At 42.9% G+C, this 130,599-nt stretch overlaps 1 protein-coding gene and 1 non-coding gene across 3 annotated transcripts; both read left to right on the top strand.

Moving 5' to 3' along the window:
* Positions 1 to 25,875: 25,875 nt before the first annotated feature.
* On the top strand, positions 25,876 to 120,818 carry LOC126427212 (uncharacterized). 2 transcript variants are annotated; one of them, XM_050089446.1, is made up of 8 exons: positions 25,876 to 26,144; positions 50,270 to 50,434; positions 53,196 to 53,462; positions 70,137 to 70,270; positions 74,014 to 74,219; positions 77,639 to 77,707; positions 97,640 to 97,708; positions 120,485 to 120,818. In XM_050089446.1, exons 2-8 carry the CDS (start codon positions 50,271 to 50,273, stop codon positions 120,641 to 120,643), a joined length of 1,068 nt encoding a protein of 355 aa, XP_049945403.1. In that variant the 5' UTR covers positions 25,876 to 26,144; position 50,270; the 3' UTR covers positions 120,644 to 120,818. The 2 variants fall into 2 exon arrangements, with proteins under 2 accessions (XP_049945403.1, XP_049945404.1); XM_050089447.1 differs by lacking the exon at positions 53,196 to 53,462.
* A 3,267-nt stretch (positions 120,819 to 124,085) lies between these two features.
* Trnat-ugu (transfer RNA threonine (anticodon UGU)) lies at positions 124,086 to 124,159 on the top strand. Its single transcript has one exon. It is a non-coding gene; the product is annotated as a tRNA-Thr (tRNA).
* The last annotated feature ends 6,440 nt before the right edge of the window (positions 124,160 to 130,599 follow it).

The following is a 130,599-nucleotide window of genomic DNA, read 5'->3' as shown; positions in this document are numbered from 1 at the left end:
TTGCAGTAGGGTTTTGGAGCATATGCTGTATGAATCACCTTGAAGGGAACGATCTATTGATACGTAATCAGCACGGTTTCAAAAAACATCGTTCTTGTGCAACGTAGCTAGCTCTTTATTCGCATGAAGTAATGGCCGCTATCGACAGGGGATCTCAAGTTGATTCCGTATCTCTAGATTTCCGGAAAGCTTTTGACACCGTTCCTCACAAGCGACTTCTAATCAAGCTGCGGGCCTATGGGGTATCGTCTCAGTTGTGCGACTGGATTCGTGATTTCCTGTAAGGAAGGTCGCAGTTCGTAGTAATAGACGGCAAATCGTCGAGTAAAACTGAAGTGATATCGGGTGTTCCCCAGGGTGTCCGTCACTATGTGTCGCAGAGGAGAAAGGCAGTTCCTCGGAAACCACCTGGCCGACTCATACCAGTTCCACCAGCCGAAACGCCTTTCCAACGTGTTGGGATTGATCTCCTCGGACGATTTCCAACGTATGCTAGGGGCAATAGATGAATTATCGTTTGCACTTATTACCTGACACGCTATGCCATTACAAAAGCCGTGAAACAGCGAAAGCATTCGAGGTAGCCAAATTCATTGTGAAAGACATTGTATTAAAGCCCGGTGCCCCAAGGTCGTTAATTACGGATTGAGGGAAAGTTTTTCAATCGAATCTTGTGACAGAGATAAACCGTCGGTGCAACATTATTCATCACATGACGATTGCCTACCACATGCAGACTAGCGGGCTTACTGAACGCCTTAGTAAGATCTTGGCAGCCGCCCAGAGTGGCCGTGCGGTTCTAGGCGCTACAGTCTGGAGCGGTCGCAAGTTCGAATCCTGCCTCGGGCATGGATGTGCGTGATGTCCTTAGGTTAGTTAGGTTTAATTAGTTCTAAGTTCTAGGCGACTAATGACCTCAGCAGTTGAGTCGCATAGTGCTCAGAGCCATTTGAACCATTTTAAGATCTTGGCCGACATGCTATCAATGTTCGTCAGTGTTGAGCAGAGCAACTGGGATGAGTTGCCACCTTTCGTGATGTTTGCCTACAACACCGCCACGTAAGACACCACAGAAATTACGCCATTTTTCCTGGTGCATGGGCGCGAGGCGACTACGACGATGGACACTGTGTTTCCGCTACATCCTGATGACGCGGACGACGACTACATCGGCCAGGTGTTAACCAGAGCCGAGGAAGCTCGGCAGTTATCTCGACTCCACACGCTGCAGGCTCAAGAAAACGATCGCCGAAGGTATGATGCGAGCCACCGCCCTGTTGTCTACCAGCCTGGCGATCGTCTCGATCTTCACTCCTGTTCGAAAGGTTGGTCTCTCTGAGAAGCTCCTCAGGCGCTACTTCGGACCTTATAAGGTGGTAAGACAGTTGTCTGATGTTACTTATGAAGTTGAAGATTTCGACCCTGACACAAGACAACGAAAGATCAGAGATACGGTCCATGTCCTTCGAATGAAGCAGTATTAGGATCCTGCAACCCGGGGTAACGGTTCAGGTCCCTGTCCGGGCACTAAGAACAATGTCATGTAGAAGAAGGTGCAATTAGGTGAATAATGAATACTATCTTCACTTAACGAAGGCTTATTCAGTACTCGCGCATACAAGAGTGCGGAGCGAACTGCCTCTGGCCAGAACACATACGGTATATATGCAGTTACAGAACATCCCAGTACAATGATTCTTGACATTTTTGGATACTTCTATAATGTACTCGAAACGAATATAGAAATTAAAATCTCACATTTCGGATGAGTTTTGATCTCATGACCCTCCATCCAACAAACTACTATCATAATCACGACACCACTATGACTGTGCTCCTTCCTTAAAGGGAACAGAGTGTCGGTGTTACGTCCTCCTAGTCTGGGAACGAGTCACCGGTCCTGCATACTCTGTCTCCCGACGACTGATTTTCACCGTTGCGGTGATCTTGTTAGAACTTCCTTTGCCACTACACTATTCGTCACCTTTCCGCTTGTTGCCTGTCGCTGGAGCTTCGAACTTACCCTGGGTTGCAGGATCCTTCAGGGCTTCATTCATATGAAGTGGACCGTATCTCTGATCTTTCATTGTCTTGTGTCAGGGTCGAAATTTTCAAATTCATAAGTAACATCAGACAACTGTCTTACCATCTTATAAGGTCCAAAGTAGCGTCTGAGGAGCTTCTCAGAGAGAGAGCAACGTTTCGAACAGGATTGAAGATCGGGACGAGGTCAACGAGCTGGTAGACAGCAGGGCGGTGGCTCGTGTCATACCTTCAGCGATCGTTTTCTTGAGCCTGCAGCGTGCGGAGTCGGGCTACCCGCCGAGCTTCCTCGGCTCTGGTTAACACCTGGCCGATGTAGTTGCCGTCCACGTCATCAGGATGTAACGGAAACACAGTGTCCATCGTCGTAGTCGCCTCACGCCCATGCACCAGGAAAAGAGGCGTAAATTCTCTAGTGTCTTGTTTGGCGCCTCCACCACGACGGTAATAAGGACATAATCCGAGGACGCTTCTCACATCTCTAATGCTTTTAGGAATAGGAAATTCCGTTACAGATCTCATCTTTTCTGTGTCTCAGCGCACACCTTAGTTTGAAACAATGTGTCCAAGTATTTCGATTTCTTTTGCTCCAAAGAGACACTTTCTTGGGTTAAGTTTCAGTCCACCATGTTGGAGACACTTAACAACGGCCCTCAGTCTTTTTGTATGTTCATCAAATGTTATTGAGAACACTATAATGCCATCTGAATAACAAAGACACATTGTCCACCTCAGGTGACTTAAAAGATTATCCATCAACCTTTCAAAAGTTGCTGATCCATCACACAAACCACATGGCATTACCTTAAACTCATACAGGCCCTCAGGGGTGATGAATTTCTGTAGAACCTCTAAGCGCATATACTTGGGACTGACTGGCAGCCACCTCTTACTAACGGACCAAAGTTTTTTCTTGCAAAGCAATCCATTAACTACCTTAAATTGTCCTTTCACCTCCTCTGACCGATTTAAGGCAAGCGTTATTTGAGATATCTTAGCGTCCTTCTTCTGCTCAGCAGAGAGATCCCGGAGTGCAGCAAGACCCTGAGCGCTTCATTCGAAGGACGTGGACCGTATCTCTGATCTTTCGTTGTCTTGCGTTGGAGTCAAAATCTTCAGCTTCATAAGTAACATCAGTCAACTGTCTTACAACCTTATAAGGTCCAAAGTAGCGCCTGAAGAGCTTCTCAGAGAGACCAACCTTTCGAACAGGATTGAAGATCGAGACGAGATCACCAGTCTGGTAGACAGCAGGGCAGTGGCTCGCGTCATACCTTCGGCGATCGTTTTCTTGAGCCTGCAGAGTGCAGAATCGAGCTAACTGCCGAGCTTTCTCAGCTCTGGTTAACACCTGGACGATGTAGTCGTCGTCCACGTCATCAGGATGTAACGGAAACACAGTGTCCATTGTCGTAGTTACCTCACGCCCATGCACCAGGAAAAGAGGCGTGAATCCTATGGTGTCTTGTTTGGCGGTGTTGTAGGTAAACGTCACGAAAGGTAGCGTAGCGGCAAAGGAAGTTCTAAGACGACCACTGCCAGGGCGAACATCAGTCATCGGGAGTCGATGCAGGACCGATGACTCGTTCCTGGACTAGGAGGACGTAACACGGAGACGCTATTCTCTTAAGGAGGGGGCAATGTCACAGAAGAAGCTGAGTAGCACAGTCACTGTGGTGTGGTTGTTATGATAGTCGTTTGTTGTATGGAGGGTCGTGAGTTCTAAACTCACCTGAACTGTAAGATTATAATTTCTATATTCAGTTCGAGTACATTCTTGAAGTATCCACAAATGTCAAGAATCATTGTACTGGAATGTTCTGTAGCTGTATATACACCGTATGTGTTCTGGCCAGAGGCAGTTTGCTCCGCACTCTTGTGTGTGCAAGTGCTGAATAAACCTTCATTAAGTGACGTTAGTGTTCGTCATTCATCTAATTACACTTTCTTCTACATGACAATATAATGTCAAGTAATGTAAGTAAAAGGGCTTGAAAGGAATTAGTTTGTAAGAGAATCTATACTTGTAATAAAATTTGAAAAGCTGAATATTCCTAGTACGCTGTGCACTGAATGTTTGGCGTGGCAGGAGAGAAGACACACACACACACACACACACGAGTTATATTAAAATCAAATTCGCTTTATATTCTACTAGCTGCGCTTACTTAATCTAATAACACCTCATGCTAAGTTTGCTATGAACTACAACCGATTATGCTACTCAGCTAGAAACTACACAAACTACAGCTATCAAAATTTATGTCTAATAAAAAAAAATGATAACTATATATGTGAATGGATTCCACACATCACAGTGAGCGGAAGCAAGCTACAAGGTTAGTTAATATATCACAGCACAAAACCTGATCCAGAAAACACATCACAGAAGGCAAATTCACTGTCAAATATTAGAACAAGAAGGTAGTAGAGGACTTTGTTCTAAGGAAGGCAAATAAATAGAGGTGTCAGAAGTACTTAACTGCAAAATTGGTATGTATGTGTATGTATTAGTGAAAAAGTTGAATTTATATAATAATTAATATTGCGTATGGTATGTTGCGAGTACACAACCTAACTGATGTTAATATAAAGTGTAGTTCTATTACTTTATAAGTTTTTACAAATAAGTGGTAATGAGAATTGTCCAAGGCAAGTACATTTGTTTTTTTTTAGACTCCAGTGGTATGCTTGAACTATGTTGCATTGCTTCCAGAGCGAAAGGGCAGATCAAAGTCGCCCCAATGACAGCCTATGTGATGAAGTACTGACACAAACCTTGAACACAAAACACGATGAAGATTAGGCTACTGTGCAAATAACTTAAAAGGCAGTGCCAAAAGATCCTACCTCACACCTTACATTAAATTATATGTAATGTATAAATGCATTAAAGATTATTCTATTACTGTAAGGTATGAGATTACAAGTTGTTAGGAACATGGTAAAATATATATAAACACTAATATATGTTCAATGCCATAACTTTTGAAGGTAGCTAGTCAAAATTTAACAAAAAGCTTGACTAATAAGTTGCTTAATGAAGTCCTTTCCTGTACGTTCTGGTGGGTGATTGAAATGTTCTTGAATGAATGTATGTATCGTGACAGCGGTATTCCTGATTTACAGACTCACCTCGTGGATGTTTACTCTTTTATAATGACGTTTTCACTTAGTATGAAGGAAAAAACTATAATAAATAAAAGGAAAAAAGGAATGGCTTTTAAGAAGGAAGTTTACCTCAAAACTAGCTAGTAAGGTGAAGCTAGATGCAATGTTCAAAATATATAGGATTTAAAAAATTTTAATCCTTCATCAATTTTGTAATTTGCTTTGAGTTTCAAATATTTGTATATGTATGTAAATGTTCTATGTGGAACTGGAAAAATGTCTGATCAGAATGTGCAAATCAGAAAAAATCATGATGCAGTGAATTAAGCTTCTCAAAGGTGTTATGATAAAGTGGTAAAGTGCAATGCAATTAAATCAATGAGGTTCCCACCAAATGAAAAACTAAAATGTTATGCATCGTTAAGGATACATTCATCGAGAGCACAGATTTTCTCTGTAAACGAGGAGAGGGAATCCATTTAACAATGAGGCCAAACTTTGCCAGCGGAACAATGATGGTTGTTGCTGAAGGCATGTGGTACTCATCTCAGATACTAGGATAATTTCATTGGGCGTGGATGTTCCCACCAGTTCTTAAGGCAATGCACATCCATGCTATTGTCGGAGTCTGCATATGACATAAACAAAATTTAGTAGAACCAGTCTTGAGTTCGATGTGGTTACAAGAGCATTTTGTGTGCAAGCTCACATGGTACCATGTACAAGCAAAGACAATGCCATGACTACTCAAACAATGAAAAATAGTTGGCTGTGGGCAGTGGTACCGCAAGTGGCAGTCAAATTCAGAAGTGTATCCAACCAGCGGTGCCAGCAGAAACAATCAGATTTTTCTTTTCTCCTGCAGTCAATAAGGACCTTGTGTAATCCCAAAATATTAATCACAAAACTTCATAAAGTTTGCAAAACTTAATTAAGATAGAACGAAAAAAAAGTAGAAGTTACACCTTTTTCTTATGTATTGGACAGAGAAAGAGCAAGTAAAAATTATATGTACACGCATATCTGTGTACTGTAATATTAGGATAGTTCTCATTTTTGTACATGGTGGAGTGAAAAACTATAAAGAAATATCACACTTCCACAAAAAATGTATAACCTATTTATGTAATTAATACTAGTTTTTCTTTTGTTTATTTTTGTCATAATAATCAAAAGCAATATTTAGAGTTAAGGTATGCTCAAAGAGATTCCCATTGTAATTAACTAATCATATCACCTTATTTCCCAGACAACAGATTGAGATAACAAAAACATAAAGGCTCTGCTCATATACCCTTACTAATGATGACACACTGCCTCCTCCTTATATATTTGTGTATGTAAGTTTTTTGTGATAACCGAAATCTTTATGCAAAGTCGATGATCAATTATCTATAAGTACTGCCTGCTGTGTATCTTTGTAAACATCACACAGTAGGGGATTTCCCAGAGGGGGAGGGGGGAAGTGGCACAGTAGGTTAAAAGGATGGGAGGGGGATAAGGTGACAAAAACGTGGTTCAGAAATGAACAATCGGTTAAGGGCAACAATAGGTTAAGGGGAAGGAAAGGGGAGGGGTTACTTGGAACACACCAGTACGCTAAGGGGAGGGAGAGACATGGAAAACCACTTTACAGACTAGTAGGTTAATGACTGATTATCCCCGGGATGTCATAAATCAACATAACAATAGGTTTGCCTGTGAATGTATGTTTGCCCCTGATTTATGCAAACCCCAAAAACAAAATGTGTCAGGATCGGCTTTGCCCCACTACTTCCAGCACCACAAACAGCACCACCAGCTGGCGAGGACACAGCACCATCAACACCACTGCCAGCTCTCCCAACACCAGTCGCATTATCGCCAGGGGCATCATCAGCCGCAGCATCGTCAGCAACAGCAGCAGCAACATCATCACCAGGAGCAGCCCCAACACCGCCAGCTGCAACACCAGCTGTGACGCATACATTCCCTAACCCAGTCATCCCACTGACTCCTTTCCGCACCCAATTTAAAACTGACACTAAAACTAAGAATAGGCCAAGTATCAGTGAAAGGGTGAAGATAAGAGGACCCACCGATCTCTTCCAGATACTGATGACATGCATATCGAAATCACAACAGCAACACCAAGTTGCTCAGTAGATGTGACCCCAAATTTCTAGATTCAAAGATACTCGTATGTCACTTTCAGTACTACATACCAGCAATGTAAATCCAGCAACTCCTCCATATGAGGGATTCCTTCACCATTAAATCTAACGATCCTCATTCCCATTCATCCCTCCTCTGAATTATCCCCTCTTTACAGAAAATGCCACCATTATGGCCTTTACAAACCCTCTGTGTAAACAAGCCCATCCTCCAGGCTGACACACAACCGTAATCAAAAAGTGTAACGTAGACTACACAGACAAAGAGATCGAAAGTGAACTCAACTCACTACCAGGAATCAGCGTGCGCAAGACACTATGCATTGAAAGGGATAATCGACCTCATTTTTTAGTACGAGTATTCTCGGTATCACATGTCATCTCTGACACAATTGTCAAACATAGGGCCTTGATTTACCACAGGAAGCACCCTGTAGAAGCTCCTGGTCCACTACACAAGGGTACAGGTTTCAGTGGTGCCTGCAGTACATGACCTCCTGAGGTAAAATTGCAGGAATACCCACCAATACAAACCAAGCCTCACAAACAATGCCCCAACCTAAACTCCCACCTACTTGAAACGCCTACAACCATCCTCACACCACCTACTTGCAACACTTGCGATTAAATCTAAGCCCTGTGCCCAAAAGCCTGAACTCACCCTCATCATACACAGTTGATACACCATTCCACACAAACAACTCTTTCCATCCTCCATAGATATAATCCGCTTTGTAACATTAATCCTGCAAAACATACATCCTTTTGAAATACCCTTCATCCTGCAACAAATTACCCTTGCAAACTGCTTCGTCTTTCAACCTAGTACCTTCGTTATGTATTCCGAAAATCAAGCCAAATTAATTTTTTTCACCCCGAAACACTAGTTTCACCCAACCACTCAAACACATATTTGTTTTACTGAAAATGGCGCAACAGACATACAACATCCTATACCAAAATACCCGTTCCCTCCACTCCAATAAACATCTTCTTATCCATATCCTCCAACAACACAAAATCCACGCCCTCCACCTCAATTAAACCTTTCTTAAATCATACCATTCCATATAGGTGTCTCCTTACATTCTACATCACACCGATAATCTCAATCCCATTGTCCTGGTGGAGTTTTCGTCGCCCATCTCCGAAATATTCCTTCTACATCCCAACCACTCCTAAATGATCCAACAGAGCACCTCATCCTCATCATCTTTCTCCCAAAACTCACATTAATCATTGCCACTGTCTACACCCACTCTAACCATCCCATCCATTACGATTTTCCAACATGTGTAGACTGAACCTCTATCACATTTTAATAGCAGCTGACCTTAACCTTCACTCCCACACACTCACCGATAAACGGCAGTGGCATCAGCTTATCAACATCCTCATGGCCATGATATCCTTAGCCCTGTCTAGTCTCGTCCTGGCACACATACAACCCCCCCCCCCCCCATGCTATTTTTGTCTCCCCCAACCTCTTGAGGCACACCACTGTAAAAGTCATAGATCCAGCTGGGCGTGATCACCTGTCTGTCCTTCTCCAGATCTCATACTGTGTACCAAACCCAACACACGCCCTTCCAGTCATCCACCCTGATATACCCAGGAATATTCCCAAGCAGACTAGAAGGCATGCCATGTCCAAGTTAATGCCATAATCGAAAGCCATGACTCAAATCTTCAAAGTCTTGACTACATACAAAGTGAGGCAGACGTCCTACAACACACCGTCTTGGATGCAATTTTCAACTATATTACGCCTCAAACTCTCTACTAAGACCATCCTACTCACCCTCTACATGCTTTTGCCCTGCTCAAAGAACTCCGAAGTGCATATGGAGCATTCCTTTGACTAGGACACAATCACATGCCACTGGAAACTCCAGCGACATGTCCGCATTCACTCACCAGCCAGATGATGTTTGGACTGGCTTACAAGATTCATTAAACTAAACAGTATTCCATAGAGTCTCTGGAAAAACCCCACTTCCACCTATCCCATCCTACATAACAACAAACCACTTCCAAACAACTTCACCAAAGCCATCCACTTCATGTCCTACCTGGAAGACACATTCACCATCCCATATGATACTAACTTTGAGTACTCGTTACACCCCTACGAGTATGATGTACTGACACAACTATCTCACCTCTGGCACCAAACTTCCAATACTTATACAGCACGCCACAAACAGGACTAAACACGCCAATACGAGCTGACAACATTACACAAACCCTCGCTAAAAAGCGAAAGTCACATTTGCCTACTGCCACCTCAAGGATGGGCCCAGAACCTATCACGAAACCCTTACCATTCCTTTACAATACCATCCTCTACACAGGTGATTACCCAGATGGTGGAAAACGTCTACAGTCCTCCTCTTCCTGAAACCTGATAACCATTCTCACAGATCTCATCAGATCGAACTTTCAGCCTCATGTCAGTTTTCAGCAAAATCTTTGAAACTGTTATTACCATTAGACAGAAAATTAACGAGGAAAGCAAATATCCTTACCATCCAACACAAAGCCTGAAACTGACTAGAACTACTAATAAACCATACCTGCGGTCTGCATCTCTCTATCATTATCAGCACCAAGCAATCCCTCATTTGCTCCAGCCTAACCTACACCAATGTTGCCTGGATCTCTGCCTCGCCTAACACCTGAATTCTGTAAGTCCTTGAAATCCTGGAAAGACAAGAACTCCACCTCACCTTCTGCATCCGCCTATCTTTCCCAAATCGCATCTTGTACCAAATAAATCACTTCCCACAACTTTTTCTCTTTCCAGAGCATCTTCAGACCTGATACACTAATCACAAAACCCAGTCCCAGTACTCAATTCCCCATCCGCTAATAACCAGTCTAGGTGCCCTGCTACACCACTACATTCATATTCCACTTTCCAGGCACCTTCATGCCGTATTCACCCCCTCCTGCTGGAATTTTAACCAGGTGCCACTCCCCACAATGAAATCCATCCTGAGGTTTACTCCTCTTTCCAACATTAATCACAACACTCCTGTCTCACCATCCTTCTATTTTCTCCTTTCCCCTTCATCCATATCGATGATTATCAGTCACTGCCTGGGGTTCCACAGGACGCTGTAGTCATAATCATCATTGCACCCTTATCAAGATAATTATTTTTATGTATCACCTAACATCACCATTACATCATGGCATCATTCACATTCACCAGTGATTGTATTTAAATTATACTTAAAATAGTCAGACGAGTTTTAGAAACAACCAATAGTTTCCATCTATGATTATTTTACAAAAACTTCGTTTATTGTCATTTTTATGTCAAAATCGTTTTTTACAAAACCATCTGTTACTATCATCTTTCTACATATTAACCATTTTTTTAAATACGGTTTATTTAGCCTTTGACTGAAGACCAGTTTTCATTTCCTGCCAACCCGCACCCTTTGTGAGGAACTGAAATAGCAATAAAGGGAAAGGAGCAGTTTAGGCAGTTAGTTGCCCCTGACGAAGTTGATGGAGGTAATCGTCGAAAGCTCAAGGTCTCACTCTGAACTGACATGCCAAGAAATCCAAGAATATATACTGTTATACAACAGTGCTTACTTTATTAATTTGATAATATGGCATAGATTGGTGAATTATATAGCAGCTTGGAAAAACGCTCTCACTTCGAAACATTCATCTGTATTTGCAATGACTAGTAAGAGGTCTTTGAAATAAATGGCAATTTCACCAAATTATTGCAATACATAAAAAATGCGTTACATTAATTGCCTGAACGTATCCTTAGCAGGCAGATAGAACTGCTCCCCAGATTTCCATAGAATTTTACTAACTGTGTTTTCTGATATTGCAGAGCTAAACTCCTAGCGTTACAATGACTTGGCGTTAGAATGACCCGCCTGTCGCCAGTAATCTCGAAATTATTCGTTTTTTCTCGTTTTCTGTTGCTTGCAAGATCTATCTAATACAATTGTAGCACACGCTTTCTCTTGGGTGTTCGACATCTTAACCTTGCTTGATGGTTAGACAAACTAGTATCGCCAATAAAATTTGAACATATGCAGGCTGCTTCATCGACGACCAAAGATAATTCAGATACACTGTACGCCATTGATTTCTGCTCATATATTTGGAGTGTCTCGTGCAAGTAAAACATCTGGCTATATGTTGATGTTTCAGACCAGAAACCAGCATCACATAACCAGCTGCTGTCCGCATGTGACTGCAACAACGTCGACAGACGAATATCTTACGTGGAGCTCTGTGTTCAAGTGGAATGTGATTGTATATTTGTAGCTATAAAATTCGAGTACTTGTCCCCATTTTGGTTCTTCAATTATCCTTTTGCACTAAACAAATCAGTCAGAATACTAAACTGACTGAATGCTATTAAAGGGAAAAATATGGTGCTAATTTTAATTTCACTTGAAAGGGAAGAGGCGTGTGACTGCTATTTTCTATTTTTTAACACATATGTGTGACTGCATTGTGAAATAAACTTAATACTACATGGTAGTCAACATTTGTTGCGACTTACATGGCAAAGTTGATTATTTTTGTGCACTTTTCCTACAAAAAGTAATACAACAAGACCATGCTATACGCTACTGGCACAATGGAGATTATTTTAAACGCATTTGTACAGATATTTTAATTCTAACTCTGGACCTTATATTTAATGTTGTATAATTGTTTTTTGTAACCTAAGTAAACAACCTTCAAGTGTCATACACACCTATTTGTTAGTGCTTGGTGTATGATAAAAGACTCTAAATTTTTTCTAGCCATCTGTATCATTGGGAAAGCTAGTTAACTGACATATTCAAACCAGCAAAGTTACAACTATTAAGGTTAATTCAGTAAAAGCGAAGTCTAGATTACTACCATATGTAGGATTTATTAAGGTTAATTCAGTAAAAGCGAAGTCTAGATTACTACCATATGTAGGGTTATGTCTGCATACATCACGTATTTGTGATAATAACTCACCCAATATTTTTTCTTTTGGAATCCTTTATTATTTTAGTGTACAATTGTAATACAATTAATTTTGTAAATCAATCGGAAGGATGGGCTATGTGATTCCCACATACATTGAAACTGATGCTATTTACATTTTCCATCATAAACTCCATGACAGAGTTAATAAGAATGCTCGGTCAGGCAGTTAGTGATGTACCTTGAGCTCAAATTGACATGGGCACATGCTCAGCAGATATACCTGCTGAGTGTGTGCCCATGTCAATTTGAGCTCAAGGTACATCACTAACTGCCTGACTGAGCATAGTTATTAACTCTGTCATACAGTTTATGATGGAAAATGTAAATAGCATCAGTTTCAATGTATGTGGGAAACACTGTCAAGCAGAAGGGACAGGATGATAGGGCATCTGTTAAGAAACTACAAAATAACTCCTTGGTATTAGAGTTGTAGTGGGTATAAACTGCACGGGAAGATAGATATTGGAGTAGACATGCTGTAGCATGGCTTGCAGAGTATTGATGCAGATGTAGATTTAAAGTATGTACTTTCCTTCCCACCTTAAATATAGGGTCATATTCTGGGGTAATTTGTCAGCAGCTAAGCAAGTTTTCAGAATACAAAAAAGGCGATTAGAATCATAAAAGATGTAAACCTAAAAAGTCCTGTGTGCCCCTGTTTAAGAGTTTAGGTATTCTACCTCTATTGTGTGTTGTTGTATAGAGACTCTCGGTTTTTAAAAACTAACGTAATGGGCAAGGAATGGCAGACTATTTAAACAGTGACAATCATCAACCATAACAATTTTGTTGTGGTTATTATTGTTCTTACGATCTTCAGTCCAAAGACTGCTTTGATGTAGCTCTTCACATGACTTTATTCCATGCAAGGCAGTTTGTTTCCAAACAACTACTGCGACCTGCATCATGTCAAACCTGTTGTTGTATTCATCTCTTAAAAAGCGTAAACTATAAAAAATTGATGTAAATTCCAGCAGTAAATATAATGCAGCAAACAAAAACTGGCCAGATGTTCTCTGATGCTGACTGAGTATGGTGACGTAATGTCGATTTCCAGTCCAAAACGTCCGTGCAAACTGCCAAGAAAGACAGGTAACCTACAATTCACAAGACTTTGTGCAAACATGATGTAATTTTGATGTTACATGCACTTATCAAACATTACAGAATACAAATATTACACAAATAATTATAGTACCTTCACACAAATACAAAACAGAGAAACTTCTGGTACAAATTGATATTGCATAGTAAATTTAGCCAATTACAAAATTACTCAGATATAGAAGGTTATACAAACTGATCACATAGAGTGTAGTCATACGATATTCTCTGACTCACTTAAAAATTCATCAGTTTCATAAATGCTGAACTCAAGAACAAATTCTTATACTTTTTTGAGTTGTTGAATTGGAAGATCCCTGATATGTTGGGGTATGGCACTAAAAATTTTTATGGACTTGTATAGGAAGCACTTTTGTTTTTTTTTATAGTTACTTGGAAAGAAACTATGTCCTGCTTGTTTCTTGTGTTATAATTATGTCTCATGTCATACTGTTGATGACTGGAATAGTTTTCCTTAATATGCATTACACACTGTAGTATAAATATTGATTGTAGGGTCATAATTGTAATTTTTAGAGCTTGGCCTACAGTGAGTTCTGTGTGCCAAGTTACATATCAGTCTTATTGCCTTCTTTTGTAGTTTGAAGACATTAGCTGCCTTGCTTTGATGTACCCACAGTATTGTGTCATAGGAAATGTGACTTTGTATTAAAGCAAAATAAACCACTTAAAGTACTGGCACATTTAGACAAAGATGAAGATTCCTTAGAGGAAATATTCCTTTGCTAAGTTGCTTCCCACTTTTTCTATATGGCTGCTCCAGGATAATTTTGAATCAATTGAGATTCCAAGGAAATGAACAGCATTTGAATTCTGCTCAAATTTAGTGTTATTATTCCACAATAGATTCAGGTTTTTCATTTTTTTGGTTGACACAAAGGGAATTAGCTTTACGGTCTGCTTCATATTTCACCTTCTGTGCTGTTTCTGCAGCTATACAGACTGCAATATCATCTGCAAATAAGTAAGTCCTAGTTAATGGCCCAACTATGCTACATGGTAAGTCATTTGTATAAATAATAAATAGAATTGGGCCAAGTACAGAACCTTGTGGGACACCCATGCCCACAGGTAATTAATCTGATTCTGAACCATTAAAAACCACCTTCTGCACTCTATCACTTCGATAAGATTTTATCAGTTCCAGAGCACATCCTGTAAAGCCATAGAATTGTAGTTTGTTCAATAAGATTTCATAGTACACAGTGTCAAAAGCTTTTGATAAATCAAAGAGTTAGTCTGAACCACTAACTTGCTTTCTAGTTGCTTCATACACAATGTTAAATGTGATAAGGCAGATGTCTAGGGAAAGCTTCGAAAGGGCTTTACAGTACGATTCAGGACAGGACCGAGAGAAAGAAAAGTGGTCCATAAAGCTATTGAAGTGAGCCCTGAGGCTAGAACAGTTCTCAGGAAGCGACAAAAAGCATGTTTTGGGTTTCGTTCCGTTTTAGTTAAAGGCTATCTGGTAGTGAGCCAGTGCATAAAATGCCTTGGTCAGTTGACGAGACATTGTGATAAAAGGGAAATAATTTGTCGATATTGTGGGGAAGAAAAGACTGTAATGAAATCAAGAAAGTGGCAGTGTGTGTTTCATGAAGGTATAGAGGTAAAAAATGCACTGGGAACAGAAACGAATGTCACAAGTATCAAACTCTCCTAACAAGGCAGATTTTAAGAACGGATTATGGGTAGGCATCTCATAACGCTAGCAAGGACTCTAATGACACCTCCAAGTGCCATCTATGTAAGAAACATAAATTACCATCTAGGAGGATGAGGAGGGATACGAAAAGAGCAACGAATTTCTGGCAAAAGGTGAGCAGTAAGTACCACAGGACAGAGCATGTGATACAGACCAAAGTAGAGGATCATGCATCTGCAAAAACGCAGCAGGAACTATGTGGTTTAACAGAGAAGGAAGATCGGAGATGGATGTAGGAATGATACTTGATACAGGCGATCAGGATTTGGTGACACAAACTGGGCAGTTGTAGATAGAATGCGACAGCATATATCCTGAGGAATACACTATGCTGCCTACAGAAGTACATCTACATCTATGTGAATACTCTGCTATTCACAATAAAGTGCCTGGCGGAGGGTTCAATGAACCACCTTCAGGAGGTCTCTCTACCGTTCCACTCTCGAACGGCACGCGGGAAAAACGAGCACTTAATTTTTTCTGTGCGAGCCCTGATTTCTCTTATTTTATCGTTATTATCATTTCTTCCTATGTAGGTGGGTGCCAACAGAACGTTTTCCAAATTGGAGGAGAAAACTGGTGATTGAAATTTCATGAGAAGATCCCGTCGCAACGAAAAACGCCTTTGTTTTAATGATTGCCACTCCAATTCACGTATCATGTCTGTGACACTATCTCCCCTATTTCGCGATAATACAAAACGAGCTGCCGTTCTTTGTACTTTTTCGATGTCATCTGTCAGTCCCACCTGTAAAAGAAGATTCGCCAGTGCATGATCTGAATCTGCAACAGAAACAGTATGAGACTCAGAGACAGTTCGTGCAAGAAACAAACACCTACTACGTAGAAGTAAATAACTGGAACAGATCTGCGACAGATTTATGACAGCATAGGAAAAGTTATGTAGCTCACTAGACTGGAATAGTCAATAACGCTCACTATAGCATTAAGACATGTAGTAAGGTACAAACATTCAGAAGGGAATTTTATTACTTTTCCTGTACCTGATTTCACAGTTAGAATCCATCTCAGAGTAAACAATCTGCCAACAGAAGTGAAAAAAGTGGAGGAGTTACTGAAGCAGGTATCTGCCAAAAGAAAAAAATTATTCTCCTTAGATACGTTATACAAGCACCTTTTGATGACACATGGCCATATAGCATTCGATTACAGGCGAGTAGGGCAAAACTGTAGAATATATACCCGTGACCCCTAATGGGGATAAAGAAAGGGCAGATTAATGCCGTAACAAGTGTCAGCGTATTGCATGAGGCTATAAGAGTGACAGAAGAGTTGCATTTAGATGTATTGTGCCTCCAAGAACTGTGTACGAAGGCAGGGAAGATCCCCAGTATGCCAGTAATTGCCCAGGTAGTCACACAAGGGGAGCATCCTGTGGCAGCAATAATAGTACTCAACAAGGCCATAACAGTGACAAAAATATCACAGTACTGATCAGGACACGTAATCTGTGTGGAAAGGTATCTGGAAGGGAGACTTGCATCCTGATTTACATGTATTTTCAATTTAGTAATGAGGTAGATGAGTGTTTGCTAAGACTGAAGGATATTAGGCACCTAGGACTAACTAATGATTTTGTGTATATCATTGATGCAGATGTGAAGTCGGTATCTTGGCATAGGCGTCTGAATGATGACTGTGGAAGTTAACAAGAAGAAGCCATTATGGAACTCAACCTACAGGTATTAAAAGCACCTCACAATCCGCCAACCTACGATGGGAGTGTCGGAGTAACTTCAGATATTGATGTCACCTTAGCAAATATGGCAGTGGCGCGGCGCCGTGTGAAAGGCTGGAGAGTTGCCAGTGGAATGACATCGAGTGACAATATCATCTTGCACTATACCATCACTGGGAGGGAAATCCAAGACCTCACAGAAAACACGCACACAGGGCCCAAATATAACATCAAGGTTGCTAATGGGAAGAACTAAGAAGAGTGTTTCAGTGCCCAGGAAGTCCAACACTGAGTGATAAGAACTGACAGTGGCTATACATGGAGCAAGGAGGCATCAATGGAGGTCATTCTAAAGGAGTACCTTGCATCTGGACCTAGACACTGCAGAAATTAAGATACAAAACAAGAAGAGCCAGGAAGCTATACCAAAGCAGCATGACCCAAGAAGAAAGAGCCTTAAGGCTGCATAGATAAAATGTATGTTAAATTACTGTTTTAAGGAAGAGTTGTGGAAAACAAAAATTGACCGATGTAAGTAATTCGTTGAGGCTAATTTAGAAACAGATACCGGAGATGTACTATATTAAATAGTCTGCACGAAAATACGATCACCAACAGTCTTATCCACACTCAAATGGAGTGACGGGAAGCAACAGCAAGTTGGGAAAAGTCAGCTGCCCTGATAATGGAAACACTACTTTCTGATGATGGAGAAGAAGGCGAGATGGATGATCATCATAGGTTATGAGAAATGTTATGGGAAGAGTATAAAGGTAGAAACAATAAACTTGCATACTCCTTCACACAAGAAGAAATGAGGCAAATAATTTTAAGACTGAAAAAGAAAAAATCTGCAGGACCGGATGGGATCGCTGCTGAAGCAATGCAAGCCTTATGTTACCAATTATAAGAGAGTTAGCTGTGCAGTCTATACGATGAGTGTATCTTGCAAAGAAGGATCCCTGAAGCGTCGAAGAACACTGAAGGATCCAGTGGTACCCAAATTCTACTATGAATTTGTCTTTTGAATGTTCTTGGCAAGGTATTTGATAAACTGTTATGCAAAAGATTACAGGAACACAGATGGCTACACGGGATAGCCCTCACCAACATGGATTTAGAAGAGGCAAGACATTTGAAGAAGGGGATCTCACTAGCAGAGAATACTCATTCTACTTATGCTCTAGCGATGGTGATTGGTATTGCTGGCACTTGCAATAATATATCATGCCTGTCTTTCTTTGGCCACCTTAGGGATTTGGAATATTCAGAAGTGAGTACAATTGCCTGATAGATTATTTCCACAGGCGACATGCTTCTCTAACATGCTCAGGAAAGAAAATGATGAAGACAACAATAAAAGGCTGCCTGCAGGGGTCAGTGGGTGGTCCGGAGTTATGGGATGGAGCACTGGAGCCCATACATCAGAAGTTACATGACAGGGTAACATAAGCGGACTAGAGATGGGCAAAACTATTCTTTTCAGAGATCGGATCAGAACTGTTCACTCCCTGAAATGAACTAGCTCTTTTTCATGACTCACCACTCATTCACAATAGAAAATAAATGGAAGGCACATTGCCCTTTAAACTTGGTTTATTCCAGTACTATACCTATATTTTGATCTTATTTGATCCTATTTTGAAGTAACACAGATAATGAGTAAGAATTTTGTGTCGTTTATTGAAATTTCCAAGATATGACAATGTTTTTGATTATTGATTTATTTTGCACTATCGTGGTTTTTTGGGTGATCGGAAAATGTTGTAACTTCAGATTTACGTTAACAATATATTTGGCTATAATGTATTAAAATTTCATTAACCTCGTACTTCATAATAAAAAATCCTATAGTACGACGAGTCATCTGGAAACTAATCTGATCAGTTTAAACAAATAAAAATAAAATAAAAACAAATGATGTATACATAACATAATTATGTAATATACATAACGGTATTACTACGAACAACAACATCCAGTAGAGACGAACTCCGATGCAGAGGCGCAGAGTCAAGCAGGTCGAGCCACGAGCTGTATTACTGTGTGAGCTAAGACCGCAGAGACCAGAGTGACACCTGAGTTGCTTTGCTCAACGCTCTGGCTAGAGTCGAGAATTGGTGAGCGTTGAGCGGGCGAGTTCTGAGAGTGGGGGGAGTGGTGAACGGTCACCAGTCACCCGCTCCGTGACAAATCGTCCGTTCTCTTGCGAGCAGGTTGTTGCAAGTAGTTCTTATGTTCTCTGCTAGGAGGCTCTCTGTCCTGTTGCTCGTATCAACTGCCCAGAGGGCAGGACGTGCGACTGAAACGATCGCCGATGGAGTGCGATGCTAAGTTAAGGTGCGCCAGACACTGCATGTGGCACAGGAAGCACAGAGACGGCACGGAATATGTGAAACACAAAATCCAATGGGGCACTGCACAATGCAGGCAGCCAAGGCAGAAGCAGGGTAGAGGCCGGCGCTCGCTGTGTTGTGTGGCGTGTAGTGTGCTCTGACCAGCAGAGGCCCCGCTGATATGCTCCGTCTCTCTCTCTCTCTCTCTCTCTCTCTGCTGTGGGAAACGTTTGGAGCTACCGTTCTTTTTTTCTGAATCACTGATTGTTCACTCCTGTGAAAGATTCAACTCTATGAATCAGTTCAGGACTGGTGGCATTTGCAAATGACGAGCTATTCGTTGTAGGTGGTGAATCCAGAATAATTATAGGGAACAAATGTAATCTGGCCCTCCACGAACTGGGGAGTCCAGAAGAATTATAGAAAGTAAAAGTAAAGTAGCCCTCCATAAACTTGAAGACCGGTGTCTAGGTGTTAAATTGTCACTAGCACCTCACAAAACAATGTACCTCCCGCCGAAAGGGAACCTAATAAGAAGCCCTAATATAAAATTAAATGACATAGCGATTAGGAGAAGCGCAGTAGCGGGATATCTAGGGGTATTTCTTGACAAACGTCGAAACTTCGCACGTCATGTAGAGGAAGGAGGCAGGAACGGTACAAACGTGATGAATAAAATTATAACCATTGCAAACATTCAAATCGCCTTCCCTTGAAGACAATCAGATTATACCACCAATCTATATTAACATCAGTTGCATGAAATGGTGTGAGCATATGAGATCTTAGATTGCAGGTAGTGAAGCCAGCCTCAGTGGTGAGAAGAGTTCAACAAGGCGTACTGCTAAGACTAACAGCCGCCTACTGCACTATTCTGAATGATGCTTCGTTAGGAATATGCCCACTGGACCTGGAAATTAGGAAGAGGGAAGCCTTTTACTGTTAAAGAAAGGCAGCCAACTGGAAGTACGAAGGGTGCCTGCAAATGAGGCCAATTCGGAAAAGGCAATAAAAGATCGCATATTGCAATTGTGACTAAATGAATGGGACACCTCAGGCACAGGCAGGAGAACATACTAATTTCTCCCCAACATCAGGGAAAGATTGCAAATGAGATTTCTTATTGTGAGTGGACTGATACATTAACCTATGGGCTATGTCCCTTATGCCACATACCTATACAAAATCAGGAGACAGATGAATGCTAGCTGCGCCTGCGGCAGTGTGGACACATCAGAACACACCTTGTGGGACAGTACGCTCAGCGAAGACGCGACAGGTAATGGGCATCACGTATTAACGATTTTGGATCCCAAAGCAGCACTAAGGAACCAGTCGGCCTGGCGCATCTTGGGCGATGCTGCAGCTGCAGGAGGGCCAAGGGAGACTTCACAAAGCATTCAACCACAAGTTATGTTGCTGCCATGAAGGCTACATGACACACTCTGCAAATGGAGAGAAGGTAACTCAGGACGGCGACCACTAAGTGAAATATTGTCCCTAGAATGAACATTGCACTGGTGCAAGTGATCTTTTAAGTGTAGACCTTAAAAAGTAACAGGGGTGGGTGGAATTACTTGGTATAGTGGAAGTGCTGCTGACATGCTACCCAGTGCCTAAGGAATGTAGCAGACTACGTTTGTTGACGGGGGAAGTATGAGGGCAGATCCAGTAGTGGAGACAACCTACAAGTTAAATCCATCAAAATAAATAAACAGAGAACAAATTCCGTAGTGTTTGTAGTAGATTAGTAGCTGGGTTATTGGTTAAGTGTTAATGTAGTTTTGGAGTAGTAGAAGTAAGTACCAGAAATAAGTAATTCATACGAGAGCCAGTCGGAATGGCCGAGCGGTTCTAGGCGCTACGGTCTGGAGCTGAGCGACTGTTACGGTCGCAGGTTCGAATCCTGTCTCGGGCACGGATGTGTGTGATATCCTTATGTTAGCTAGGTTTAAGTAGTTCTAAGTTCTAGGGGTCTGATGACCATAGAAGTTAAGTCCCATAGTGCTCAGAGCCATTTGAACCATCTGAATTAATACGAGGGTTGGAACGTAAATAGTGGCAACTATTTATTCACAGCTGATGCAAAAGAGTTACATGTTTGCACCTGTTACTGTCCTTTGAATTAGTCACGATCGTTGTGTAGAACCTGTTGTCAGCAATGTGGAAGGCGTAGTATACCGTTAGCAGAGCCTGTCCTGTTGATGGTGCGAATGGAGCGGTCTACTGCCTGTTTAAACTCTGGAACAGTTCTGAAGCGAATGCCACGAAGTGGTTCCTTCATCTTTGGAATGAAAACAAAGTCACAAGGACTTAAGTATGGGCTAGTACGGTGGTTGGTACAGTACTTACCAGTCCCATCAACCGAAGAGGACAGCCACAGCTTGCGCTGTATGGGCCCGAGCATTGTCATGCAAAATGATGGGTGGGTTGTGTAGAAAGTGTCGCCACTTCTTTCGCAAAGCTGGTCGCAGGCGATGATCCAAAAACGAACAGTAGTACTGTGCATTGATGGTGGCATTCGCTTCATATCTGTTCCAGAGATTCGACAGGCAGTAAACCGCTCCATTCACACCATCAACAGAACAGGCTCTGCTAGCGGTGTACAATGCCTTCCACATCGCTGGCAACGAATTCTACAAAACTTTGGTGACTACTTTGAAGGACAGTAACAGGTACAAACACATAACTCTTTTGTATGGGTTGTGAATAAATGGTTGCCACTGTTTAAGTTCCAACCCTCGTACATAATTTATCGCTATCCAAGGAAATGTGATTTGTATGGCCTATTTTAGCTTTTCAGATAGTAGGCTGTAATTACGAAGAATAAGTAGAAAAATTTAAATAAATCTACTTTGCATGGTTGGTTGATTGGTTGATTTGGAGAGTAAGGGACTAAACTATAGCGTCATCAGTCCCTCTACTGCACATGTTCTCAACCCATGGTAGTCACATGGTTCTGGGACGCCGCTGCTGGTCTATAATTTGCAATAATAGCGAAACTTTAATATTACATGTATTCGGCTTATTTTGTATATGTTTTTGCATGTCCGAGTTTTAGTAACAGCTATGGTGCATTATTGTCGTTGCTACAGATGTAAAGAGAAATATGTTAAAAGAGGACCAGTTATGGATGGTCCCGGCAGAGGTTCGAGTCCTCCCTAGGACATGGGTGTGTGTGTTTGACCTTAGGATAATTTAGGTTAAGTAGTGTGTAAGCTTAGGGACTGATGACCTTAGCAGTTAAGTCCCTTAAGATTTCACACACATTTGAACATTTTTTGGACCAGTTACTTTTCATGGGTATGTACAAGAAACGTGTAATTACAACTGCCATATTGATATTAGGCTCTTTATATGTTGAAAAATATCAGGACAAGGTATTCTTAAGACTTGTACTGTGGAAATAATTTCTGCGGTTTTCTTACCTTGTCTTTGCAATTGCTACAGTCAGTACATATATACTGGCGCCGCTTTCAAATGCATATGAAATTTATACTTGACAGTATGATTAGTTTCCTCCAATTTATGCAGATTCTGAAAACTTTGTGAGTGTCTAAGTATTTCTGCATGCGACAGTTTTGCTATTCAGTGGTATTGTAACATCATTAATTAGAACAACGCGACAATATGAATTAGTACAATAGAAAATTGAAAAACATATTGTTGACTGTCACTTCTTTTATTATTCCAAAATTCGATCATAGATGTCGTATTTTGTATTCTACTGTGCATAGTGTAGGGTTTTACTTTTCTGATGAGATGATGAAAAAATTTTATAGGTATTTTACTTGTTTATAAAAGGCAGAAGGGTAAATAATGAGAAATTAAAAATAATAATGAACAAACAAGTTTTGCAAATCGCTTATTGTATTTAATATAACAATTTCATAGTTAAAAACGAGTTGTGTTTTCGTGACACGTCGGTGCCCTCTACAGTGTCATTATAATGTACGAGTAATTAATGAGAACAGAGATTCGACAATATGAATAACGTAAAAACATTGTTGGATGCCACTTCCTGTCCCGTTACCGAAAAAAACGTGAACAAAGTGGAATCTGAGTCATGACACTGCGATGAAAAAGCACAGTACCATCACTCTTCACACCTTGAAGTCAACTTAAGTTCCTGATATCAAATTGTTATAATGCCTATAAAACGCGTATACAATATTTGTTTCTTAAATGAAAACAGCCTTTTGTTGGTGCACTGTAATTTATTTCTCCCAGGCGCGTTTCGCTTTGTTTTTTTACTCTAAGGCATATTCAACGGGATTTAGAATGATACAGTTTTGTTTAAGTATGTGCTCCTTTTAGATTATCAAACAGTTCACGTCGCGGTTTTTTATGTAAATAAATAATAGCTTATAGTTTGTTGGCATCTGCGTTTCCTCTCATTTGATCTGCAGGCCGCACTACCATTCCATTTCCGAAACATAAGTACATTTTTATATTTCGAACATTTTCCTTCACACTGTTCACCATGTTAACCCTTATTTTAGTGGTACACTATTACTGTAGTTATAGATATTTGTTCGAAAACAGTGGTAATCGAAAAATAACACATATCAGAACGAACTGTGTCGTTCTAGATTCCACTGAAGGTGCCTTAGCGTTAAAAAAGAAAAAAAAGACGAAACACATCTGGTAGATATAAATTACAGTGCAGCAAGAAAAGGTGCTTTTTTTTACAAAACAAATATTTCTGTGCTTGCTGTGGAGTATGGCCACGCAAGCAAACTTGTTAAATCGCGTATACAAAGTTACATGGTACTTCTGAAGGTGATCTATCTGTAGCAGCACAGCAATAACACTTCAAGTGCGCTAAGCGCTATACGATCTAAAAAAGCGCCGTCACAAAATCAGGTGACTTGAGCTACAGGTCATATTACGGACAGAATTCTCCCTCTGCGCATCCGAAAATTCACCGCATGGCTTTTATACTCAGTGGCGTAAACCATAGAGTAAATGTCTCTGGAGAGAGCATTCACATGCGCAGAACATATTTTGTGTTGTCAACATACATTGCCGGCCTGGTCACGTGATCTCGGGACGTCACTACATCCCTAGTACAGACGGATTCTTTTCGTACATGTCGTGGATTATTTATATATGTTGCGCAGACATTTTAACAGTATCCATTTAAAAACGGGAATAAACCAGCTACGTAACCTTTAAGGGCAAGTGATATTGCATTTTGCTTCTTTGCGATAGGTGTCACAGTTCAGATGCACTCGATTTTTGGTAGTTTTCGGTATGATACGGCACTTTATAGTATTACAGAGCCCGCCGTACATTTTTGCAGTGATAGTCTTACAAAACGACTTGACAGTACGCTAGTACTTTTGTAAGTGCCCGAAAACACCGAATTTGCCACACATTAGCGATTATATCCCCGCTAATTCGCCCTTTTTTCTATTTCTGCGTATTTATTTTCTCGTTTTTGCGACCTAAAGCACAATTTTTCTTACTGGTGACACTTTGAAGTGTTTATTTAACGCATTTTACGTACTTTCTCTCAGTTTATTAAATAAAGAGTGAACTGAATAAGAAGGGGGGGAAAAGGCGATCGCAGAATAAATGTACTGTAAAGCAAATACAGTTGGTCATGTAAGTCAACCCATATAACACCATTAAGGGAAGTGAAAAGTGACACAAAGAGTTTGGGGACATGTTTACTAATATTTTACGCTTCTTAATCAAATGGTGAAGAAAATAAATTGAAGGCAAAATACACCAAAGATGTAATTGTGTACTTTGAGTAGCTAAACTGTTTTTTATTTGATTTGTGCAGAAAATGTATTTAAGTTGAATGCAGAAATTGGTAATAGGTGCTGTGGAAAATTGAAAATGGTTGGTATAGCATCCACCTTCAGCCACACACGTCCAAATTTTTCTCTGTCGGAATATTTTGTGGGGACAAAATTACTCCTTTCTTTCTGGAGCCACATCTTTACTCGTTCATCCTTCGTAAACTAAAATATAAATCACACATAATCATTCTCCATGTCCTAGACGCACTTAACACGTCCCTCTACTGTCACTTTACAGTAAACAAAAAGGTTTGGACACACATATTATACGAAGACAATAACAGACTCCCACTCTATTGAATTCATCTGTCTCCCATCTTTCAAATCTATATACATAATCGACAAGTCACTGACAAATGCATGAAGGACAGTATTTGCTGAAACAACTAACCATTCCCTTTCCTGTTGCACTAGCAAATTTACGAGAGGAAGCGATTGTTTGTAAGCCTTTGTACCAGCAGTAATATCTATTATATAGTCATAAAATCGTAGAAAAATTAGTCTACAGAATCAAGCCTTAATTATAATGCGTCTCGGAATTTTTAAACATAGTACCCATGGAAAGTTACTATCCCACCTTTCACATATTTTTCTTAGCATCCGTAGCAACAACAGTAATTCACCTTAGCTATTACACTATCAACAAACGGTGAAAACACAACAAAAACTCTTGATATTATAAACTTCAAACACTGCGGTAAGCACACACGCACAGCGAAGTCCCGAAAACACGTGACAATCCTGGTTTAATGTTAACATGCGCAGAACGCAATGCTCACTCCAGAGATATTTACTCTATGGCGTAAACCAAAGTGTTTACGCGGTGCGTAGATACTAGATACTTTGGGCCAAGGTGTTTTAACCTCGTTGCTCTGGACTAGCCAGTTGACGTTGACGCGAGTACATGCTGTTGGTAGGTGTGGGTGGCGCTGTTGGGCGGCGCTTGTTGTAGAAAAAGAGCTATATCGCTGACTTTTCGTGTGATAAGCCCTCGTGTGATAACAAAAGAATGTGTTGAACGACGCTTGGAAAAAGGTGCCGGTTTCTTCGAAATTATGTATACCGTGACTAGAAATTATGTATGAAGATAACATGAAGTCAACAATGCATCTTTCGAGTTCATGTCACAGGCTGTTTACTTAGCGCACGGTGAGTTCAATCATATCTTTTTAGCCATAATCTTCGAATACATATGAGAAAGAGTATGAGGCAGCTTCCGTTCCATGAACCGCGTATTTTCAGCGTAGTTTTAATTCAACCGGGAACAATATAAGTAAATAGTTGAATTTAGAGCCGAGATGGAGATAGCGGTTATCATGCAACCGGGGCTTGTGCTATAAAACTGTGGTACTCATTCCAGTAGTGGCGACTTTAATATAGCCCCTTTTAACTTTTAAACCAAAGAGCTGTATTCAAATTGAAGAAATTATCCAGGTTATAAACAAGTCTTGACACCCCAAGATTAGCGTTTGTTTATTATTTTAGATGAATAAAACAAGTGCCGTGAGAGTATGTATGCGGTCAGGGTATTCATTCCTTTGCCGTCGTTAGATTTTCTAATTTTTGAACACCTACTTGAAAATGTGACACGGGGTAAAAGTTATGTATTGGATCCCCAATGTCTTTTTCAATATGGCGCGGACGTAAACATAACACTTTGCTACCGGTCAGTTCGTTACCACAGCCTTTATTTGCTCTCCACATTCGTTGGCTTCGCCAACTCGCAGCCATATTATCACCTTTCAACATAACTTAATCAGAAAGCGCTAACATTCGTAAGCGTATAAGCCGGGAAGTGTCATTTGGAGTTCTTTAAATATTTCCCTGTATCATTACGGCGAAGCCCTATCATTATTCTGATAGCTCGTGTTTTACATTAGAAAGTTTTTGTGATATCTAGATTTCCCTAGAAAATCGCACCACATCTAATCAAGCTGTTCATATAAGTACAAAAGGCATGTAACACTAATTCAATGCCGCAACAGCCCCAAAGGATTCTTAACGCACATCATTTATTTAATTTTTTATTCAAATCTTCTAGATGCATTTTCCACTTCAGTACGCATCCATCCATGCCTAGAAATTTTGTGTATGGAGCTTCTGCAATATCATAGTTACCTAACCTAATTCTTGTGCTGCTTAACTTTGCCTCTGATAGTCTGTTACTGAAATTGATCCATACCATTTTTCCTTATTCGTGACAAGAGTGTAAACCATGTAACCATTTTTGTGCATCATTTATTCTCTTTCTCAGACAATATGCTGTAAATCACCCCCAGTGCATCCTTATGCTTGTTATCAGTAAACATCACTATATCAGCTGTTATAAAATCAGTTGACAAATAAGGAACAACAGATCGCCTAACACAGAGCTCTGTGGCTTTCCATAGCTAGACCTAATATTTTTTGTACTTTAAGAGATGTTCCTTGCCTTCATGACATGTTTGTATTCTGTTGTCCAGCAGGCAGTAAGGAATTGAACCATTTGAAGGCAGCTCCCGGGCCCTATAACAGTCTAGTTTCATACACAGTGAGTCATGGCTTATTAGATGAGATGGTTTGGACAAATCTTTGAATATTCCACAGCTTAATTAGTTAATATCCAAGGCATTAAGGACCATTTTTATTAATTGAAAGACTTTTATTTCTGTTGTTCCTTAACTCCTTTTGAGCATTAGTAAGTGTTTTATCTTTTTATTTAGGAAATCAGCTATCCTTTCATAAATTACTCTTCCAGTTATTTTAGAAATACCTGTCAATTTGTAGAGTATCTTTATTATGGATATCTTTAATTTTGATGGAAACACCCCCATCCTGCAAGTTGTATTAGGGTCATTCCATGCCAAGTGGTCTAAACCTTCCCACCATCATGTCTCCAATTTTCTTCAAATTTTATCTGTAGCACTAGTCAAGTGCTAAATTAAGTTTCTCAAGATTTCAAGCCTCTAGCTGCAATACTTGCTGATCTACACCCCCTTGTCTGAAGGGTAGTAAGTTCGCATGCGCGCGACATCAGACAAAATGCCATTTTTGGGGTCTCATAAAATTGAAACCAATTCATAAGAATGGTTAGTAAGATGAGACCCTGTACAGTTTTTTGTGCTGATTCAAACGAAATTAATTATAAGATTACTGATGCAAAATCCGGTCAAACAAGTCGACTCAAAGTGTACCCCTAATTCTGTCGTGACTTAATGCGACAAATTTTGACCAATATTCAGACTGCAATAATTTCCTTGCAGATAAAGATATGGACTTGAACTTTTTACCAAGTCTTATCTTTGTGCTGGACATAATACAGCTGGATTTCCAACTACCCAGGCTTTATAGTCGCCTTGCAAAATCTCTTCAAATTTGGCAGTGTCAGCGCAAATGGCTTTATTTACCAAAGTTCAAAGCCCATTACTACAAAATAGTCAGCCTGGATTTAATTGTGAATAGTATCATCTGAAAGAGAAACTCTTGCTCTACGAGATGGATATATTTTTCTTTTGCAACGCTTCCATTAAGTGCTTATTTACTCAGGTCAAAGTATCTTATATTTTGTGTGCGCAGTGCCCTGCGTTGGTCCATGATGGCTGAGCCATTACTGGTTATCACAATAAAACCAGCATCCCCATCGCCATAGGGGCCACGCCCGATAGCCATGCAGTAACAGCCACGGGTGGGTATCTTTACTGCAGGTTCCCAAGCCTGATTACAGGGTGTCTTTACCACAGGATCCCAAGCCTGATTGTGGGTTTCTTTATGCAGGTTCCCAAGCCTGTCTTCCTCAGTTACTTCATCATTCTGGAAGCATCGTTGATTTGCAAGAGAATGCTTTCAGGAAAACTGTATTGCCGACCAGATGATGTCACTGATGGAGCTGGAATAACACCAATGATAAGTTGTTCTGGAATCCAGCAAGTATCACGTCTTAAGGGCCAATAAAATGAACTTGCAGGACCATGAGGATGCATAAAGCTTATGAAAGCATCTTTCTGTTCGACTGAGATTTCAACGATGTTTCCAATCCACCATTTCTTTTCATAAATGCAAGCAACATACTGCCCAGGCTGAAGATCCATGACTTGAACTACTACTTCAGCAGCACTAATTTTGGCCAAAAAAGATGTCGCATCATTAGAAACTCTACTGACCTTAATTGTCGTCATATCAATGGGCAAAAAATGGTGGTTTTCTCTTGTGCCAGCTAGAGTGTGCCCTTGCAGGAATCTTTCTTCTTGAGAAGCTTTTTCTTCTTCAACTTCCTCTTTGCTGATGAAAAAGAATTTGATTCCATTGATATTATCATTGCAGAAGTTGAAAAGATCTTTGGGTGTTAGAATCTGGTTTTCATATGGACGTTGCAAACTTGCTCTTGCTGCCAACCGTTTTGTTGTGCCTCCAATGCCATCACAAGGCGACTTTCCATGGCTTGTTCCAAAGAAATTCCATTCTGCTGTTATTTCAAAATCTTCTTTGTGATAGCATAAGTTGAGAAAATTCTTGAAATTCTTATATTGTGCAGCTGAACCATCACTGAAGTAGTGGATGTGGCTTATTTTGGAAAATTGCATCTTCAGGTAATTGATTACTTTTCCAATGTAAACATGGACAGTAATCGTATCGTGTCGAAGGCAGTCACTAATAACACAAAGATTCACACATTGCACCTCTTCGTTTTCACAGTAGTAGACTACAAATGGATGAACTGTTGCTTGACTGTTTTCCCAGTGAAAGCCTTGCACTGCATCTTGAACAATAAATGAATAGTTTTCAGCAAAATCCATTAGTATTATGAATTCGCCTTCTTTCAAATCAGTTTTGAGAGCTTTCAGGTGCTGGCTTTGATGCTTGGCAATGTAGTGATGACAAGACAGGTTCCAAATTTTTGCTGCAATATCTTCAACATACTCTTCTGTTGAAAGCTGCTTTGTTTCTAAAGTATCCCTGTCGGTATGAATCCATTGTTTGTACTCAATCAGTTCTTCAGGGTCATTATCTTCAAAATATGTTGCAATAACTGCTTCTACACCTTCTGGACCAGGGCAGTTTTCACAACGATGAAGCATACAATCCTTGTTTTCCAAGCTGCAAACAGCTTTGCTAAGAATTTCCTTGTAGTCTTCATTGATTGATGCACCAGTGAGCATAAGCTTGACATTTTGGTGTATTGTACAGACACAAACTGAGTGCATTCCAGCAGAGCCAACTGTAACACACCATTTTGGTCTAAGCTCGCAAAACTTTGAGAAGCCAATTTCTGGTCCATTTTGCTTCTGATAAGACACGTACATTTCCTTCAAATTGCAAAGCAACAACCGCTTTTGCTTGTACACCTTTGTTCCTGAAATTCTCACAGGCACACAGTCTTTCTTCCCTGGACAAAGTCTGCTGAATTCGTCATCTTGAAAAAAGTCATGTACTTTCTGAACAACTTCATCTGAAAGCTTCCTTCCTTGCCGATTTGCTGGAAAAGCTAGAACACCTTGCTCATTCTTCAGTTTTCTCGCTTGCTTTACCATTCTTTCTGATACATTAAATGCTGTTGTCGTATCTTTAATTGTCCAGCTTCTTGGAACCAAGGTCAATATTTGAACTTTTGTCCTACGATTTGACACTTTACATTTTTCTTTCAACTCTTCTATAAGATTATCAAGATCTGCACAATTATTGCATGGGCGACTTTTACTTGAACTTGGCTGTTCATCGTAATTGATTCCTACAGCAGCAGCAATTTGATTCCCAATTAAACTTTGTGCATCCAAGATCTTTCTTTTTGCATAGCTTTGCTTATCTCTTTTACTTAGTTGTCTTCTTTTCAATGGTGAAGCACCAATAAATGATAAACTTTTGTTGATGGCTGGTTCAGTTTCATCCGTTGTGAAATCTTGTTCAGATTGGGTTGATAGTGATGATGAATCTTCTAGCTTTTGGTTCAGTGCCGACATGCAGCGAGGGCAAAGCTTCTGACCAGGTTTTATATCAATCACTTCTTTTTTCTTTAACAGGCAAAGTTTGGCAGCTGTTTCATTATCAAGCAGTCTAAGTCCAGCTTTTACATTGTGATTCCTCTTCTTGAATGGATTGCAACATTTCTTTTGCATCGCTTGATATTCATGTAGGAAGAGGGCTTCATGGTGGAAGCAAATGATGGAATTTTCGTCAAGTTTGGCTTCTGAACGCGAAACAAGCAATTTCTGGTCACATTCTGTGAAATCACTAAACGCTTTGAATCCAGTCTTCTTAGCATAGAAGATAACATGGCACTTCGATGCAGCAGCATCTTTTCCAATTGAACAGGGGGCCAACGATTCTTCTTCTTCATTAACTTCTGACATCTCTCACTGGCCAATCACTGAATAAAACACGAATGAAATATCCAATTATATCAGTAATTCTAAGCGACTATTAAGATTCAAATTCCTAGAAATGAAGAAAAATTAGTGCATCGCGCATACAAAATATAACAACTTTGATGTGAGTTAATGAGTACTTAATGGTCGCGTTGCAAAAAAAACAAATGTCAGTCTTGTAGAGCAAGAGTTTCTCTTTTAGGTGATACTATTCACAAGCAGATTCAGGCCAACTATTTTTTAGTAATTGGCTTGAAACTTTGGTAAATTTTACCGTTTGTGCTGACACTGCCTAATTTGAAGAGATACTGCAGGGCGACCATATGGCCTGGATCATTGCAAATCCGGCTGCATTATGTCTAGCACAAGCATGAAGCTTGGCCAAAAGTTCAAGTCCATATCTTCAACTGCAAGGAAATCATTGCAGTCTTAATATTGGTCAAAATTTGTCGCGTTGTGTCACGACAAATTTTGAAGTATACTTTGAGTCGAGTTATTTGACCGGGGTTTGCATGAGTAATGTTATACATAATTTCGTTGGAATCAGCAAAAAAAACTGTACAGGGTCGCATCTTACTAACCATTCTTATGAATTAGTTTCGATTTTATTAGACTCCAAATATGACATTTTTTTTATGTTGCATGCACACGGACTAAGTACACTTCAGACAAGGGGGTCTAGATCAGCAGCTATTGCAGCTAGAGGCCTGAAATCTTGGGAAACTTACTTCAACACTTGACTAAAGCTACAGTTAAAATTTGACGAAAATTGGAGACCATGATGGTGGGAACTTTTTTCAGTTTTAGACCACTTGGTGTGGAATGACCCATTAATAATGCCAGTTATCTGTGAATCTATACTGGTGCAGCTAGTTTGATTACCTTGTCTTGACTTAAATTAATACCATTACACACTTCATTTTCTAATTAATAGCATTTCTCACCTCAGATTCTGTTACTGATTACAGAAATATTCTTTCCACAAATTGGTATTCTTATATTTTTGTTATTTGAATTGCATGTATTTTTAATTAGTTTTGGTGCCATGTTTGTACAGTGCTTGTTAAATATATTGACTACCACTTTACTCTCACTTTTAATTTTGGTATTATAGTATTCAATTTTGCGTTTTCCTGTGCTATTGTTTGTTACCTTCCAAAACTTTTGCCTTATTACTTTCCCTTTTGTTATATGAATCATAGCTTGGCCTTCATGCTGCCTTCAAAACATACCTAAAGACCCTTCTGCATTTCCTGAAATACAGATTTATTGTTTTGATTTTGCGATGTCTGTTTAGGTTTTCAACGGTGACAGCTGATTTCTTAATTCCTTGTGTTAATCGTGTGTTAGACTTCTCACTGGCATTGATGATTTTTATTTTATTTTTTATTTATTTATTTTTGCAGTGCTATGTCATAGCAATATTTATAGTTAGTGAAAAAGCTTCACATTTCTTGCTGCATCAGCAGTTTCTTCGGTCCCCACACTTCCTTTTCAGCATGCTATTCAAAGACCTTATTAACAGCTCTTCTCTGTAGGTCCCTAAATTCAGCAACCGTAACAATCCTATGACGGCGACTGCAGTCTCGACCACATCTAAATAAATAAATTCAGCGTATGGCTCATAACATCACAGTAAAAGTTACAGAAACAACACGATTAAAAAAAAAATCACGTATGTATAAACAGAACAATAAATAACAGTTTGTATGTAGAGTTGACCAAACTTTACGAGGGCAATCAAATCATTTTGGTTTAGTATAGATGCTGAAAAAAGATTGTTACAAAAAGTGGGATAGCTGTAAAAGTCACTCTAGAACTGAATGTTGCTCTTGTGAATTGTCACCACTAATACAGCACAAAGGAAGCTCCATAAGCAGGAATTCCGAAACCACTCATCATTGGTGCAAATGTTCATAGCTGGAAAACATGGTGCCAAAGCCATAAAACCTAGACTGCCGGAGCTATGGAAGACTGTCATTTGTCTGGACGGGTCTCGTTTCACGTTGTTTTCGGCTTCTGGCAAAGTTTACGGGCCAAGAATGAGGCACAGTAGGGGGTCTGTGACGATTTGGCATGCGATATAATGGTATTCCGTGGGCCCCATGCTTAGTCTGTGTGGTCACACCACTGCCAGGGATTGTGTGACCAGTTTGGTTGGTCAGGTCCATCCCATGGATACTTGTTCCTCAGTGGTGCTGCTGCATTCCGAGGTGTCACGGCCGCTGTTCACACAGCTTGCATTGTCCGGGTCTTGTTTTGTGAGTGTGAGGATGGATTGTTGTATCTCCCCTGGTTACAACAGTCACCAGGTCTCAACATTACTGAGCCTTTGTCATCTACTTTGGAGAGTAGGATGCACAGTTGCTATCCGTCTCCATCATTGTTAACTTCACTTACAACTTTTCATGGGAAGAATGGTATGCCATTATCTTAAAAGCCGTGCACGACTTCCATTTATCCGTTCTGAGATGACTGGAAGCTGGTTTCGATGATAATTATTTCCCTGTACCGTATTAGGCACTGCGATGGTGTGTTCCGTACACTATTGTTTACGCAAATTGTAAGTAAGTGGATGCACGGGGTGTTGCTAAATCTTTTAAGTGGAGCATTTGTCTTTTAATAAAACAATTGGATTATATTCGGCTAGCTGGTTGGGTGGCTAAGCAATAAGGTTAGATATTGTATCACATATATCGCTTTTGTGAAAGAGCTAATTTAATTTTTCCATTCTTCATTCTGTATATACAGTAACACATTACATCTAATACACCAACAAAAATTATTAAAATCCCTATTTTATTTTTATCGTCAGGCTTGTAAGCAAAATGTACAAGACGACATACACTCCTGGAAATTGAAATAAGAACACCGTGAATTCATTGTCCCAGGAAGGGGAAACTTTATTGACACATTCCAGGGGTCAGATACATCACATGATCACACTGACAGAACCACAGGCACATAGACACAGGCAACAGAGCATGCACAATGTCGGCACTAGTACAGTGTATATCCACCTTTCGCAGCAATGCAGGCTGCTATTCTCCCATGGAGACGATCGTAGAGATGCTGGATGTAGTCCTGTGGAACGGCTTGCCATGCCATTTCCACCTGGCGCCTCAGTTGGACCAGCGTTCGTGCTGGACGTGCAGACCGCGTGAGACGACGCTTCATCCAGTCCCAAACATGCTCAATGGGGGACAGATCCGGAGATCTTGCTGGCCAGGGTAGTTGACTTACACCTTCTAGAGCACGTTGGGTGGCACGGGATACATGCGGACGTGCATTGTCCTGTTGGAACGGCAAGTTCCCTTGCCGGTCTAGGAATGGTAGAATGATGGGTTCGATGACGGTTTGGATGTACCGTGCACTATTCAGTGTCCCCTCGACGATCACCAGTGGTGTACGGCCAGTGTAGGAGATCGCTCCCCACACCATGATGCCGGGTGTTGGCCCTGTGTGCCTCGGTCGTATGCAGTCCTGATTGTGGCGCTCACCTGCACGGCGCCAAACACGCATACGACCATCATTGGCACCAAGGCAGAAGCGACTCTCATCGCTGAAGACGACACGTCTCCATTCGTGCCTCCATTCACGCCTGTCGCGACACCACTGGAGGCGGGCTGCACGATGTTGGGGCGTGAGCGGAAGACGGCCTAACGGTGTGCGGGACCGTAGCCCAGCTTCATGGAGACGGTTGCGAATGGTCCTCGCCGATACCCCAGGAGCAACAGTGTCCCTAATTTGCTGGGAAGTGGCGGTGCGGTCCCCTACGGCACTGCGTAGGATCCTACGGTCTTGGCGTGCATCCGTGCGTCGCTGCGGTCCGGTCCCAGGTCGACAGGCATGTGCACCTCCCGCCGACCACTGGCGACAACATCTATGTACTGTGGAGACCTCACGCCCCACGTGTTGAGCAATTGGGCGGTACGTCCACCCGGCCTCCCGCATGCCTACTATACGCCCTCGCTCAAAGTCCGTCAACTGCACATACGGTTCACGTCCACGCTGTCGCGGCATGCTACCACTGTTAAAGACTGCGATGGAGCTCCGTATGCCACGGCAAACTGGCTGACACTGACGGCGGCGGTGCACAAATGCTGCGCAGCTAGCGCCATTCGACGGCCAACACCGCGGTTCCTGGTGTGTCCGCTGTGCCGTGCGTGTGATCATTGCTTGTACAGCCCTCTCGCAGTTTCCAGAGCAAGTATGGTGGGTTTGACACACTGGTGTCAATGTGTTCTTTTTTCCATTTCCAGGAGTGTATGTTACATTTCATTCCGGATAGGATTTTCATTTAATTGTAGTCTCTAGAGTCTCCATTTTCTGCATCTATGCTCTGCCAAGTTTCGGGAAACGCATGGCAGAGGGTACATCCCACTATACCAGTTATTACGGCTTCTTCCCATTACGTGGGCATGGAGTGTGGGAGGAACAAGTGTTCGACTGCCTCTGTGCGTGTTGTAATTATTCAGATTTTGCCCTCACGCTCCCTATGATGGCAATATGTAGGGGCTTGTAGTATATTACTAGGGTCTTCACTTAAAACCGCTTCTTGAAACTTTGTTAATAGACTTTGTCAGGTTAGTTTATATCTATCTTCGAGAGAGTTCCAGTTCATTTCCTTCAGTATCTGACACACTGCCGTGGATCAAACAGACCTGTGACCATTTGTGCTGCTCTTCTCAGTACACATTCAATATTCCCTGTTAGTCCTCTTCCACGCATGTCCCACACACTGGAGCAATATTCTAGAATTGGCAGCACGAGTGATCTGCGAGCAATTTGCTTGGTAGATTGCACTTTGCCAGTATTCTACCAGTAAACAGAAGTCTACCACCTACTTTATCCACAGCTGTGTGTATGTCATCGTTCCTTTCCATATGCCTACAAATTGCTACACCAGATATTTACTTGCATTGGCAGAATCCAACAGTGACTCGTGTATGTTATAGTCATAGGATACTAAGTTTTTTTCATTTTGTGAAGTGCACAGTTTTACATTTCTGAACATTTAAAAAATTACCAACCTCTGGACCATTTTTAAATCCTATCAACATCTGACTGAATATTTGTGCAGCTTGTTTTGGATAGTACTTCAATTTAGATGCTACATCATCTGCAGAAAGTTTGAGGTTACTATTAATATACACAGAAGAAGCAAAGAAACTGGTATAGGCGTGCATATTCAAATACAGAGATATGTAAACAGGCAGAATATGGCACTGGGGTCGGCAATGCCTATATAAGGCAACAAGTGTGTAGCACATTTATTAGATTGGTTACTGCTGATTCAGTGGCAGGTTATCAAGATCTAGGTGAGTTTGAAGGCTAGAAAAAGATCCTGCAAGAACGGGACTAATGATGACTCAAGAGAATCATTCAATGTGACATAAGTAATCGTTCAATGTGACATAAGTGCAACCCTTTCACAAATTGCTGATTTCAATGTTGGGCCATCAGCTAGTGTCAGCGTGTGAACCATTCAATGAAATATCATCGATATGGGCTTTTGGAGTTGAAGGCCCACTCATGTACGTTTGATGACTGAACTACGCAAAGCTTTACGCCTTGCCTGGGCCCATCAACACCGACATCGGACTGTCGATGATTGGAAGCATGTTGCCTGGTAGACGAGTCTCGCTTCAGATTGTATCGAGCAGATGGACATGTACACTTGTACCTAATGAATCCATGGATGCTGTATGTTAGCAGGGGACTGTTCAAAGTGGTGGAGGCTCTGTAATTGTGTGGGGCATGTGCAGTTGGAATGATATGGGACCCCTTATACGTCGAGATATTACTCTGATAGGTGACACATTCATAAGCATCCTATCTGATGAGTTGCATCCATTCGTGTCCATTATGCGTTCCGATGACTTGGGCAATTCCAGCAGAACAATGCAACACCCCACATGAGCAGAATTGCTACATAGTGGCTGCAGGAACACTCTTCTGATCTTAAACACTTTTACTGGGCACCAAACTCCTCAGACATGAACGTTATTGAGCGTATCTGGGATGCCTTTAACATGCTGCTCAGAAGAGATCTCCGCCCACTCGTACGCTTACAGATTTATGGACAGCCCTGGCAGGATTCATGGTGTCAGTTCCTTCCAGCACTACTTAGTAGATTCTCTTGTATGCTCGGGGGCGGGGGTGGGGGCTACACCATATCAGGCAGTTTTTAGCAGTTTCTTTGGCTCTTCAGTGTACAATATGAAGAGCAAGGATCCCAACACACTTTCCTGAGACACACCTGACGTTACTTCTACATCTGATTTTGACTCTCTCTATCCACGATAACATGCTGCGTCCTCTGTACCAAAGAGTCCTCAATCCAGTCTCCCCTGTGGGTCCTGGTATTAGAATAGGCCCAAGGTATTTCTGCCTGTTGTAAGAGGTGACTAAAAGGAGTTTCTTACGTTTTGGCTTTTGTGATGGTCCCCTGTAGGGTTTGACCTCCATTCTTCAAAATTTTCCTGAAGAGTGAGCCAATTGGGGAAGGGCACTTTACACGGTGCATCGTGTCCATTGTGCATTGAGATCTTTAGCCCACTTTCTCATCGTCCCATTTCAGTCCCGCTCATTCTCCATCTCTTGGGTGAGGACACCTTCCTGGGTGCGTTACCCAACGTGCAGTTTGCAGTGTTGATTTCTGCATTGATGATGACCATGGGCTTCTTTGCACCTCGTATCCAGCACAGTAACCAGTCTGTTGTGGTGGGGCTGCCGTGTAACCTCTGACACCACACAGGGATTGCTCTGCTGATGTCTGCACCATTAACTCCCCACATATGCCAAGAGGTAGATGCCTATCCCCCTGGGGCATCGGGACTCCCAGCAATGGCCATCCTGCCAGGTGGCCCTTGCTGAGACTGGGTGGTACCTGTGGGGAGGGCCCATGGTCGGAACGGGTGGCATCAGGCCAGATGACACGCGATGCAGTGTAGTCTGTCATCTCTTGCTGGTGGTGAAACACCAGCAGTCCGTAAATGTTCACGAGCTCAATTCAGTGCGCAGAAGTATGACCCCAAATCATTCCCCTCCCTGGCTACACCATAGATCTTTGGCTTCCCTCTGACAACCATGCCTCCATCCTTGCTACCCTCCCTGTTTACCTTTCCCTGTTGCTTCATAACCTGGGTTGTGAGTAACTGAATCCACTTTCCCTTCTTCCCTTTTTTCCCCTCTCTCCTCCCTGATGAAGGAACAAAGTTTCGAAAGCTAGGAATGTAAATTTTCAGTTCTGTTTTATGTGTATCTATCGGCTGTACTGAGCTGAGGTAAGTACTGGCCAGCCCCTCTATCTCTTTGTTAGTAGACGTATCATTTCCTAGGACTGGTTTTTGATGCTTGATTGACTTGGCTCCCTCATCTTCGTTGGCTTATCAGAAATGCTGCAGCACCTCAATGCCCTCTGTTCCCGGAGCAACACCAATTGGGGTGCAGATCGCTGCACGCTGCTGCAGCTCGCTGCACGCTGCTGCAGCTCTGCAGAACCCTTGTCCAATCCCGAATTGACTATGTGAGTGTGGTTTATGGCTCGGCAGTGCCTTCAGAATTGCATTTACACGACCCTGTGCACCACTGTGGGGTTCGATTAGTGACAGGAACTTTTATGACGAGTCCGGTGACCAGCGTAATCGTGGAGGCTGGTGTACCTCCGCTGCAGGTGAGACATGCGCAACTGCTTGCCAGTCACGCAGCACACATTCATAGTTCCCCTGAGCATCCGAATTACAGTCTCGTTCTCCTGCCCACAGTAGTCCATCTCCCACATCTGCGGCCCAGATCGGGGCTGATGATTGTGGTTCGCGTGCAGTCCCTTCTCTCTGAACTGGAGTCCTTCTCTTTAACACATCTACTTCCGGTCTGTTCACATACACCTCCACGGTGTACGCCTCAGATGGAGCTTCGTCGGGACCTTTTTCGCGGCCCTAAGGACTCCGTTAACCCCGCCTCTCTCCACTGTCACTTCCTCTCGATTCTTGACATGTTCCAAGGCTCTGAAGTGGTTTGCACCTACGGCTCATTGGGTGATGGTCGCGTAGGTTTCTCATGTTCGTGGGTGACATGTTGAGCAGCACTCCTTGCCAGTTGACTGCAGTGTTTTCACTGCAGAGCTGGCGGCCATATCTCTTGCTCTTGAGTACATTCACTCGTGCTGTGGCAAGTCATTTCTCCTGTGCACTGACTCATTGAGCAGCCTACAAGCTATCGACCAGTGATACCCTCGCCACCCTCTGGTAGTGACCTTTCAAGAGTCCATCTATACCCTGTAACAATGCAGCCATTCCGTGGTGTTTGTGTGGACCCCAGGACACGTCGGAATCCCCGACAATGAACTTGCCGACAGGCTGGCCAAACAGGCGACGCGGAAACCGCTTCTGGAGATAGGCATCTCCGAAGCTGACCTGTGTTCTGTCTTACACCACAGCATTTTTTGACTTGGGTAGATGGCATGGCATCACAGCACGCACAACAAACTGTGTGTCATTAAGGAAACTACAAATGCGTGGAAATCTTCCGTGCAGGCCACTCACAGGGAATCAGTTGTCCTCTGCCGGCTCCGCATTGACCATACGTGGCTAATGCGATTGTTACCTGCTCCATTGTGAGGACGCACCTCAGTGTCGCTGTGGCTCCCAATGACAGTCGTCCACCTCTTGCTGGACTGCCCACTTTTAGCCACTCTGCGGCAAGCTTTTTAATTTTCCCAGCTCCATGCCTTCGGTGTTGGGCAACAATGCCTCCACAGCAGCTTTAGTTTTATATTTTATCTGTGAGAGTGGGTTTTATACTTCTATGTAGGTTTTAGTGCATGTCCTTTGTCCCTCTGTGTCCTCCACCCTAGAGCTTTTAGGGTTTAGGTTTTAATGTGTTGCAGAGTGGCTGGCTTTCCCTTTTTGTTTTTCGTGGTTGGCCAGCTACTGTAATTTGCTTTCATGTTTAACTCTCTTCTGTTTCTAGCATCTCTGTTGTTTTCTTGTCCTTGTCCTTGTTTGTTCCTTTTAGTGTTCGTTGCCTTCCCTTTGTTCTTTTGGCTTTTCCTTTCTTTCCGTTTTGTGTTTATATATTTCGTCTGTTTTATTCTCACACTTGTGGTATTGTTTTATTAGGAACAAGGGACTGATGACCTCGTAGTTTGGTCCCTTCTCCCGCCTTTAAACCAACGAACCAACCAACCTCACAGGTTCAAGCAGAGGCCCGATGGCAAAATGCAGGCACTTAGTGGCACATGCTGACTCGACATTGTGAGTTGCTGGTGACTCTGTGACCACGACCCTGGCATTACACACATTTTGGTGGAGTTCGGCAGGCCGTGTGTGTGTGTGTGTGTGTGTGTGTGTGTGTGTGTGTGTGTGTGTGTGTGTGACAGCTGAAACGAGACCTGCTTTGTCAGTATAAAAAATAGCTGTCCGGCCAGGCTGGGCACGGGCATCTGCCGTGTGTGAAACGGTCGACATTCCTCCACTGTCCCGACGGGACCGAGAGCCCGTGGGTCTGGCTGCCGTCCGGATAGGCCGGGGGTCGAACTGAGGTCCTCTCGGGCCGGAGCCAGTGGGGTCAGTCAGTGCCGTGCACTGCTCTAGAGTCACCAGGCGGGGTTTGACCCCAGACGACACTGCCGACTGCTGCCAGCTCCAGTATTGACTCACTCTGTCCACTACACACATGCGCGCGATCGCGCGCACCTACCTCTGCCTGTCGTTACTCTGAGGCAGCTGGAATGTGCCTCTAGTAAAATTGCTGTCGATTCGAGTGGTTGGCAAGTGCCGACACCTTTCCCAACCTGAGGTTCTTCGACCACTGCCACCACTGTCTGTCCTGCCGGTGTGTATCTAGGAAGTCGGTAAATTGTTACCAGTAGCTGTCTTCATATACTGCACCTTTTTCACACCTCCATCAGAAAACAATTCGAGAAGACACCATTACAATTCTTTTGACAGCATTCCTCCAAGTGTTTGCAATGTAAATAAATGGACTTCATATTAATGGGTAATTAGTTCTATATTAACAACTGATAATCAGGGAAAATCATTGTCTCTCAGTGTAACTCGCCCGTTTCTGTACACAGTCGAAGCCCCCGGTTTCGGGGTCTTCGGTCACCGAGTGTCCCGGAAGATAAGTCTGCTGGCGACTGACGTCCAGTCTGGGATTGGCGGGCTCTGGCAGCGGCTCATTGAGAGTCCGATGCGGGCACCGCAGCCCGGGGTCTCGGAACACCTGCTGTCTGGCCACGGAGGCCGTCACACGCTCGCTAGCACGAGCTGCCGGCAAGGGAGGACCTGTTTGCTGCACGTGTTGTGGAGGAACAGTTGTCCCGGTGAGACTGAGTGCTTTGGCTTTTCTTGTGCCTCAAAGCTGTTGTCATTTGGAATGGACCGTCTGACGAGCACATAATATGAACAGAGTGTTTATCAGACAAAAGCAGTAACTAGGTAGAGTGGTGGTATCTCGGAAGCAAAATAATGCGTGAGAGATGTCACAGTAAGAAGAAAATAGAAGAGAGATAGCACAGGCAAAGAGGACATTCCTAAGAAATTGAGGTCTGCTAGTATGACACATAGGCTGTAATTTGAACGTGGAAGTTAATTGTGCACTGTGTAAAAGCCAGGAGAGAATCAAAGTGTTGGTATGTGGTATTACTGAATGCAGATGGAAGTTAAGTGTGTTGGTATGACTAGAAGCGAGGAATACTCCGATGTGGGAAAGGAGGATGAGAAAGATTGACGAGAAAATATTGGGAATAACTTGTACGGTATTAGAGGAGCTGTAAAACATAAATGTGTAATGGAAGCCAGAAATTGGAATATATCCAGCAAATAATTGGGGTGGGGCATTGTATGTAAGTACTCAGACATGAAGAGGTTGGCACAGGAGAGACATTTTCTGCACGATGTTTTCACAGCTAACGTAGTCTCCTTCAGGTTCTGTGAGCCGTCCCCTCGTGCGTACTCGCCGTGTGGCCTCGGATCGGGCTGTGAAGTATAGTAGGTGTCACACTGCTTTTTACTGTGCAGTTATACAGGTTGGGCACTAAGTCTTGTTCTGATTATAAAAATTTATAACAGAATAACTGTTTGACATAATGAGTTACATTTGATGCCGTTACATAGGTTAGTGTTACCTGTTTTTTTAAAGACCACTTACATTGTGTGTGCTCCCTCGGTAGCTCGGAGAATGTCGAGTCGGTATTCCACTTCCCGCCAGATGTTTCGTAACATGTGTTCTGTCACATTACCCACAGCAGCTTGTATCCTACCCTTCAGTTCGTCGACGTCAGCAACTGGTGTGACGAAGACTCTGAAAGATTACTGTATCTCATTGCCCTATCAGAACCCCTCGGGTTGGCGACCCCGGGGTCCTGAGCTGGGGACTGGTCGGCGCCGCCAGTCTCCTGTCACCGTAACCCCCGGACATGCGTCAGGGACCACCGTATGGCGCGGCGGTGGAATGTTGTGTGCTGCGGGGAATGGTAATCTTGGCTTGACCGCCTGGATTGCGAGGACGGCCAACCTCTATGCAAACCCCTCAATCTTCCGGTGTGCTCCGCGCCTATGAGATGCGTGGCTGTTGAGGTGGAACAGTCGCAAGCGGGCAACCTCTGGGGCACCTGCCGCACCCCAGTTGTATAAGGCTTACGCGGGGCTCTGTCTGAGCGGACCTTTAGTTCCCTAGCTGCTCGTGGGACCACAATGGACCCTTCGACCTCTACATTTCCCCCTACCAGTGGCTTGGGTGGGCCACTGGTAGGAAAACACACCCCATCGAAGAAGCGACTTCGTGCTGCGAGTCCTCCAGCGCCTAGTGTTGATCGAGATTTATCAGACTGTCGTAACAGAGCACGTGCTGATAATCAGAATGTGTTTTTGATTATTAAAGGGAAGGAGGGTAGCTTTGAGAGGGTTTCTCCCTTTTACATCCACAAGGGTCTTGAGGGAATTGCAGGAACACTTAAATCTGTGAAGCGACTGCGCAATGGGACTCTCTTAGTTGAGACATCTAGTTCCCGTCAAGTCGCTTCTCTTCGGAAAGCAACCTGTCTCGGTGAGTACGCTATCGAGACCGAGCTCCACTCCACTCTGAACTACAGTAAGGGTGTTGTGACATGTAGGGACTTGGTGGATATCCCCACAGACGAGTTAAAATCTGAATGGGCTGATGAAGGTATTGTTGACGTGCAGCATATTATGAAACGAGTCGATGGGGACCTCATCAAATCCGACTCGTTTATTCTCACGTTCAGTTGCCCACGACTCCCAGAGCATGTTAAAGCGGGGTTCTTACGTTTGCCGGTAAGGCCATATTTCCCCAATCCAATGCGCTGTTTTAAATGTCAGCGCTTTGGGCATACTACGTTGGGGTGCAATGGGATAGCCACTTGTGGTAAATGTGGTCAGCCTGCCCATGAAGGAGCCGATTGTTCATCACCTGTGAAGTGCGTGAATTGCTCTGGGAGTCACCCTGTCTGGAGCCGGGTCTGCCCCATCTATCTCGAAGAACGGAAGATACAGGGGATCAAAACATCTAAGCGCATCCCCTATGGTGAGGCCAAGAAGCTCTTTAAGGCCATGCAACCTCCTGTGTTTACTACATCTTTCACTTCCGCTGTGAAAAAACAGGTACAAATGGCCACTGTTGCTACGCAAACGGAGGTTGCTAGTGTTAGCACTAATACCTGCGTTTGCCAGTGCACTTGTGCTGCTGCGGTTGTTTTGCAACCTGCGGCTCTCCCCGCAACGTCGGACAAGGCTGTGGTTGCTGACATTGGGGTACTTCCTCCCTCTCCCCATGTGGGGCCTTCTGCCCAAGCGAGTAATGCTCCACCTGTTGACAAGGCTCTGCATTCTAAGCCCCCCAAGACAAAGACGCCGAAGCTGAAGGTTTTGCCACCTGAGGAGACTAGTCGGGGTCGGTCCGATGACGAGGCCATCGTACTGTCTGACATCTCCCGTGGGTCGTCATCGGAGCTGATGGACATTGACGTCGACCGGGGGCGATCTTCTCGCCCCAGGAATAAATCTCCGGCCAGTACGGGCTCTCCTCCAAAGCACAGAGGCAGGGTGAGAGTTCAGCCCCCCTGATCACTGGCTCCCATATTACAGTGGAACCTGAATGGGTTCAGGACGCATGTGGCCGAATTACAACTCCTTGTACGAGAGTGCCCTTTGTGCTTATGTCTCCGAGAGACACATTTTCGGGCCACTGATGCTCCTTCTTTACGGGGCTATACCGTCTATCGGAAAAATGATCTGACGGGGGAAAGGGCAAAGGGTGGTGTTGCGGTTTTTGTCCGTGACGTGCACCCCTCATCTGAGCTCCCTCTCGTTACAGACTTGCAAGCAGTTGCAGTTGACCTTCTTGTGGGTCGGAGGCTCACAGTCTGTTCACTTTACTTACCACCTCAGGATGCGATAGGCTCTGAGGCTCTCGCAGACCTTATTAGCCAACTCCCTTGCCCATTTCTTCTTCTGGGGGACTTCAATTCTCATAATGTCTTATGGGGCTCTTCGACTACCTGCCCCAGGGGTCGCATTCTGGAAAGCCTCGTGATGTCTGAAGAACTGTGCATCCTCAACTCTGGTGCTCCCACTCATTTCTGTACTGCTTTTGGGTCGTCATCAGCTATTGACCTTTCCTTTTGCTCTCCAGCACTCGCGGATTCTGCTCTGTGGGAGGTTGCTGCTGACCTCCATTCTAGTGACCACTTCCCCCTTTGGATTCGCCTCCTGGATGAGGCTATGGCATTACCAGTGCCGCCCCGGTGGCACCTCTGCCGAGCTGACTGGACACTTTTCAGCCAACTGGCTGTTTTGGAACACCGTGCCAGCATCCACGAATGGGTAGACCGTGTTACAGCCGTGATCTCCCATGCTGCTGAATTGTCAATCCCACGGTCATCCGGTCATCCCGAGAGGCATCCTGTCCCTTGGTGGACCACTGAGTGCCGCTCAGCCATCCGAGCCCGCCGTGCAGCTCTGCGCCGCTTCAAGTGCCGTCCCTCAGCTGACAATCTTGCGGCCTTCCGGGTGGCAAGGGCCAAAGTGCGGCGCGTGATTAAAGAGAGCAGACGACGGTCGTGGCAATCGTTCTTGAACTCCGTCTCCCGCTCCACTAGTTCTACGAAAGTATGGGAAGCCATCAGGAGGATTTCCGGGAAACGCAGCCAACTACCTGTCACGGCATTGCTGCATCAGGGAAGTCTTCTCACGGCGCCGAGAGACATTGCCCAGACACTGGCCATGCATTTTGCGGCATCTACCGCCACTATTAACTGTGATCCAGATTTCTGCCGCTACCGCACTGCCACCGAGAGGGGTCACTTGCACTTCCGGTCTCCAAATTCTGAGCCCTACAACTGCCCCTTCACAATGTGGGAACTGGATTCGGCGCTGTCTGTGGCTCATGATACTGCGCCTGGTCATGATCAAATCCGGTACAGCATGCTGCAGCACTTGTTACTGCCTTCCAAGGAAGTTCTCCTGAATTGTTTTAATATGATATGGTTATCCGGCACGTACCCTGACTCGTGGTGGGAGGCGGTTTTGATTCCCCTCCTCAAACCGGGGAAGGACCGAATGCGTCCCAGTAGTTATCGGAGTATTGCTTTGACGAGCTGTGTCGGGAAGACGTTGGAATGCATAGTCAACTGTCGCCTGGTTTGGCTGCTAGAGACCAGGCTGCTCCTTAGCCCCTCTCAGTGTGGCTTTCGGAGATGTCGTTCACCTATAGACAACTTGACCTTGCTTGAGGCGACCATCCAACAAGCCTTCCTGCGTAACCAGCATTGTCTAGGTGTATTCTTTGACATTCATAAGGCGTATGACACTACTTGGCGCCGCCATATCCTCAATCAACTCCACGAGTGGGGCTTTCGTGGCCGTCTCCCCGTCTTCATTCGGTCCTTTCTTTCCCACCGCCTCTTTCGATATAGGGTTGGTAATGTGCTATCTGATTTGTATGTGCAGGAGAATGGTGTTCCTCAGGGAAGCTTTTTAAGTGTCACCCTCTTTGCCGTCGCCATTAACAGTATCACATCCACTATCTGGATTCCTGCCCAATGCTCCTTGTTTGTGGACGATTTTGCTGTTTTCTGTTCTTCCTCCGGTCTTGTCACTGCTAGTCGGCAGTTGCAGCTTACGATACAGCGATTAGAGGCACGGACTGCGAAGACGGGTTTTTCCTTTTCTGCAGACAAATGTGTGTGTGTTCATTTTAATCGTTCTCGACGTCTTTTTACCTCCCCTGAATTGCGTCTGAGGGACACCATTCTTCCTTTTAGTGACACTGTGCTGTTCCGGGGCCTCACTTTTGATTCCAAGTTGTCGTGGTTGCCTCACCTTAAAGACCTCTAGGTGCGGGCCCTGAAGGCACTGAATATTTTTAAGTGTCTGAGCCATCGGTCCTGGGGTGCAGATCGGGCGCGTCTGCTGCAGTTTTATAGGGCTTTCGTCCGATCGCGTCTTGACTATGGTTGCACCGTGTGTGGGTCAGCGAGGCCTTTGTATCTCAAGATTCTTGACGCAGTACACCATGAGGGTATCAGGCTGGCCACTGGTGCCTTCCGTACCAGTCCCATCCCCAGCCTGTGTGTCGAGGCAGGGGAATCGCCGCTCGCCATCCAGCGGAAAGTCCTCATGGTGCGACGGGTGTGTCAATTCCTTGCCTGTCCTACCTCCCCTGCGTACCCTACCGTTGCCCGACCGCCTATGGAACGTCTCTTTTCCAGTCGTCCCAGGGCAACGAGACCATTTGGGATTCGTGCCAAGCATTTGCTCGAGTCCCTTAGTGTGGAGCGTGTGGCCCCCCAACGACAAGGTTTTACTCGCCTGCCTCCCTGGTTGCTCCAGAGGCCTTTTAGACTTGTCGGAGTACCGGAGGAGCTGCACTCCTGCGTTTGTTTTTACCTCCTTATTTTATGATATTTTAAACCAGCATCCCGACCATGTACCAGTATTTACGGATGGCTCTAAACAGGGGGACTCTGTTGGTTGTGCTGTTGTTTTCCCTGATCGAGTCGTCAAGTTACGGCTTCCTGCGGCGTTTACCATCTTTGATGCCGAATTGTTTGCGATCTTGCGGGCATTGGAGCAGATGAGATGTGTTTCCAGTCGTAAGTTCCTCATCTGTTCTGACTCCCTGAGTGCCCTTCAGACCACGCGACACTTGTACCCAGCGGATACGGTCGTCCAGGACATCCATGATGCCCTACTCCACCTGCAACGGCAGGGGAAGGAGGTTTCCTTCTGCTGGGTGCCGGGGCACGTGGGTATTAGGGGAAACGAACTGGCGGATGTGGCTGCCAAAGAAGCATGTTCCCTCCCTCACGTTGTTGCATGTGCCGTCCCCCTCCATGCTGTTACCTCCCTCCTGCGTTTTCGCGTTCTGCGTCAGTGGGAAGAGGAGTGGCTGGCAGTCGGTGAAAATAAGCTGCGTCTGGTCAAGGCCACTATGCGGCCATGGCGCACGTCCTACCAGTCGTGCAGGTGGGATGAGGTTCTCCTCACTCGCCTCCGCATCGGGCACAGACCCTTAACGCATGGCTTTTTACTCCGGCGGGAGGACCCCCCAATCTGCAGTGCTTGTGGCGTCCAGATTACTGTCCGCCACATTTTACTTGACTGTCTTTTATTCTCTGACCAGAGGGCAGTGGTTTCTTTGCCACCGGATTTGCCCTCTATTTTACAAGATGACGCAATGACTGTAGTTAAGGTCTTACGGTTTTGTGTCCTGTCCAATTTGTTGCCTCGGATTTTAGGGAGAGGGTTTTAATGTGCTGCTGGGTGACTGGCTCACCCAGGTTTTAGGCAAGAGGTCAGCCAGTCACGATTACCTCCTTGTTTCCCTTCGGTTTCTGTTCTCTTTTCCTTGTTTCCCTTCCTTTTTAGTGTGTTCCTTCTCCTCTTGTTTTGCCTCTGTATGTGAGGATTTGGAACTGTGTCAGGTCTGTGTCTTTTAGCCGTTCTCCTTGTTCGCTGTTCGTCTTAGTCCCTTCACTGCATGTGTTCCTGTTTTTATGCGTTTGGGCGCTGATGACCACGCTGTTTAGCGCCCGTAAACCTCAAACACACACAGAACCCCTCGGAGAGCATTAAACACCAGTCCTAATTGCCTTATTGTAAAGTGACCTGTTTCCAAATTACATACAAAAATAACCACTATTTCAGTATACATATAATTCGAAAATGACGCTTTGGTGATTAACATTGTTCTTACATGAGAAACATGATATAAATGTGAAATTAATACTGTAACTAATCGAAAGAAATGTAGCACATGGTCAGGACGTACCAGTAAACCTATCAGTACTACAGCAAATTAAATAGAACATATAAATAAAGCATGTTAATTGAATCTCCAATATATGTTAGCACTAAAATTCAGGCACTAGTTGATTTGTTATAAACAAATTTTGAAATGTAATTGTTACCTGTAACATAATTAGTCAGAAAATGTTATATTAACTCATAACTAAGTTGAAAATAGGTTCACCTTGTTCAGCACTGAGATTGCTAAAAATTTACAATGTGTAGCTCATATTCGGTGAAACTTTTACTTGTGATTTTACATAAAATTGTAATTTTCATTGTAGGTAATTGTCAACAAATGTATAAATAGAGGTCACGCAGGCGCCTTGGGGCACTCATTTTTTGGCTAGGGCTGCGAGCAAATGTATTGTTGGCTCACTCGTTTGTTGACTGTTGTGAACTCTGTGTCATTTGATGTCAACTTTGGGTACATCTGATGTAACCGGTACAGTTCACCGGGCTCGGACACCAGAGTCCTGGAAATATATCAGTAGTAAAACTGTACTGTACTTTGGAATTTATTTGGGAGTCTTCCGCAATCCTTTTCATAGGCTGCACAGCGACGAGACGAATCCAGGAATTTTACAACACCCTGAGAACTAAACAACTCTCACTGTTGGTAGAATTGACGTGAAAACAACAGCACATCGACTGGGCATTTCACTCAAAAGTCAAAACATTTGCAACGCGGAGGTGGGAAAATATAAACATCTCAACTCTGTTCTTGATATAGCCCCAGAAAAAAAAGTCAAGGGATGTAATATCTGGAGAGGGGAGCAATATCCGGATCGGTGGATCGGAAGGAATGGTTCAACACCCTGGCCACCCCACTCTCCAGACATTATGCCCGTTGACTTTTTTTCTGGGGCCATATAAAGGACAGAGTCTTCATCAAATCAGTTGCTGACGTCGACGAACTGAAGGCTAGGATACAAGCTGTTGTGGGTACTGTGACAGAACACATGTTATGAAACATCTGACAGGAACTGGAATACTGCCTCGACATTCTCCGAATTACTGAGGGAGCACACGTCGAGGTTTACTGACGTAAGTGGTCTTAAAAACTAGTAACACTAACCTATGTAACGCCATCAGATGTAAATTATTATGTCAAATGGTAATTCTGTAATAAATTGTTATAATCAGGGCACGACTTTGCGCTCACCCTGTATTACGAGCACCCACTACACCCATTGGTGCACACTGATATTCCACAAAACGCAGTTTCTCTGTTTTCTAGGTCTAGTTTAGTTGCCAAAATATTGTGCACAATGTGGAATTAACAGCTTTGCTGAGCACCCGAAAGCACACTATTAAGGAATAACCGAGAAAACTTGCGTATAAAAGCTACTTCACTTTGCTCCATAGCTTTGAGGAAATATACTACTAAAAATTTTTGATAAAACTAGTTTCTACAAAATAAATTTCTCTAGCAGCTTTTTAATAGTATGTACAAAAACGGTGTATGATTTTTTATTTTTTTTATTTATTATTTTTTTTATTTAGCCCAGTGACTGCTTCCTGTTTATCTGTCACTTTCTTCTGATGGGTCTAATCTATTCTGTGGCAGAATTTTGTCATAGCATCTTGCACTGAGGTCAGTCTGCCCGTGTTGCAGCATGGCGACGATCGGCTCTGCCACGCTGACGGCACCACTGATCTGCAGCCACGGAGTGGCGACATCCGCGTCGGTGGCACTGCCGGTTTACGATGACGAAGTGGGTCTCGGCGGGCTGCCGGACCGAGAACCCGACGACCGTCCGGAGAGGGAACTCTGCCCAGGGTAGGTGGAGCAGTGCATCGTTTCGTACGTACACGCTTCTCTGGTGCGTGCACGGTCGGCTGACTTGTTAGTCTTGTAAATTTGTATTAGGGTACACGTGTAGTGTGTTGTATCTGTTGGATAATTATTTAAAGACCATTGAACTTTTAAGTCAGGATTACTATTTATTTTAACACTACTTAACAAACCCAGTATTGCATGGGTATTCTTTCTGCCAATTTTCTATTAGGAAAAAAAAAAAATCTGTGCTTTTAGTGTAATATCTGCAAAGTGTTTTTGTAAACGTCTTTAAGGCAGTGTCTGAAAGACATAGCTCTGTAGATGACAGCTGTTTTCACTTACAACCGTTGTGCTATGCGGTTGAAAGCTGTCAAAAGTGTTGCCAGGTGTCTGGTATTTCTTTAAGTTGACTAGACTGCAGGAGTGACTCAGTAGTAAAGATAAACATATTAAACAATGGAAATCGCAGGTTGGAGTATCAATAGTGTAGGAAGAGAGAGATTGCTACTTACCGTGAAGATGACATGTTAAATAGTAGGCAGGCCCAATTAAGATGCTTACACATTAGCTTTCAGCCACAGCCGTCATCAGAAAAAGAAAGAGGGACACACACCATTTGTTCACACAAGCAAACAACCTTCACAAACACAAATGACCACCAACTCCGGCAGCCTGGGCCAGAATGCAGTTGTCGTGTGGAATGGAAGTAGCCACCCGGTGGGGGGAATAGTGGAAGGGTTGGTAGTGTGGGTAGTGTGTGGGTTCAGGGGACAGAAGAAAGCTGTTTGCCAGAGTGTGTAGGGGCTAGAATGCAGACAGGCACATTGTCAGGAGGGTGTTGGGCAGAGAGGGGGGGGGGGGGGGAAGGAGCAAAAAGGAGAAGAGTGGGGAAAGGTGAGCAGGTGCATTGGCGGAGGGTGACACACAGAGAGTGTGGGAGGTGTGAATGCGGAGGAGGTGTTAGGACGGGGGGGGGGGGGGGGGGTGGAAAATGTTGGGTGAAGGGTTGTGGGGACAGTACGTTAGCGTAGTTTGAGGTCAGACTAATTAAGGGAGCAAAGAATGTGTCGTAACGATAACGCTCATCTGCACATTTCAGAAAAGCTAGTGGTGGAGGGGAAGATCCGAACGGCTCATGTAATGAAGCGACCGTCGAAATAGAGTATGTTATGCTCGGCTGCATGTTGTGACACGGGGTGGTCTATTTTGGTCTTGGCCACAGTTTGGCAGTGGCCATTCATTGTGGTGAAAAGGTGGTTGGTAGTCATATCGATGTAAAAAGCTGTCAGTGATTGCAACAGAGCTGATAAAACATGGCTGCTTTCACAGGTGGCCCGGCCATGTGTGTCTGTCTGCAGCTTAACGTGTCATCCTTACGGTCTCTAGCAGTTTGTCATTTCCTCCATTGTTCGATAAACACATTGAAACTTAATGCACGATGGGGCATTTTTTACCCATCTCAGTGTGTATGACATCGTATATCTTTAACTATGTGCTGCATAATGATGATAATTGTGTAGATACGTTCAGCAGCATATGTGGATACTGTTAGTGAAAGATATTGCAAGTAGATTTAGTAGCAAAGAAGTATTAATTAAAATATCATACATGATGTGGCTGTTTTAATTGCATCTTATTGTTTGTCATATCTTCTGAACTATGATGATAGGAAGGTTGTTCTTACCCCCACAGCAATTGGCGCGAGACTGTGAGGGACATTTGTACAAAGTTTGGATGAAATTGGTCCAGTGGTTTTGTGAAGGATATGTAGAAAACACACACACACACACACACACACACACACACATTCATTTTTATATCATCTATCAAATGTATCGATATTCGCAAGTGGTTTCGGTACATGATTGCCATCGACATAAGTGGTGTGCATATTCACTGTCAAAATGTTCATCCATAACTCAAGAAAGTAGTATTGTAAATATTTTGCCAAATAGTTCCATGTATTTCGGCAGTTATATTTTAGTTAGTTGTGTGTGTGTGTGTGTGTGTGTGTGTGTGTGTGTGTGTGTGTGTGTGTGTGTGTGAATTATAGTTTCATTGTTTATTTCATTATGTCATTGATTTTTGTTTAGCTACATATTTGTGGAAGGTCACATATCTTCGAAAAACTATCTTTGTAGAGCTATAAACTCCGTAAAGGTACAGAGTTTGTATGGACCGCCTGTTTAAACTTGAGTGTTTTGAGGTTGACCTTTATAGCTTAGTCACTTCAGGATGAACTAAAAATACATCAGTACTGTGTACTTCAGTTTGTAAATAAGAAAGTGTTACAGAGTATGAGAAAGTGTTATTTCATTTAGAAATGGTTTGTAGGTCAACAATTCAGTTCAGGTGAGGTGGTCAACATTCTTTTTCCTCCCTTAGACCCAGAATGCTTTCAGTGGTTACTTCGTAAAGTAAATAACTAATTGTTCCATAAAATTTCGGGTGTGCAGCCGCATAATTTCAGCTCCTTCTTCTAATATTTTGACTGAATACCGTCCAGCCATCTTCAGAGTGAGCCGAGGTAATTGACGCTCCAGCACTTGCTCCGTCCTATTAAACCCGAGGACTGAACCACTGTGCATACGGCCAAAGATACACGTCTTTGTGCCGCAAAAATGTGGAGGTACACATTAAGTAACTAATTTTCTTTTTTAAAAAAGGTCCACGCGATTAGTGAACTGGATGTAAGTGTATCGGTATTTCTTATGTAAGTGTGAACTGTGACCGAGTGCACTCAGTGAAGGTACAATTGCAGTGACTCCGCTCGCCTCTCGCACCTCGACCGGCTGGCGACCGGCCGGCTGCAGAAGGTGGCAGCGTCCTGCCCCGTGCCGGCCTCCGCGTCCGGGTCATCGTCCACTGGCCGGCCACGACCCGCGTACTGTACCGACCCGGCCGGACGCGAGTGCCGGGATCTCGGTTCGGACCTGCACTCGGAGGGTCCGGCCCTGCCGCACGGAAGCGTGGGAGGCGTCGGCAAGTCGGAGTGGTACCCCTACGCCTGCTACTACTGCGAGTGCAGGTGAGTGGGCGGGCCGGTAGTTGGCTTCCGCCTTCTGTGGGTCGCTTAGTAGGTACCTGTGGGTTCTGTGCATCTTGAAATAGTCAGAACTACAGAGTGCACCCGAACTCGACCAGATGTAGTTCAGAGAGATTTTCTGAGTGTTTCGCTATAAGAGGCCCGTCATCTCTGGTAGCATTTAGTTCGATTCCTTATCGGCACGCATCTTTGTAGGTGATGTGCTCGTGTAGTGGAACAGGTAGCACATTATCTGGAGAGACGGAAAGGTGAGCCAGATCCGGACCCGAACTGTGTGGTGAAGTGACACATGTTGCTGGTGCAGTGGCCAGGTTGAGTTTGGTTTTTAGGCGGTTTCCTATGATCGTCCAGCCAAATGCTGGGCTGTTCCTCAATTTCCACCTCATAAAATTCGATCCCTCACAGAACAGAGTGTACACAGTTCACTGCAGGCACGACTTCCCTCATATAACTGATGACTGTGAGGACGGGAAGTGCATCAGGTCAAAAGTTATATTCTAAATCTGTGTAATCTCGAGTACAGCAGACCCCGTACTAGAAGGGAATAATGTTAAGAAGAAAACAATCTTTGTACTTATGAGGGTGTGCTGAAAAATAATGCCTCTGAATTTTTTAAGGGAAAACTCTTAAAGCTTTCTCTCTTGCTTTTACAGAAGGGCTCACTGCATTCGGATTTTTTGTCATTGTACTGTTTGCCAAACATTGCCACCTGTTGCGACAGTATCTAACACTTGCTGCTAGTGTAGTTGCTCTTCCAAACAGCATCATATATGAGCAAACCAGTTGCTTTACCTGTGGTTACTCGCACTTCAGGTACTCGGCCAGAGGTTTGAGCTGCGCATGTCTCCTTTTGTGACCTGTAGATAATTTGCTGCAAATAATAACTTGTAGGGCCTAACTGTGATGCTGCAGTCAAGTAGCCCGTGCCTTGGCCAGAATTGAGAGTTAATAAAATACAGACATACAAAATAAAAGTTAAATGAATGATTTAATAAAAAGGGTTGTATTCTAACATCTGTAATTGACAAAGATGAAAGAGAATTATGTCGGATAATGGTTATTCGAGAAGGGCACCTCAGGTAAACGGGACGTTGTCCTACTATATTCAGCTAAGATGCAGACAGAAAAAACCCTTATCAAATGCAGTAAAGTTGTCGTTAAGAGAATAGCGGCAAGATACCTAAACTGAACAGTCGTCAAAGACTCGCGACGACTGTGTCTGTTTCGTGATCACAATATGCGAGTTACCAGTTCGAAGTAGTTTAGAGTTCGACACGATGATTTGCAAATTGAGACTTGCGATACAAAGTAGTTACTCGTACTCTGTCTTCTTAAGTTCTGTAATACGAGAGTAGTACGTTCGGACCCTTCGTGAGCTAGCCCCTTCAAAAGTAAGATTATTGTAACGGCCGTACACTACCCAGATTCGATCAACTATACAACCAGTCGCACACTGTAGCGTAGGCAGGCTGCCTTTTTCTGGGACTCTGCACCAAGTGTACAGAATTACTCCTTCGAGCTGTTCACTCGAAAAAGTCGCAGTTTCCACTCGACTTTTGTAGTGTTCTGCTACTGTCTGCTTTTGCATTGGCTGAAGGCCATCCCCACAAAAATACATCCCTCTTAATTACTACAAACATAATTTGGCTCGGCTTGACCATTTCCGTGACTAAACTGTGTTACAACAATGTTTAAATAAGGAAATGTTACAAACATCATCACACTCGGATCATTTACAGTAATTACAAATAAAGGTCTTTTCACGAATAAATGAGCCAGTATTCTTGCACAAGTGCACTCACAATTAATGACAAGTGCGTCGTCATTAAATTTGTTTAAACAGTTATTTAGGCCTGCTTGTCAGAAATGCTTTTTGCTCTCTTTTTTTCAATAGTGGTGTCAGCTAATTCATATGACTGACCAATTCTTAAATCACAATGATTTTTAGAGAACTTTTTTAAAGTTACTGACAGAATAGTAGACTGTTCATTAAAAGACTTCACAAATAGGATGATATGTGAGGTATTCATGTTGTATTTATTTACTATGTCATTGTGGAGAATATTATGTTCTGACAAACGTGTATGTAATAAAAAAGATGTAAAAGACGTAAGTGAGTAAAGAAAACTGCCACAGATCAGTGACTTTTGATAGCTATTGTACAATGCCGTCATAGCTATTGTACAATGCTATCGTCTGAGATATCGCCTGTTGAAATTGCACGAAGCATTTAAAAGTTGTTAATTCAGACATTCATTGTGAAAATGTACAGTCATTGTGAAATATTAACTTCTGTAGTTTCAAAGACATTGAAAATATTGTTGTCACTGGATGCACCTTATTTTTCTGAGCTCAAAAATGTATCCAGATTTATTTTAATTGTGGACAATAAATTACTGTAGATTTTTAAAAGAGTTGTAAGAAGCAGTCTTTCATTCCACCATTTATTTGTGCATCTCCTGCACAAAGGCCGTGCGAGCAACAGCTGTCCAGAGTCCCAGCTTTGGGACTTGCCCATTCCCAGTGTCGCTGCTCCCCTTTGTACCTGGACTCTCCAGTACCGACCGCAGAGCCCTGGGCACACTAGCATTCAGCTGTACAATTATTTCACTTCCCTTCGTACCACCTGCAGGCGGCCAAATCGTTTGCCTACGTTACACTGTGCCGGGAGGCGATGTTCTGGCCCCGTTGAAGTATTTTAGGGTTGCCACAAGTTCTGGAAATCGGGGGATATCAAAGTGTCAGGGAAATCGGGGAAATATCAAGTAAATTGGGGGGAAAAATCTGGTTTTTTGTCTCAGTAGATGAAATGGTTTGTTTATTGAGATTTCGCGCACCGTTGCTGGCTGGGTGCAGCCGAGTATGTGCGTCACTCCCTACTCTCTCGTTCGTACTGCTTCTCCCCTTCCTACCACTCTCCTCAGCTTGCAGTCGGTGCTGCCACCACTTCTTGCCACTAGCCTGGCAGCTGCCGACGAGGCGGGCAGGGAAGTGTGAGGAGTGGTTTGTTTGGATCTGGTGCCCGGAGACTGCGTACGCAGTGGCCGGAGAACGTGGTCGTGTGAACGTGAGTTGTGTCTCAGTGACTGCATGTGTGTGTGTGCTCTCATTTTCTGACAAAGGCCGTGACCAAAAATTTAGTTCTGAGAGTACAATTGTCTTTCCTGTGTGCCTGTCTGCGGCACGGCGATTGTCTTTACGGTGAGTTGCTACCTATCCTCGTTAGTATTGATTCTCAGAGTATATGCGCAAGTTATCTGGTGCACCGATTTATCACCACTCTCTCATTTCGTCGACACGGTGTGGTCTGATTTCGTCGACACGGTGTTTGTGACACGTGAATAGCTGGCCACGCGAGTGGACTTCCCGTGACGGGCCAAAACCGCAGACCATTTCTGTGGGTATCTCTTATAGATCACACCTGCCGTTCTGAAGCCCATTGTTTGCCACTAATGTGCAGGCCCTGCCCGTCGGATCTAGTCTCGCCAGTCTGCCCGCAGGCCAGGTATGTTTGTGTGTGTCGTAATGCAGTGGATTTTCGTGTTTTATCCGTGGAGCCGGGACTGCCGTGCTCCTCAGCAGACCGGAGGCCACGGGCAGTGGCTTCCAGGAATTGCGACTGTCGCACCGCAAGTACATTGAACGGGGTGGTATTTTATAGACATTTTATTTATTCCACTACATTTTGACACTTTGAAAGTAGTTTCTAACACACAAAGTATGGACAATAAGAAGAAGAAAATTGTGGCAGTCCCTCGCACTTTGTACACTATGTACACTCGTATTTCTTGAAAGAAAAACCGCACAATATCTTTAAAATAATAGACATAAACATTTTACTGGCAGTCACGTAAAGTGTTGGTTTACACAGCTCTTCCCTGCCTTATGCACTTTTTTCAAGGGGCCTACTTTTTTTTAAGGTTTATTCAGTCATTTGATTTAAATATAATTTTTGAAATTTCTTTTCATTTGTCACATAATTTTAATCATAATATTAACTTTTCCATTTGCTCACACTTTGGGGCAATGGCCTTGCTGCAGTGGATACAACGGTTCCCCTGAGATCACCGAAATTAAGCGCTGTTGGGCGTGGCCGGCACTCGGATGGGTGACCATCTAGCCGCCATCTGCTGTTGCCATTTTTCAGGGTGCACTCAGCCTCGTGATGCCAATTGAGGAGCTACTTGATTGAATAGTAGCAGCTTCGGTCAAGAATACCATCATAACGACCAGGAGAGCGGTGTGCTGACCCCATGCCCCTCCTATCCTCATCCTCCTCTGAGGATGACACGGCAGTCTGATGGTCCCGGTAGGCCACTCCTGGCCTGAAGACAGAGTTCCCGCCCCCCCCCCCCCCCCCCCCCCCCCTCACACACTTTTCTCCCCATCATTCTTGTTGCTTTTGGAATCTTTATTAATGTGATTTTAATTATTTTTAAGTATTAAAGTATTAACTTTGATTTAATTTCTCAAGTTTCATCATCCTGTAGTTTCATTCATGTTATTGCAGTCATTATTTCTATTCCTCATTTTGTTTGAATTGTGTGTTACAACTCCCTTCTTTCATTTAAATCTTCATCTGTGTTACTTTATCCATACTGCAATAAGAATTTGTTTTAAATGTTTGTATGATGGTCAACATAAAAGAAGTACATCTTGTAATAAAAAATACTTATTTGACACAGTTGCACGGGCAGTATAGATTATTTTGTCTTTTGTTTTTTCAGTGATAGATGGGCATTTTCAAATGTTTAAATATTATGATAGATAAATAAAAATAATTCACGTGCATGAAAATTAAAATGGAACAAGAATTGATGGGATGGAAAGTGAGAACAAATGAAAAATTTAATTTCAATTCAAATAACATGATAAAGGAATAAAAATAAAACATAAATTTAAACCAATTGATTGATTAAAAATAATGATCAGACATTTTGATAAAAATTTCAAAGTACTTATCGAGTTTCAAACAGACTACCTTCACCATGTGAAGGACAGTATATTAATCATTATGCTAGGCAATCAGTGTGTATAATATTCCTTATTTAGAGCTGTAGAGCGTCATGCGAAATTACTTTCTTGTCGCTTACTCTCTAATGAGGGTCCACTGGGATGAATGGCTCCAGTGTGATGTTATCTGTGACCTTAAGCTACATCATTGTGTAGGCGGTTTTACAGGGCGTATACAACCCGGGACAACCGGGAGACCCGGGAATTTTTTCATCCGGGAGAAAACTGGGCAAAACCCGGAAATTGTTTAGAATTCCGGGAATTTTTCATTGTTTCAGTTTCCAGTTAAATTTTTGTGATTTTGACTGGTAAGAACCAATACTCTAACAAAGGATATTACTGTATCCCACTAGAGCATAATAATACTATAGTAACAAAACATGAACGAGAGGAAAAAGAAAACGAAAATAAAACTTAAGTTGCAAAGGAAATGCGCCGTATACAACAACAAAACAATGCTCATACAAGTGTCTGCCAACAACAGTGTGTCAAAGGCTTTAGGAAGACTATGCAATGCTTTATAACAAGAAATTGCTTCCAATGAGCGTGACGTGACAACTGTTTAAATTAGATTCGTTTGAGCAGTTGCGGGCGGGTTCTTGCGCATGCGCAGTTGAGTTGCGTATGAGTCGTACCTTCTCCCGCTTCTGATTACAGAAGTGTGGCTGGGCGCCACTACCTAATATTGCCCCTGTTTGGAAATAAAGTAAATCTGGGGCTGATACACAGAGCAGTCTAAGTTGTGGTGGGGAGGTGGGTCGTCTCCACGTGACCTGTGTTTACGTTCAGTAATTTTGTTGTTTCCTCTTCGTTTATTGTTCTCGTGTGAAATGATAACAAAACAGATTTTTGTGGCCGGGAACTATCAAATGAATTGAAATATGTGCGCATAATTACAGAAGGCTAAAATATGTTAGTTTCAGATTTTATTCCCATCTTTCTGACAGTCAAGCATTAATCTCCTTACAGAACAATGAAGTTATTTTTGCTGGTTTGCCAAAGAGATTAGGCTTTTATTAATCTTTTCTGCCGAGGCAGTCAATTTATTTGAACCGAAGTGTTTAATTTCACACTACTGGCTAGTTTCAACTGTTCGCTGCATTTCAGGTGCACGTATGACATTGTGCCATAATAAAGAACAAAACATGAGATAATACGGTACTGTAACCCCAAGAAAATTTACATACGAATGTGCATTTTAAGCCGAATTATACATTTTTGTATGGTTCACGAAATTTCGACGCTCTTGAAGTATCCTCTTTTGTCTTTTTTTCTTATATGACATAATGTAAGATCTTTTAACGTTTTACACGTACGAACATACTGGCTTCCTGCGTCATCGTAGCTGCGCAAGCGCTGTGACGCCTGTTATCTGGCGCTCTCTTGCAACTGCTGAAACAAACCTATTTCTAACAGGTCGCGGGAAAATATTGCGAATGGTGGTTTGAAAAGTATTATATTCAAAGCAGATTTCCTTTTACGCAAGATAAACTATGTGCGAGATGTACGATGACTTCTTTAAATCACAAAGCGTTTGACTATCATTTAAAAATCAACTGTTTGAGGACGACCATTTAGAAGAATGCGAGCCCAGAAGATCAGACATTTATGTGTTTATTAAAAATTTTACTGCAGCGTTTATTTGATGTATCTTAAAGTGTATCACGCACAAGAAAGATCAACATTATATGTGGAAGCTTAGCTTCTCTTCCAGCTTATTAATCTTAAAAAAACCATAAACATTCAAAAGATTGATGAGTTTTACGGTGCTGAGGAAGAGTATACTGTCACTTAACGCGGAAAAAGTGTATTTTCACCTGGGAGAAAGTGTGTTTTTAACTGGGAAATCCGGGAATTTTTTTCTCCTTGTCCATGTATACAACCTGTTTTAAAAACTGGATCCCTTTGCCGGGGACTACTTCTTAGACAATACACGAATGATTTCTGACATTTGACCAATGAATGTTTTGGCTGTTCTTGTCGCTCCTCTTGTTCTCCTGACATCATAATTCTTAGTGCTCTGTATTCGGTGGCACACCTAGCTTCTCTGTGCCGGGACTCCAAAGCACAGAACAATTGCCATGCCCAGCAGGTACTGCAAAATGTGGCAATACTGTAACCGCCAACCCACCTCGAGGATGGTTAACGTCCGTCTGTATCATTTCACTTGCAAAAATGGTGACAAAACCCTCTAAACTGTTTTTGTTTCCAAACTATGTAATTAATACAGGGTGACAATTATTGAACTATAAGAAATCAAATCCTCATAATTCTGAACAGTTTGCATTAGGATATTCAAAATGCCCAGTTGGCTATGGGGCAGGATGGGAATTAATATGTGAATATGGTTTGGTTTAGCAATGAAGCCCACTTTCATTTGGATCGGTTAGTCAATAAGCAAAATTGACACATTTGGGGTACTGAGAATCTGCATTTTGTGACTGAGAAGTCTCTTCTCCCTCAGCAGGTGTGAGGTCCAGTCACAAATAACCTTGCAATATTCCTTGATGGCACAGTGACTACTGAACGGTACATGAAGGTTTTGGAAGGTGATTTCATCTCGATTATCCAAAGTTATCCCGATTTCAACAAGATGTGGTTCGTGCAAGATAGAGCTCGACCCCATCAAAGCGGAGAGTGTTTGATGTCCTGGACGGAGCACTTTGGGGACCACATTCTGGCTCTGGAGTACGCAGAGGCCACTGGTATGGGCCTCTGTTGGTGGCCATATTCTCTGGATATGAACACCTGTGACTCCTTTGTGTGGTGCTATATTAAAGACAAGGTGTACAGCAATAACTCCAAAACCATTGCTAAGCTGAAAACAACCATTCAGGAGGTCATCGACAGCATCGATGTTACGACATTTCAGTAGGCTGTGCAGAATTTCACTATTTGTCTGCGCCGTACGTCGCCAATGATGGCAGGCGTGTCTAACAGGTAGTTACCTAAATCCGAATGTCTGTAGTGATGTGTTAGTGTTGAATGAAGTGTGTAACTAATTATGTTCTATTTTTCATGTAGTTAAATAATTGTCACCCTGTAAATGGCTCTATCTATCACAATCATCTCGTCGGCTGGATAGAGACATGGGGTAACACGTCGAATTATTCTGAAAATTAAGTGGATTGATCAGATAACTAATGAACAGCTACCGAATCGGAGAGGAAAGAGCTTTATGCCGCAACTAAATAAAAAGAATAATGTGAATGATAGCTCGTATTCTGAAGAATCAGCGGATAATTAGTGTGGTAAGGAAGTGATCTGTTGTTGTTGTTGTTGTTGTTGTTGTTGTTGTTGTGGTCTTCAGTCCTGAGACTGGTTTGATGCAGCTCTCCATGCTACTCTATCCTGTGCAAGCTGCTTCATCTCCCAGTACTTACTGCAACCTACATCCTTCTGAATCTGCTTAGTGTATTCATCTCTTGGTCTCCCTCTACGATTTTTACCCTCCACACTGCCCTCCAATGCTAAATTGGTGATCCCTTGATGCCTCAAAACATGTCCTACCAACCGATCCCTTCTTCTAGTCAAGTTGTGCCACAAACTTCTCTTCTCCCCAATCCTATTCAATACCTCCTCATTAGTTATGTGATCTACCCATCTAACGTTCAGCATTCTTCTGTAGCACCACATTTCAAAAGCTTCTATTCTCTTCTTGTCCAAACTATTTATCGTCCATGTTTCACTTTCATGCATGGCTACACTCCATACAAATACTTTCAGAAACGACTTCCTGACACTTAAATCTATATTCGATGTTAAGAACTTCCTCTTCTTCAGAAACGCTTTCCTTGCCATTGCCACTCTACATTTGATAGCCTCTCTACTTCGACCATCATCAGTTATTTTGCTCCCCAAATAGCAAAACTCCTTTACTACTTCAAGTGTCTCATTTCCTAATCTAATTCCCTCAGCATCACCTGATTTAATTTGACTACATTCCATTATCCTCATTTTGCTTTTGTTGATGTTCATCTTATATCCTCCTTTCAAGACACCACCCATTCCGTTCAACTGCTCTTCCAAGTACTTTGCTGTCTCTGACAGAATTACAGTGTCATCGGCAAACCTTACAGTTTTTACTTCTTCTCCATGGATTGTAATACTTACACCAAATTTTTCTTTTGTTTCCTTCACTGCTTGCTCAATATACAGATTGAATAACATCAGAGAGAGGCTACAACCCTGTGTCACTCCTTTCCCAACCACTGCTTCCCTTTCATGTCCCTCGAATCTTATAACTGCCATCTGGTTTCTGTACAAGTTGTAAATAGCCTTTCGCTCCCTGTATTTTACCCCTGCCACCTTCAGAATTTGAAAGAGTATTCCAGTTAACATTGTCAAAAGCTTTCTCTAAGTCTACAAATGCTAGAAACGTAGGTTTGCCTTTTCTTAATCTTTCTTCTAAGATAAGTCGTAAGGTTAGTATTGTCTCACGTGTTGCAACATTTCTACGGAATCCAAACTGATCTTCCCCGAGGTCCACTTCTACCAGTTTTTCCATTCGTCTGTAAAGAATTCGCGTTAGTATTTTGCAGCTGTGACGTATTAAACTGATAGTTCGGTAATTTTCACATCTGTCGACACCTGCTTTCTTTTGGATTGTAATTATTATAGTCTTCTTGAAGTCTGAGGGTATTTTGCCTGTCTCATACATCTTGGTGACCAGATGGTAGAGTTTTGTCATGAATGGCTCTCCCAAAGCCATCAGTAGTTCTAATGGAATGTTTTCTACTCCCGGGGCCTTGTTTCGACTCAGGTCTTTCAGTGCTCTGTCAAACTCTCCACGCAGTATCGGATCTCCCATCTCATCTTCATCTACATCCTCTCCCATTTCCATAATGTTGTCATCAAGTACATCACCCTTGTATAGACCCTCTATATACTCCTTCCACCTGTCTGCTTTTCCTTCTTTTCTTAGAACTGGGTTTCCATCAAAGCTCTTGATATTCATACAAGTGGTTCTCGTTTCTCCAAAGGTCTCTTTAATTTTCCTGTAGGCAGTATGATGTGTGGGAGGTAAAAATTGCACAGAGAGAAACTAAAGCGTGATTACTGAAGGCATATTAAATTGAATGTAGATTGTTGTAACTGGACAAAACTGGTCTTCAGACTGAAGCATGATTTTATCATCACTGCTGTTTTTTTTCAAGTTAGGACTAGTTGCGTATTTGAGCAGTTGCCCATGTTTTGGCAAAGCATCTGAAATGATTAATTTGCAGTTATTTGTGCACAAGCTCTGATGTATGATGTGACACATACACTCCTGGAAATGGAAAAAAGAACACATTGACACCGGTGTGTCAGACCCACCATACTTGCTCCGGACACTGCGAGAGGGCTGTACAAGCAATGATCACACGCACGGCACAGCGGACACACCAGGAACCGCGGTGTTGGCCGTCGAATGGCGCTAGCTGCGCAGCATTTGTGCACCGCCGCCGTCAGTGTCAGCCAGTTTGCCGTGGCATACGGAGCTCCATCGCAGTCTTTAACAGTGGTAGCATGCCGCGACAGCGTGGACGTGAACCGTATGTGCAGTTGACGGACTTTGAGCGAGGGCGTATAGTGGGCATGCGGGAGGCCGGGTGGACGTACCGCCCAATTGCTCAACACGTGGGGCGTGAGGTCTCCACAGGACCTGGGACCGGACCGCAGCGACGCACGGATGCACGCCAAGACCGTAGGATCCTACGCAGTGCCGTAGGGGACCGCACCGCCACTTCCCAGCAAATTAGGGACACTGTTGCTCCTGGGGTATCGGCGAGGACCATTCGCAACCGTCTCCATGAAGCTGGGCTACGGTCCCGCACACCGTTAGGCCGTCTTCCGCTCACGCCCCAACATAGTGCAGCCCGCCTCCAGTGGTGTCGCGACAGGTGTAAATGGAGGGACGAATGGAGACGTGTCGTCTTCAGCGATGAGAGTCGCTTCTGCCTTGGTGCCAATGATGGTCGTATGCGTGTTTGGCGCCGTGCAGGTGAGCGCCACAATCAGGACTGCATACGACCGAGGCACACAGGGCCAACACCCGGCATCATGGTGTGGGGAGCGATCTCCTACACTGGCCGTACACCACTGGTGATCGTCGAGGGGACACTGAATAGTGCACGGTACATCCAAACCGTCATCGAACCCATCGTTCTACCATTCCTAGACCGGCAAGGGAACTTGCTGTTCCAACAGGACAATGCACGTCCGCATGTATCCCGTGCCACCCAACGTGCTCTAGAAGGTGTAAGTCAACTACCCTGGCCAGCAAGATCTCCGGATCTGTCCCCCATTGAGCATGTTTGGGACTGGATGAAGCGTCGTCTCATGCGGTCTGCACGTCCAGCACGAACGCTGGTCCAACTGAGGCGCCAGGTGGAAATGGCATGGCAAGCCGTTCCACAGGACTACATCCAGCATCTCTACGATCGTCTCCATGGGAGAATAGCAGCCTGCATTGCTGCGAAAGGTGGATATACACTGTACTAGTGCCGACATTGTGCATGCTCTGTTGCCTGTGTCTATGTGCCTGTGGTTCTGTCAGTGTGATCATGTGATGTATCTGACCCCAGGAATGTGTCAATAAAGTTTCCCCTTCCTGGGACAATGAATTCACGGTGTTCTTATTTCAATTTCCAGGAGTGTAGACTTCAACATCATACTGCTGTTGCAGAAAAGGGTAACAGCCCTTAATACTCGGATAGACTATAAAAAAATAATGTTCAGTTGCATTTTGTGGTCCAGAGAATGACTGTAGTGGTGTACCCGATCACAGCACGAGGACAAAGAAATAACTTTTGACAAAATTCATTTTAAAAATGTAGATTGAAGAGTTTTTATAGGTTGTGTGTTTTCACAAGCTACCAAACTGATGAAAACTCTTTGAGAGGAATGTATTCAACACAGAAAATTTTTCGTGTAGTTTTTGTTTGTTTTTAAATATCAGTTCCAGGTCACCCAAGTAACACACCTGAGACTGAAATATACACAGCTAGTTTCAGAGTATTCAGGTCAGTACACAACACGACTGTATCAACAACCAAAAAAATACACAGATTGTCCTAAATACATGTTTTCAGTGGGATTGAAAGCCTACTGAGCATTCTGGGTGCTCACTGTTTAATAGGGTGTTATTTGCCAGGAGCTGACAACTTACTTACAAAATTACACTTGTTGTTGTTGTTGTTGTTGTTGTTGTCTTCAGTCCTGAGACTGGTTTGATGCAGCTCTCCATGCTACTCTATCCTGTGCAAGCTTTTTCATCTCCCAGTACCTACTGCAACCTACATCCTTCTGAATCTGCTTAGTGTATTCATCTCTTGGTCTCCCTCTAAGATTTTTACCCTCCACGCTGCCCTCCAATACTAAATTGGTGATCCCTTGATGCCTCAGAACATGTCCTACCAACCGATCCCTTCTTCTGGTCAAGTTGTGCCACAAACTTCTCTTCTCCCCAATCCTATTCAATACTTCCTCATTAGTTATGTGATCTACCCATCTAATCTTCAGCATTCTTCTGTAGCACCACATTTCGAAAGCTTCTATTCTCTTCTTGTCCAAACTATTTATCGTCCATGTTTCACTTCCATACATGGCTACACTCCATACAAATACTTTCAGAAATGACTTCCTGACACTTAAATCAATACTGGATGTTAACAAATTTCTCTTCTTCAGAAACGCTTTCCTTGCCATTGCCAGCCTACATTTTATATCCTCTCTACTTCGACCATCATCAGTTATTTTGCTCCCCAAATAGCAAAACTCCTTTACTACTTTAAGTGCCTCATTTCCTAATCTAATTCCCTCATCATCACCCGACTTAATTAGACTACATTCCATTATCCTTGTTTTGCTTTTGTTGATGTTCATCTTATATCCTCCTTTCAAGACACTGTCCATTCCATTCAACTGCTCTTCCAAGTCCTTTGCTGTCTCTGACAGAATTACAATGTCATCGGCGAACCTCAAAGTTTTTATTTCTTCTCCATGAATTTTAATACCTACTCCGAATTTTTCTTTTGTTTCCTTTACTGCTTGCTCAATATACAGATTGAACAACATCGGGGAGAGGCTACAACCCTGTCTTACTCCCTTCCCAACCACTGCTTCCCTTTCATGTCCCTCGACTCTTATAACTGCCATCTGGTTTCTGTACAAATTGTAAATAGCCTTTCGCTCCCTGTATTTTACCCCTGCCACCTTTAGAATTTGAAAGAGAGTATTCCAGTCAACATTGTCAAAAGCTTTCTCTAAGTCTACAAATGCTAGAAACGTAGGTTTGCCTTTCCTTAATCTTTCTTCTAAGATAAGTCGTAAGGTGAGTATTGCCTCACGTGTTCCAGTGTTTCTACGGAATCCAAACTGATCTTCCCCGAGGTTGGCTTCTACTAGTTTTTCCATTCGTCTGTAAAGAATTCATGTTAGTATTTTGCAGCTGTGACTTATTAAGCTGATAGTTCGGTAATTTTCACATCTGTCAACACCTGCTTTCTTTGCGATTGGAATTATTATATTCTTCTTGAAGTCTGAGGGTATTTCACCTGTTTCATACATCTTGCTCACCAGATGGTAGAGTTTTGTCAGGACTGGCTCTCCCACGGCCGTCAGTAGTTCCAATGGAATATTGTCTACTCCGGGGGCCTTGTTTCGACTCAGGTCTTTCAGTGCTCTGTCAAACTCTTCACGCAGTATCGTATCTCCCATTTCATCTTCATCTACATCCTCTTCCATTTCCATAATATTGTCCTCAAGTACATCGCCCTTGTATAGACCCTCTATATACTCCTTCCACCTTTCTGCTTTCCCTTCTTTGCTTAGAACTGGGTTTCCATCTGAGCTCTTGATATTCATACAAGTCGTTCTCTTATCTCCAAAGGTCTCTTTAATTTTCCTGTAGGCAGTATCTATCTTACCCCTAGTGAGATAGGCCTCTACATCCTTACATTTGTCCTCTAGCCATCCCTGCTTAGCCATTTTGCACTTCCTGTCGATCTCATTTTTGAGACGTTTGTATTCCTTTTTGCCTGTTTCACTTACTGCATTTTTATATTTTCTCCTTTCATCAATTAAATTTAATATTTCTTCTGTTACCCAAGGATTTCTACTAGCCCTCGTCTTTTTACCTACTTGATCCTCTGCTGCCTTCACTACTTCATCCCTCAAAGCTACCCATTCTTCTTCTACTGTATTTATTTCCCCCATTCCTGTCAATTGCTCCCTGATGCTCTCCCTGAATCTCTGTACAACCTCTGGTTCTTTTAGTTTATCCAGGTCCCATCTCCTTAAATTCCCACCTTTTTGCAGTTTCTTCAGTTTTAATCTACAGGCCATAACCAATAGATTGTGGTCAGAGTCCACATCTGCCCCTGGAAATGTCTTACAATTTAAAACCTGGTTCCTAAATCTCTGTCTTACCATTATATAATCTATCTGATACCTTTTAGTATCTCCAGGGTTCTTCCATATATACAACCTTCTTTCATGATTCTTAAACCAAGTGTTAGTTATGATTATGTTGTGCTCTGTGCAAAATTCTACCAGGCGGCTTCCTCTTTCATTTCTGTCCCCCAATCCATATTCACCTACTATGTTTCCTTCTCTCCCTTTTCCTACACTCGAATTCCAGTCACCCATGACTATTAAATTTTCGTCTCCCTTCACAATCTGAATAATTTCTTTTATTTCATCATACATTTCTTCAATTTCTTCGTCATCTGCAGAGCTAGTTGGCATATAAACTTGTACTACTGTAGTAGGTGTGGGCTTCGTATCTATCTTGGCCACAATAATGCGTTCACTATGCTGTTTGTAGTAGCTTACCCGCATTCCTATTTTCCTATTCATTATTAAACCTACTCCTGCATTACCCCTATTTGATTTTGTGTTTATAACCCTGTAGTCACCTGACCAGAAGTCTTGTTCCTCCTGCCACCGAACTTCACTAATTCCCACTATATCTAACTTCAACCTATCCATTTCCCTTTTTAAATTTTCTAACCTACCTGCCCGATTAAGGGATCTGACATTCCATGCTCCGATCCGTAGAACGCCAGTTTTCTTTCTCCTGATAACAATATCCTCTTGAGTAGTCCCCGCCCGGAGATCCGAATGGGGACTATTTTACCTCCGGAATATTTTACCCAAGAGGACGCCATCATCATTTAATCATACAGTAAAGCTGCATGCCCTCGGGAAAAATTACGGCTGTAGTTTCCCCTTGCTTTCAGCCGTTCGCAGTACCAGCACAGCAAGGCCGTTTTGGTTATTGTTACAAGGCCAGATCAGTCAATCATCCAGACTTTTGCCCTTGCAACTACTGAAAAGGCTGCTGCCCCTCTTCAGGAACCACACGTTTGTCTGGCCTCTCAACAGATACCCCTCCGTTGTGGTTGCACCTACGGTACGGCTATCTGTATCGCTGAGGCACGCAAGCCTCCCCACCAACGGCAAGGTCCAGGGTTCATGGGGGGGGGGGGGGGGGGGGGAAATTACACTTAAAACACATTAAATTGTGTGTCAGTTTCTTTTAATTCACTTTTTGGAAATAATAATCCCATTATTTCCCGTTTCTGGTTTTCATCGCAGTTCTTTTTCCCAGAGAGTTAGAACATTAGTTGTAATGTCAAACAAATTATTTTCTTAGCTTGCGCAAACTGCGTGTAAAACAAAATAACAAGAAGAAGAAATGTGATAAAGGTTAACAGTATTTGTCAGTGATCCATTTCAGAAACTACAGCATTATTGAATTTTGTTGACGGCAAGAAAAGTATGATCAAAAATGCATTCCCTCTGATGATGTTTTATAGTATGCTTTCATTTGAATCCTGAAGGGAACCATTCAAGAAGAAAATCTAGATCATTTCGTTGTACTACCAGCTTTAATTGAGTTGAAGATAGGATGTGGATGGGCTACATGGGTAGCATTTGCCCAAAGATGTACTGGGAAATGCAAAATTTCAAGAGCATGGTGAAAAGTGATGCTTCCAAATTTTTTATTCTCTTATCAACATCGGTTGTGATATTTCATGCCACACACATTACTCGGTCGACTTTTCCACTTCACAGGTGTGTGTTGCAACCTTCTGCCACTAGAGTACTTCAAATCGTAGTGTGTATTGTGGCTGTGTATAATGTAACTATGTCGGTGTGTGAGAAACCCTCAGAAAACTAAAAGCACAAAGAATTCATCTACATGTGGATCGTCTTCTCCTTCAGCACGACAATACCAGACCATACACGAGCGCCGAGACATCTGCGACAGTCTGATGCCAGTTTTCATATAAATAATTGTGGTATTGCTTTTCAGTCTACTCTCGTGTTGTTCGAGGTGTGTGTGGATGGGAATTTGCGGCTTTGTTGCTGTCTGTGGTAAAACAAGAGTCACATGAATTGTGGTGTATTCAAAATGAAAATATTTTGTTTAAACACACACACACACACACACACACACACACACAATGCAAGATAGTCACTGTGTGTCACACTGCAGTGTGCCAATTATGTTTTGAAAAAATGGTTTTTAAGTAGTAGCATAGAAACTGTTATTTAATAAATACGTGAAGTAGTAATAAGATGGCACCAATTACTTTATGCTCCATTTATTTTCAGTTGAAAAGTAACAGCACTCTTTGCTTGCGTGTGTCTCAGGTTCAAATTCGTGAGCGCTCGCAGCATGCACATTGTGGACGTGCACACGAACTTGATCATCTCTTCCGGGCCGAACGAGGCAGAGCGCGAGAATCGGCCAGGTGACGCATTCGGTGGTGAAGACTCCGACCGCAGTGAGTGTCTTTCTTGTGCTTCCTCTCTCTTTTTGTTTTGTTGCTCCTGTCGTCAGTACTAAAGATAATTCGATGCAGCTCTCCATTCCTAACACTTCCCTCCGTTATTTTAATTGTTTTAGCATAACTGCTGCATCACAAATTAACGATGACTTGCCCCTGCAATTTGTTCCTTCTACCATTTTTTGAGCTACAGTTATTGAGTCCCAGTATATATGGTCCACAATTCTGTGTCCCCTTGTGTATTACGGTATTGCAGATAGAAGAGCTGTAATGCTAAACTAATCTGTGAGAGAATTGTGGTTCAAAAATTGGTATGTTGGTCCTAGTTAAAATTGTTATTGGTCTCCACAATTCTTTTAGGAAATGAATAGTTATTACAAACAAAAGAGAGAGAGAGAGAGAGAGAGAGAGAGAGAGAGAGAGAGAGAGAGAGACCTTTTGAAGGCCCAGTGGTATAAAGTCTGCTATCATTGGCATATTAAGCTCTGACTAGGAGGAGGTCAGTGTGGCATTACCCATCACACGAGAAACTGACTAGCAACGTCTTTGTACTTCAGCCTATTGCTGTATCCTCTTTATTTTGCCATTTGGACATACTGTAAATTTACTGCAATCAGTTAGTACTTAGTAATTGCCTGCCCGTTCTCCCTGTAGATAAAATAAGTTTAGGTCTTCTTCTGGAATCTGCAGCCTTTGACAGTGTTGCCACTTTCGACAAAAAATATAGAAACTACTTCTGATGATTCCAGAATGAGATTTTCACTCTGCATTTTTACTTCTGATGATATCTGTATTGCCTCTTCCTATTAAGGGACACTGTATATACAGATGTGTTTGCACTCGCAGGATGTATATGCCCTGGGACAACCAGCAAACCTGGGAAAAACCCACGAATTTTTAGAATTCTGGAAATTTTTCATTGTTTTAGTTTTCAGCTAAATTTTTAAAAATTTTGACTGGTAACAACTGATGATCTAACAAGGACTTTTACTTAAACCCACTACTGCAGAATAATACTGCAGCAAATAAACATAAATGAAAGAATATCACCAAAGTTGAACTTAAGTTGCAAAGAAAATGTGCCATTTACGACGACAAAACACAATGCACATATAAGCATCTGTCGACAGCGGAGTGTCTTACTCTGTAATACTTCGTAACGCCAAACTGCTTTTGAAGAGTGTGACATCACAATTGCTTACATTTCTGATAGGTTGCAGGAAAATTTTGTGAATGGTGATTTGAGAAGCATTACTTTCAAATTAAATTTCTTTTTACGGAAGATGAATGACGTTGCATGTGAAAACGTGCATAAGGACTTCTTAAGTTGCAGAGTGTTAGACTGTCATTAAAAATGTAACACTTTCAGGACCAGCCAAAAACTGCAAAGTGAATTCTTGAGCAATATCACGTGTAATTGGCTTTTCTATGGAAAAGTAGAAGTGCTCAGTGGAATGTATAATCAGCCAGATAATCCACAAAATGTTCAAGCACATAGTGAAATTTATAATCTTGCTTGTCAGAAATATTCAGATGCTGCACTTTAAGCTGTTCTCTTAAGAACCAACCAATGGAGAGGGGGGGTAAAAGAAAAAAAAAATCATATCCCCTTATTATACACTATGTGATAAAAAGTATCTGCATACCCCGAAAACCATACATTTTTTTATATTAGGTGCATTTTGCTGCCACCTACTGCCAGGTACTCCATATCGGTGACCTCAGTAGTCATTAGACATCATGAGAGAGCAGAATGGGGCGCTCTGAGTAACTCGCGGACTTCGAACGTGGTCAGGTGATTGGGTGTCACTTGTGTCATACGTCTGTATGCGAGATTTGCACACTCCTGAACATCACTAAGTCCACTGTTTTGGATGTGATAGTGAAGTGGAAACGTGAAGGGACATGTGCAGCACAAAAGCGTACAGGTCGACCTCGTCTGTTGACTGACGGAGACCGCCGACAGTTGAAGAGGATCGTAATGTGTAATAGGCAGACATCTATTCAGACCATCACACAGGAATTATAAACTGCATCCGGATCCACTACAAGCACTATGACAGTTAGGCGGGAGGTGAGAAAACGTGGATTTCATGGTCCAGCGGCTGCTCATAAGCCACACATCACGCTCTTAAGTGCCAAATGACGACTTGCTTGGTGTAAGGAGAGTAAACATTGGACGATTGAACAGTGGAAAAATGTTGTGTTGAATGACGAATCACAGTACAGAATGGGGCGATCCGATGGCAGGGTGTGGGTATGGCGAAGGCCCAGTGAACGTCATCTGACAGCGTGTGTGCCGGCTGAAGTGGCCGAGTGGTTCAAGGCGCTACAGTCTGGAACCGCACGACCGCTACGGTCGCAGGTTCGAATCCTGCCTCGGGCATGGATGTGTGTGATGTCCTTAGGTTCGTTAGGTTTAAGTAGTTTTAAGTTCTAGGGGACCTATGACCACAGCAGTTGAGTCCCATAGTGCTCAGAGCCATTTGAACCATTTTTTTTTGAGAGCGTGTGTAGTGCCGACAGTAAAATTCAGAGACAGTGGTGTTACGGTGTGGTCACGTTTTTCATGGAGGGGGCTTGCATCCCTCTTTCTTTTTTTTTTTTTTTTGCTTGGCACTATCACAGAAAAGGCCTACATTGATGTTTTAAGCACCTTCTCGCTTCCCACTGTCAAAGAGCAATTCGGGGATGGCGATTGCATCTTTCAACACGATCGAGCACCTGTTCGTAATGCACAGCCTGTGGTGAAGTGGTTACATGACAATAACATCCCTGTAATGGACAGACCTGCACAGAGTCCTGACCTGAATCCTATAGAGCACTGGGATGTTTTGGTACACAGACTGTGACTATTAAGGAACGCTGTATATACAGATGTGTGTGATGTGGGCAGACACGCTGACGTCTGTATTTACCTGCGAGTGGCAGTAAGTGGGGTTGGCGAATGTTCCTGCAGAGTTAGTGCTGCGGACCTAGGCTTGCACTCGTGCCGTGAGTTGTGTGCCAGAGTCAGTAGCTACCGGAGCCAGCTGCGTGCCGAATTACTGTCGTGCTCGTATCTGCATCGGTACGGGTGCACCATTTCCCGTAGTTCAGTTCACATATTGAGTTAGTCCCATTTGCAGGGTTTTGTTCACCGGTCATTACAATGTTGCTGCCAGCCTGAACTGCCGTGTCAAATGTGTCGAGTAGCGCCGTTGTTGTGCATTCTGCATCTACTAATATTCGTGCTCACCGTACAGAGGGATGCCGAGTTCCAGGCATGCTTGATGAAAAGACTGCTGTACGTTTAAGCTTTTATCCAAAAGACCTTTATCCAAAATAGAAAGCACACACATGTTTACACAACTCGTACACGGTTGACCACTGTTTTTGGCTGTCGTAACCAGACTGTGGACAGCAACTGTGCTTGACGATATCTGCAGTTTGGTGTAGGTGGTGGGGCTGAGGAGGTGGATAGGGGGAGGTAAGGGGGGGAGAAGGTGTAATGTTGCTTGTGGGAGTTTGCAGGGATACAGTGGTGACAGGCTGTGACTGCTAGGTCCAGTTAGAAGGTATCCGCTGTGTACGCGCTGTGTAGACCAGAAAATGATAGGAAAAGGAATTGCAGCGAGCGGACTATTTGACCTCGCTATGTCTCAGTCACTGTTCAGATCTATAGGTGCTTTAGCAGCTGCATTTATTTTCAAACTCTATTTGCTCTCACAGTTTAGAGATTGGCGGTATAATTCTTTCAGGCCCCGGCATCAACTTCGACACTCCGAAGGAAATACTGGCACACCAAAAAGCGAGTCACCCCTGGCCCGAGCCCCCGGCGGAAGAGTTGTCACCGTCTCGTGCCGGGGGCCACGGGGCGTCGCAGTCGGAGTGGGAGCCGCAGTTTCCACAGGTGCCGGCGTCCGGCGTGGAAAAGGGGTCTGGGTCCACCTTCTGCCTGCCACGGGTGAGTGCTCGCCACTTCTCAGTCTGACATTATGCCGTATTTACGTGTCTGCGGACATTTATCTGCTGCAGTACGTATACTGTGTGGAATTTCTGTTAGGTTTCACAATGTATATGATGATTGTTGACTGATGCAAAGACAGAAGCTACCAAAAAATTTGGGACAGTTACCTTTTTCCCAGTTGTTTACAAGTTCCTGCATTGTCAGCTGAGGTAATGAAACTTCCTGGCAGATTAAAACTGTGTGCCGGACCGAGACTCGAACTCGGGACCTTTGCCTTTTACGGGCAAGTGCTCTACCCAGACGAGGTACTGGCAGAAGTAAAGCTGTGAGGACGGGTCCTGAGTCGTGCTCGGGTAGCTCAGTTGGTAGAGCACTTGCCCGCAAAAGGCAAAGGTCCCGAGTGGGAGTCTCGGTCCGGCACACAGTTTTAATCTTCCAGGAAGTTTCGTATCAGCACACACTCCGCTGCAGAGTGAAAGTCTGGAAGCTGAGTTAATGTTGTCATTTTGTTCCCACCATATTATGACAACTTCCCTGGCTGCGTCAGTGAAGGTCCAACTTTTTTTGTAAATCTGAGATTGATTGCGACCGTGGGATCTTTTCTAAATTGACTGCTTCAGATGAAAACTGATTTGTGAACTATAAGCTAAAGTTGTGTAGAGGATGATTCTTATTAATGTGCAAATAAAAACCCAGAGTGATGTACGAGGTCTGTTCATAAAAATTCCAGAATGTTGTCCATGAAATTTTTCAGCACTTACCTTTTACTTAATGTGGGTGGTATAAAATACTCTCCTCCACAATTGATACGCCACTCCCAGCACTGGAAGCAGTCTCGGTACAACTCTTGCTCGAGTGCACAAAGCACCGTACACAAATTTTCTTTTATCTCGTCTATCATTGCCAATCTTCGTCCTTTCAATGGAGTTTTCAACCTTGGACATAAAAGAAGTGTGCAGGGGCCAGTTGTAGAGAGTATGGAGGATGAAGCATCAGAGTGATTTTGTTTTTAGTGCAATAGTCACACACCAACAGGGACGAATGAGCGGTCACGTTAACTTGTTGCAAGAGCTATAAATTGTCTAAGCACATTTCAGGCCGTTTCCCGTTCACATTTTCTGGCAAGTGTCGCAATATGTCCAGATAGTACTGCCGATCAACAGTTTGTCCCTGTGGCGCGACGCGAATTGATGAACTACACCTTCAAAGTCAAAGAAAACTGTCAGTGTGGATTTGACATTTGAGCTGACCTGTTTCCCCACCCCCCCACCTGTCCCCCCCTCTCCTCTGGGAGAACCTTTCCTAGCCGATTGTGAAGACTGGGCTCTGTCTCAGCATCATAACCGTAGACCAATGTCGCATCACCAGTTAAGACACTCTTAAGGAACATCTCTTTCTAATTTGCTGTGATCCAATAGATCTTCAGACTGCAAGGTGAAGGTCTAGTGAGCTGTGGGACAAACTTGGCACCAACATGATGCATTCCAAGGTGGTGTGTCAAGATTTCATGACACGATCCAACTGAAATGTTACATTCTTCTGCAATCTCGACAGCGAATCTTCTGACATGAGCGTCATTGGTAGATGTCCCGAATGAGGGTCATCTTTAACTTCCATCTAGCCGTTTCTAAACCGTGTGAACCATTCGCAGTATGAGTAGGGTTTAAGCACTCGTAACCGTAGGCTTCTGTTATCATTTGGTGTGTGTCTGTAAAGGTTTTCTCGAGTTTCACGCAAAGTTTAATGCAGACGTGAAGTTTCTCAAACTCTGCCATCTTGAAATTCGCAAACTGTGTGTGACGTTCTTCTCAGTACAGTGCTGAACAATAACTAACAGACATCTGACTATGAAACTTCAAGCAGTTGGTCAGCCAGAGTGGCCGAGTGGTTCTACGTGCTACAGTCTGGAACCGCGTGACCACCTCCATTTTCCATTAGTGTATTCTTACAATATACACTTAACGCCCCCCCCCCCCAAAAAAAAAAAAAAAAATAATAATAATATTACCTATATCAATTTAGTTTCAGCCAACTTTCTTTGTGTGTGAAATATATCTCTGCTCTGTTTTTGTGTCACAAATTTTGATGGGAGATGTTGATATATCACAGTTAATATTTTGGGTAGCATGGAAGATAATAGTAGTGTCGCAAGCAGTGTTTGATGTGGTAGTTGAACAGAGTGGAAAGATGTGTTTGAAATGTTATCTGTGCAAGAAAATGTGAATGCAATAATTACAAAAGCTGGGTGTTTATGTTTCACATAAATTGACATTTCACTCAGAGGATAACAAAAAATTCAGAACTTTCAGCAAATAACGGAATGACTAAGATTGTTAGTAGATGGCAGTGGTGTTCCTTAAACATGTGAACAATGAATGTTAAGCTTCCTATTCTTTAATAATTTTAAATACTTTGCAATAAACTTGTAAGTGTTTTATTTATTTTTATTAAACTGTGATCACCGCTTAGTTTTGCGTAAATTCAATTTTGGTGATTCAGTAAAAACAGGAACATTTCATGTGTTGTGCACTTATTTCATCCCTATTGATCAGATTATTTCATACAGTGTATTTGTTGTGTTAGGCTATGTCGTGGCACATCGCTCTGCTGTTCTGTTCTGTGGGCAAACATCATTGGCAGTGAAAGGTTGTGTCAGGCCTGTGGGGAACTACTCACATGTGAGTAGCGAATCCTGGGCTGTCACAGATTTTCAACTGTAATGATATATTTGTTTTTTAGGAAATTTATTTGCCAATTGCAAATTCTTTGACATTACCTGTATTAGGTATAGAAATATTACCTATTGGTGACGTGCAGAAATTGGTGCCAGACAGGGACTCAAATCTGCATTTCCCTCTTATTGTGACTGGTTGTCTTAACAATTTTGGCTATCAGTGCGGACCTTCTGGTCTTATCCAAACCCTGTATGCCATGCTGTGTACTCTCTTACTGGTCATAACATTACTCAGATTCCCACAACAAGGTTAATGAGACAAATGTGTTCAACATTAGTACGACCATAATAGTAGTTACGTCGAACGTGTTTGTCTTGTTAACCCTGTTGTAGGAAACCACGGAATGTCGGGCAGAAACAGTGTGGAATGTGAAGTTCAGGATGGTCTGAGAGTTGTGCACGGATAGCTCAAATTGTTGAAGGTGACTGCCTGTGATAAATGAAAAATAGGAGTTCAAGTCCCGGTCCAGCACAAAGTTTCATGTCACTAGTAGGTAAAATACCTAATACAGCTGATGTCAGAGAGTTCCACAATTGGCAAATAAATTTCATAATATTAATACAGATGCAGACCATCATAACTCTCTCTTCCTTCAGACGTGTATCATGTTGTTGTGGAGTGGTTTCGTCTGTGCTTGTTGCACTCTGCTGTCCCTGTACTTACTCATTTCCTTTTGTTCAGGTGCAAATGGATACTCCCTCATCTCCGAAGCGAGAGATCGAGGCCATATATGTCAACGAAGAAAGTCCGGTAAGTACTAAAAGTAACTGTCTTTACATTTAAATACCTTCTCTGCAAGCCAGAGGGCAGAGCACAGTGCAAGATGCCTCGTATGATATTAGCCACTCATCTTACTATTTCACTCGGAATGCATCTGAGTCTCTTACTTTATTTTTAAACTTAAAGGGTACAACATGTGACGGAACCGCAGGAATTGTTCACCTACCTGAAATGCTTGTTTCCTGAATCTACTTTCCAAACTGCATCGAGTGAGGTAGAGCAGGGGGTCAGATACGTCAGGGCAGTCGTTGAAATTTCTGTATTCACTCGTTGAAATTTCTGTATTCACTCGTTGAAATTTCTGTATTCGCTCGTTGAAATTTCTGTATTCGCTCGTTGAAATTTCTGTATTCGCTCGTTGAAATTTCTGTATTCGCTCGTTGAAATTTCTGTATTCGCTCGTTGAAATTTCTGTATTCGCTCGTTGAAATTTCTGTATTCGCTCGTTGAAATTTCTGTATTCGCTCGTTGAAATTTCTGTATTCGCTCGTTGAAATTTCTGTATTCGCTCGTTGAAATTTCTGTATTCGCTCGTTGAAATTTCTGTATTCGCTCGTTGAAATTTCTGTATTCGCTCGTTGAAATTTCTGTATTCGCTCGTTGAAATTTCTGTATTCGCTCGTTGAAATTTCTGTATTCGCTCGTTGAAATTTCTGTATTCGCTCGTTGAAATTTCTGTATTCGCTCGTTGAAATTTCTGTATTCGCTCGTTGAAATTTCTGTATTCGCTCGTTGAAATTTCTGTATTCGCTCGTTGAAATTTCTGTATTCGCTCGTTGAAATTTCTGTATTCGCTCGTTGAAATTTCTGTATTCGCTCGTTGAAATTTCTGTATTCGCTCGTTGAAATTTCTGTATTCGCTCGTTGAAATTTCTGTATTCGCTCGTTGAAATTTCTGTATTCGCTCGTTGAAATTTCTGTATTCGCTCGTTGAAATTTCTGTATTCGCTCGTTGAAATTTCTGTATTCGCTCGTTGAAATTTCTGTATTCGCTCGTTGAAATTTCTGTATTCGCTCGTTGAAATTTCTGTATTCGCTCGTTGAAATTTCTGTATTCGCTCGTTGAAATTTCTGTATTCGCTCGTTGAAATTTCTGTATTCGCTCGTTGAAATTTCTGTATTCGCTCGTTGAAATTTCTGTATTCGCTCGTTGAAATTTCTGTATTCGCTCGTTGAAATTTCTGTATTCGCTCGTTGAAATTTCTGTATTCGCTCGTTGAAATTTCTGTATTCGCTCGTTGAAATTTCTGTATTCGCTCGTTGAAATTTCTGTATTCGCTCGTTGAAATTTCTGTATTCGCTCGTTGAAATTTCTGTATTCGCTCGTTGAAATTTCTGTATTCGCTCGTTGAAATCTCTGTATTCGCTCGTTGAAATTTCTATATTCAGTCGTTGAAATTTTTCTGCAATTTCCCTAAAATGACAAGGGCAAATTCCAGGATACACCCTTTCAAAAGAATGTATTCGATTTCCTGCTCTCGGAATGTTTCGTGGCTTATTTTCCTAGTGGTGTTAATAGGAACGGGCTGTTCAAACAGTCCAGTAGTCGATCTGCAGCTTTTGTATTTGACTGGATTTTTCCAGTTCTCTTAAGTTTTCTGTCGGTCACTGTGCAGTATTAGTATTGCACAGTGCCCTCTTAACTGTCAACTAGCTTCTCACTTGTGGACATTAATACCCAGTTTCGGTGATGCTGAAAGATACTTTTTCTTGCTTCGATTGGAATAACACACCTGAAGAGGTTGAACTCAATGGATTTTCTATAATATACAATACTCATTCCTTATGATTAATGGAAAATCTCGTATAAAGATGTGAAACAAATACTAACAAAGAGATAGAGGGGCTGGCCAGTACTTTCCTCAGCTCAGTACAGCCGATAGATACACATAAAACAGAACAGAAAATTTACGTTCCTAGCTTTCGGAACAAATGTTCCTTCATCGGGGAGCAGAGAGGGGAAAGAAAGGGAAGAAGGGAAAGTGGATTCAGTTACTCACAACCCAGGTTATGAAGCAACAGGGAAAGCTAAACAGGGAGGGTAGCAAGGATGGAGGCATGGTTGTCAGAAGGAAGCCAAAGATATTTTACTGTAAGTACTGTGCCAGCTTCAAACCAAAGAGGATGCACACAGAAGTAAAGAGGTATATAGTATAAAGATAAACACAACTGTGTAGGATGAAAAGATGCGTGAATGGCTAAAGAGGAAAGGGAAAGAGGAGAAGACTGAAGAGTAAATGCGAGTGAGGTCGGTTAACGTAGGTTCAGTCCAGGGGGATGGCGGGATGCAAGGATGTGTTGGAGTGCAAGTTCCCATCTCCGCAGTTCAGAGGGACTGGTGTTGGGTGGGAGAAGCCAAATGGCACGTACGGTGTAGCAGGTTCCTAGGTCCCTAGAACCGCCTTGGAGATGCCCAATACCCAGTAGCGGAGCATGCCCTCCAGCATAATTCTAGGCACCTAGGAACCTGCTACAACATACGTGCCATTTGGCTTCTCCCACCCAACACCAGTCCCTCTGAACTGCGGAGATGGGAACTTGCACTCCAACACATCCTTTCATCCCGCCATCCCCCTGGACTGAACCTACGTTAACCAACCTCACTCCCATTTACTCTTCAGTCTTCTCCTCTATAGCCATTCACGCATCTTTTAATCCTACATAGTTGTGTTTATCTTTATACTACATACCTCTTTACTTCTGTATGCATCCTCTTTGGTTTGAAGCTGGCACAGTACTTACAGTAGAATATCTTAGGCTTCCCTCTGACAACCATGCCTCCATCCTTGCTACACTCCCTGTTTAGCTTTCCCTGTTGCTTCATAACCTGGGTTGTGAGTAACTGAATCACCTTTCCCTTCTTCCCTTTCTTTCCCCTCTCTCCTCCCCGATGAAGGAACATTTGTTCCGAAAGCTAGGAACGTAAATTTTCAGTTCTGTTTTATGTGTATCTATCGGCTGTACTCAGCTGAGGAAAGTACTGGCCAGCCCATCTATCTCTTTGTTAGTATTTGTTTCAATACTTGTTCCTTCTAATTGTTCGACTACATAGGTGAAAAATTCCGGCTATTCATTAGCATTAGTGCATCTCACAAGAGACTCTCAACAAATTTTTTTTACAGTAAAATCAGAACATTGTCTTTTTAGTGACGATTTCTTTGATGTTGTGGAGGTAAGGTGCGCTCTGTGCCTCACCGAGCAAATGACTCCACCGGGCAGCTAGAAGTGCCAGTTGACAGCTCTCGTCACCGATAGCACGGGATAGGTACAACTCTGATCTGCACAAACTGTCAAAAAGTGTGGTGTTTCTGCTTACTAAATACTTTAACCCACAAACATCTTTTGCCGGCCCATGAAGAGAGGAAGTGGAGCATCTCATTCTATAAATGACAGGAGGTATTAACGTGTAATTTGCCTTCCGTGCTCAGTTTACTCCATATTGTAGCCCTCCTCCCAGTTTTTGTTATTAAAAGTTTGGTTGCTTTCCTATTGAAATTAGTTGGCATTGTACTTACACTTTACACTGGAACACAGGCTTATGTCAAGGTACAAACAGACTGTTAAAATTCCTGAGTGTCCATTTCCTGTCACGTGACCTATTAAAACAGATGGTATTAAGGTTCTCTTCAAAGTATACACAATTTAATTGAACACTAAATTTATTGCTCTTTAGGCTCAAGCAAACTGTCCCTATGTTGCCTAATCAACATTAATGTCACAGTTCCGATCACACATTTTTCACAGTTTCTGATAAGTTAGCCAGTGATCTTTGCATGAGGTACGGTCCCCTTACTATCAAATATCCTTTCATCGAGCACAGAAATAATTCTGCTCTTCAGTTAATACTTACGCACTCGATTATGTATATTGCATGCTCTGACGATATGGTCAGTACATTGGCTGACCTGACTTACCCTTACTTGTCAACCAAAGTTGGCAGGCACTAAAACGTTGCACTTCTGATAATATGGAGCAGCCCTATGTTACAGGTGCTGCAGTAATTCAATGATTAGTAAGGGCAGATTTGATCTTTTATGTACTGTATCTATGCTTATAACACCTACCAATTGTTTCCAAGTTTTAAGAAAAAAATGAGCATTTTTTAAAACAAAACAATCCCATAATTAAAGAAAAATCCCCAAAATTTTGATAAAGTCGATTAAACACTCCAACATTCTGAAAAAGTAGCCCAGAAAGTTCAAATGCAATAAAACTGAAATGATGGCCTCATAATTCAGATTATTGCACATGTAATATTAGGATATCAAAGCACATTCATATTCATTCATCTGTGCCTAGTGATAGGAAACTTTTCAGTATTTATTGCAGTTGTTTAATTATGTAATATGAATGAAAAGCAAAACTTTACAGTTGTGTGTCAGTTTACTTAAATTAATTATTCCTTGTATTATTTGGCACAATACTGATAGAAAAAGTCAGACATCAAAAACATTTACCAATAACTCAAAATCTAACACTAGTCAAATTTTATGAGAATGTTGGTTTGGTTGGTTTGTGGGATTAAAGGGACCAGACTGCAATGGTCATCGGTCCCTATGAGAATGTTACAAAGGGTTCCCTAGAAAAGTGTTTTTGCATAAAACTCGTAGGCATTATCCTGTTGCTTCAAAAGCAGCCTTAATGTGGCATCTAGTAAATGTGATATGATAAGTGTGAAAGAATGAACAATACAAAGATCAGAAAATTCATTGTGCTGAAATAGAAAGGCACACAACAGTTTTGTGCGTTCAACTTGGCAGCAAAATTATGCTCGTAATAGTAAACCGAGCAAGGTGGCGCAGTGGTTAGCACACTGGACTCTCATTCGGGAGGACGACGATTCAGTCCTGCGTCCGGCCATTCTGATTTAGGTTTTCCGTGATTTCCCTAAATCGCTTCAGGCAAATGCCGGGATGGTTCCTTTGACAGGGCGTGGCCGATTTCCTTCCCCATCCTTCCCTATTCCAATGACACAGATGACCTCGCTTTCGGTCTCTTCCCTCAAATCAACAACAACAACAACAACAATAAATTGTACTGTTTAGCATATGGGGCCGCGCACGGCCAATACTTAACAGCAATGACGCACCACCAGCTCAATCTCCACATGCGCCACATCGGTACAGTGTCCCATTACTCAGAATGCAACAAATATGCAAGCTGCTTGTGGCTGACTCACCAGCTGATCTGGGATTCCCCTCAGTTGCAGTGTGAAGTTGCACGCCACTAGCCTAGCACACAGAGCTCTGCAACTTCACCACTCGAGTTAAATGCAGCTCTCTTCTGTCATTGGCACAAGATCGTAAGCAAAAATGCAACATACTGGGCTTGCTGTCAGTTCTTCCTAGCAGTTACATTATGGCAGCTAAAAACTGCCAGAGTGCCTATAACTTGTCACAAGTCTGGGCCTCGCATGTTTTAACAGACGTCACAGTTCATATTTGTATAGTGCCAAGCATTCATATACATCCTCTGCGAACTGTCTTTTTGCACATACACAATTGTAAAAAGTTAATACTTAGTAATACTGTTCGTGACTGTCAAATGTGGATTATTACACAAGTAACACTGTATTTCCATATACAGTAACTATCTGCACTGTTGTCCACATTGTATACATATTGCTGCATGCTGTCTCTGTACAAACATGATTTTTAGCAGAAATGCAAGGTCTGTTAAAAAAAATTCTGGAACATTGTTATTTCTCGCCATTCGCAGTTGGGGCAAAATGTAGTTGGCATCCTTGCACACACCTGTCTTTAATGTGTAACTGCCAGAAGTTTCAGTGTTGTGAGTTTGTTAGTTATTGTTCAGTGCTGTATTAAGTAGAATGTTTCCACGCAGTTTGCGAATTTTGAGATGGCAGAGTTAGAGGAGCAATGCACCTGCATTAAATTTTACATTAAACTCGAGAAAACCTTTAGAGAGACACGGCAAATGATGCAGCGAGCCTATGGTGACGAGTGCTTAAGCCATACTCTGTGTTATGAATGGTTCACACAGTTTACGAATAGCCCGGACGTAAGTTAAAGATGAACCTCATTCAGGACGCCCTTCGACGTCTATCACCAGCGCTTGTGTCAGGAATGTCAACAAAATTGTGTTTGCAAATTGGAGACTGACTGAGAGATTGTAAAGGAATGTAACATTTCACTGGTTCCTGTCACGAAATCCTGACACAGCATCTTGGAACGCATATTGTTGCCGACAAGTTCGTCCCACAGCTCAAAGTCGAGACCAGAATGACTTCTGTAAACAGCTTTTGGATCCAGAATGACATTTTTCACTCTGCAGCAGAGTGTGCGCTGATATGAAACTTCCTGGTAGATTAAAACTGTGTGCTGGACCAAGACTCGAACTCGAGACCTTTGCCTTTCGCGGCCAAGTACTCTACCAACTGAGCTCCCCAAGCACGAAGGTAGGAGACGAGGTACTGGCAGAAGTAAAGCTGTGAGGACGGGGCGTGAGTCGTGCTTGGGTAGCTCAGTTGGTAGAGCATTTGCCCGCGAAAGGCAAAGGTCCCGAGTTCGAGTCTTGGTCTGGCACACAGTTTCAATCTGCCAGGAAGTTTCAGCTTTTGGATCGTGCAAATGGGAAAGAGATGATCCTTAACCTTTCATGGGCAGTGGGCAATGTGCTTCCCACTTAAAGTAATCCACCCCTGGTCCCGTGGGATACGTTGTTCTCACCTGTGTAAGGTGCTGCCACCTAGCAAACAGTACAGGGAACTACTTCCAGTTGCAAGTTCCTGCCGTTAAAGCGGCCTGATCTCTTAGAGGCATTGTGTCGCCGAGTGTTTGTCTGTAAAGGGGCTTTTGACTGCTGTTATCGTGACATTTTTTTATTTTCTTCTCACTGCTTCAGTCTGTGGTAAATACTTTCAATTTTTGTTGTGTTATCTCATTATTTGGTGTTTCCTGATTGTTGTAAAATGTGTTTTATTTACATTACTTGTTGACATCACTGGCATTGTTTGATTTTGTTGGTGGGAAGTATACTTTACACTGCCTTTTTGGTAGATATTTTTTTCGAGACTCTTAAATAAATGTTTCTATGTTTTGACACATTTATTTGAGAATTTTGACTCGGTACACTTCAGAAAAAGTACACAGATCAGTATATTATCAAAGAATATCTCATTATAATACCAAACCAGGCGCTTGCTTAAATTGAATCTGCTATAGTATTATTTTACCCCTTCCATCCTCTTATCTTTTGCATTCATTTCCTTTCGGATAACTCATTCATTAGATCTCAACACTCCTAAATGTGTTGAAGTTTATAATATATTATTTTAGTTGCACAATGAAAGTGATTCAGAAACTGAAGGAGATGAAGATGCTGTCAATGAACTGAATGTTTAAGACAACACTTTCACAGGTGATTCAAGTCATGGAGCAAGATGGTTTTGTTGAACTTGACACTGAATCATTTGTGCTTCCTACAAATGTCAATAGCGATGCATTGGACAGTGGAAGTGGAAGTGAATGTGAAGAAGAATGGAATGGAGACTGTTCTTTCTTTGACAAAGTGAAGAACAACTTTCAACCAAGAAGGGAAGGGAAACCAAAATTTCCGTTTAGTGCCAGTGATCGAAAGCTCAGTTATTTTTTTAACTTCTTTGATGATGATATTCTCATTCTGATTGCAAACGAAACAAATCTGTATGCAAAACAAAATCGTTGTGGCAGAAGCCCATCAGAAACCTGGGTAGACATAAAAATTTAAGAAATGAAAGCTTTTATATAATGCCTTATTATAATGGTCATTCACCAACTTCCTGCTCTAATTTTTGGAGTTTAGGCCCTATACTAAAGGTACATGCAATCACTAATGTTATGACAAGCAAAAGATTATAGAGAATATTCATTGCAATAACAATGAAACTACAAAGCCTAGAAATCATCCAGAATATGACAAAATGCATAAACTGTGGCTACTGATAGAAATACTTTTGTGCAGATGTAAGAGCAATTACGAGCCCTCATCATTTTTGTCAGTAAATGAATCGATGATTCCCTTCAGAGGAAGATCGCCAGTGAAGCAATATATGCCAATGAAGCCAGTGAAACGAGGCTACAAAGTGTGGTGCTCGTCAGATTCACTCAGTGTATAGATAATGAACTTTGATGTTTACACAGGCAAGTGTAAAACAAATAGTAACATGACATTGGGTGAAAGGGTTGTGTTAGATCTAACTAAGGAAATGCCCAATAAAAATAATGTTCTTGCTGTTGATAGGTTCTTCACCACTGTGAAATTGAAGTCAGTACTTTTGATGAAGGGTGTGTTCGCTTGTGGAATTGTCAAGACAATTAGAAAAGATTTACCCAAAATTATGAAGGAGAACATCAAATTGGGGAGTTCCAGTTTGATACGGAAGGAGCCATTTCTGCTGTTAAGTGGATGGATAACCGTCCAATCACTTTCCTGTCTTGTATTCATGACCCAAGAGTAACAACAGTAGTGAAGAGAAAAAAAACGAGGATGGAACTAGAGATATTCCACATCCCGATATTGTGGCAGAATACAGTAAAATAATGGGCGGAGTAGATAAATTTGACCAACTATGAGAAAGACATGCTCTTGGAAGACACTCTGTGAAATGGTGGTACAGAATATTTTATTTTCTAGTGGATGTAAATAGCTTTTTGCTATGGAAAATAAGAAAAAGAGAGAGTGGACACACGATCAGCTGACATTCAGAATCCGTCTAGCCAGGCAACTGACGAAGCCAGAAATCTGTTTTTCTGGCAAAAAAAAAGGCAAAGTACCTGAAGTTGTTTGTCTTCCGGCTGTGGGAGAACACCAACCTATTTTAGGAGAAACCTACAGGAGGTGCAGTTATTGTAGTACCAAAGCAGTAGGAAAATAACACACGTTGTGTTCGTTCATACTGTCAAATACCACTTTGTATTGACCCAGGTTTTAGAAAATTTCATGGCAAATAATTGTGAAAAGCAGTTGGAACAAAGAAGTAAAGTTTTCAAGTTAGTATGGAATATATTAAAAATTTGGCTATTATCTGTTTAACTCCAAAGAAGGGCCGTGGGAAGAATACTTCACAAATGCAGCAAATCGGTCATTTTGTATGATTAATATATGTAACTATTAACTACTAACTGCTTTCCATTTATTAAAAACAATTGCACAGTAATTTTGCCCACAAAAGAGTTAAGAGATTCGTAATAACTGATGACGAGATGTGGATTTACGGTTATAATGTTGAGACCGTGGTTCAGTGTTCACGAAGGGTCAGGAAAGGTTCTCAGAGACCAAAAACGCTAGTCAGATAAAATGTCAAAGCCATGCTGATAGTTTTCTTTGACTTTGAAGGATTTGTTCATCACGAATTCGTGCTGCAGGGACAACCTGTTAATTGACTGAACTATTGGAAATGTTGTGACAATGTAAAGCATTCGTAAATAGAGCTCCTTCATTTCAACTGTATAGTGCCAGATTAACAATTAGTACAATGTACTTTACAATGAGCACCAGGCTGCTGCTTCTTTCTGGTCTGCATACGATAGAGTAAGTCAATTACATTAAGTTTAAATAACGTTCATTGCTAGTGCAGGCTTTTTTGTTAATCTTCCGTGGTCCACCGTAACCCCTTCCGTCAGCGGCTGCGTGGAATAACGTGTCCACCAAAGTGAGTGACTTCACTACTTCTACTCATCACTCACTCCCGCAGGAGGTGCAGCTCCTGCCTATATTCTCAGCTCTGCACAAACAGGGGCCTAGCGGCAGTGTTTTGCTCCAGTCTAGTTCCGTTAACTTAAAATAATGGTGTTTTTCTCTCTCTACTTGCGTGAATATCTTCCACTTGTCAAAAAGCCTAAGAGTGTACCGTGGCATTTCCTAATGAAATCTCATGTTACACTACATGACATGTTCGTTATTGTATCACTTTCCACTTCGATGTTCTTCCAGCTCCGACATATTTGGATGCTTTGATTTCATTGTCTTTTATAGTCCCTTGTATGCGTAGTGAAACTTCTTGATCTCGTAGTCATCCTCCTTTCGTTGCTCGTGTTTTCTGATTTAGTACTAAATTGTGTTTCGTGTACACTAGAGGGTGCACAAATTTGTCACATTCTCTCTTTTGGGCCTCTGCCTTTTTAACCATTGTTTGTTTCACTTTCTTGAGCTTTTCATACCTGGTGATGTATTTGTCCATTATTTTCTGTAATGTATCCCCGATTAGACTATCTGTTGTTCTGTTAAACAAACCTGTTATGTGGAACACTGTTGTTGACATCTGCTAATCCTCTGAGCCCACCTGCTTTGTGTATTACAACAATACGACCTACACAGTCTGTCAATTTTCTTTACGACCCATTCTCCCACGGTGCATGCAGAACATTATTGGGAAATAAATGAGAGTTCCACATTATACTTCTTCAGTGTCTCTCTCTGAGCTCCTCTTGGGAACGGACTGTAGTTATTGCTAGTAATGTAAAATGTCTGCTTGTGTCTGTGTATGTGTGGATGGATATGTGTGTGTATGCGAGTGTATACCTGTCCTTTTTTCCCCATAAGGTAAGTCTTTCCGCTCGCGGGATTGGAATGACTCCTTACCCTCTCCCTTAAAACCCACATCCTTTCGTCTTTCCCTCTCCTTCCCTCTTTCCTCGGAAGCAACCGTTGCTTGCGAAAGCTTGAATTTTGTGTGTATGTTTGTGTTTGTTTGTGTGTCTATCTACCTTCCAGTGCTTTCGTTTGGTAAGTCACATCTTCTTTGTTTTTAGATATATTTTTCCCACGTGGAATGTTTCCCTCTATTATATTCATAATAATGTGTTTAGGTACACACAAGTGGGTGAAGTAATGTTTTGCCATTTTTGTAGCCCTCGGCTTTTGTTAGTGGATCCGATCCTATAAAAGGAGACAAGATTTGTGTCACACTGCCACTAGATTTTGGTAATGGTCCTAGTAAATCAACTTCCACTGTTTCCTGTGGTCCTCTGGGTAATATGGCATGCATAAAACCTCAATGCTGCACTGGTTCAGTTTTTATTTTACAGCAGTCTTCACTGCTCCTTTGCAGGTTTCTTCCCAGTCTCACTGTGTCGTAAAAACGGCAGTCGTGTAGAAGTTTTCCTAGACATTTCTTCGGGCCGAAATGTCCGCATCGAAGGTGTGTGTACCACACTAGTATTGGGTCTGGAATGCATATTCCCTACTCAGTCGTGTTAACATTCATTCTATGGTGCAAAACTCTGTTGTGTTTAAGGTAGTATTCCCTACTTTTCTCCTCACTTGCATAATTAAATTTTCTTGTAATTATTATGTTTTTATGTTTTTTCACCATTTTTCTGATGATTCCCTCATGTGCAACTCCTTTGTAGAGACAAATATTGTAACTTTTAACACCGGGTTGTGTCAGTTTTTGTAACCCTAGTGACAAATTCACAGCTCACGTGGTACTGGTCGTTGTCTGTGTGATGCACGCTGTACCTTAAAATAGACTTCTGTGAGGTAAGAGTCCACCAATTCGTCCTTTTATTTGTAGATACTCAGATTTGGACTTCAGAAAATTACGTTTCATTCCAGCAAGTGCAAAAAATTACACTTCACATCATATTCTAATAAAAGTTGCTGCAGGCACATTCAGTTCAAACAGCAGCATTCTATGTTGATAACAGCGCTCATACTACAAAAACATGTATATTGCCTCGGTTCTGGATCCTGTAGTGCTTGATATTATACCTCGGGATTAGATTGAGACTAGTAAAGCATTTACGCTTTTGAACTTCTGTAGCAGCTCATCTATGTTTCTTGGGTGATCTTTTTTGGGTTCAAAAATTTTACTGGCTTGGTGGGCTTTGAAAAGTAGCTTCACTGTTCTGTTCTGTTCTGTTCTTTTTTGCTACTACAAATAGCTGACTTTTATACTGACTGCGTGCACTTCCATCGCTTCCGTCACTAACGTTTGCAACTCTTTTTCAGTAACCTCCTTTCTTGCTTGTGGAATACGATAAGGGGTTACATCTTCTTTCTCATCTTCACATGCAGCTACTAGGTATGTGTCTGAAAAGCCTTTTTCTTTATCTGCTGTAGTATCTTCATAAAATTTTAGCTTTGTTTGTGTTCCTTCTTTATAAAATCTTACTCTGCCGGTCCTATGGTCTGTTTCTGCCTGATTTTCGGCCAACCAATCTGTTCCGATACTGATCTACTCTTGCACATTTAGCGCTGTAGCAGCATCCGTACTATATACTTCTGTCAGTCTCTATACCTGACACCACTTGAACATTCAATAGGTTTTTGTACTCGCCCACAGTGCATTTTATATTGAAACCACTAATTGGAGAATTTGGAATTTGAGTTCCTGAATCAATCCATGTCAAATAGACAGAGAAAAGTACAGTTTTTAACCTGACTCGCTTCGATTTTCATAAAATTTGGTGTGTTGTTTGCACATGACAAGAGAATGACAACCAAATTACAGAATTTTAATGCAAATAAGATGAGTAATGGCCTTGCAAAGCTCTAAAAATGAGTGGAAAATTTGACAAACAGTGCTGTCAAAAATGGCTGCAACTTCTGTTCTAATAATAATAGAACAGTGAACCAGGTAATTGTGGAAAGATTTTGAAACAAGCCTTTCAGTGATACACAGTTTTGTCATATGCAAAGAATGTACACAATTTAGGTAAGTGACCTTCATCTTTGGTCTTCAATATCTCAAAACATGTCATATTTGAAACTTACGAAAAAATATATAATTCTTCATGTTACACTATAGAACATTGTAAAAAAATTAAGTTGGGATGACAATGGGATTAGAAGATATAAATTAGCGTGTACAGCAATGTGTTGCATTAGTGTGAAGTAAACTGTATTCAGGCTCCAAAAATCTCCACCTACATCTGTACTCAGCAAACAACTGTGAGGATATGTCCCATTGCACCAGTTATTAAGATTCCTGTCACGTATGGTGCGTGGGAAGAATGACTGTTCGAATACCTCTGTGCGTGCAGTGTTTCAAATTTTGACTTTTGCAGGATGTTTTACATCTGTCTTAAAGAGTCTACCACTTCAGTTCCGTCAGTATCTTTGTGACACGCTCCCACGCATTAAACAAGCCTGTGACCATTTGTGCTGCTCTTCTCTGTATATGTTCGGTATCCCCTGGTAGTCCTATCTGGTAAGGAACCCACACACTTGTGCCATATTCTAGGATGGGTCTCATGACTGATTGGCAAGCAATCTTTTTTGTAGACTACTTGCACTCCCCCAGTATTCTTCCAGTACCAATAAACCAAAGTCTGTCACCTATGTTACCCACCCACGACTGAACCTATGTGATTATTCCTTTTCATGTCACTACAAAGTGTTACATTCAGGTATTTGTGTGCGTTGGCAGATTCCAACATCGAGTCATTGCTGTTGTAATCATGGGATACTGTGTTTTTTCGTTTGTGAAGTGCAAAATTTTACATTTCTGAACATTCAGAGCAAGTTGCCAATCTCTGCGCCTCATTGAAATCTTATGAAGAACTGACTGAGTATTTATGCAGCTTCTCTCAGATAGTACTTCATTACATGACGGCATCATCTCCAAAAAGCCTACTTTTACTATCAATATTGTCTGCAAGGTCATTAACACTTTGCCATCCGCACGTCTCGTACAAACTTATTCGCTTGGCGCTGGCAGTGCTAATTCGGATTACTTGGCTTGTCACCAGGCACTTGTCTCCTTTCCGTTGATGACATGCTTCAAACACATTGACTTTTGCGTGCTTTAATTTTCCGGAAATCCTCTATTTTGCTGTATCGGTCCACAAACTCGAATTTTCTTTTCAAGTATCTTCTCTGCAAGTTCTACCCTGTTATAATTATTATCTATGCAGAGGTGGTGAAACTTTCCATCAGAAGGTGTCAATAGTTCCATCACTGTTTTTGCTAAAGTTTGTCCAGCACCGGAATATATTGTGAATGAGGAAATGTATCCCATACTCAAATCACACAGCATCTGAACGAGTATGCTGTATTTAGTAATTTTCGACGGATGGTAAACTTTAAAATTTAACCGTCCACACCACGGTATGATTCCTTCATCAGCTGAGATGTTTTAACTTAGACTGAACATTTCTTTAAACTTTTTAGAAAAATATTCAATTACAAATTGCACTTTGAAAAACTGGTCGGAATTATCCAGCTTCTTGTTGCTGTTGGAAAAATGTAACAATAGTAATATTTGTCTGAATCGGTTGCAGGGCATCGTTTTGCGAAATATCTGTCTGTCTATCAATGGATTCGTTGACCAATAATCATAAATTCCCATAATGATAGCAAGCCCAAACCATTTTCTAAGTTTGGGTCCCGTAACGTCGACAAATTTGACATTTTTTAAAATCCAGTTTCTTTCTATTGCAATTTTGACTTCAGTACTCTTTTGCTAATATATTCAAATAGATCGTTCATGATATATAATTCCAAGATATCCTCAATGCTCTGTGTATCTTTGGGAAATATGTTTGGACCCGGAAATCCTTCAAATTTATTATTGATCTTTGGTAAATCAAAGTCTGACCACCATGCACTGTCTTCTTCGACTGATTCAGCCGAATTCATTATCTTCTGCCGATTCTGCTTCTCTTTCATTTTTTCGATATCCTGTGTCTTCTTCCCAATGGGCCAAGTCATCCAGAATGTCAGACAAGACGTCCGCCCTTTCATCGTAAATAATCCTATTGTCTCTTTCGTCTGCCATGATGAACGGGCACAAGTACGTATAAACACAAAGAACTTGTTGACTGTGTAACTTATTGTTATGTAAACAAAACACCAACAGAATGCAAAAGATACTAAAAGTGCTGTCACCGGCCAGCAGTACGTTAATATGCAACACGAACAGCAAAAGGTCCCAATACACTTTGCTGGGGCACACCTAAAGTTACTTCTGCATCTGAAGATGACTCGCCATCTGAGATAACGTGCCGTGCGTGTCCTCCCTACCAAAAAGTTCTCAATCCAGTCACAAATTTCACTCGATACCCTCAAATGATCGTACTCTCGACAATAAGCGTAGGTGCCGTACTGAGTCAAATGCTTCTCAGAAATCACGCAACACTGCATCTACCTCCTTACCTCGACCCCAAGCTTTCAGTATGCCACGTGAGAAAAGGCTCGACTCACTCACTCCTTCGTGCTAAATGATCTCCAGGTGCCACCCCCATCCCTTCTGCAACAATTGGGCATGTGAAAAAAAATGGTAACAAGCTTGAAGAAATCTGCAGTTTCTTTTACCAGGTATCACAAAAGAAATTGTCTGATGCAGTGTGGGAGAATAATTGGCAGCCTCAACAAACACACTGCAGATCTATTCGGAGACTGTCAGAGGGCGAACTGCGAGTTTAGGGCAGCGTTTGAGTTCTCCACTATTTTGTCAATAGCAGTTAAATGGTACATTTTGTGTCACTTAATGTAAAACAGTCATCCAAAAAGTGGTTCCTTGAGAGTTGTTGTGGTTTTTCAGCTGATACCGAGATACACTTCTTTCCATCAGTTCAGTTTGTGTAGTTGGATTGGAATTTTTTTACCTCGTCCTTCAAATATGATAAAATACTGACCATAACAATTCCTACTTTCTGTCTCTGAGGAGTGTATCGACCAGCGAACCCTGAGTCATTGTAGTATTGTGATGAAGGGGCAAAAGTAAGATTCCATATTTCTAGATTTCTGGAGGGACTTTGACACCTGTTTCATTGCGGGCAGTTAACAAAGCTACAAGCGTTTGGAATAAGTCAGCAGATATGCGAGTGGCTCGAAGACTTCTTCAGTAATAGAACCCAGTATGTTGTCCTCTGCAGCAGGTGTTCGTCAGAGACGAGGATATTGTCAGGAGTGCCCCAGGGAAGTGTGATAGGACTGCTGCTGTTATGTAAACACGAAAATGATTTGGCGGACAGAGTGGGCAGCAATCTGCAATTCGTTAGGTGACGATGTCGTCGTAAACAGTAAGGTGTCGAAGTTGAGTGACTGGAGGAAGATACGAGAAGACTTAGACAAAATTTCCAGTTGGTGTGATGAATGGCAGCTAGCCCTAAATGTGGGAAAATGCAAGTTAATGCGAATGAGTAGGAAGAGCAGACCTGTAATGTTTGGGTACAGTATTAGTAGTGTCCCACTTGACACAGTCACGTCATTAAAATATCTTGGTGTAATGTTGCAAAGCGATACGAAATGGAATGAGCGCGTGCAAAAGCAAAGACTTCAGTTTATTGGGAGAATTTTAGGAAAGAGTGGTTCACATGTAAAGGAGACAGCTGGTGAAACCTATTCTTGAGTACTGCTAAAGTGTTCGGTATCTGTACCAGATCGGAAGAAATTCAGAGGTGGGTTGCTAGATTTGTTACTGGTAGGTTCGCACCACACGTGTTACGAAGGGTACTTCATAAACTTAATGGAAATCCGTGGAGGAAAGGCGACATTCTTTTTGAGAAACACTACTGAGAGAATTTGGAGAACTGGTGTTTGAAGTTGACTGCCAAACAATTCTACTGCTGCCAACATACATTGCTTGTAAGGACCACAAAGATAAAACATGAGAAATTAGGGCTCATGTGGAGGGATATAGACAGCTGTTTTTCTTTTCCCTCGCTCTGTTCGTGAGTGGAATAGGAAAGGAAATGACTATTAGTGGTACAGGGTACCTCAGCCACACACAGTACGGTGGCTTGTAGAGTATCGATGTAGGTGTAGATCATTGTTATAGTACACATGTTACTTCCAGTTTCCACAGAAACTGTGTGCCATAAACAACCTATGCATCAGCAAGTGGTCCGTGTACAGTTTTGATCTCTTGGTTATATTGATGCAGCTGTTATATTCACCTGACTAAAGCCTAATTCATATAGTAATAAATGAAAAGCACCAGTTTGCTTTTGTTCTACAATATCATTTTTATTGCAAACCGGTTTTCGGCTTACAAGGCCATCTTCAGACATGCCTGAAGATGGCTTTGTAAGTCAAAAACTGGTTTGCAATAAAAATAATATTGTAGAACAAAAGCAAACTGGTGCTTTTCATTTATTATTATAATGTTGTTCTACCAAGAACCGACGGAAGATTCTGTTAATCTGCTAATTCATATAGCTTCTCTGCTTAATGTGAACTTGACCTTGCTTTCTCAGTATCTGTAAAACATCAGTAAAAATGCAAGGACAACAGCAGAAAGAAGAAGATATCCAGTTTTTTAAAGTTGAAAATCCCATTAAATTGTATGCTCATTTTATTTGTTATGTAAATATAACTTTTCCTGTACAAAGAGTGCAAAAACAGCAGGTCGTAGCTATATCTTCCAGACCCCAGTGAGAATTTCTCTCGGTTTCATGAGTCAAGATTTCATAGCGTCTTCCGTCCCTATGTAGCTTACATGCTACATCGACTTTTTTTTTTCTTCCCTAGCTCATGGGATAAACCAAACTCGCTGTGGCTAATTGTAACATATACTTTACACTGTTCGCTTTCACTGCATCACTTGTTTTCCGTCTCTGCATGTTCCCAGTAGGTTGTTGCACCATGTGCTTTTTAGGGTGTTCCCCAGTGTCAGGACGTCTTCAACAATCAAAGGTAATTTCTGTTTGTTTTTAGTGATGTTAGATTAGAATGTGTTTAGACCCTGCTGTAATTTGCTAATAGACCCTACACTGTCGAATAAATGTTGTGATGAAATAAACAATGTATTGTTTTCGAAGTATTGCTTGGACTTCATTTGACAGCTTCTTGTATTTTCACATTCCAGTGAGATTGTTTTCATAACTTGTAGGTGTTTAATTTTGAATTTTCCAAACATTGCATGTATTTTAATAATTTTCTAAAATATAGTATTCATTTTGAATAGTTCTTAAATTTTTACGGCTCGTGCCAATATTTTAATTTCAATCTTATTTTGCCCAAGAACAATGTGTGAACAACAATATAAACTTTTTGTTCACAAAATCTAAGCTCAAGACTGAGGAGGTTGTGCTGTGAAAACTGATTTTGTAAAAATGGAGTTCTTTTCTAGTTTCTTCATTTCAACAACTTCTGTTGCCTCCAGTTTCAAGGCAAATATACATGTACGTCGGTTTGTTGGCCGAGAACATCGTTACACGGGAAATGAAAATGATGAAGGTGTTTTGGGCAGGAGCCAGTTATTCTTGTTGTTGTTAGTATTACAAGGCGTTGTAAAATGGATGTATGTATTTTGAATGAATATGCAGGGTGATTTTTCTTCCATTGTGCACAAACTCTACGGATTGATCAATGAGAGGATACAGAACAAAAAATGTCTAATGAACTTATGTCTGGAAATGCACGGATTCCATGCTAGAGACCATTTGTCGAATCATACATTATTACAGAGACTGCGGTGTAATACGCACTGTACCGTGCAGCCACAGTTACAGTACGTGTTGAAATTGATCTGCACGTGCCTCAGTGCGTGCTTGTGCACGCCATACCGTGTTCTGCCCCTAACATTCACATCGGTCAGGCTGCATCCGAACAGTGTCAGAGGCAGCACGAATACACTTCTCTAGTGTCTCCACATCTGACTCTGCATACACGATACTTACGAGATGCCCCCGTAACCAGAAATCGCACAGGTTGAGACCTGGTGAACAAGCAGGCCGTGACATTGGACCCCTGATCTGTCGACCGGGGAAGACACGATCGAGACGAGTTGGACGTTAACGCCGAAGTCGGCTGGAGCACCGTGACGTAACACCCACATAACTCTTCTGATCATCAGCAGCACTTTATCACGGGAGGCAAAGTCACCCGCAAGGCGAAGCGGAAGGAGGACTGGTCCCAAACTACAGTCACCAATTATCCTGGCCCACACATTCTCGCTGCACCGATGCTGATGATTCGCTGTCACCATAGCGTAGCAGTTCTGGATACTGTCCCACAGATGACCGTTATGAAAGACGAAGATACCACTCCGTGTAAAGGTGACCTCATCTGTGGAAAGGATGGATGAAACAAATTCCAGAATTGTAGCTGCCTGGTGAAGGAACCAGTGATGAATAAATGTTAAATAATTAATGTGTCTCAAAATCTTCTCCGTTTTGTCGTATTTGGCTTAGTACAAAAGTCCAGTTGAAAATGGTCTTTCCAGCCACTTGTTACTGTTTCAGTTTCTAGGATATAAAGATACCTAGAAAATGTGACTGGAAATGACAACAACAAATATGGAATCCTTCTGCAGTGGAAAATGCAATTGAGCCAGTACAGATTAAGATACCTCCTTCAGCAGCAAAGAAAAGTTGTGTTGCACTTAATACGCCAAAAAGAAGAGTTCTAGGAAAAATAGTGTGTGGAGGGCTTGTGGAATGTGTTCAAGAAGGAATAACAACAACAATCTTTGATAATGTTTTTGGAATGGGTGTGAGTGAATGATCTATGGAGATTAACATTCAGTTGACAGAGTGGAACAAAACAAGATTTTAAAAGGTAAAAATAGAAAAGTTCATTTGATAACCTTTACACATTGCAAGAAAAAAAATTTATCCTGCTCATCACAATTGTAATGTGGGTGAAACTGTTGACATTTCAGTCAAAGAACAGCAAAGTATTTGCACTTAAAGGAAGACACCAGTTCCGCGTTGTTACTTCAGCTGATAGAGGGTTGTTGTCCATTTTTGCAGTTGATATATCTGCACTAGCTGCTTTACGCTGTTAGATTGGGAAAATGCTCACTATGTAAGGTTTTAGAAAACTGCAAATGGGCCCTATTCATTATTTTGTATTTAATGTGGTACGTCTTAATATATAGATTCGAAACAAGTAAGCAGCGTGCTTCTATCAGTAACTATGGTTTGATGAAAATTCAGTTTTCTTCTGTCTGTACAGTTTATCCTCTTCACATGTGCGCACACGAGACTAACTCTGTTTTCTCCTTTTCAGTTTCTGCAGGAGTGCGAGTTGCCCGACGGCCCCGGTAGTGCCCGGGATCCCCTAAGCTTCGAGGACGAGGTGAGTGTATCTTCACTTTGCATTTTATGTTACTATAGGTAATTGCATTGCATTGCATGGCATTACTTGTTTGGTAGTTGGGTGCTTGAAGGTGAGTTTTAATTGAAGCATAATGGCAGGTAGAAACTTTGTGCCCGAGTAGGGTTCAGTCCCAGGGTTCGCATTTCGCATGCAGTGACTCCTTAATAGTGCTGTCCCTTTTTGTGAAACTCATAAACTTTAGTGAGTTGTGAAATTTGGCGACAGCCACTGTACAGGTTGCCTCAGAAAGAATGACCAGATTTTGCAAATTTATGCTATTTTTTTTAGTACATTTTTACCAATAAATATAGGTTTTTAAAATTGGTCATTCTTTTTGAAACACCCTTTATAATGACTGTAGGTATTATATTGAGAAGTATTACTGACAAGTGGTTTTATTTATTATTTTCCAATACAGTTCTCATCCATATGGGAAATGTTCTGATCTTTAAACCGAACGTTGCGAATGTAACTTGTTTGTCTGACCCAAATGTTCAAATGTTGACAGTAAAAACGGTGAGCAGTGAGGTTCACATTACAAAAGGGCTAATTTATAACACCCAATGTAAAACGTGACTTGATCAGTGTGTTTTGTATTGGCTTAAGAGCATAGCATTGGATTACAGAAGACAATATTTATGAAAAATTTAACTCTTTCCTTTCCGCCATTCAGCACATTGTCGTACTCCCCCTTCAAATGAAACACATCCATGGACAAAGAAAGTGGTTTTGTTATTGTTATTCTTGGGTAAGTCTTTCATATCTACATAATGACTGCACCCTATGTCTGCTTGTTGTAGCCTAACTTCGCTTTCCCCATATAGCTTTTAGGCACCTATATCCCAAACACTCTCGCGTCCCCCCCCCCCCCCCCCCCCACCCCCCTGCATTATCTAATTTACAACTTCTGGTACCTCAAGACGTGTACTATCGATCTCTCCCTTACATTTGACAAATTATGCCTTAAATTTATTTTCTTCCAGATTCCATTTAGTACCCCTTTATTATACCCATCTGATCGTCATTCTTGTGCAGCACACATTGCAAAAGTTTCTGTTCTCTTGTTATCCACACTGTTTAGTGTTCACATACTATGCAGACAAATACTCCTGGAAAGCTGGAAAGTGCTTCCTAACACGTAAAAATTTGTCAGATTACGCGAGACTGTATATTAAGTATGAATTAAAGTAGGAAATTGGGGGGGAGAAATTTAACGTGCACATTGAAACTAAAAGTTAACCTTTGTGCCAAGTGTAAGCTGCTGGTTCATGTGGTTGCTTGTAGGGGGTGTCCCTCTTACAGCTCATGCTTTCTTTACACTGTGAGTGTAGAGTTAAAATGATGACAACATGGCATTGTAAGGTTTTTTATGTTCTCTGTTAAACACATGCAGTTCAGTTGCATTTCAAATCTGTCATAAAGGGCACACAGACACTGCAGTTCACCGTTGGCCCCGAAGGTCGTGTGATCTCGAGGGATGTTTTTATGGGGTGGTTTGCGTAAGACCACATATATTGTCATTTTTCCCTGTCTAGTCGTTAGGACTGCATACGTTCAGATTGCGAGCACTGTTACTCTTAAATTCTGAATTGCTGCATCTTAAAATAATGTTTCAGACAAACCGTGTAGTTTTCATTAATGTGGATTTCTTCATTTGTAGTAGCATGCTGGGGTCTGGAAGACATGACAAGTTGGCAACTTTCTACTAAATCGGAACCGAGTGAGGTGGCGCAGTGGTCAGCACACTGGACTTGTGCTCGGGAGGACGACGATTCAAACCTGAGTCCGACCGGCCAGATTTAGGTTTTCCGCGATTTCTCTACATTGCATGCCGGTTCGTTTGAAAGGGCACAGCCGACTTCCTTCCCCCTCCTTCCCTAATCTGATGGGAAGCTTGCCGTTTTGTTCCTTCCCCCAAATTGACCAACAGATTAAATTCAAAGTCACAAAACTTTCACAGCTGACCAGATAACTGACAGCATGGTGAAAGCAGGCGGCTTTGTCATTCTGTACAGTATCTTGTTACAATAATTTACAATGGGACATAGCAAATGTAAGGCACACAGCAACCAGGAGATCTCCACGTGGGTGAAGAATTCCTTGTATTTTATACATAATATTTACACTAATCAACCAGAACACAATGACCATTTCCTACTATAGGCGAGAGCGGTGTCACCTGGCGAGGAATGACTGCTAGAAACAAGAGTCACACAAGCACAGTGCAGGTAGTATCGGTGAGCGTGCCGCCCGTGTGTAGAGTGGGGAATGCGTGCAATCTGTCGGAGTTCGACCGAAGGCAGCTCGCGATAGCCCGGAGGCTCGGCACGACCGTATCGGAAACTGCACGACTCGTAGAGTGTTTGAGGAGTGCTGCAGTGAGTGCCTTCGACACGTGGCGAAACAGAGGTGAAACTACGTTCAGGTGTCGTGGTGTTGGGCGGCCACTCCTCATTACAGGTTCGGAGCCGTAGGCTCGGCAGACTGGCAGAACTAACGTCGGAATTTAATGCTGGGCAGAGTAAAAGTGTGTGTGAACCTGCAGTGCCTGTGACCGTCAGCACCGGGCATCGGTGCAGTGGTAGAGTGGGGCCGACGGGAGGGAGCTAAACCGTCGTCTTCCCCGCAACAGCTCTTAGGCACCTGTACTGTGGGACAGAGTAAAGCTGACGGTGGTTCCCGTATGCTCCGAGGAACATTCACGTGGGCACCCGCGGGTCCAGCGGAGTTCGTGCGAGGCACCGTGACGGCCGAGTAGCGTCGGGCACCGGTTGCTGACCGAGTACTCCCCTTCACGAAGACTAGGTTTCCTGACAGCAGTGGCATTTTACAGCAAGATTGTCCAGGAGTTGGATGATTTCTGTCAACTCCCTCTGACGACCTTTGAGGGCCTCATTGCTTCAGTGCCGAAGGTGGACGTACCAGCTATTACAGGGTGTATACGACCCGGGACAACCAGGAAATCTGGGAAAATCACGTGAATTTTTTCATCCGGGAGAAAACTAGGAAAAATTCCAGGAATTTTTCATTGTTTTAGCTTTCAGTTAAATTTTTGTAATTTTGGCTGCTAAAAATTGATCTCTAGCAAAGAATGTTACTGTATCCTGCTACCGGGTAATGATACTGCAGCAATAAAATATAAACGGAAAAAAAATCAGTGGCAAAGGAAATGCACCATTTACAACAACAAAACATCACACGTGTCTGCAAACAGCAAAAATATGTCAAAGGCCTTAGGGCGAAGACTACGTAAAAACTTAGTAACAATAAACTGTTTTCTACGAGTGTGACATCACAACTGCTTACATTAGGTTCATTTGACCAGTTGCCAGCGGGCTCATGTGCGTGCACAGTCGACTCGCGTATGAGCAGTACTTTCTCCCGCTTCCCGCTACTTCAAGTGTGGCTGTTAGTTGTATCGGCAGGTAAGCAGCGAGCAGCCAGATGGTAACGAGAAAAATTTTTCTCACACGTCCTAGCTGCCAGATTTCCGCATGCGCAGAGTTGTCTGGTGTGTAATTGGGGGGGGGGGGGGGGGGGGGGGGGGGGGGTTAGTCTCTACGTGACCCGTGTTTGCGTTAAGTGAGTTCACTGTTTCCTCTTCGTTTACAGCTCCCGTGTCAAATGAAAACAAAATGGATTTCTGCAGCCAGGCGCTATCAAATGAATTATAATACATTCACATACTTACGGAGGGCAAAAATATATTATTAGTTTCAGTTTTCTGATTTGATTTTATTTCCAAATTATTAGCAAGCATTAATTGCCTTGCAGAACAGTGAAGTTATTTTTGTCAGTTTGCTAAGGAAATTTTGCTTTATTAATTTTTCCGCTGAGGCAGTCAATTTATTTGAAACGAAGTGTTTTGCTCCACAGTATTGGCTAGTTCCAACTGTTCGCCGAATTTCAAGTACATGCTTTCATTATCTGCCATCTATGGCATTATGCCATAATAAAGAACCAAATATGAGATAGTACAGTACTGGTACTCAAAAGAAAATTTACACCCCAAAAACCACACTGAAAAGCTTAATATCAGGTGGGACCTACTTCATTGTGAATCTGGAAAAAATCAGTGTTCACTTCAAGCCGAATTGTGCATTTTAGTATGGTTTACGAAATTCCAATGCTTTTGGAGTATCCTCTGATGTCCTGTTTCTTTTATGGTGTAATGTAAGCTCTCTTAGTGCTTTATACACATGAACATGCGGGCTTCCTACACCACTGCAGCTGCCCCCGCGCAATAATGCCTGTTTTCTGGCACTCTGGCAACTTCTAAGTCGAATCTATTTCTAACAGTTTCAGGATAGTATTGCGAACAGTGGTGTGTGCTCACGCTACGTAACGGTGATCTTGCTATTGGCTGACTATAACACGTGTCCTATGCTCTGAATATCTGCTGTCATCGGCTGGTGAGTGGACACGGCACAAGATATGACTGGCTTACAAAAGGACATGGCAATCTCAGTTTCAATGCACCGGAAACTAACATGCTGTGTTTCGTGCAGTTCGAATTTATACTTCCGTAATAGGAAAATATGCAGTGTATATGTTGCTGCACATCAAAAGTCTTTCCAAAACTTCTCTCCCCCGATAATTTTTTTTTTTCCTCCTCCTCCTCCTCCTCCTCCTCCTCCTCCTTCTTCTTCTTCTTCTTCTTCTTCTTCTTCTTCTTCTTGGGAAGTTCTACACCAATGTGTAAAACATTAACCATTCAAAGGAGTGATAAGTTTTACAATTTCAAAGGAAAAATCTATGGAAAACCTACTGTCACTTAGTACGGAAAAAGTGTATTTTTACCCAGGAAAAAGCAGTTTTTTTAAAATGGGATAACTGGGAATAATCTGGGCATTTTTTTTTCCTTGTCTACGTATACACCCTGTATCAGGTAGGTGGTCGTAATGACCTAATGCAATCTACGACGCTGCAGCACGAAATACTGCCGAGCTAGCAGGTTCTACAAAGCAGTAGTAAAACTGCTACTGTTCCACGCTGGAGATGTGTGGCATCAATCCCTACCAGTTCACGGGCACAAACAGTAACAAAACTTACAGACAACTTGCGATTGTAAACTACTTAACCACTAAAAATACTTTAACTAAAGCAATCATCGTACATTGGTTAGGTAGCTATTGGGTAACAGACTTTGTCACACAATGGAAAATTTAAAGTGGAATGTAAGAATATTATAAAAAGGGTATTTACCACTCGCCGTATAGTGGAGATGATAAGTTGCAGAGAGACACAACAAAAAGACTACCAGAAATTGAGCATTCGGCCAACAAGGCCTTTGGAAAAAGAAAAAAAAAAACTAAAACTCGTACACACGTGATCACAGTCTCTGGCTACTGAGGCCAGAGACACCCTAACTCGAATTTTCCATAATAATTTTGTACATCGCTCACGCAGTCTGACTGCAGCGAGCTCTGGTAAACCAGATTACACCTCTAGTTTACTCTCTAATTCCACAGTTAACAAGCTTTTCTTTTTCTACATCCAGTAAGTATCACTTCCTGTCACGAATTTCACCAGTTGTTGGATATATCCAGTTGTTACAGTTGGTTAGCATTATTAATCACAGCACATCCTTAACCACTCTATCACTGCTGCCAGTAAGCAAGAGGAGTTATAATTTTAGGGCAAATAGTAACCTGCTGCAGCACTGGTTGCTATACTCCCTTTCTAAGTATTCCCTACATTCGGAACACCACACACACCTCATACAATTGCATCCTCACTATTCATTTATTAACCCAGTATGTTTTATGGAAACACAGTAAATTTGCTGGAGCATTCAACTTGCATTATGCAGCTACGGAGTAAGCGTCAAAACCAGTAGTATTCTACTTTGGTAGAACTCTTTCCTCAGAAGGCTACTTCTGAACAACACCCAATTTTGAGAGATATACGGGGTTAAAGCCGCCGGACTTGCCGGACTGGTAACACCATTTTGTCAGAGGACTGAAGTTAGCACTGTCCGGCTTGACTAGCACTTGGGTGGTTGACCTTCCTGCTCTGCCCGAGTGCTGTTGGCAAGTGGGTGCAGTCAGCCATTGTGAGGACAATTGAGAAGCTATACAAATAAAACAGTTTCTGCATCAGTGTCGTGTTTATTTTGTCACTACATGTTTTGATGGTTCACACAAAAAAGCAGCCTGCCCTCAGTCTGCGACTGTGAAGACACGTGTACTCTTCCCCGACACCGACCTTATAAACAAACAGTTCTCCTCCTGAAGACAATGCTATGACCTGTCGAAAAGCGTAGTGGCAAAGAAGCAAGTAGCTGCTGCGGAAACTGTTTTACTTGGATTGCTCAACAGTCACAACTCTCATGATGCTGTTCCTTCTGGAGGAAATATTCAGTTGAGGAGTAGTGGCTCCGTTGACAATCAGGCAATGGCCGGGAGAGTAGTGTGCTGGCCACATGCCCCTCTGTACTCTCCAATATACTCCTCAGCTTTCTACTCGCTGTACCCCCTGCAGGTCCGGTTGTTAGAATCGGCCCGAGGTATTCCTGCCTGTCATACGAGGCACAAAAAGGAGTTTCACACGTTTCGGCCCTAATGTGATGGTCGCCTGTAGGGTATGACCTCCATTCTTCAAAATTTTCCCGAAGAGCGCACCAATTGGGGAAGGGCGCCTTACAAGCTGCATAGTGTCCATTGTGCATCGAGATCTTTTGCCCACTTTCTCATCGTCACATTGCAGTCCTGCCCATTCTCCATCTCTTGCGCGAGGACACCTTCCTGGGTGCATTTTCCGCCGTGCACTATGCAGTTTCATTTCTTGCGAAGAGGATGACCGTGGACTTCTTTGCACCTCATATCGAGCACGGTAGCCCGTCTGTTGTGGTGGGGCCGCCGTGTACCCTGTAGGTTGTAGCCCCCTGACCACACAGGGATCGCTCTGCTGATGCCTGCGCTACTGACTCCCCAAGTATGCCGAGGGGTAGATGCCCATCCCCCTGGGACATCGGGACTCCCAGCAGTGGCCGTCCTGCCAGGTGGCCTTTGCTGCGGCTGGGTGGCGCCCTTGGGGAGGGCCCCTGGTCAGTGTTGGCATTGGGGCGGATGACACGTGATGAAGCGTAGTCCATCATCTCTTGCTGGTGGTGAAACACCAGCAGTCTCTAAGCGATCACGAGCTCAACTCAATGCACAGAAGTATGACCCAAAATTGTGCCCCTGCCTGGTCACACCATTGGAGGGACGTCAGGCTAAAAATGGCAGTGCATCTTATTCGTCCCGGTACCTTGTATGTTCGAGAGCTGATGGGGAGTCGTTCGTGATGATAAAGCCTCAGTTTTTTGTTGAGCATTTAGAGGACAAGTTTGGGGAGGTGGAGGGCTTGTCCGAAATGAGATCTGGGTCAGTCTTGATCAAAACAGCATCCTCTGCCCAGTCACGGGAGTTACTCGCTTGTGACAAGCTGGTGGATGTTTCTGTAACCATCGCGCCCTATAAGAGATTAAATATGGTCCATGGTATCATAATTCAGAGACCTTCTTCTGCAGTCAAACGATGAGCTGTGCGCTAATTTAGAGCGGCGAGGTGTATATTTCATCCAGTGTGTCCACCAGGGTCTGTAGGATAATCAGGTTTTTTAGGGTAATACATTGCCCGAGAAGGTCAGGTGAAGGTCTATCGGTGTGATGTAAACCCCTATATCCCTCCCCCGATGCGGTGCTGGAAGTGCTGGAAGTTCGGCCATATGCCTTCCCTGCTGTAATTCAACGTCGCATGCCGAGATTGCGGATGCCTGTCACATCCAAATACTCCATGTGCCCCCATCTGTGTCAACTACAGAGAGCACCATTCTCCTTGCTCACTTGCCTGCAGGATTCTCCAGAAAGAAAGGAAATCGTGGAGTAAAAGATCTTGGGCAGACTGACCTACACTGAGACTAAGAGAAAATTTGAACGCCAGCATCCTTGCTTATGACATTGTCTTACGCTGCCGCTAAAACAGTTCTGGCACCATTAGCTCCGCCAACCCAGGTCACCTCTCCGAGCCCCCTTGATGGTGAGGATTTTCCCTCCCTGTTGCTCCTGCACCACCTACTTCGGGAGCAACACCCCACCAACCATCGGGGACATCTGTCCCCACTTCTAAGCCGGAGAAGCGTAAGTCTTCTTCGGCTTCTCTCACTAGGAAGGGGTCCCTTGGGTCACTCGCTTCCCAGGTTTCTTCTAGTGGGAAAGACGACACCCACCAGTGGCTGAAGAGCTCAAAAGCAGCTGGTCGTAGAGCTTCACGCTCATCCTCAGTCCCGGAGACTGAGCCCGTGAAGTTCTCCCAGCCAGATAAACCCAAGGAGCAGCGAGAGAAATCCAAAAAGAAAACCCTTAAGACCAAGGAAATTGTGGTGGCACCCATGCCACCACTACCTACAAGCTCTGTAGCTGAGGATGGGGTGGAGATTTTGGTGTCCGCTAAGGACCTAGATCTCGCCATATCCCCAGACACAATGGATGTAGACTGCTCAGGTAATAAATCGGTGGCAGCAGATGACTCTGAGGCGTAAATTGCCTCATTGAATGTTTCGTGCCTTCCCAGTTTCACAATGTCTTCCTCCAGTGGAATTGCAGCGGATTTTTCCACCGCCTGGCTGAGCTACGGCAACTGTCAAGCTTTACACCTGCTATCTGCATTGCCCTCCAGGAAACCTGGTTCCCAGCAATGCAGACCCCTGCCCTCCACAGCTATAAGGGATATTGCAGGAATCGTAGCGACTATAATCGAGTGTCAGGTGGAGTTTGTGTTTAGGACTTAAACTCGGTCTATAGTGAACATGTGCCCCTTCAAACCCCTCTTGAAGCTGTGGCTGTCAGAATAAGGTCAACGCAGGAAATAACTGTCTGCGATGTATATCTTCCTCCCGATGGTGCGGTACCCCTGAACGTATTAGCTGCACTGATTGATCAACTCCCTAAACCTTTCCTACTTCTAGGAGATTTTAATGACCATAACCCCTTGTGAGGTTGTACCATGCTTACTGGTCGAGGCAAAGATGTCAAAACTTTAATGTCTCATTCGACCTCTGCCTCTTAAATACTGGGGCCGCCACACGTTTCAGTGTGGCTCGTGGTAGTTACTCGGCCATTTATTTATCAGTTTGCAGCACAGGACTTCTCCCATCTTGGTTGTGACCACTTCCCCATCTTCCTGTCACTGCCCCAGCATCAGGCACACGGACACTTGCCCAGATGGGCTTCGAACAGGGCGGACTGGGGAACTTTCACCTCTGCTGTCACCACTGAATCTCCCCCACACAGTAATATCGATGTGAGCAGGTGACTAGCACAATTGTTTCTGTAGCAGAAAACGCGACCTCTCGCTCTTTAGGGTGCCTGAGCGTAAGGCAGTCCCTTGGTGGCCGCCTGAAGTTGCTGAAGCAATTAAGGAGCGTTGGCGAGCTCTACAGCGGCACCCTTCTCTGGAGCACCTCATTGCCTTTAAACGGCTCCGTGCCTGTGTTTGCTACCTTATCAAACAACAGGAGGAGGAGTGTTGGGAGAGATAAGTCTCCACCATTCGGTGGCACATGTCACCTTCCCATGTCTGGGCAAAGATCAAAGGTATTTTCGGGTACCAGTCCCCAACAGCTGTCCCCAGTGTTACCATAAACGGCGAGTTATGTACCGACGCAAACGTGATTGCCGAGCACTTTGCTCGAGCCTCTGCGTCGGAGAATTACCCCCCAGCCTTTCGTACACTCAAACGGCGGCTGGAAGGGAACGTCCTCTCATTCACTACACGTTGCAGTGAATCCTATAACGCTCGATTTACAGTGTGGGAGCTCCTCAGTACCCGTGCACATTGCCCTGACACAGCTCCTGGGCCTGATCGCATCCACAGCCAGATGATTAAACATCTCTTATCTGACTACAAGCGACATCTTCTCGTCATATTCAACCGGATCTGGTGCGATGGCATCTTTCCATCGCAATGGCGGGAGAACACCACCATTCCCGTGCTCAAACCCAGTAAAAACCCGCATCGTATGGATAGCTATTGGCACATCAGCCTCACCAGTGTTCTTTGTAAGCTGCTGGAACGTATGGTATGTTGGGGTTGGGTCCTGGAGTCATGTGGCTTGCTGGCTCCATGTCAGGGTGGTGGCTTCTGCCAGGGTCGCTCTGCCACTGATAATCTTGTGTCCATCGAGTCTGCCATCCGAACAGCCTTTTCCAGATGGCAACACCTGATTGCCGTCTTTTTATACTTACGTAAAGCATACGACACGACTTGGCGACGTCATATCCTTGACACATCGTATGAGTGGGGTCTCTGGTGACCACTCCAGATTTTTATCCAAAACTTCCCGTCGCTCCGTACTTTCCGTGTCCAAGTTGGTGACTCCCATAGTTCCATCCATATCCAGGAGAATGGAGTCCTGCAGGGCTCTGTATTGAGTGTGTCTCTTTTTAGTGCGCTTCAGGCAAATGCTGGGATGGTTCCTTTGAAAGGGCACGGCCGATTTCCTTCCCCATCCTTCCCTCACTCGAGCTTGATCTCCGTCTCTAATGACCTCGTTGTCGACGGGACGTTAAACACTAATATCCTCCTCCTCTCTTTTTAGTGGGCATTAACGTTCTAGCAGCAGCTGCCGGGCCCTCTGTCTCACCTTCTCTGTATGCAGACGACTTCTGCATTTCATACTGCTGCTCCAGTACTACTGTTGCTGAGCGGGGCCTCCAGGGAGCCATCCACAAGGTGCAGTCACGGGCTCTAGCCCACGGCTTCCAGTTTTCAGCCACAAAGTCGCATGTCGTGCACTTCTGTCGGCATCGTACCGTTCATCCGGAACCCGCACTTTACCTCAGTGACAATCCACTCACTGTAGTGGAGACCTATCGATTCTAAGAAATGGTTTTCGACGCCCGATTGACTTGGCTCCCTTCTATTCGTCAGCTTAAGCAGAAGTGCTGGCAGCACCTCAATGCCCTTTGTTGCGTGAGTATCACCAGTTGGGGTGCAGATCGCTCTACACTGCTGCAGCTCTTCGGAGCCTTTGTCCAATCCCGAATTGACTATGGGAGTGTGGTTTATGGTTCGGCAGCACCTTCAGCATTGCATTCACTTGATCCCGTGCACCACTGTGGGTTTCGATTAGCGACAGGAGCTTTTAGGACGAGTCCGGTGACCAGCGTAATCGTGGAGGCTGGTTTCCCTCCATTGCAGATCAGACGTGCGCAACTGCTCGCCAGTTACGCAGCACACATTCGTAGTTCCCCTGAGCATCCAAATTACAGTCTCCTTTTCCCATCCATGGTAGTCCATCTCCCACATCGGCGACTGACGATTGCGATTCGCGTGCAGTCCCTTCTCTCCGAACTGGAGTCCTTCCCTTTACCATCTCTACTTGTGGTCCGTTCACGTACGCCTCCGTGGTGTATGCCTTGGCCGCAGCATCGTCTGGACCTTTTGCACGGCGCTAAGGACTCTGTTAACCCCGCCGCTCTCCGCTGTCACTTCCTCTCGATTCTTGATGTGTTCCGGGGCTCTGAAGTGGTTTACACTGGTCGTTCAATGGCTGATGGTCACGTAGGATTCGCATATGTTCATGGAGGACATATTGAGCAGCACTCCTTGCCAGTTGGCTGCAGTGTTTCCACGTGGCCATACCTCGTGCTCTCGAGTACATCCGCTCATGCCCTGGCAAGTCATTTCTACTGTGTACTGACTCGTTGAGCAGCCTACAAGCTATCGACCAGTGCTACCCTCGCCATCCTATGTTAGCGTCCATTCAGGAGTCTGGCTGTGCCCTGGAACAGTCCCGCCATTCCGTGGTGTTGGTGTGGCCCCCAGGACTCGTCAGAATCCCCGGCAACGAACTTGCCGACAGACTGGCCAAACAAGCGACGCGGAAACCGCTTCTGGAGATAGGCATCTCCGAAGCTGACCTGTGTTCTGTCTTACACCACAGCATTTTTTGACTTGGGTAGATGGCATGGCATCACAGCACGCACAACAAACTGTGTGTCATTAAGGAAACTACAAATGCGTGGAAATCTTCCGTGCAGGCCTCTCACAGGGAATCAGTTGTCCTCTGCCGGCTCCGCATTGACCATACGTGGCTAATGCGAGGTTACCTGCTCCATTGTGAAGACCCACCTCAGTGTCGCTGTGGCTCCCAAATGACAGTCGTCCACCTCCTGCTGGACTGACCACTTTTAGCCGCTCTGCGGCAGACTTTATTTTCCCAACACCCTGCCTTTGGTGTTGGGCAACAATGCCTCCAAAGCAGCTTTAGTTTTACATTTTATCCGTGAGAGTGGGTTTTATACTTCTGTGTTGGTTTTAGCACGTTTTCTTTGTCTCTTTGTGTCCTCCTCCCTAGTGCTTTTAGGGTGGAGGTTTTAATGTGTTGCAATGTGGCTGGCTTTCCCTTTTTATTCTCGTGGTTGGCCAGCCAGTGTAATCTGCTTTCACGTTTTGCTCTCTTCTGTTTCTAGCGTGTGTCTGTTTTCTTGTCCTCTTTTGTTCCTTTTAGTGTATGTTGCCTTCCCTTCGTTCTTGTGGCTTTTCATTTCTTTGTATTTTGTGTTATATGTTTCCTCCGTTTTATTCTCACACTTGTGGCATTGTTTTATTAGGAACAAGGGACCGATGACCACTTAGTTTGGTCCCTTCTCCCGCCTTTAAGCCAACCAACGAACCTATTCATTGGTTTTGTTTATTGCATGCATATTGTGCTGCTGAAACTTCCTGGCAGATTAAAAGTGTGTGCCCGACTGAGACTCGAACTCGGGACCTTTGCCTTTCGCGGGCAAGTGCTCTACCATCTGAGCTACCGAAGCACGACTCACGGCCGTTCCTCACAGCTTTACTTCTGCCAATATCTCGTCTCCTACCTTCCAAACTCGATATGTATAATTAATTCATCTGACATAGTTATCTCTTGGATAACTTAAATTCAGTTTTGGATAACTCTGGCAATGTAATGTGTGTAGTATACTTTAAACAATAATTGCACTAATTAGTACTACTTATTTATATTCAAATCAATACAGTATTCATATCTTCTAACAAAACAGTTCAAGGTAAATACCAATTTCTTATTGATTCACATAGGTGTGACTTCACTTCAGAGCGTATTTGTAGTTTGCTAAGACTGTCTGAAATAGACTAAGCAGTAGCCCCACTGTTGCTGAAGCATTAACTATAGGTAGAATACTGAAGAAAAATATGAAGAAGATACAATAGTAAAGATGAAGTATAGTTGTATGTATACCAAAATATGAAGTAATATGACCTGTGCTTACGAGCTCATCGTGCCTGTGGTGTTGAAAAGCCTAGACCAGTCAACCCACATACTTCATTTTGCTTAATATAGGCATGAGGGCATCTACCTTTTATTTCAGAGCTTCCTTGTTACCTTCCATAAATATTGAAAATTATTATTTGATGTAATATGAATTTCAAATGCGGGTCTATAGCCAAATCTGACTGTCCTTTTAGTAAATAATCACTTTACTAAGTGTCAGCGCTGAAGCTGTCGTAACATGGGATGAGGTAGCTAACAGAAACAGGGACGCGGATGGGAAATCCGGTTAACGTGATTTTACTCTCTCTAATCTCTCGAACTTAATTTGGCTCACAAACGGCACAGTTTATGAAAATGGATACGTGTAAAATTCCTACATTAGCCCAAGTAAAATGCACATTTCCTTCCTTGTTAATATGCTAACATGTTGTTCTGTGTCCAATGTACAGAAATGTCCATTCAGTGAAGACATTATCTTATAAAAGTTCACGAAGTCGAACAAACTCTTTCCTGACAGAGAGCGCACTTCTGTTTACATAACATCAAATATTACAGAAATTGTTTCTTTTATTTAATAATAAAGTTCCACAACCTTTTAGAAAGTGTGAAAAGGTAGATTGAGAGGGGGGACGTGAACCCGCTACCTACTGCTTCGCAGTGTGATGTCCTTACCAACATTACACGGAAGTTCTGCTGCGAGAGATCTTGTATTTTTACGTTACACTCTTCTGAAGGCTCTTACCTATTGATACCAGTAGTTTCTGCCTGAAACCACCATTTTAATGTTTAAGTACCAGAGCCTTTTCGCTGGACACCACCAATTCTGTTGCAAAACACGCACGTCTAGAAGTACTCTGGGGTACTTCTGTGAATGTAATGCATTTTAGCAGACAGCATTCAAAGCAGTGATCGGCACGGAGATTTTGGAGTGGTAATTTATTCACTTTTGGGTTTGCTCCATCTTGTTGCGTAAAGTATTCTCCGTGGTTGTCTGTTCCTGAAATTAGCTATTCACAGAGTGACTGCACACATCTGCTTAGTCTTTGAGGTGTGAAAGTATTTTGAGTATTGTGTATTCAAATTTGATTGCCAGGATACTGAGCCAAGACCCTTATCTGAAGTAAATAGAGGTCAATACAGTGTCCTTTCTTTCAGACCTGTTCAAAAGGACAGACACCATATTGATCCTGCAGCCACTATGAACCGAGCCACAAAGTAGTTAATGACATTAGCTGCCAGTGGCCATTCATTAAATTAATGTGGTACATTGATAATTTCTGCTGGACTGGGATTCAAGCCCAAGTCTCCTGCTTACAATGCAGATGAACTGACCACTGCACCATCTGGAGAGTGGTTACAGTAGCTGAATGGATTACTCCAACCTGCCTCCAAGACCTAATTCGTATCCACACAATATGGACGTAATACCCTTTGCCCATTATCCTCTTTACTTGCGACATATTGACAATTCCTGTAAGAGTTGGAGTGTAGTGTCCATCTGCACCGAAGTGACCGTCGGCTGTCCTCACCTTCTGGGAGTCGGTGCGATCCTGCGAGAAGAGAGGATAGTGGGCAAAGGGTAGTGCATCAGAAGTGTATGGATAAGTTGAGAATTTGGGTCTGACAGGAGGCATGCTAGTTTAGTCCGTACGGTTGCAATGATCAATGTGTCCGGTTGGCACAATGGTCAGCGCATCTGCCTAGTAAGCGAGAGACCTCGGTTTGTATCCCAGCTGGGCACAAATTTTTAACTTTCCCCACTGGCAGATAATGTAATTAATACCTTTGCGTCTGAAGTAATGAAGGATTGATGTTGTAATGTAATGTGAGAGAAAGTTAAGGTTTCGGTTTCTCTGGATACGTGAAATTTTGTTTCTACAATTTCAGTGGCAGCTTTGTAGTGTTATAAGTTACAGTCTGTTGGTCGCAGGTAATTTCCTAATTTTTTGAAAAATACATTACGGCACTTCCCTGCAACTGATAGTACAGAGACTTCCCTCCTGTATCAAAGACACCAATCGTTTCGTAGATTGTCGGAAACCTGTGCCTGTCACACTCCCACTGTAGTCCTTGCTTGTCCTCATTGGTGCCACCTCCATCTACTCGTACATCTCCCAGGTATGTGCTCTTTCTGCTGCTGAACAGTTCCTCAATCACCTGATTCCAAACCTTACTACCACAACCAATAGCATTTAAAACGGCTCATCAAAAATGCTTGTGTAGCTCACTGCATTGTGATGCTGAATTGCTGAGCAGCAGATACGGTTACTGTGGGCTGCTGGGGCTTTGTTGTAGAACTCATAAAACAGTCGTAGCCTTTCTGTGATTCTGGCTGCCAATCTTCAGATTCATAGACTTTAATAAGTTCTGATATGTAATTGTTGTAGATTGACTTAATCATTATTCATTGACAAATTGTCTTCTAAATACGGTTAATCCTTCTCAGACGTAATTGCTGAACCACTTTGTCGTAATATTTCTGCTGTTGATTCTGTTGGTAAGCGCAATAGCACTATTCGTCAATGAATTTTTGTGCAAAAAATTGTCTTTTTGATATTTGTTTAATGTTTTTTCTTGTCCCAATTTCATTATTTCTCAGCACGTAATGTATTCTAGGTCCTTCCCTAGGGTGCCAAAATGAAGTGTTAAACATTTTATGATTTATGTGTTACGAAATGAGTATGTTCCGATTGTGAGTACAATCACACTTACACTCAGAGGAGCTAAATCTTGGAATAAGGTTCTGATGACCGTAAAGTTCGCATTAATACGGACTTGCATTACTATTGCAGTACTGCACTGGAATCTGAAAGCTTTTATAAATTGCCGGCTTCGTGAAGAAAGGGGACTCCGGGGTCAAATTTAACAATATTAAGAAAATAATTGTTGCTATTATTATTATCAGGAGAAAGAAAACTGGCGTTCTATGGATCGGAGCGTGGAATTCAGATCCCTTAATCGGGCAGGTAGGTTAGAAAATTTAAAAAGGCAAATGGATAGGTTAAAGTTAGATATAGTGGGAATTAGTGAAGTTCGGTGGCAGGAGGAACAAGACTTTTAGTCAGGTGAATACAGGGTTATAAATACAAAATCAAATAGGGGTAATGCAGAAGTAGGTTTAATAATGAATAAAAAAATAGGAGTGCGGGTTAGCTACTACAAACAGCATAGTGAACGCATTATTGTGGCCAAGATAGACACAAAGCCTACGCCTACTACAGTAGTACAAGTTTATATGCCAGCTAGCTCTGCAGATGATGAAGAAATAGATGAAATGTATGACGAGATAAAAGAAATTATTCAGGTAGTGAAGGGAGACGAAAATTTAATAGTCATGGGTGACTGGAATTCGTCAGTAGGAAAAGGGAGAGAAGGAAACATAGTAGGTGAATATGGATTGGGGGGAAGAAATGAAAGAGGAAGCTGCCTGGTAGAATTTTGCACAGAGCATAACTTAATCATAGCTAACACTTGGTTCAAGAATCATAAAAGAAGGTTGTATACCTGGAAGAATCTTGGAGATACTAAAAGGTATCAGATGGATTATATAATGGTAAGACAGAGATTTAGGAACCAGGTTTTAAATTGTAAGACATTTCCAGGGGCAGATGTGGATTCTGACCACAATCTATTGGTTATGAACTGCAGATTGAAACTAAAGAAACTGCAAAAAGGTCGGAATTTAAGGAGATGGGACCTGGATAAACTGACTAAACCAGAGGTTGTAGAGTGTTTCAGGGAGAGCATAAGGGAACAATTGACAGGAATGGGGGAAAGAAATACAGTAGAAGAAGAATGGGTAGCTCTGAGGGATGAAGTAGTGAAGGCAGCAGACGATCAAGTATGTAAAAAGATGAGGGCTAGTAGAAATCCTTGGGTAACAGAAGAAATATTGAATTTAATTGATGAAAGGAGAAAATATAAAAATGCAGTAAATGAAGCAGGCAAAAAGGAATACAAACGTCTCAAAAATGACATCGACAGGAAGTGCAAAATGGCTAATCAGGGATGGCTAGAGGACAAATGTAAGGATGTAGAGGCTTATCTCACTAGGGGTAAGATAGATACTGCCTACAGGAAAATTAAAGAGACCTTTGGAGAAAAGAGAACCACTTGTATGAATATCAACAGCTCAGATGGCAACCCAGTTCTAAGCAAAGAAGGGAAGGCAGAAAGGTGGAAGGAATATATGGAGGGTTTATACAAGGGCGATGTACTTGAGGACAATATTATGGAAATGGAAGAGGATGTAGATGAAGATGAAGATGAAGATGAAATGGGAGATAAGATACTGCGTGAAGAGTTTGACAGACCACTGAAAGACCTGAGTCGAAACAAGGCCCCGGGAGTAGACAACATTCCATTAGAACTACTGATGGCCTCGGGAGAGCCAGTCACGACAAAACTCTACCATCTGGTCACCAAGATGTATGAGACAGGCGAAATACCCTCAGACTTCAAGAATAATATAATAATTCCAATCCCAAAGAAAGCAGGTGTTGACAGATGTGAAAATTACCGAACTATCAGTTTAATAAGTCACAGCTGCAAAATACTAACGCGAATTCTTTACAGACGAATGGAAAAACTGGTAGAAGCGGACCTCTGGGAAGATCAGTTTGGATTCCTTAGAAATGTTGGAACACGTGAGGCAATAGCGACCTTACGACTTATCTTAGAAGAAAGACTAAGGAAAGGCAAAACTATGTTTCTAGCATTTGTAGACTTAGAGAAAGCTTTTGACAATGTTAACTGGAATACTCTCAAATTCTGAAGGTGGCAGGGGTAAAATACAGGGAGCGAAAGGCTATTTACAATTTGTACAGAAAGCAGATGGCAGTTATACGAGTCGAGGGACATGAAAGGGAAGCAGTGGTTGGGAAGGGAGTGGGAAAGGGTTGTAGCCTCTCCCCGATGTTATTCACTCTGTATATTGAGCAAGCAGTAAAGGAAACAAAAGAAAAGATCGGAGTAGGTATTAAAATCCATGGAGAAGAAGTAAAAACTTTGAGGTTCGCCGATGACATTGTAATTCTGTCAGAGACAGCAAAGGACTTGGAAGAGCAGTTGAATGGAATGGACAGTGTCTTGAAAGGAGGATATAAGATGAACATCAACAAAAGTAAAACGAGGATAATGGATTGTAGTCGAATTAAGTCGGGTGATGCTGAGGGAATTAGATTAGGAAATGAGACACTTAAAGTAGGAAAGGAGTTTTGTTATTTAGGGAGTAAAATAACTGATGATGGTCGAAGTAGAGAGGGTATAAAATGTAGACTGGCAACAGCAAGGAAAGCGTTTCTGAAGAAGAGAAATTTGTTAACATCGAGTATAGATTTAAGTGTCGGGAAGTCGTTTCTGAAAGTATTCGTATGGAGTGTAGCCATGTATGGAAGTGAAACATGGACGATAACTAGTTTGGACAAAAAGACAATAGAAGCTTTGAAATGTGGTGCTACAGAAGAATGCCGAAGATAGGGTGGGTAGATCACATAACTAATGAGGAGGTATTGAATAGAATTGGGGAGAAGAGAAGTTTGTGGCACAACTTGACTAGAAGAAGGGATCGGTTGGTAGGACATGTTCTGAGGCATCAAGGGATCATCAATTTAGTATTGGAGGGCAGCGTGGAGGGTAGAAATTGTAGACGGAGACCAAGAGATGAATACACTTAGCAGATTCAGAAGGATGTAGGTTGCAGTAGGTACTGGGAGATGAAGCAGCTTGCACAGGATAGAGTAGCATGGAGAGCTGCATCAAACCAGTCTCAGGGCTGAAGACAACAACAACAACAACAACAACAATTGTTGCTACTCAGCACATAGTGGGGATGCTGAGTCACAGATGGTAACAGCAAAGGCTGTTGGAAAGTGAGCTTTCAGCCAACGAGGGCTCCTTCAGAAACACACCCAAGCACGCGCTCATGACTGCAGTCCCTGGCAGCTGAGGCCACAGTGGGACCGGTAGTGCAGCGCGTGACGGGAGAAGCGATGGGCTGCCGGGGGTAAGGAGGAGGCTGGGGCAGCGAGGGTGAAGATAACGGGGCACGGGTGAGGGACGGTAAAGTGTTGCTTGTGGGAGGTGGAGAGAGGGTAGGGTAGGGCAGGACAACTAGCTGCCTTTGGAAGGCTGGACGGAGGCCCAGGGGAGGGGGGGGGGGGGGGGAGGGGGGGGGGAATGGAGGATAATGAGAGAAGTAAAGAGACTTCGGTACATTGGTGGAATAGAGGGCTGTGTAGTGCTGAAATGGGAACAGGGAAAGGGCTACATGCGTAAGGACAGTGACAAACAATGTTTGAGGCCAGGAGGGTTACAGAAACATAGGATACATTGCAGGTAGAGTTCCCACCTATGCCATTCAGAAAAGCTGGTGTCGGTGGGAAGGATGCAGATGGCACAGGCTGCGAAATTGTCAGTGAAACGACTGTCGCGTCTTCGGCATGCTCGGCAATGGGGTGGTCCAGCTGCTTCTTGGCAACAGTTTGTCAGTGGCCATTCGTGCGGACAGACAGCTTGCTGGTTGTCGGACCCATGTAAAATGAAGCGCTGTGCTTGCACCTAATCTTGGAGATCACACGACTGGTTTCACAGGCAGCCCTGCCTTTGACGGGATAAGTGATGTTTGTGTTGGACTGCAGTAGGTGGTAGTGGGAGGATGTATGGGACAGGTCTCGCATCTAAGTGTACTACAGGGATAAGAGCCACCAGGCGAGGGGTTTGACGCGGGGGTGTATAGGGACGGACGGGGATATTGCGCAGATTTGACGGATGGTGGAATACCACAGTCAGGGATTGGGAGGGGGAGGGGGGAAGATGGTGGGTAGGTCTTCTCATTTCAGGGCGTGACGAAAGGAGGTCGAAACCCTGGCGGAGTTGCTTCAGTCCTGGGTGGCACTGAGTCACGAGGGGAATGCTGCTCTGCGGCAGAGTGATGGGGGGTGACTGGAAAGATAACGCGTGGAAGATTTGTTTTTGTACAAGATTGGGAGAGTAACAGTCTGTAAAGGCCTATGTGAGACCCTCAGAGGGGGGGATTGCTCCTCACTGCAGATGTGACAGCTCCAGGTGGCTAGGCTGTACGGAAGGACTTCTCGGTATGGAATGGGTGGCAGCTGTCAAAGTGGAAGTATTGCTGCCGCTCGGTAGGTACGATGTGGACAGAGGTACTGATGTAGCCACCTTGGACGTTAATATCTAGGAAAGTGGCCTACTGAGTAGGACTAGGTGAAGCAAAAGGGGGAGAAGTTCGTGAGGTTCTGTAGGAAAGTGGATCCAGATAAGGATGTCATTAATGAATCTGAAGTAGGTGAGAAGTTTGGGATTTTTGGAGTTTAGGGAGTATTCCTCTAGATGACCCACGAATAGGTTGGCACAGAATGGTGCCATGCGGGTGCCCTTAGATTTGTTTGTTGATAATGCCTTCAAAGTACAAGTAATTGTGGGTGAGGATATAGTCTGTCTCCGCAACTAGAAAGGAGGTTGTAGGTTTGGAATCTGTCGGGTGTTGGGAAAGATAGTGTCGGATAGCAGTAAGACCGTGGGCATTAGGGATGTTAGTGTAACAGAAGTGGTACCGGTAGTGACAAGCGAGGCACCGTGTGGTAAAGGAACGAGAACTCTGGAGAGTAGGTGGAGGAAATGGTTGGTATCTTTATATAGGAGGGGAGGGTAGGTTGTGGGTAATAGGCTGAAGGTTTATTTCTACGAGAGCAGAGATTCTTTCAGTGGGGCACAGAAACTGGCCACAATGGTATCTTATGGGTTGTTGGGTTTATGGATTTTAGTAAGGGGTGAAATCTACAAAAACTCTCCACCCTATCAGAGTTTCTCCAAAACCTCAGCACTATCTCCCCCATTCACTTCACCCGGTTCTACTCAACCCAACATACCACCTTCCTCGATGTTGACCACCACCTCAAAGAGGTCTTCATCAATTCCTGTCTATATCAGATCTACCAACCACCAGCAATACCTCCACTTTGACTGCAGCCATCCATTCCGTACCAAGAAGTCCCTCCATACAGCCTCGTCATCTGTGGCAAATATACTGAGGGTGTCATTCAGGCCTTTACAGACCGTAATTATCCTCCCAATATTGTATAAAAACTAATCACCAGTGCCTTATCTTTCCAGTCACCAATTACTTCGCAATCTCACAGTCTGGCCGCAGAGTAGCATTCCCTTCATGACTTGGTACCACTCAGGTCTGGAGCCACTGAATTACTTTCTCGACTACCTCTCACCGCGCCCTGAAACAAAGAATGTCCAATCCCCCCCCCACGTCCTCCCCCTCCCCCTCCTCCCTCCCCCTCCCAAAACTGTGGTATTCTGCTGCCCACCTAACCTACTCCATCCCTACACAATTCCTGCACCAAACCACTTGCATCTACGTCTACTACAGGAATGTGAGCCATGACGCAAGACCTATCTTGTACATTCTCCCACCACCACCACCACCACCACCACCACCACCACCACCACCACCACCTACTCCATTCTGAACCAAAGCCATGGCTACTTGTGAAACCAGTCCTGTGATCTACAAGCTAAGCTGCAGCCACTGTGCTTAACTTTACGTGGGCATGGCAGTTAACAAGCTGTCTGTCTGCACGAAGGGCCACCGACCTACTGTAGCCGAGAAACAGCTCGACCACCCCACTGTTGAGCATGCCACCCAAAAGTAGTCTTCATTTCAGTGATGCACGTTGTTTGGTGGTGATCGTGTGCCCAGCCGCCACTTTCGTCATGCTCGGCCTCCCAGATCCCCAGACCTCAGTCCGTGCGATTATTGGCTTTGGGGTTACCTGAAGTCGCAAGTGTGTCGTGATCGACCGACATCTCTAGGGATGCTGAAAGACAACATCCGACGCCAATGCCTCACCATAACTCCGGACTTGCTTTACAGTGCTGTTCACAACATTATTCCTCGACTGCAGCCATTGTTGAGGAATGATGGTGGACATATTGAGCATTTCCTGTAAAGAACATCATCTTTGCTTTGTCTTACTTTGTTATGCTAATTATTGCTATTCTGATCAGATGAAGCGCCATCCGTCGGACATTTTTTGAACTTTTGTATTTTTTTGGTTCTAATAAAACCCCATGCCATTCCAAGCATGTGTGTCAATTTTTACCTCTCTATCTACACTATTCCATGATTTATTCAGTTTTCAAATTTATACTGACTTTTTGATCACCCGGTACTTTTAACTGGCGCAGTCATCATTCGTCAGTTAGGTAGACATTGGATAACACACAACTTTGTTTTCCATTTCAACATGCACAGTTCACGACGAGACCACATGGCGATCAGATTTTTGTAATTTTTTGTGTTTATGGTACATGAAGCTGTGGTGTAACTCAGGATTGGACAGCATATCATTTTCCACTTTTATCCCCTTAGGCCACCTGAAAATGTCATTTAGGTAGTTGTTAACTAAGAGTGGAACATGCCACTGTGTGCACCCTCGTTTGATATATGTGCAGATGGAAGCAAAAGGAAGCAATCTCGGCACATCGACAAGGCGCGATGGTGAACGCTCGTCTCCACCGGCCGTGGAGACCTGCTTATTCTTTGGTGCCGCAGCCTGGCAGTGCTCAGAAGTCGAGGAGAAAAGGGTTGCTGGCAGGAGTGGAAGTGATTGAGTAACTGAAGAATGGTTGAGAGAACTGTTACCCGATCTGTAATGTCAAAGCATCACACATACATGTTACGATCTATTGTGATCTACAAGTCGTGAATGATATGCATCTTCCGAAATTGTAAAAGTAATTGTACAGTAGAATTGGTGCTGTTGTAATACAGAATAATTATTACAAACCTGATTACGTCATTTCAGTAGCTTAAGTAGGCCAGAGCTCTCTTTCAGGACCCGCCTCAATTGCAAAAGGAGATGTCACAAGGCACGGTTTAGTGATGCTACGTAAGAAGTCCACTAAAGCAATTAACTTCAAGAAAGTTGGCCTAAAAGTATTTTGAAGGTGAAGTTGACACACATGCAACTGGGTGGAAAATCATAAATGCAGTGCAACCCAATAACAGCTACACTCCAAATGTAAACATGAAAAAGTTTTATTTGTAATTTTTTTTTAATTTAAGCCGTCTTTATTAACAATATTTTATAAAAGATCACATTAAAAATCTATATTTACAATAAAAACTGGAGATTTTTTTGTGTAGTACATTATTAGAAATGACAATTAGATGTGTTGATAAGTATATATTTGGTGAATTTTAGATTTAAACTGCCTTAATGCCTGCTATTTAAGGCCATAGAAGCATGGTATACTGCGAACATACTTCTGATGAAAAAAATGATTTTAGTAGCTGGAGTTGGAGATCTTTGTTAATCTCGGCTTTTGAGATATTGCGGTGATGTATCCACAGAAACTTTCACGCATTTCTTTAGAAGTCAAATAACAATTCTCATGGATTTAGTTTTTAAAATGTTTTAATATGACTAAATATTTTCATAAAAAAATTTAATCCTGTATTTCACCACCTTCCTGGGTGGTTGCATTTCCAAAAAGCACTGAAACACAGTTTTTTTTAATTTCTAACTGAGAAGCCAAACACTCAATTTTTTAAAATGATTTCATTTTTATGAATGTTTTTATCCCCAATTTACCTCCTTAGGGGTTGAATTTTCAAAAACACTAAAACATTCTTTATTTTTAACTGAGAAGTCAGATACCAGCTTTCATTGACATAGCAAAAAATGCTTTAGTTGTACTTTACTAATTTGTGTGTGTGTGTGTGTGTGTGTGTGTGTGTGTGTGTGTGTGTGTGTGTGTGTGTGTGTGTTTTTTTTTTTTTTTTTTTTTTTCCTCCAACTTTCAACCTCTATCCAACCCCCTTAGTGATTGAATTTTCAAAAATGGTGGTGAAAGATTTTTTTTTTTTAATTTCAGCCAAAGAAACCAAATTTCTAGCTTCAACTTTGCCTTAATAAGGGACGTATTTTCAAAAACCTTTACTTCCCAACTTCACACCCTTAAGGGTGGAATTTCGAGAAATGAAGCCTACCGCATAAGATCAACACCTTCTCCAAATTACAAGTTTTAGCGGTTTGGGCTGGCGCGTGAGGAGTCAGGACATTTGCTTTTATATAGAGATGACGTAGGTATTCCAACCGACTGGGGGCAGGGGGATGCAGCTGAATGGAAAAAAAATAGACTACCGAAAGGAGACTGGAACCAACCATTATGACTATCAGTTTCATGATGATTGACACCTGACTTTGAACTGATATTTTGGTTACATCACACGGCAAACGTCGATGGTTTGTACGTTGCCGGAATCGTGGACATGTCAGCTAAACTTATTTATTGGATTCTCGTGCTTAGTGGTGATCAGTGGCTGAACATATAGCAACATACCTGTTTTTCGAGAGCCATGTTAAAAATATTATGAACCCTAGATAAATGCCCTGTATTTCTAAACAGGGTTAATAAATTGCTAATGCAGAGGTAGGCACTGTCACCCAAAATATCAAAGTCACCGCACTTTTCCTTGTGGATTTGCTATTGTGTTGACATCCTGAACACATTTCTTTCGTGAATAGAACCTGGATAACTGGAGATTTGGTCCCAAATCCGTTAGTTGTGATCAGCCAGCCTGTTTATAGTTGCAAGGAAAAATAGTATTTTCAATTCAGATACAACTAGAATCTTTGGGAGGAGTGTGTTGTAATGTGTTCCCCTTCGATTGCTCCAGTCGCACGAGGCATCCTATTTCCCTGGAAATGGTAATCTATTTGTGCCCATTCTTCTGCAGATGGCCAGTTTATAATATCGGCTTCTGAACAACTAAGAAAGTCGGTCACTCTTTCTAGGAACTAGCTGAAAACCAGTATAGATATTAAATTTGTTTGCCATGTCTCTAAATCTTGCCAGTTCGTGGTCAGAAAACCACAAAGATATCAGAATGTGCTATAGTGGAAGCAACTTCCAATTACCACCACCCCCGCCTGATACTTATGATGGCTAGAGTTCCTGATTTTTCACACAATTCCACTGACGTATGATGCAGCACACGAAAATGTTCTATAAATTCAGTGTCGCCTCCTAGGGATGGCTGGCTATTACTGCTGGAACAACAGGGTTTTCCTTTTTTCCGCGGAAGTTTACAGACAGTTAACTGGTTTCTGAAATAAGCGATTTTCGGTTCCTTATTTGTATTACATTCTGTAAAAACTCTGTTTGAGCATAACGGATAGTGAGTGCTAAAGTGTGAAAGTAGAGATTGAAGAACTCTGTTTTCATTTTAATTTGACCGTTGTCAAGGATTACAAGCAGATAAAGCCATAATATATAGACATATGGAGCAGATCAGCTGCCTTCTATTTTTATTGTGCATTATGAATGAATTGCTAAGTTTTTATTTTGTTGCTGTTACTAAATCCCCTTTCTCTTTCATTATTTTATAGAAACAGCAGACAAATTATTTATCATTTTAAAGCAAATGAAGCAGTGTACATCATTGCTACGTGACTTAGTAAAAATATTTCCAGACTAGGATTGCTGCCACTCTGCAATACAACAGATGTCCGGCGACGACAGCTACAAACTGGCGTATAGATGAGGTTGGGACAACTCTTGTAAACTGCATGTACGCGCGTACCTTAAGCCACGACACAAGTCAACAGGTACATTATTAAATGATAATTAACTGACACCATCAGCTGGTACAGGTGTTGTTGATATACCTCGATGGGGACAATTGAAAACGTGTGCCCCGACCGGGACTCGAACCCGGGATCTCCTGCTTACGCTCTATCCATCTGAGCCACCGAGGACACAGATGGATAGCGCGACTGCAGGGACTTATCCCTTGCACGCTTCCCGCGAGACTCACATTCCCAACTGTCCACAATTCTACCTATGTAATGCACCTTATAGACATTTGCCCATTCACTCATTACTCGCGCATGCTTTGGCGATTCCCGTAAGAGTTTGGGCAACCTGTGCGCATTCGCACAAACAAAGGTCAATGGCTGGGTAGCCTTCAACTATATACAGTTGGGAATGTGAGTCTCACGGGAAGCGTGCAAGGGATAAGTCCCTGCAGTCGCACTATCCATCTGTGTCCTCGGTGGCTCAGATGGACAGAGCTTCTGCCATGTAAGCAGGAGATCCCGGGTTCGAGTCCCGGTCGGGGCACACACTTTCAGCTGTCCACATCGAGATATATCAACAACACCTGTCGGCAGCTGAGGGTTTCAGTTAGTCATCATTTATTCCAGGGAAAAGCTGCACGGTCATCTACAGTATCTGTTCTTTCAAGAACAGTTACTGTCATCATAGATGTAGTTTAAGGCTACGCAGCCATTGACCTTCGTCTGTGTGAATGCGCACAGGTTGCCCGAACTCTTACACGAATCGTCACCTTAGTGTGCTCGAGTAATGAGTGGATGGTCAAATATCTATTAGGTACATTATGTTTGTAGATTGTTGACAGCTGGGAATGTGGGTCTCACGGGAAGCGTGCGAGGGACAAGTTCCTGCAGTCCGCCATTCATCTGCGTCCTCGTTGGCTCAGATGGATAGAGCGTCTGCCATGTAAGCAGGAGATCACGGGTTCGAGTCCCAGTCGGGGCACACATTTTCAGCTGTCCACATCGAGGTATATCAACACCACCTGTCGGCAGCTGAGGTTTTCAATTAACTATCATGTAAATTTTGTTTGAACAACCATCATGCATTCTAGAGAAGCTGCAATGGTCATCAGTGGTATTTTTTCTTTCGAGAGCAGTTACTATGTTCATATATACGGTCATTATTGTCACAGCAATGCTGAACCGATACGTGCTTGTTGCTTTTTCTGCCGGCATTGTTATTAAAATAGTGCTGCTTCCGAAAGATTGATAGAACTCGCCACTGACAAGAGTCTCGTGGAGTTTACCCCCATTCTAACACAGAGAGCTGTGCGCATGCGCGATCGGGCAGCTTGGAAGAGCCAGAAAATTTTTTTCCGGATAGTCTGTCTGTCTGTCTGTCTGTCTGTCTGCCTGCTCTCGCGCACCAATTTATCGACCGACTGGCCGATGAACCGACAAGTTTCGTGGCAGCCCACACACGTCCCGACCGACGGCAGTCGGCGTTTAGAGCTCCGCCCTGTTACGATTTAAGTTCATCGAGTTTATATTTTACGAGATTCCATTTGGTTTTACACAGAAGCAAAAGTTTAAGTTTGCCTTGGCTAATTTAGAGGTAACAAGGCCAAAAAAGGCGAGAGAAAGCTGTGGGCAAAGAAGCGTCTAATGAAAAGAACTAAATTTATCTACGATGTGTTACTTACCGAGCTGGGAGCCGCCGATTTTCGCAATTACGTAAGGCTGAATGAAACTCGTATTTCGGAGCTGCTGGACATCACAAAACCATTCTTAAAGAAAAATAGTCGTGAGACGCTTCAAGCTGCGAGGAGACGCTGTTAGCTACATTTAGTTTCTACCAATTGGCAGAAGTTTTGAGGACCTCAAATTCAGCGTTGTCCTGCCATCCCCACAATTATTACCTTCCAAATTCCTGAAATCTGAGCCGGCCGCGGTGGCCGTTCGGTTCTAGGCGCTCAGTCTGGAACCGCGCGACTGCTACGGTCGCAGGTTCGAATCCTGCCCCGGGCACGGATGTGTGTGATGTCCTTAGGTTAGTTAGGTTTAATTAGTTCTAAGTATGAGGTGACTGATGACCTCAGTAGTTAAGTCCCATAGTGCTCAGAGCCATTTGAGCCATTTTTGAACCTGAAATCTGAACGTGATTTATAATTTCCTGAGGAAATACATCGTGGTAAAGCACCTAATTAAAACAAAAGATGTTCATGACAAATCGTGGTGTGGCACGCATCATCTAATCATCAGGTAAGTTCATACGAAATGAAGACTTTTAACAACTGTAAAATGAAAGCTCACGCGTAGCTCCTCATAGCAGAAGGCTTGAATACAGACTGGACTTGAGACTTACAACAAGGAAGCAAGTACATTTTATGAGTAAACGTCCATTGACTATATTTCGGTTTTACATCCAATACTTACGGGAAATTAAATCTAAGATCTAATCTATCTGTATTTCGGTTTTTAGATTTCATATCGGATAAATATCAGAAACGAAACCTAAAAACCAAAATACAGGAGGTCGTACTTTAATTGCCCGAACAGGTTCTCGGTTAGGTTAGTGTTGTTTTAACGTCCCGTCGACAACGAGGTCATTAGAGACGGATCGCAAGCTCGGGTTGGGGAAGGATTGGGAAGGAAATGGGCCGTGCCCTTTCAAAGGAACCATCCCGGCATTTGCCTGAAACGATTTAGGGAAATCACGGAAAACCTAAATCAGGATGGCTGGAGACGGGATTGAACCGTCGTCCTCCCGAATACGAGTCCAGTGTGCTAACCACTGCGCCACCTCGCTCGGTTTAACAGGTTCTCGCCAAGCAAATATAATACCTTCACAAATGTCCACAGAATCTTACCAAATGTGCTAGCAGATATTACAGAACTAAGCTCAGAGCATTATAATGACCTGCCTGTTGCAATAAATCTCTAAGTTAATCCCAGTCTCTTGTCGACTGTTATTGCCTCTCCCGTTAACGTTTTTTGCTTCTATGTTTTACATCATATCCACGCTAATAGTTTGGCATACTATGCGAGACTCATCGGAAAGTAATTTATGAAATTTTTCGAGTCCGTGGTTCTGAATGCAGTCAGTAAATTAACAAGTGACCAGTTGCTCTTTTCTCCCCAACCATTCTCGGACTTATCTCCTCTTTTTCATAGTTTTCTGTTGCTTGCAAGCTGTAGCTAATCTAACTGAAACACGCGCTTTCATTTGGGTGTTCGACATCGTAACCTTGCAATATCGCGATGTCAGTTGACAGTTTTTGGCAATGTTAATGACAGTGTGAGGTCGCCAGGTCAAAACGCCTACACAGGTGCAATTTGTCGAGCGAGCGATCGATTGGTTGGTTGATGCGTGGGTTATACACACAACTTCCAGGAACCGGGAACGCGTTGCTTAATGCGATTTCAGCTGTGCGCATGCGCGTGAGCTCACGGCATCTACTTGAACGAACTCTGTAGTTTGTGATTAGTTGGAGATACTGGCACTAAACATTCCATCTGTGTTTTCTTTCGTGCATTGTCTTTGGCTTCATTCCACAAGTGCATCGTTGGGCGTTTTTTCAAATTATGTTCGGTTCGAACATGCAGTGAGTGTTTCAGTTGCTTTCAAAAATGAGCCGGCGCGGTGATCAGGAGTTTTTATAGTCGGAAATACGACAAGCAGATTCTAGATTGGTGTGTGGCGCGTGGATTTATCGCGAGAGAGAGAAGGTGTAAAGCGTGCCTTTGACTAACGGATTCATGTGGAAGGGAATAATGGGCACGAGAAACAGTGTCAGTTAGGTAAGGTTCCTGGTATCTAGGTAGCACATTACTACTAAATCCCATTGTGCAACTGACGTACTATTGGGTGTGTGAATGTAGCAGCACACACATTTAAGAGCTACAACTTGGCTGCCAATCTGTTGCTGACTGGAAAGAGCACTGCAGTGGAGTTTATATTTGTGTGTTTCAAGAAAAATGAAAAACTTGTGGGGAGAGATGTAATTAGGGAAACTGAGGTGCTATTGAAAGAGGCTCTGATACGTGCCTTTGTTGTGTTGTGAAGAGGAATCGAAACAGGTAATTTTGAAAATAGTTATATTTCCTAGGATAGCAGTAGTTCAGTACGTATAAGTGCCTAAAAGATGCATACAAGCACCTTTCCGTAAATCATAGCCCTCATTTCAAGGATACAAGAACTGAAGCGCACGCAAGCAGCATTGAAGAAACGTGGTCTGCAATTAAGGAACAAGGCAGTCTAAGGAGTTGTAGGACTATATTTATTTGAATATATGTGGGTAGGCGAAACTTAATCACTTGCATTTGTGCCACAGACGTACCTTGTAATAGCAGGCCTCGTTTTCTGTATTGCGTTTCTATTTCACTATTCGTGTCCTTGATAATTACTTGTGATTCTGTTTTCATTTCTTTGCTTCAGCGTGCCGCAAGACTGACCGTACAATGTGTGTGTTTTTCACTTAACAGAATACCAATCGCACTTTACCATTTTTACTTTGCTAAATATAGATTCGTGTTTCTGCTGTGGTGCATTCTCCGCCAACCATTTCATGATCTCTAAAGCGCATTTCAGCACAGCCTTTCATAATTTCATTCCAATTGACAGCACATTTATTTCCAAATTTAGTCACGTGTAGTAAGGTTCCTATACTTATTTATCTCTCGAAAATCACGGTTTATTATTAGTTTGTTCAGTGCATTTCAATTTCGACATCATTATTTGTGCCGATTTTCCCACCACGTCCCTTGCTGCCATTACGATATTTTTTGTAGGTACCACACTCAATGCATAGTGCCGTTTGTCATGACAGCCTTTCTTTTTCCAGTGGTCCACTGCCATTGTGAGAAGATTATCTGATCTATACCGTGTGTCGTGAAATCAGAATTGGTTTTTCTTTAGTTTTTCTTCCCCCAGTTGCCTCAGACGACGTGGGAACCGACCGCTCTCATGGGTTGAACGATTTCTAAGAGAGCTGCCTCCTCCTTGCCCGCCAGCATCACAAGGCGATGAATCGAAAGCGTTGAGTCTTGCCGGTCCATTTAACCTGCATAAGCGCTGCTCATTACATCAACGTCAGGCGATGATATCAATCTGGCTTGCATTTTGCGCTGCGACCATCGCCGTATGATCTGAAACTTGTGTTGCGTTTGGCTGCGTCAAGGTCACACCAGCAGTGCCGCGTTTGACTAGTTGCGCGCGGTTTCTCGGGACCCTATACATAGACAGTATTGGTTGTTCCAGCTGTCGAAACAATTCATCAGGACAAAAAATATAGTTCCTTTAATTCATTACATTAATTTCCTAAGGTAAATACTATTCATAAATGGTTTGTATACCTCTTACGAATAGTATTTACCTTAGGAAATTAATGTAATGAATCCGTGGCTAAGTGGAACTATATGTATACCTCTTACGAATAGTGTTTACCTTAGGAAATTAATGTAATGAATCCGTGGCTAAGTGGAACTATATGTATACCTCTTACGAATAGTGTTTACCTTAGGAAATTAATGTAATGAATCCGTGGCCAAGTGGAACTATATGTGTACCTCTTACGAAACTATTTTCCTTAGGAAATTAATGTAATGAATCAACGGCTAAGTGGAACTATATTTTTTGTCCTGATGAATTGTTTCGACACCTGAAACAAACAACACTGTCTATGTATAGGACCCCGAGAAACCGCGCGCCAGTAGTCAAACGCGGCACTGCTGGTGTGACCTTGACGCAGCCAAACGCAACACAAGTTTCAGGTCTTTGAAGCTGGAGAAAGGGTCGATCTGAATCATGTAATAATGTACGCCTTGTGGTGCTACAGAACTCTTTCCCAGAATAACAAACGTGTATTAATCAAACTTGGAGGTGGACACATCCATAAATGTAATTATATTTTTCAGCAGCTGCCGTTTTCATCTCCAATGTATAATGTTGCAAGCTTTTATTACAGTCCATCCACAGCAGTCTCAGGTTAATTTATCCATCTAGTTCCAACGCGTAATGCACATTCTTGCTAATTGTAGGATGGCAATAAAATTGTTTGCCTTTTATAATATAAAGTGTGGACCATTGTAAAATCGTAGCAGATCAGTGTCCAGTAATACCGGACGTCGCGGAGGTAAAAATTAGTACCTTTTTCTCACTACAATATTTGTAAATAAAGTGCGCGTGGTTGGCAAATAGTATCATTTCACAACTGCTGTTACGAATTATGAAAGAGTAAAGGGTTTATTAATAAGCGCAGATGCTGAATAACCATGTGTATAAAAGCAATTTTTAAAACCGAATGTTTTTTCAAATTCGTTTGAGAAACCGTACGAAATAAAAAATCGCGCGAAACGAAAAGTAAGCTTTCCCTTTTTGACAAGGAAAGTGAAGCTTTTACGGGGAAAAAGTTCATAAAACAACGTCAAGAGCTTTTACAACGCCAAGTGGCTTTTCCTCCTTTCGCCGTCTCGGCCCGGCAAGATACGGGCATGCAGCGTAAGTTGGCTGCGCTGACGCTTCGACGCGTGCATGTTTTCATACTACTAGTTTTGTTTCTTGTTTTCAGTTTCCGTTGCTTTGTACTTGCTGCTGTAATTACGTCTTACGTCGTTTATGCTGTTAAGGAGATGAATACAGTAAAGCCTAGTTTACACGACGACACTAGGTTGCAGGCAACTGTGGTACCGGCCATTGCGTATGCGCGCCGCGCGTTTGCGCAACTCGTTGGTCAAACAAAGCATTTTTGGCGTGTTCCAATTTTGGCAACTCTAGTTGCATAAGTTTTGAGTTTTTGTGTGTTCGTAGAATGTGGACAAACTGAAATATGACGTGGGGAACGGAGAATAACGTTCGCTTTTTGGATATCTATGCTTTGCATAGGTGTTTGTCGGATTTCAGTGATTCTGATTACAAAAATAAGCAACATATTGCTGCTCCTAAGACCTTCACGTGCTATCAGAACATAGATAGTTTGACAATATCAGAGCCGCAGGGCAAAATTT

The sequence above is a fragment of the Schistocerca serialis genome, chromosome 11, assembly GCF_023864345.2.
Source record: "Schistocerca serialis cubense isolate TAMUIC-IGC-003099 chromosome 11, iqSchSeri2.2, whole genome shotgun sequence".
Lineage (NCBI taxonomy): Eukaryota > Metazoa > Arthropoda > Insecta > Orthoptera > Acrididae > Schistocerca > Schistocerca serialis.
This window is presented reverse-complemented; position numbering and strand designations above follow the sequence as displayed.

Excerpts from the sequence above, each read along its gene's own strand:
- LOC126427212 (XM_050089446.1), top strand. The coding sequence starts at position 50,271 with ATGGCGACGATCGGCTCTGCCACGCTGACGGCACCACTGATCTGCAGC. Across the intron at positions 74,220-77,638 it reads CCACCTTCTGCCTGCCACGG|GTGCAAATGGATACTCCCTC; the intron begins GTGAGTGCTCGC and ends CCTTTTGTTCAG. Across the intron at positions 97,709-120,484 it reads CCCTAAGCTTCGAGGACGAG|ATGGAAGCAAAAGGAAGCAA; the intron begins GTGAGTGTATCT and ends ATATATGTGCAG.